General features: G+C 47.3%; 4 protein-coding genes across 7 annotated transcripts; 2 read left to right on the top strand and 2 right to left on the bottom strand.

Annotated features, from left to right (window-relative positions):
* The first annotated feature begins 6,658 nt into the window (after positions 1-6,658).
* Positions 6,659-31,852, top strand: ZFTRAF1 (zinc finger TRAF-type containing 1). The gene is made up of 4 exons (XM_061607139.1): positions 6,659-7,248; positions 22,416-22,654; positions 23,289-23,500; positions 26,740-31,852. Exons 1-4 carry the CDS (start codon positions 6,889-6,891, stop codon positions 27,129-27,131), a joined length of 1,203 nt encoding a protein of 400 aa, XP_061463123.1. The 5' UTR covers positions 6,659-6,888; the 3' UTR covers positions 27,132-31,852.
* A 9,001-nt stretch (positions 31,853-40,853) lies between these two features.
* On the top strand, positions 40,854-72,541 carry TONSL (tonsoku like, DNA repair protein). 3 transcript variants are annotated; one of them, XM_061607134.1, is made up of 26 exons: positions 40,854-41,219; positions 43,387-43,482; positions 45,092-45,234; positions 48,111-48,297; positions 48,518-48,647; positions 49,612-49,783; positions 50,631-50,745; positions 50,873-51,021; positions 52,667-52,819; positions 52,959-53,084; positions 54,439-54,640; positions 55,345-55,406; positions 58,271-58,360; positions 60,080-60,152; positions 60,264-60,427; positions 61,173-61,296; positions 61,437-62,209; positions 63,336-63,412; positions 63,735-63,888; positions 64,805-64,883; positions 65,248-65,549; positions 66,136-66,307; positions 66,812-66,990; positions 67,226-67,299; positions 67,991-68,124; positions 68,698-72,541. In XM_061607134.1, exons 1-26 carry the CDS (start codon positions 41,189-41,191, stop codon positions 68,892-68,894), a joined length of 4,158 nt encoding a protein of 1,385 aa, XP_061463118.1. In that variant the 5' UTR covers positions 40,854-41,188; the 3' UTR covers positions 68,895-72,541. The 3 variants fall into 3 exon arrangements, with proteins under 3 accessions (XP_061463118.1, XP_061463117.1, XP_061463119.1); XM_061607133.1 differs by having other exon boundaries at positions 63,732-63,888; XM_061607135.1 differs by having other exon boundaries at positions 40,857-41,219; positions 61,491-62,209; positions 63,732-63,888.
* On the bottom strand, positions 69,653-77,141 carry VPS28 (VPS28 subunit of ESCRT-I). The gene is made up of 10 exons (XM_061607138.1): positions 77,051-77,141; positions 74,684-74,774; positions 73,939-73,967; positions 73,648-73,685; positions 73,130-73,219; positions 71,783-71,888; positions 71,385-71,486; positions 71,197-71,250; positions 70,484-70,575; positions 69,653-70,218 (listed from the first exon to the last, which is right to left on the bottom strand). The coding sequence occupies exons 1-10, from the start codon at positions 77,102-77,104 to the stop codon at positions 70,101-70,103; spliced, it is 774 nt and encodes a 257-aa protein (XP_061463122.1). The 5' UTR covers positions 77,105-77,141; the 3' UTR covers positions 69,653-70,100.
* A 1,739-nt stretch (positions 77,142-78,880) lies between these two features.
* Positions 78,881-137,174, bottom strand: LOC133375493 (protein EFR3 homolog A). 2 transcript variants are annotated; one of them, XM_061607137.1, is made up of 25 exons: positions 137,086-137,174; positions 127,881-127,933; positions 123,163-123,239; positions 120,310-120,437; positions 119,422-119,572; positions 117,001-117,122; positions 114,944-115,093; positions 114,592-114,729; positions 111,772-111,850; positions 110,477-110,612; positions 105,029-105,196; positions 102,551-102,665; positions 99,977-100,028; positions 99,123-99,295; positions 96,955-97,030; positions 95,350-95,511; positions 95,084-95,215; positions 94,318-94,385; positions 93,136-93,263; positions 92,261-92,349; positions 85,304-85,352; positions 83,726-83,829; positions 82,730-82,779; positions 81,555-81,649; positions 78,881-79,994 (listed from the first exon to the last, which is right to left on the bottom strand). In XM_061607137.1, the coding sequence occupies exons 2-25, from the start codon at positions 127,888-127,890 to the stop codon at positions 79,990-79,992; spliced, it is 2,457 nt and encodes an 818-aa protein (XP_061463121.1). In that variant the 5' UTR covers positions 127,891-127,933; positions 137,086-137,174; the 3' UTR covers positions 78,881-79,989. The 2 variants fall into 2 exon arrangements, with proteins under 2 accessions (XP_061463121.1, XP_061463120.1); XM_061607136.1 differs by having other exon boundaries at positions 78,881-81,649.
* Positions 137,175-141,718: the final 4,544 nt, after the last annotated feature.

Here is a 141,718-nt window from a genome sequence, read left to right as displayed (position 1 = left end):
TGGTCTCTGCCTGCTTAAAGGAGGCACGTAAGACGACTCCTTAAGAAACCCTCCCTGGATTTATTATTTATTATTTATTATTTGATTTATATCCCGCCCTTCCTCCCAGCAGGAGCCCAGGACGGTAAACAGAAATGCTAAAAACACTTTAAAACATCATAAAACAGACCTTAAAATACATTAAAACAAAACAATATTAAAAACATTTTTAAAAAAGGTTTAAAAACATCTTTTAAAAAAGGGTTAAAAACATATTAAAAAAAATTAAAAAGCAATTCTTACACAGACGCAGACTGGGATAGGTCTCAACTTAAAAGGCTTGTTGAAAAAGGAAATATTCGATTTAGAAAATCTAAATAAATTACCAAAATGGAAACAGACTGCCTTCAAGTCGATCCCAACTTATGGTGACCCTCTGAATAGGGTTTTCGTGGTAAGCGGTATTCAGAGAGGGTTGCCTTGGTAATGGACTGGATGAGAGCCACCAAACTGAAGCTTAATCCAGACAAGACTGAGGCACTGTGAGCGGGTGGTTCCCTGGACAGGATGAGTGGGGTATGGCCTGCTCTGGATGGGAGATACACTCCCTCTGAAGGCACAGGTATGTAGCTTGGGGGTATTTCTGGATCCATTACTGTTGCCTGAGGCTCGAGTGCCCTGGGAAACCAGAGTGCCTTCCATTAGCTTCAGCTGGTGGCCCAGCGTGTCCCTGTCTGCAAGGGACAGCCTAACTTCAGTTGCCTACGTTCTGGTAACCTCTAGGTTGGATTACGGCAATGTGTTATACATGGGGCTGCCTTTGAAGATGGTTTGGAAATTGCAGCTGGTGCAGAATTTGGCAGCCAGATTGTTAACTAGGATAGGACGATCAGAACATAACACCTATTCTGGCATGGCTACACTGACTACCAGTTAGTTTCTGGGCTCAATTAAAAGTGCTGGTTTTGAAGTATGAAGCTTCATATTGTTGCGCGCCACCCCAATCTCCAAGCGGTGAGATTTCCAGGGGTCCCTGCGCTCGCCCAGGGTTTGGTTTCCTTGGGAAGAAGGTCAGCAGAGACTACGGTGTCATTATGAAATATGGCTTGTTTATTTACACACATTCCAACCTGAGCTTAGGATGGAGGGGTTCAAGGCATCAGCAGTCCAATATCCAGCTTTTCCAGCAGGGTTACAGGAGGCATCCTAGAGCCATGGTGCAGAGAGACAGCCTCTCTGCCTGCCTCCAGTTCCCAGCCTTTTTCAGACACACTCACTACACAAGCCTCGCCTAGGCCCCAGGAGAGGGAGGGAAAGCTGTCTTGAAGAGTTTCAGTGACAAAAAGGTCTCCCTGGCCCATTCACCAGCTGATGGGCACCTGATAGACCCATTAACCCACCTGGCCACTCTGTTAGATTAACAAAATAAACTCATCTGCCCAAGAGAGTTTTTCACCCCCAGGCGCAAGTCTCCAGATCAGAGGCTGGAAGGGGACTCATAGGAATTATCCATCTCAACCCCCCAAACTCACAGCAATATGGCTCAAAACCCCAGTACCTCACGGACAGCATTTCCCCACACGAACCAACCTGCATCCTGCATTCCTCAGCTGAGGCCCACCTCCGTGTGCCCCTCTAAGGGAGGTGTGGAGGGTAGCAACACGAGAATGGACTTTTTCAGTTGTGGCTCCCCACTTGTGGAATGCTCTCCCCGGGCGCCATCTTTATTGACTTTTAGGTGCCAGGAAAAACCTGCTTTTTTACCTGGGCATTTGGCCCTTAATTCGAAGGGCTTTAGGTATCAATGACCTCTTTTAATGTGGCAGGTCTTGCAAGACCTGTCTACATTTGTACTGGTCTGTTTTTAGACTGTGTTTGTTGTTTTAAAGGGTGTGTTTCTTATAATCGGTTTTAATCTTGTTATAAGCTGCTTTGGATTGCTTTGTAAGGAAAACAACTAATACATAAATAAAATGTTAATTTCTATCAGGAATATATACACAATCAGTATGTCCTGTTGATTTTCCTACTGCACAAGTTCCCCATGAGACACCCCATACACTGTGTGCACACAATATACTTAACGCTCGCGACTTCACACAAAGAATCAGAAACCTGTTGGGTATGCTTTAACTTGGATTCCTGCACTGAGCAGAGGGTTGGATTTGATGGCTTTATAGGTCCCTTCCAACTCTACTGTTCTATGATTATCTGAATTCTGGGAACTGTAGTTTCCAATCACAGAGCTACAATACCTAGCACCCATAACAAACTACATGCAAAGTCAAATGAATACAAGGTGTGCTTTGCTCATTGCTTGCACCCTGTATCAGTTGTGGTTTCTCCACAGGAGTTAGTAGTTCTCATCTATTATACAACAACAGTTGTATAGGGAGGTGGTGGGCTCTCCAATACTGGAGGCATTCAAGAGGCAGCTGGACAGCCACCTGTCAAGTACGATTTGGATTCCTGCACTGAGCAGGGGGTTGGACTCTGTGGCCTTATAGGCCCCTTCCAACTCTACGATTCTGTGATTTATTATGAATCTGCTTTAGTTCAGTAAATAACAGTTGCAAAATCGGAGGTACTTTAAAGGTATTTACAACACAATCAAGAGTTACTTGCTGAAGATGAAGGTGCAGAATTGGCGATCCCAGCCAAAAATAAGAATATGTTTTAATATGGTTTGTGCCATTTGTTTTAAGTATGGAAACTGAGAGCATTCTACCCTTATGTAATTTGTGAACATGCTGTTCCTGACACTGCTTGTCCTTTAAGTGCTAAATAAACACATACACCTCATGTGTCTAGTTTCCTCCCCATTTTTCAAACTGTGCATTGTCAGGTTTCCAACTATACAATTTTCCCCCAACTGCACACTAGCAACCTCTTGGGTTACTATGCTGCTATATTTCCAGCATGTTCGAGACGGTGGAATACCTGCGTATCACATTGTGCTGCACTTGAGGTTATTGTGCAGGAAGGGAGGAGTTTATGGCTTTCTGAGGAAGGAGGTAGTCTGCAACAGTATGGTATTAAGATATAAATTTCCCCCATCTGCGGCCAGAGAATGATTTAGCAGCAATCTCAGTGAAATCCTAGCAAACATAATTAACATTGTGCTGATGCATGTTGTCTTTCATTTGCCACTTCTTAACAGGCAGTGGCTATATACCTTTAACAGCTGCATGATGACAGGTAGAAACCAACAGGTGGAGCTTCTCTCAGCATGGAGAAGCCGTCTCCGAGACATCAGCTTACATTGACTTCTGCCTGTAGTGATTTCTACTAAACAAAAATAAAACCAACAGAGCTCCTGTCCAATATCATTCTCATTAATACTGGAAATAGGAGCAAAAAGCAATGCAGTAGACAAAAGCCTACGAAGAGGCAGCACATCTAAATGCTGAATCTTTATTTCTCTAAATTTCCTGAAAAAGGATTAGTGGGGTCTGAAATGTGTTGGAATAATAATTTCTTTTATCTACCCCATGCTTTTTTGCTCCTACTTCCCGTTCTTTTTTGGGGGTTGCCATTTTTGTTGCTTTTTGCTGACAGCTGAGTAAGAATTTCTCCCTCTTTTCAGGGAACAGAGATAAAAGTAAAGGAGACAGCACAAATGACTCAGCCAAAGACCTCCACTGAACAAGGTCTTGGCGGGGCTTTAGACTCTTGGCCACAGGCTACACTAACCACGTGGAAAGTAGCCAGGTGCACTAAACCAGGCTTTGGCGGCTGAGAATTCGGAAAACCCCCTTCCCGGAGTGAGTGCAAACATCTAGTCATGGAAGTGATGGCAACCGGTGGCCAGATTGCTACCCTCCCTTGGATTTCCTCAGAATCAGATCCATTAAAGCCAGGCAAGCACCCCTCTGAGGTTGTTTCCAGATGACCTGTTTATTGAGCATTCATCCTGATTCGTTTGCAGGGAAATTAGATAACACTGGCTATTTAGTGAACATTCATTCTAATTCGTTTGCAGGGAGGTTAGATTATTGTGGATAGCGACAGTGTGGAAGCGCCCCAAGAGCCAGGGGTGATCCTGGCTTTCCTCAGAGCTGGCAAGGTGAAGAAGCCCTACCTTGGCCCAGCTGAGAGCAGACACAGAGGGGAGAACAGGAGCTCACCCCACCAGGCTTAGTGTGATGTCACAGGCAAGACCCCACCCCTCCCTCTCAGTGGGGGGTGGGGGGAAGCACCAATGCTGATTACCAAAGCCAGGGAGCCTAGCGTGCCTTGGCAAAGAAGGGGGTAAAGCCACTACCAGTTGTGTAGTGGCAAATTCAGAAGTGCAGGGTCCCTTCATGATGGTCACAGCCACACACCCTCCCCCCTTTTCCCAGCTGGATTGAGAATGAGATCCTTGTTAATATCTTCTTTCGCAATAACAGATGTGCCTAGGAGCCAAAAAGCCTAAAAGGGGACTGTTAGCTACTGAGAAGAGTCTTCTCAGGAAAAGACAAGGCAGCATGTTGGTAGACAAGAAGAAAAGACAAGGAAGCGTGTTAGAAGACTCTTCTCAGTGGCTTGTAGGATGCTGGAGACAGGGACCCTGCTCCCAAAAAAGTAAGGGGACTAAGACTCCCTGAGACTCCAGACAACTACACCCCTGGCCACCAGCACAGGGGAATGAAGAAGGGCAGAGTGCCTCTATTTGTACTGCTCTGCTCCCAGTTAGCTGCTATGGAGACATGAAGGGATGCCCCACTGCCCCACTCCAGTCACTTTCCTCTGCATCTGGTGCAAGGGACTCTAACGCACAAAAGCTCCTCCTATCATAAATATGCTAAGATTTTAAGGTGTCCAAGACTCTTGGGTGGTGTTTTTTGCTGCAGCAGACTAACAGGGTTATTCCACTGGAAATGTCTTTTTTTAAACTTATTATTTCAATGTATATCCCACACTTCCTCCCAAAGGAGCACAGAGCAGCAAACATATCAGTAACAGAAACATTCTAAAAATAGTTTAAAAACTCTAAACAGTTAAAACAATCACATTCTCTCTACTAGTGAGTTCAGTGTTGCCAGGATCAGTATCTTTAGGCCAGCCTTTCCCAACCAGTGTGCCTCCAGATGTTGTTGGACCACAACTCCCATCAGCCTCAGCCAGCATTGCCAATGGTGAGGAAAGATGGGAGTTGTGGTCCAACAACGTCTGGAGGCACACTGGTTGGGAAAGGCTGCTTTAGGCTACCAAATGCCTGGATAAACAGGAATGTTTTTAAATTTCTCCTTAAAGACAATTATGAACAAATGCACCTGAAGGAGGAGGAAGGAACAGAGTCCACGAAACAGGGAACTGCCACTGAGAAGGCCCTGTGACAGGTCAACACTTACAATAAATAGAAAAATCTTAAAGTGGTTTACAGGAACAATGTAAGAACCTGGCTACTGGCTCAGGCCAAGGGCCCATCTAGACCAGCATCTTGTTCTCACAGTGGCCAGCCTCTGGGAAGCCCAAAAGCAAAGCCTTGAACGCAAGAGTCCTCTGCCTACTTGTCAAAACTTTAAAACATATATTAAAACACAAAATACCCACACGTTTCTATAAATATGAGCAGCTCCAAAGGATGAAATTACTGAGCGGTACAATCGTGCTGATGAAAGTTAAAGAGGAAAGCACAAAAGCAGGACTACAGCTGAACGTCAAGAAGACTAAAGTAATGATAACAGAAGATTTATGTAACTTTACAGTTGACAATGAGGACACTGAACTTGTCAAGGATTATCAATACCTCAGCACAGTCATTTACCCAAATGGAGACAACAGTCAAGAAATCAGAAGAAGGCTAGGACTGGGGAGAGCAGCTATGAGAGAACTAGAAAAGGTCCTCAAATGCAAAGATGTATCACTGAACACTAAAGTCAGGATCATTCAGACCATGGTATTCCCAATCTCTATGTATGGATGTGAAAGTTGGACAGTGAAAAAAGCGGGTAAGAGAAAAATAAACTCATTTGAAATGTGGTGCTGGAGGAGAGCTTTGTGCATACCACGGACCATGAAAAAGACAAATATCAGAACTGTCACTAGAAGCTAAAATAATGAAACTGAGGTTATCCTACTTTGGACACATCATGAGAAGACGTGATTCACTAGAAAAGACAATAATGCTGGGGAAAACAGAAGGGAGTAGAAAAAGAGGAAGGCCAAACAAGAGATGGATTGACTCCATGAAGGAAGCCACAGACCTGCTTACAAGATCTGAACACGGGGGTTGGTTCACGACAGATGCTAACCTCAGTTTCATTATTTTAGCTTTAAAGTCTGTTTTCATTATGTTTTATAGTATTTTTGTTTGCCGCTCTGGGCGCCTACTGGGAGGAAGGGCGGGATATCAATTTAATAAATAAAAATAATAAAATAAATTTAAAAAAGCAAATAATAGTAAAAGAACACCTAGAAGGCTACAGGTTAGCAGCCTGTCGCTTACGTCATCGCCACTCTTGCCCCACCCGCTGCCGGCGAAGAGGCGGCACCTTCACCTGGGAGGTCCCCCACGATTCGTCTTTTGTGTTGTCCCAAGCGGCTCCGCCTCCTCTGCGAGGAGACCCGCCCTCTGCAGGCGGTGATTGGTGGGATTTGGGGGTGATTGCTGAGAGCAGCCCGGCGCCTGTCCGTCTAAGGAGAGAGAACGGGATAGGAGGAGGAGGATGCTTGTCCTCGCCCTTATCTACGCAACCCTGCTCGTTGGGCCATTGACAGGCGAGGGTTCTGACGTCCCCGCCTGTCCGAGGCGCTGATTGGGCAAGCCGGCCTGCGGGGCGGGGCTGGGCGTGAGTGCGGCCGGCAGGCTGCCTGGGCCTGCCGAGACAGGGAAGGAGCGGAGAGGCCAATCCAAGATGGCGGCGTCTGAGGTGGCCTGGCCGGGCCTGGGGACAACAGGCTGAAGCCGAGCCCAGCCAGAGCATGTCGGGGCCAGACGAGCGGGAGGCCGGCGGCGGCGGGATGGCGGCTGCCGCCCTCGTGGCCGCGGGCGCCGGGGGGCCGCTGGCGCTGGGGGAGGCGGCGGGGCCTGGCCCGGGGGGCGCGGAGGAGCCGGGGCCGCCGCTCGGGGGCGGGGGGGCGGGAGCGGGGGGCGGCGGCGGCGGCGCCCGGCAGGGGCAGCCCGAACCCGGCGGCGACCGGGACTCCGACGCGCCGCCCAAGAAGCGACTCAAGCTGCCCGGCGGGGCTGAGGGAGGCGGCGGCGTCAAGCTGGAGGAGCGGCTGTACTCGGTGCTCTGCTGCACTGTGTGCCTCGACCTGCCCAAGGCCTCCGTCTACCAGGTGCGCAGCCGGGGCATCGCCCCCTTCCCTTCCCCTTCCCCCTCGCCTCGAAACGGGGTCGTCGTTAGCCGCCCTCCCACGCTGAACGGGAGCTTCCTCTTCCCCCCCGCAGAAGGGGCCATCCCCGGTACGACACGGGGCCTGTCGGGGCCTCTTCGCACGTTACGTTCGTGCCTCCGGTAGCCCCTCTAGAGGTGCAATCCATGGCACGTCTGATTCGGGGTTAACCCCCCCTCGAGCCCCGCCGAGTTTTCTTTAACTACGTGTAAGGGAGTGGGCTGCGTGGGTGCAAGGGCGGGCGCGTGTCCGGCAGGGTGGCCCTGCGCAACGTGTGAAATGGCGCCTTGTTAGCGAGTTTCCAACGTATCGTCTTTGGGTTCAGGTCTGAGCTGTCAAAAATATAAGTCAAAAGTGTTAGGAAATGCTTGAAAAGGCGGGTAGAAAGCTACACTTTAACAAAAAAGTGTTGTTCAAACAACTCTTTCTCAATATCAGCCCTTAATGCGGGTGGGTTTTTCTGTAAGTGAAAATGTTAAGCCGCTTATCATTGTTTGACTGTGGTGAAACAGTGATGTGGCTCAGCTCCTTTCTGTCCCCATTTTGTGGTGGAATAACCCAGATGATAGTGGTAAATATGGATCTAGAGGGGATAGACACCAATTGAGTTGGTAAATATGGAGTATGGGAGGTGATTGTGGTGTATGTGCCAGTAGTTGCATTGTTCTTGCCACCCTCTTGCACAGAGTGGGTGTTCATCAAATGGATGTACTGCTTCCTTCCCATTATGCTGTAGTCCTGTAACCAAAGCTGAAGAAATCCCTAAAATGGAAACAGTTTTATGGTCCTTTGTACCGGACCATCCTTCTGGCTTGCTTTGTCTGAGATCTGTTTACCCTGCATGGGGGCAGGATCAACCCTGCTTTCACTTGACCCAGCCATCAGGCCTTGTTGCTGACGGTTGTTTTTTTTACTGTCAATCTTTCAGTCTGTGCTCAGAGTTTTGACTCAAGAGAGGCAGGCTCCAGGATGTGGTATGCTGTTGTGAGCTTCCTCTCTCCCCCCCCCTGTTAATATTTTATTTTCCCTGAGATTCTTGGAGGAGGTTGGGATGTAAATAGCAAACCAGGAGTGAGCCACTGCCTGACATTCCCCTCATCTTCAGAAACTGCAGGTTGTCTGCCCCATTGTCCTAAATTCAGGCTCAGAGCCGTATCCTGTCTGTTGTCGTTGTTATGTGCCTCCAAGTCGATTATGACTTATGGCGACCCTATGAATCAGTGACCTCCAAGAGCATCTGTCATGAACCACCTTGCTCAGATCTTGTATGTTCAGGTCTGTGGCTTCCTTTATGGAATCAATCCATCTCTTGTTTGGCCTTCCTCTTTTTCTACTCCCGTCTGTTTTCCCCAACATTATTGTCTTTTCTAGTGAATCACATCTTCTCATGATGTGTCCAAAGTATGATAACCTCAGTTTCATCATTTTAGCTTCTTGTGACAGTTCTGGCTTAATTTCTTCTAACACCCAATTATTTGTCTTTTTCGCAGTCCATGGTATGCGCAAAGCTCTCCTCCAACACCACATTTCAAATGAGTTGATTTTTCTCTTACCAGCTTTTTTCACTGTCCAACTTTCACATCCATACATAGAGGTCGGCAATACCATGGTCCGAATGATCCTGACTTTAGTGTTCAGTGATACATCTTTACATTTGTGGACCTTTTCTAGTTCTCTCACAGCTGCCCTCCCCAGTCCTAGCCTTCTTCTGATTTCTTGACTATTGTCTCCATTTTGGTTAAGGACTGTGCTAAGATATTGATAATCCTTGACAAGTTCAGTGTCCTCATTGTCAACTGTAAAGCTGCATAAATCTTCTGTTGTCGTTCCTTTAGTCTTTTTGATGTTTTTTGTGCTTTCCTCTTTAACTTTCATCAGCATTCGTTTCAACTCATTACTGGTTTCTGCTAGTAGTATGGTATCGTCTGCATATCTTAAATTGATATTTCTCCCTCCAATTTTCACACCTCCTTCATCTTGGTCCAATCCTGCTTTCCGTATGATGTGTTCTGCGTACAGATTAAATAAAATACACCCCTGTCTCACACCCTTTCCGATTGGAAACCAATTGGTTTCTCCATATTCTGTCCTTACAGTAGCCTCTTGTCCAGAGTATAGGTTGCGCATCAGGACAATCAGATGCTGTGGCACTCCCATTTCTTTTAAAGCATTCCATAGTTTTTCATGATCTACACAGTCAAAGGCTTTGCTGTAGTCTATAAAGCACAGGGTGATTTTCTTCTGAAATTCTTTGCTCTGTTCCATTATCCAACGTATGCTTGTAATATGATCTCTGGTGCCTCTTCCCTTTCTAAATCCAGCTTGGACTTCTGGCATTTCTCGCTCCATATATGGTAAGAGCCTTTGTTGTAGAATCTGGAGCGTTACTTTACTTGCATGGGATATTAAGGCAATAGTTTGGTAATTACTGCATTCTCTGGGATCCCTTTTCTTTGGGAGTGAGATATATATTGAACGCTTCCAGTCTGTGGGCCATTGTTTAGTTTTCCATATTTCTTGACAATTTTTTTTGTCAAAATTTGGACTGATTCAGTCTCCGTAGCTTGTAGCAACTCTATTAGTATGCTGTCTATTCCTGGTGATTTGTTTCTTCCAAGAGTTTTAAGAGCAGCTTTCACCTCACATTCTAAAATTTCTGGTTCTTCATCATATGGTTCCTCTGTGAATGAATCTGCCATCTGGGCATCTCTTTTAGTGTATTGCTTCCATCTTCCTTCTATTTCATCTCGGTCAGTCAATGTGTTTCCCTGTGGATTATTCAACATCCCTACTCTTGGTTTAAATTTCCTTTTCATTTCTCTAATCTTTTGGAACAGTGCTCTTGTTCTACCCTTTTTGTTGTCCTCTTCTATTTCTATACAGTAACTATTGTAATAGTTCTCTTTGTCCAGTTGCCGGAAGCATCAGGAGGGGAGAGTGTTCTTGCACTCGGGTCCTGCTTGCGGGCTTCGGCACCTGGTTGGCCACTGTGAGAACAGGATGCTGGACTAGATGGGCCACTGGCCTGATCCAGCAGGCTCTTCTTATGTTCTTATGTCCCTACGTACTAGTCGCTGTATTGTTGCATTTAGGGTTCTGGCTGTGTTTCCATTGCCTTTTGCTTTTGCTTTCTTTCTCTCTTTAACCGTTTAAGAGTTTCTTCAGTCATCCATTGGGGCCTTTCTCTCTTTTTAACTAGAGGTATTGTCTTTTTGCATTCTTCTCTGATAACATCTCTGACTTCATTCCATAGTTCTTCTGGTTCTCTGTCAACTAAGTTTAAAGCCTCAAACCTGTTCCTTATTTGATCTTTATATGCTTCTGGGATGTTATTTAAATTGTATTTTGGCATTATGATTGCTTTGTTGTTCTTCTTTAGCTTTACTCTGATTTTCGATATGACCAGTTCATGATCTGTACAGCAGTCTGCTCCTGGTCTTGTTTTTGCAGAAAGTATGGAACTTCTCCATCTTCTGCTACCAATTATATAATCAGTTTGATTCCTATATTGCCCATTTGGTGATGTCCATGTGTACAGTTGTCTTTTCAGTTGTTCAAAAAATGCGTTCGCAAGAAACAAATCATTGGCTTCACAGAATTAAATAAGTCTTTCTCCTGCTTCATTTTTGGCTCCTAGGCCCCATTTCCCCACAATTCCTAGTTCTTCTCTGTTCCCTACTTTTGCATTCCAGTACCCCATGATTATCAGCACATCTTGTTTTGGTGTGTGATCAATTTCTTCCTGTACTTCTGCGTAAAATCTCTCCAATTCCTCTTCTTCTGCTTTTGCCATCGGAGCGTAGACATGGATGATGGTTATGTTAATAGGTTTCCCGTTTAATCTCATTGATATAACTCGCTCAGATCTTGTGTTGTAGCTCCTAATTGCTCTTGCTACATCACTTCTCACTATTAAAGCAACCCCATTTCTTCTTAATTTCTCATTTCCTGCATAAAATATTTTGTAGTTGCCTGATTGGAAATATCCAATTCCCATCCATTTTAGTTCGCTCACGCCAAGTATTGTAATGTTGATGCGTTCCATTTCTTGCTTGACAATTTCTAACTTTCCCTGGTTTATGCTTCTCACATTCCATGTTCCTATTGTGTGCGTCGTACAACTCTGGACTCTCCTTTTGCATCTGTGCACATCAGCCTCTGGGCTTCCTTTCGGCTTTGACCCAGCTGCGTCATTAGTCACAGCGCTACTCATACTTGTCCTTCGTTCTTCCCCAGTAGCTTGGTGAGTGCCTTCTCACCTGGGGTCTCATCTTCCAGCACTATCTCGTGTTGTATCCTGTCTATTCTGTAGTAATGTTCAGCGTATTGGGTGGGACTCTTCAGTGCATCTATTGTTGTTGCATCAAGCCCTGCGGTCTCATCTGTGTGTTTCCTCAAGATACTTTGTACTTCTGTGACTACCTATAGGAAATCCTCTATGCTATCCTTGTACATGGTGAATAGGGAGGAACCCTGGCAGTTGTAAAAGAGAGGTAGTAGAGACCCATTAAAGGGACAAGGATGGGGTGGGGACGTGGGGAAAGGCTCCAAGAGCCTCATCTAGCTTGTGGGTTGATTGAGTCTTACTTATTGGTTCTCACTCTCAAATACTTATGAGAGAAATTACTGTTTTTCTCAACAGAATTAGATCTAGTGACAGTGTTCCCATGTAAAACTGTAGCCTATTTCTTCCTTTTCTCCCCCCCCTTCTTCTTTTCAAACTACATCCAGTGACAGAGTAGCCCAGGGCCTCTCCCACTCTTGTAGTAGGTGCCCAAATGAGAACATACAGCCTAAGACTTCCAGTAGTTCATCCCACCAAACAAATGCATAAAACTTGCAGACTTAGTTGCTAGGTACTACGATCATCTTAACAAATTTGAGCTTTGACACTTAAAAGTTATGGGGTGGTGGAGGTAGTGTTCGACTTGTAATCCAAAAGAGTGCAGAGAAGCTGCACAGACATCTTTAAAGTCATAGAATCGTAGAGTTGGGCCTATAAGACCATTGAGTCCAACCACCTGCTCAATGCAGGAATCCAAATCAAAGCATTCCCGACAGATGGCTGTCCAGCTGCCTCTTGAAGGTCTCCAGTGTCGGAGAGCCCATTACCTCTCAAGGTCATTGGTGCCATTGTCGTATTAACAGTTAGGAAGTTTTTCCTGATGTCCAGTAGAAATCTGGCTTCCTGCAACTTGAGCCCATTATTCCGTGTCCTGCACTCTGGGATAATCAAGAAGTCCCAGAACCTCTGGCTGAGGAGGAAGCCTGGTGTGTAATGTTAGCTGGCAGATGTGTCTTGCTCAAGATAATGCTCTGGGCTTCCGAGACCCTTACATAAATTCAGGTACCACTACCAGATTATCCTTTTTGTCTCAAGTTTTGGCAACAAGGAGCTCTGTAGCATCATGAGGTAGTCCACCAAAGCTTCGACATCCTCCACTCATGCCAAAAAGCCATTTTGCAAAGCTGCTGTCTTGAGCGCTCCGCAGCCGTGGCATGAGGGGAGGCTTGCTTTCTTTTCTCCCAGTTTTGTGCTCAAGTGAATTCCTGGAACATTTTGGGGTACAGAGAACTCTTCAGGCGATCTGGGCAAAGAAATAAGCCAACAATCAAATGGACTTTTGTCCAGTTGTTCCTCTGATATTGGCTGTTCTGCTGGTTGAAAGCCACCCATTCTCTCCCTTGCCCTCCCTCATAACATTTGCTCTTAATTGGTGCAGAACAGGGACTCAAAGTAACAGAGGCCAAGTATGAACCAGAAGCATGGAACATGTGACTTGCCTTAGTTAAGTCCCTAAATGCAAAGGTCATTCATTGCCTTGGTGATGATACACTTTGGTGGTTGTGCACTAATAATGTCCTCATAGTGTTCTTTGCCTGACTGTAGCAGAAAGATGTCAGATGTGTCATCTCCGTAATTCCTTGCTGAAAACGGAGACAGGGATTTTTGGAAGAGCAAGATTACAGTTAATTTTACCAATTTGAAAACAGGCTCAAAATCCCAGTGAAGAGAAATGGTGTTGTTGATGGCAGCTCTGTGAGAAGTACACAGACAAACTTAGTCACTGACGATAATGGAAGCATTTTTTTTTTGTTAATACACTTTTCTGTGCCTGGAGTCTAATGGCTGTTGGAATCTTATGAGACTGACTCCATGTTAGGTGGCAGTCATTCAAAATGCTTCAGCTGATACACAGTGCAACTGCTTGTCTCCTTATCAGATGCTAGGAGGTGTGCACATATTCAGCCTGCTCTGCATCAGTTATGCTGGTTGTCAGTTTGCTTCTGGAGCCAATTTAAGGTGCCGGTCATGACCTTGAAAGCCTGGGACCTTCAAGAACTGTCTCTCCCAACTTCCTATGTGAGATCTAGTCAGCAAGCACTGCTTGCCATCCCATCTCTGGCAGGTCTGGATGATAATGACTAGAAGATGAACCTTAAAGTTTATGATTGTGGCACCAAAGTTCTGGAACTTCGTTTCTTAAGAGATTAGGGAGGCAGGCATAGACGATCTCAGAGCTTCCCTCTGTGCCCCCCCTCCCTTCTATCTACCACCAGCTGCCCTCTGGGAAGGATTCTAGGGGAGGGAGGCCAAGGTACCACCATGCAGCTCTCTAGTTTAGTTGCCCTTCCTCTCATCTATCACCAGCTACTAAGTGGGAAAGTCCTGCTTTTTTTATATTTTGATTTTTTTTGTGGCTTTATTTATGCGTTTAGGTGCCGCTTGTAAGCTATCTTAAAAGGTATCCTGAAGGACAGGAGTCAAATAATAAAAAATTCCATAAAGGTTGCAGGCTTCTGATACTGGTGGTTCTGATTGCATTATTTTATGCTTACAATGTTGAGTTATTCTGTAAATGCAGTATATAAATACTTTAATTAAAATAATTGCCTCTGCTTTTTATCGTACTGCAATTTGAGCCTCAGAACTCTTTTTCATAGGTCTGTAGACGGTTGTTTCTGCTGTTAACATTTTCACTATAATTGAAGAAGCAAGTAAAAGCTGCTCTTCTCTTGTGCACTGAGGGGATAGAAACTTGAGCAGCCAGAGGAGGACAATGGCTGGTACTGATGGAGGCATTTTTTGTCAGTATGCTCTACTTTTGTTAATGGTTACCAAAGAAAGCAGGCCTTTTGACTTCTCGGAAAAACCAGTTCAAAGTTAACTGTGGCTGCTCCAAGTGCAGGAACATACATTCTTGCAGCTTGATTTGGGGGGACTGGGAATTATAGAATCATAGAATAGTAGAGTTGGAAGGGGCCTATAAGGCCATCAAGTCCGACCCCCCATGGAAAGGGTCATAGCTCAGTGGCAGGGTGAACACAAAAAGTCCCGGCCTCAGTCCCTAACATCTATGGCTGGGGAAGACTCCTGTCTGAAACCTTGGAGTCTATCAACTTCACAGTATAGATAAAATTGCCCTAGAGTGGTAGTCTTTGACTTTCTTTAGTTCAGCCATGCAGTTAGGGATGTCCTTTTGAATTGCTTGTCTGACATATATTTGATAGTGCTGCTGTGGTGTGCTCTTACCTTAGGAAAAGTTGTAACCCAGCGGTGGGCTCCTGACCCACCAGCTGAAGACCAGTATGGTACGAGCAGAGCTGAGGAAGTGGTAGTAGAAGAGGGGCTTTCTGGATAGGTTTTTTCCTTAGAAATTGTGCAACTTGGTTCAAAAGAAGCATCTTGGGAACAGGAAGGGGTATGCCTTCAGAGTGTAAACAGGATACAACAGCAGGTAGTAGTCTTGAATGCTGTGAATGTTGTCCTCCCAAAAAGTTTAGGTGTCATAAATAAGTGTTTAATACATACAATTTATATAACACTTAGGACATGCCAGTGTGGTGAGTTGGTTAAGGTGGACTGCGACCTGGGAGACCAGGGTTCAAATCCCCACACAGCAATGAAGCACACTGGGTGACCTTGGGCCAGTCACTGCCTCTCAGCCTCAGAGGAAGACAATGGTAAACCCCCTCTGAAGACCGCTTACCATGAAAACCCTATTCATAGGGTTGCCATAAGTCTGAATCAACTTGAAGGCAGTCCATTTCATTTTCAAGCATGATTGCATGGGAGTAAATCCCATTGAACTCAATAAGTATGCAAATGATCAAACCTGCCCTTCCCTCCTCCTCCCTCCCATCACCTCCCTTTTGTCCCTTCCCTACCCGTTCCCCCTCCAATCCCCTCCTTTCCCCTCCCATTCCTTCAGCTCCCCTCTCCCCCTCCTTCCTCCCCCCTCCTCTCCCCTCCTCCTTCCCCATGGTCATGGTTGCTGTCCTATCCTAGTACTATGACCTGGGAGACCAGAGTTCGAATCCCCACACAGCCACGAAGCATACTGGGTCAGTCACTGCCTCTTAGTCTCAGAGGGAGGCAATGGTAAACCCCCTCTGAATACTGCTTACCATGAAAACCCTATTCATGGGGTTGCCATAAGTTGGGATCAACTTGAAGGCAGTCCATTTCCATTTTTCATCCTGCATGTTAGAGAGCCAGTGTGGTGTAGTGGTTAAGGTGCAGGACTATGACCTGAGAGACTAGAGTTCGAATCGCCACACAGCCACAAAGCGCAGTGTGTCAGTCACTGCCTCTCAGCCTCAGAGGGAAGCAATGGGAAACCCCCTCTGAATGCTGCTTACCATGAAATCCCTATTCATAGGGTCGCCATAAGTTGGGATCGACTTGAAGGCAGACCACTTCCATTTTCCCCACGCTGCAACCCTGAATACGCTGTGGTGGCCTATGTGGGGTTTCTAGACATGACTAACTTGGGGTCATTCATTTCCATGGGTCTACTCTGAGTAGGACTTAATTGAACCTGTGTGTCCCTGCTTTTCCCCAGTAGTACTGTGATGTCAGGTACTGCCTAGCGCTGTTAGTGATGCCATCATCCTGTTGAGATGTCATGTGACTCTGAAATATATTTGATCTTCTTCAGTCTTTCAGGACTATTCCAAGCATGCTAGTTGCTACTGCCCCAGAAACATAATGCCTTGTACCTGATAATTGCCTAGATGAGTCTTTGAGAATCCTTATGCAGATTATTTATTATTTTATTTATTTATTACATTTATACCCTGCCTTTCTTTTTTTCATGAAACCCAAGGCAGCTTCCCTATGGTTCCCAGGCAGTCTGTCATCCAGGCACTGACCAGACCTGACCCTGCTTAGCTTCAGCAGGGTGCTGGCCTCATGGGCCTTCAGACCACAGCCTGGGATTACATCATGCCTGCCCTGCTAACTTAATGGTAGTGGACTGGTTGAGGGCCGTTAAACTGACACTCCATCCAGATGAAATGGAAGTGCTGTTAGTGGGTGATTTGTTTCCCAGCCTAGTTTGGAGTGGGCTGCAGTCACCCTGAAGTAAAGGTAGCCAATATGATGCCCTGGACATTGTTAGGCTATCATCACAGGCCATTGGCCCTACTGTTATCCAACAGCATCTGGAGGGCACCACAGTGGCTTCCCCTGCCCTAAAGAATCAGTCTTTCCGTCTGGGAGTCCTCTTGGATTCAGTACTGTTGCTGGAGGCACAGACAGAAACGACCTTGCTACAGTTATCCTCCTGGTTTGGATTCCTTCCTGCAATACGTTATGTGTGGGGCTGCCTTTAAAAACTCTCCAGTGAATCCAAAATAGGGAAGCATGATTGGGACTAGCTGGTACTATGCCAGTGCTCTGTTATCTGCACTGGTTGCCTGTTTCTGGGCCCAATTTATAGTGCAGGTATTAACCTTTATTTAACCTTCTTTGGGTGCCCCTGACAAATGAGATGGTGGTTTTTTAAAGAATTTTGCACTATTGTTGGTTCTACTTTGGTTTTATTCTGTGAATGTTTTAATTTTAGATTTTACAATGTTCTTTTATGGTTTGGACCTGGGGTGGCAAACCTGTGGCCCTCCAGATGTTGGTCTACTACCATTTCCCATCATCCCTGACTATTGAGCATACTGTTAGGACTGTTAGACCAACAACATCTGAAAGGTCATAGCTTAGCTAATCACTGTTTTGTGAACAACCCAGAGAGAGTCTGCTATCTGAGGTTTAGAAACTTAGCAAAAAGGCTTCAGTTGCAAGTCGCTCATGAACTCTTCTCTACACCAATGTTCCTGTTTAAGGCAGGGGATGTGGAGATGAGTACATTTGGAACCAAGGAGAATTTTAACTTGTTGCCTTAGTGTGTCTCTTGCTAATGGATTCCTGGCTGGGTCAGTCACAGGATAATTCATAGTTTTTCAATTGAGTGGAAAGTGGCTCTTTAAATAAGCAGCCCTCCTACACTGGTTTCATTATTTAAACTGTAAATGTTACTTCTTTGTAGGCATTTCCAATATCAGGTGGATCCACAGTTGGCTACAGAATCGTACTCAAAGAGTGCTTATCAATGGTTCCTTCTCAAACTGGGGGGAGGTAACGAGTGGGGTACCACAGGGCTCCGTCCTGGGCCCAGTGCTGTTCAACATTTTTATTAATGACTTGGATGAGGAGGTGCAGGGAATTCTTATTAAATTTGCAGAAGGCACAAAATTGGGAGGAGTAGCTAATACCCTGGAAGACAGAAACAAAATTCAAAGGGATCTTGATAGGCTGGAGCATTGGGCTGAAAACAGCAAAATGAAATTGAGCAGGAATAAGTGCAAAGTTCTACACCTAGGAAAAAGAAATGAAATGCAGTTATAATATGGGGGATACTTGGCTCAGCAATACTACATGTGAGAAAGATCTTGGGATTGTTGTTGATCGCAAGCTGAACATGAGCCAACAGTGTGATGTGGCTGCAAAAAAGGAAAATGTTACTTTAGGCTGCATTAACAGAAGTAAAGTTTCCAAATCGCTTGAAGTATTAGTTCCCCTCTATTCGGCACTGGTTAGGCCTCATCTTGAGGACTGCATCCAGTCCTGGGTGCCGCACTTTAAGAAGGATACAGACAAACTGGAACAGGTTCAGAGGAGGGCAACGAGGATGATCAGGGGACTGGAAACAAAGCCCTATGAGGAGAGACTGAAAGAACTAGGCATGTTTAGCTTGGAGAAGAGAAGACTGAGGGGAGATAAGATAGCACTCTTCAAGTACTTGAAAGGTTGCCACACAGGGGAGGGCCAGGATCTCTTCTCAATCGTCCCAGAGTGCAGGACATGGAATAATGGGCTCAAGCTGCAGGAAGCCAGATTTCAAGTGAACATCAGGAAAAACTTCTTAACTGTTAGGGTGGTACAACAATGGAACCAATGACCTAGGGAGATGGTGGGCTCTCCAACACTCGAGTCATTCAAGAGGCAGCTGGACAGCCACTTGTCGGGTATGCTTTAATTTGGACTCTTGCATTGAGCAGAGAGTTGGACTGTTATGGCCTTATAGGCCCCTCCCAACTCTACAATTCTATGATTTTGCTTCAGCCTCCAGAGCTGTTGGTCTGGAACGACAGTTTCGGGCTGTTATTGCTGTGGTGCTACCTGCTTAGGAAAATGGTTCCTTGACTTGTGCAACTGTTTGGGGGTTGGGGGCCCTATAGAACATTAGGAAGGTGGACTGTTTGTTGAATCCATAGAGCCCATCTGAGATGCCCTTTATGGTGGTGACAACGAAGATGTCTGTCTTTTCTGCCACCAGTATATTAGCTGAAATTCACCCATCTATGCTGTTCTGTGTGGTTAATGGATTGTTACTGTAGAAGCAGAATAATTCAGAGTTTGAAGTGACCTTGGGCAGGAAGAGTTTGCAAGTTTTGCATGGGCCAAGCTATTTTTTTTAACCTTTTCTTGGAGAAAAGTCTTGGGCAAATTAACCCTGTGCTTCTTAAGCCTACCACTGCAAAACCAGACCAGTGAAAGATACTCACTAAATGATCCTTGCAGAAGTAGTGTAGCCTAAAGCAGTGGTGTTCCACCTTGGGTCCCCAGATGTTGTTGGATTACAACTCCCATTATCCCCAGCAAGTTTATCAACAGTCAGGAATGAGGGGAGTTGTAGTCTAACATCTGGGAATCCAAGGTTGAAGAATGTTGGACTAAAAAAATGTCTCGCAAAGGAGGGATAGGGCAGAGGAAAATGCAGAGTTCAGGAATGCTTGCTTTATTCTATACTTAAATAATGTGACACCTTCGGTATCTCTGCTGCACAGGTGCCAGCGGTCCTTAATGAATCTCTGAGGGAAGGAATCACTCTATCACTGAACTCTAAAGTCAGGATGATTCAGACCATGGTATTCCCGATCTCTGTGTATGAATGTGAGGTTGGACAGTGAAAAAAGCGTATAAGAGAAAAATCAACTCATTTGAAATGTGGTGTTGGAGGAGAGCTTTGTGCATACCATGGACTGCGAAAAAGACAAATAACTGGGTGTTAGAACAAATTAAAGCAGAACTGTCACTAGAAGCTAAAATGATGAAACTGAGGTTATCATACTTTGGACACATAATGAGAAAACAGGATTCCCTAGAAAAGGCAATAATGCTGGGAAAAACAGATGGGAGTAGAAAAAGAGGAAGGCCAAACAAGAGATGGATTGATTCCATAAAGGAAGCCACAGACCTGAACTTACAAGTTCTGAACAGGGTGGTTGATGACAGATGCTCTTGGAGGTTGCTCATTCAGAGGGTCGGCATAAATCATAATCGACTTGAAGGCACATAACAACAACACGTTTTTTAATTTTATTATTCTGCGTCTTACTTTGTATTTAAATCATTTTTTTATTTATTGTAAGCCATCCAGAGAACTTTATATCGTGGGATGGCATAGAAATGCTTGAGTAAATAAAATGTTAGCTATGCCTTCATAGTGGTGGCTGGCTACTTTGTCACTGTGAAGCTGGCTTTAGCATCACCAGGTTCTGAATAGAGCAAGTAGTGGGCACAGATATATTCACACCTGTCATAGGGCTTTCACACAATGTGTGCTTGTTTATTTTGTTTTATTTAAATATGCTTTGCTTAAATCAGATCAAAACAAACATCAGTTAGTAGAATAGAAACCATTTAAAAACAGCTTGAAAGCCACAGACCTGAACTTACAAGATCTGAACAGGGTGGTTCATGACAGATGCTATTGGAGGTCGCTGATTCACAGGGTCACCATAAGTCGTAATCGACTTGGAGGCACATAACAACAACGAGGAAAGGAAGCAGGCTAAAGAGATCCAAGATGGAAGCAAGCTGTTGGCTTGAAGGTGGTTAGGCTGTCCCATGAAGACCCTGCGTCCCTTTCCCTTCACAAACAGCTGCCACAGTCCAAATACATTTGGTCCCTTCAGTCTGGCATGCATGTATGGCCACACTGGGCACTTATCCTTGCATTTAACCTATAAGACAAACTGGTAAAGGAGAGAGTGAAATGGCAGTATGTGGCTTCACTTCTTCTCTCCTCCCCCCCCCTTTATAGCTGAGATTCATAGGTCGGTTCAACATTTGGACTGTACCATCCTAGTGACTCTTAGCTTATAGGTGCTCCTATTGGCAGAATCTACTTCCCATGTTGATACTAAAGTGTAATTGCTCTGTTTTTCTCTATAATTAGGGCTGTGAAGCACCATGTGGTGTTCTGAAGGGTAATACACAAGAAAAACCAGGCTCTAGGCTCCCAAGCCACCTGCTGGCTCCTCCTCATGAGGAGTTGAGAAGATGAAGGGTGACACAGGTCTGTGCAGTGCACCATTGTGCTTCTAAGGCCACAGTCCTGCCTTTGTTTCTCAAACACCACATGAAGAGGCGGTTCAGTGAGGCTCTTTTGACTTTCTGGTCGCTGTTCTTCACCCGTGTTTGCATTAGGGAGGAAAAGTAAACATAGTAATGTATGTGCATTAATATTATAATGCAAAAATAGCATAAAATTAAGATGGCTAAAAAAATCCTCTAGAATCTGATACATGCAAACTTGGGGATGTGTTTCTTGCCTTACCTGCTGCCTTGGTCTTTATCTTCAGTCTTGATCTAGTAAAAAACTTGTATGTGTCTGCCCTTGACTTACCCAAAGTGCCTTTACATAAAGAGTTAAAAATGGCTGCATCCTGTCATTAAAGTCAGTCCAAGCTATCCCATGGAGCTTTTTTGGGGGGGCAACATTATTACCCCTGAATTGTACCCCTAGAATCATGACAGTGGTCTGCAAATCTGTTCTCAACTTCTAATGAGTGGGTTTTTACTTTGTATGCTCAAACGCATTAGGCTCAGATTGGTAACTGCTGAATATTTCTGTAGTAAGTGGTAGTTGGAGTTACAGCCTCTTCTGGAATCATCTCAGCCTCCTGCCGGTGATTCTCCTGTAGCACAACCCTGTGCATGTTTACTGAGTAGTAAGTTCCACTGTGTTCATTGGAGCTTACTCCTAGGAAAATGTGTCTTTGGATTGCAGCTGAAGTGTTGTCTCTGCAGATCACTTTTCTTCTTTGAGCAAGGTCTATATCTGAGTGACTGAAGGGGATGGGGAATCTAAGTTGACAAGTAATTACAGAAGGTGAAGAAAAGAGGCACACCTAAAAGGGATGCCTTTAACTGTGGGACCTTCTGCATTTGACTGGGTGGCTCTGCAGGACTTTCCAGCTCTCTGTTCAGTGACTTTGAATTAATAGTACCTGTTGTGACCGATGGCCTGAAGATAGCAGACTTTCCTAGTTTGAACTTGCTCAGTCAGTTTGAAAGCATACCTATTTTGGGACAGTGTTGCGCAATCTTTCTTGCCTCGTGTGCAACTTGCAAAATCACCTTCAGGCCCCCTAGTGGTGAGATGGGCTGAAAACAAAACCTTGTTCTTCAGAGTTTGACAAGAATGCTTCTCGAGTTCTTGCTAAGTCTGAAGCAAGGGTGCTGGGCCATGATTGTTCATGTAGCAAGGAGGGACATATCCCAAGTTATTTCCCTCTCCCCTCCGCCTTTTTGTAATTTTGTTCAGGGATGCAATAAAGGGGCTTCTTGATTAAATGTATTTTTAAAAGTCTAAGACCTGGCAGGAACCTGGATGGGAAACCTGATGTAGGCAGCTCTGGCCTTTGTAAGGAAGAGCAGGATAGAAATAAAAATAAAATGAGCTATGTAGAACTCAAGCAGGAATGGAGTGAATCTTTTGTAATTCTAGAAATCCTCTGAGGTTCTAATTTTCCTTTTCTCACAGTGTACAAATGGCCACTTAATGTGTGCTGGGTGTTTCATCCACTTGCTGGCAGATGCCCGGCTGAAAGAGGAACAGGCTACCTGCCCCAACTGTCGCTGTGAAATCAGCAAGAGCCTCTGCTGCCGAAACCTTGCCGTAGAAAAAGCGGTGAGCGAGCTGCCATCAGAGTGTGGCTTCTGCGTGCGGCAGTTTCCTCGCTCTCTTCTGGAGAGACACCAGAAAGAAGAATGCCAGGACAGGTAAACAGCCTTGCATGCCATGTGCCAAAGTGTTACAGGTGAAGCCAAGGCGACTTGTTATAATGGGCTGGCATAGACAGTTCTTGGACTGGTGCTGACAGGAGAGTGGGGAGTTCCATCTAGTCATCCGCGGAGTTGGGTCCTATGCTCAATACGTATTGTACAAATCACCATTTGCAGAAATGTTCTAAATGTTGTGTGCAGTGCACCTTACATTTCCATAGAGAACTGCAGGGAGGGAATGGTGAGGGGGGGCAAGGGGAGTGGCAATCGAGGAGACAACTTAGAATGTCAAAGTTTATTCTTGTGATGCAACATTTTACTTGTGTAAAATTGACAAGCACCTTCCTGGTGAGGGCACAGCTTTTCTATTCTGAAACCTGTTATTGACATCTCTGCTGGGAAGCTGTGGCCGCCGCAGCACTCCTTGAGAAGAGAAAGGATCTGGCAGTTTGCACATTGTACATATTGGGGATCAGAATCCCAGGGCTCTGCTGTTCATGCATCATTTTTATTTATTTATTTACTTACTTGTTGCTCTAAGCATCATTGTACATCCTCCATTGTACTATGGCCGTGACATCCTGCTTAAGCTGCTGCTCATTTGAGGTTTTGCCCTCTTTTTAAACTAAAGAGTCACTCGGTGCAAGTACAAGCGGATTGGGTGCCCATGGCAAGGTCCTTTCCATGAGCTGACTGTACACGAGGCGGAGTGCACACACCCAACCAAGACCGGGAACGAACTGATGGAGATTCTGGATGAAATGGACCAAACTCATAAAAAGGAGATGCAGCTGTACAACAGCATCTTTGGCCTACTCAGCTTTGAGAAGATTGGCTATACAGGTAATTAGTGGATTTTGATCAGGCTATAGACAAAAACAGCTGCTGTGATTATTGGCTTGCTTATTCCTTATCTTTGCCTTGACACGTTATTGCCAGCTGTCCATTGATAAATTTGTTTCTCTTTTGCAACATCTGTTAATTTCTTTTTATTAAATAAATGTGCAGCACCTGTTTCTCTTGACCAGAAGAGTGAGACTTTGCAGAGCAGACAGGGCTACTGCACAAAATGTCTGCCCCAGGAATCCTCCTTGTCTGCTTGAGAGCTCAGGTTTAAGGGTGAACCTGTGTGTGTGTGTGTGTGTGTGTGTGTGTGTGTGTGTGTGTGAGAGAGAGAGAGAGAGAGAGAGAGAGAGAGAGAGAGCTTGCATGCGGTGTGCGTGTGTGCATCTAAAATGTTACGATGCTGAGGGGCTGGGAAGAAAAGTGGCGGGGGGGATGCAAGTTGCATGGTCTGTGCACAGCTTCTGGCACTTGGGCTAGGTGTTCAGAGGCTATCTGCACGAGCAGAACTGACCAGTTCTTTGGCGTTCTTCTGTTGCTGATTAGTCCACTGAGCAGCATTGATGTCGTATGGAAGAAGGACCTTTCCTAGCTGCAGGTAAGGTGTTGTAGTTGCATTCATTGGGCTGACGATCAAGGCCTCAGGCCTAGGCTTAAAACTATTGTTGGTTCTGCCACTTCGTGGAGGGGGAGGGCAAGGGGATGTGTTGAATATTGAGTGCCCTTTGTCAGCCCTCCAGTTTGGTTGGGAATCTGGTGTATTAATAGCTATGTCCTTGGGTTGTTCAGCTCTGTGTAAAATCTGTTCTTTGTGAAATAAAGTAGTATTGCACCTTCCAGCTTAGGTATTGATGGCTGTTCAGAGAGTTCATTGTTCATGTGGTTGCCGTATGTGTTATGAAAGCTTTGGAAGTTTTCCACCCACCCCTTTCCCAAAGAGGTTGAAACAGTCCATTTTCCAGTTTGAAGTGCTTTCCTGGTTTTCGTGGCCTAGTGTACAAAGCAACAAAGTGGTTTTTCCTTCAGTGTGGGGACTGCAAAGGTAAATATTCAGGGTTAGGGAGGTAACAAACAGCCATTTTATCCGGGCAGAGATAAATTGTTTTTCCAGGTAAGCCTTTGACTCCATTGGCATGAATCCTGAAGTAGGCTTGACAACATGTTCAGCAGAATGTGTGGGGAAATCCCTGTTTAATGACTGGGGTGGGGGGTTCTTGGAAGATGGGTGGCAAAATAGATACTGAAACATCCTTTTTCTTGCTGTAAATGTTCACCTTTCCTACAGAGAGGACCTGCTTGAATTTAACCTGTTGTCTCCGCCTTGAGAAGTAGTGAATTCTCCTTGTTGCCCCTGCAAGTGCTGCAACCTGAAATGGTGACTGTTCTTGTCTTGGCTGAGTTAGAAAAGGTGCTTAGCACTTGAAAAGCGAAATAAGAGTTCTGGTGAACTTGGGTTGTGGAGCGAGGTGGCCAGCTGCCTCCCTGCTGAGAAGTTCATCGTTAGCAGCGGTCATCCTGCAAAGCAGCTGGAGGTGGGGTGGCAAACAGTTCTGTTGGACACCCTGATGGTGTCAGATCTGCATACAATAAGAAAACAGCTCTACTGAGGAGCTAGGCAGTGCCCTCATGGCAATGCTGGAAGGGGAGGGTGGCGTGGGGTTCAACCGGCATAGGCTGAAAGTTGGGTACTGAGGGTAGCGTTCACCTATCCAGTGTTCTTGGACACTGTGCAGCCTCTGCCTATGAGAGAAGAGGGGTGGAGATCTTCCTCTACTTTAGAAAAGAGATGGCCTCTATCCAGAGAGGCAGTTGCTGCTTGACACGGAGAGATCAAAGCGCTGAGTCGGGCTGATTTGTGGCTTGAATAACTCCGTCGCCTCCTTTGTCCAGGTGTTGCTGCTGTTCCCTCCTAATGGTCCCCTGGAAACACCGAAGAATGCAAAAATGTATACAGAGGTTCCCTGTCCCTGAGTTTGTGCTGTGAGATTCCATGGTTTTGTACACCAAAGACTTTTAAAACACTGAGCCAACAATCTTGATATGCTTGAATAAAACAAAATACTTCGTTGCACTATGGACTCTACTGGAGAAGGGTTTTAACAGACTGACACTGGACTGTGCTAAACCATTTGGGTCTAAAAATTGGATAGAGCCTCGAATGATTCAGTGTATTGTTCTCTGTCTTTATGTATCTAACCCCAGGATTTTCTGCACTATGAAAACCTGAAGGTTGTTTCTTCATCCCACTCAGTCCCCTGTTCCTTGGTTTGCATTGTGGTGATACATAACTGTGCCTTGCTCATCTACCGATCTGTATTGTTTATGCCAATAAAATAAAGGTGCTATGTTACATGAACTGAATTGTCTGGCTTGGTTTTTATGCACCCATATGTTACTATGGGCAGTTGTAACGAATCTAGAGCCAGCAGCCGTTTCCCTGCAATTCTGAATTGAGCATGCGCTTGTTTTACTGCCTGTCACTGTCCCAAGAATTCTCAAGTGGGTACTTGAAGAGGCCTCCCACTTGCTGTCCTCGAGGGCTGGCCTTGTATCTAAAGTCTGGATTTTAGAGCTGTGATGTGGTTGTGCACTACAAGCTACTCTTGGTGGCCTACTGAGGAAATGCTGCTCGTGCAGCGTACCCTTTTGTGCATGGCAATATCATGCAGAGAACCGCAGGTGAGGCGAGAAGAGCGAAGATGCTTCAGCAGCGGCACCTTCCACATCCTTTGGACAAACGAATTTGGAGCAGAAATCTTCTTGCTTCCAGACATATCCCATCCCTGAGTGGTGACTTTTTGGATTGGTTACTCTTCGTGCTCCTGCAGGGCTCCTCCTCCATGGCCAAGGCCAAGTGACTCTCCAGATAGGTAGCTTTGCAGTACCAGTGGTTGCATGGACCGCATTTGAGCTTCACTGCTGCTTCTCTCTCCCCTCACAAACTGAAACAATGATGAACTATGTAGTGGTTCTTAAGTGTTAAAATGCATTGATATTTTATCTCGTTTTCTCCTCTTCCCTACTCCCCCTCCCTCCAAGAAGCCAAGTTGCTTCTGCCCCTAACTAGCTCTGAATGGCTACTCTCACCTTTGTTGTCTCCTTACGTCCTGGCAAAGAAGGTTCCTCACAGTAGCTACAGGTAACTTGAGCTTTGTTTTTTCCTGCTGCCAACTTCTCTGGTTTAACTCTGTGTTTCCTTTCTTCCACCTCCCAATCCCCTTCTTCTCACTTTCTTGCAGAGGTTCAGTTCCGTCCCTACCGAACAGATGACTTCATCACACGCCTCTACTATGAAACTCCGCGGTTCACAGTGCTGAACCAGACCTGGGTATTGAAGGCTCGAGTTAATGACTCGGAGCGCAACCCCAACTTGTCATGCAAGCGGACTCTCTCCTTCCAGCTCATTCTCAAGAGCAAGATCAACTCCCCCATGGAGTGCTCCTTTCTGCTGCTCAAAGGACCTTATGACGATGTGAAAATTAACCCTGTGATCTATCACTTTGTCTTTACCAACGAGAACAATGAAACAGACTATGTGCCGCTCCCCATCATAGACTCTGTGGAATGTAACAAATTGCTGGCAGCGAAGAACATCAACCTGCGCCTCTTTATATTCCAGATACAGAAGTAAGCATAAAGAGAGCTTGGCTTTTCCAGGAGCGACTGAGAGAAAATGAGAGGGGGGGGGGAGAGAGCGAGAGCGCACCACTGAACCAGAGTTACCTCGAATGGCTGCCTCGGCCCCTTTATGATTCCACAGTTATTTGATTATTTTAAAGAGAACGTTTTGCATGTGTGGCATACAACAGCTTTGAGCGGTCGCTGCTTTCCTTGTCTCCATCTCTGCCAGGAACAGGCGACTGGGGAGTCAGCTTGATGCAGGGTGCTGAGGAGGCTTGACAGTGTCAGGCAACCACCAGTCAATACATTGTGAAAAGGCTGCATCTGTGTCCTGATTGTGTGTGATCTCCACAATGAAGTGTCAAGGTGGTTGGGATGGTGGTGGTAAGGTCCTTCATTGGGTCCTTCTGCTCTGGTGAGAGACATTCTGTCTTGTTAGTAACAAGCATTGTGTAGAATCTGGAAGTGGTGGGTTTTGTCATTTTTGTGGAATAAAACAAATGGGAGATTCTCAAATAGACATGTCATCTTCACGGACCTCAAACAAGGGGATTTTGTCGAGCTGCTTCTAGCTGGGCTGAAATGCCACATTCCAACAAATTCTGCAGAGAGGGGAGATGATGGTGTACTGGGCGCTTTTATGGCATGGGTGAGTAGCAGGCACCACAATCTTCCATTTGTGTTTCAGCAGTCCAAATTATTCCCTCTCCCAGCATTTCACTGTGGCTGAGCAGGTGAAGAAGCATTTGAAATGAAGCCAGGAAGGCTAATGATGATAAATAGATCATAAAAAGTTGCTGGTTCTTCCTTTCTAGCAGGAAATCAAATCCTCAACGTGGTTTCAATTGCACTTCACACAGAGAGAATCCAGATGTCGCTTTCCATTGTTCCCACGTTGCCCTGTTCAATTCCCCCACCACCATGCCCCAACGAGCAGGCTTGAGATCTGACAGACTAGAACCTACATAGAACTGACCCAAATCAGTGTAGACTTCTCGGAATGCAGGGTGATTTATTCTGTCCGTTTTGGGAACTTTCCCAATACTTTGAAAATCTTTTTCTTCTTCTTGTGCAAATGAGTTAACAGGCTCTTCTAGTAATTATGCAATTTTAAAATTGATTTTATGTATGTAATATATATATATATAAATATATATATATGGATGAGGATAGTGTGGCCATTCACCAAATTTCAACGAGATCTACAGGGATATTTTGCTTGATGTTCTTAAACATATTTTAAGCTGCAGTGGGGGGAATTGGTGATGGATGAAGACTGTATTATGAGGAACTCATGTTATGTTGCGCATTCAGTATGATTTTCTTCCCTCTCCTTTTGACTCATCCCCATACCATTTTTTTTAAGGAAGTTACATTTGGTGGCAATTTACACTTTATATGGACGAATTGGATCAGGTATGTGTTTTTGAAACGTGAGAATTTGTTGCAGGTGCTGTCCTCTTTGGGACTCTTCGCTATTAAAGGGGTAACACAACAGTTTCTGCCCCTACCTTTCATGTCCCCCTTTCTCCCTTCAGCCTCCTGGTCATAACGGTAGTGGTCAAAACACATTTTTAGGAATGTGAGGAGTTAGTCTGTGATGACCCTGGGAGCAGGCAGGTCTGTTGTTTGACCCAATAAGCCATGCACAGGCCAGCCCACTTGTGTGTATTGTGCCACACCAGGTGTCAGAACACTGATGTCCCTGGCAGGACAGCAAAAGCTTCTGGTGGGCTGTCATACATGAATAACTGGGCTATGTTCATTTTAGCCAGCCGCATGCTTTGGAGGCCCCAAGCAGGAGAATGTCTTTGTATGTGTTTAGAAAAAGCAAAGTGTGCCCAGTGTTAACTAGAATTGTGGGTTGGCAAAGAGCTGGGATCTTCCAGCAGATGGCATGTCAATGGTTTTGCAAAGGACTTGTCCTCTATGGTATCAGTCCTCTCAGATTCAGTGCTTGGCCTTGGAAATTTGAGTTGAACTGCTGCTCTAAGCAGTGTGGGTGGGACACATGGAATATCCCACCTTGTGTAGTAGTAAGATAAACAGCTGTGAGCTTCAGGAGAAGAACTTGTCAGCCATGCATACCATTTTTTTTTAGTTGTGATGATGATGAATAATAGACAAGGCAGGATTTATTTTTTCCTGGGCCAGGGTTGTCAAAGCCAGAAATATGCCCCTCTTGCCCCAAGATGTTTAATTGCAGTGATTCTGAACCAAGAACTAGCTCTCGAGATCTCCACAGAGTAGGTTGCATGCTAAAGCCCTTCCATCTGATGTCTTGTAATGGGCACTTTTGAGAACTGGCGGCCTGCAAGATCAGCCTTTAAAATGGTCTGTGAAGGGCAGTCAGGATGCCTCTTGCCCAAAAGCCTGTGTGCACATGAAGCCATCTTCCTCGTCTTTGGGAATGCAGAGCAGCACGGAGCATCTTCTCAAGTATTTGGAACCAAGATGACACTGTTGCCAACATCCCTGGCTCAAGCACAGAACGTGCATTGAAGATGCTTGCAGCTTCTCCTGATGAGGATGGCACACGGTGAGGTTGATTCCAAGGCTGCTGCCTCTAAATAATAGCCAGTATTAGTATATCACTTAATCCTTAAACTGGAGCAGGTTTGGACATGAGATGGTCCTTCACTGTCCCACTTGCATACTGTGCTCCAGAAATAACTGCACACACACACTCAAATTCCTTGTCAAAGGAGCCCTCGTATATACTAATGCAGAGGTTAGAAATCTACTTGTCATGGTTCCAGGGACTGGCTTCAGCATTTAACTTTATCAGTAAAGGTGATATAGTGGATAACTTCAGAAAAAGGAAAGGTGCCGGTAGATCGGCTTTGTCCTGCACCCAATCGTGGGACGGCCGTAGGAAAGCTCTAACCTTGGAAAGGCAACAGTTCCTTACAGGTTAGCAATGGAGTCGAGTGTTCTTGATGCCTGTAAGGAGAGCTGTTTTCAGAGGTCCCCAAACCTTGAAGTTGGGCGCCCTGTTGGGTGCAAAGAGCATCTTCAGGAGTACCTCTTAACAGTTCTGATACTCTCAGAATGTTGGAAGAGCTACTGCCATAGGGATAAGGCATGCTTAGCAGGACTTCAGACACCTCATAAGAAGACTGAAATAATCTTGGGGATGGGAGGAAAAGGGAAGAAAAGATGACACCCCTTGTTTCATAGGCAGAACATCTTTCCCAAGGAACTGGAATGCTTGAAGGAAACACCAATGCAAAGTGGAAAGGGGGGCTTGCTTGGCATGCCAGACTGGGTGTTTCCTTGGGCTTCGAAACACGACAAGGAGCAGTTCCTCACTCTCCCTTTGGAACCTACTGAAGAACATCTGTCAGTATTTTTAGCATGCACTCTTAAGCTGAAGGGTTGGGCAGTCATCCCATAATACTCCAGCATATGTGGAGCTTTTCTGCTGGGTCATCTGTATGTCAGCTGCTGCTTTTTTTAAAACAAAAATGAGCCTGTTGCTCTGGCACCTACTCAAGCCTTCCCACTTCTTCGGAGGCCTCCCACTTCTTCGGAGCGAGCTAAAATAGGCTCCCTCTTGGAGATGGGGCAAAGCACAAAGAATGTGGCTGAATCTTGCAAGCCAACTGCTCTTTGGCTCCAGAAGCAGGATTTGGCTAGCTTTATATGGCTAGCAGGAGACATTGTTGGCTGCTGGTGGCTGGAGCTGAGGACTGGAGGAATGTGTTATTTGGTAACTGTACGCGATGTGCAGTTGAGTTGAACTGTGAACACATCGCAACAAGTTGTGACCTGCAAGTTGTACCTGTTGTGTCCTTTCCAGATTTGGGGTATCTTGGGTGTAGGTCTGCACATCCAGATATTTCAGATGTATATGTGGCTTTAACATGTTTCGCCTCTGGCTTCTAATAACAAGCCTGCTGCCACTGCATTCTTCCTCAGCAGATGTTGTGGCTAATCATCTCCGTGTAGCCACTATCGTGTGAAGGGCTAGCTTACAAGTCATCCACTGGGTGTGGTTCATAGGTTGACTTCCTTTCCCTTTATCTTATGTAAATAAAGAAGGTGCATCAGCCCTTGTGGTCCCTGTTAGGGTGAGAGGCAGGACTGATTCTATTGTCAGGCTTGTGGGATGTATGTGTTGTAACAGTAGTGGCTGATGGGGTGGAGTGGATTGTTCTTGTCTCTTGAAGAGCTGCTGTGTAGGCATAATCTCCTTATGGCAACCCCTGAAAGCGAAGTGCTAGATGGAATTGGCCACAGACCTCTTCCTCACGGCCCTGCCGAATGCCTGCAGTGGAGAGAGCAGCTGTGGCCACCCTGAGCTGTTCGGTCTACACAGGCGCTTTGGAGGTGGAAGCTGAGCAGATGTTGCCAGAACTTGACAAGAGCAACGTGCTCACATTTGCTGCCTTCGGTTGGGAACCACGTGTGTGAGAGGGGGCTTTCCTTGGGCACACCCCCCAGCTGGGCTCGCCACCGCCAGCATTTTTGCTTTCCTGCTTTCATTTTCATTCTTCCTTCTTCACCACCCCCTTCTCATAGGTTGCCCTGTCCTCACCGTGGGACTCTGTCCGACTTCTACTTGGTAGCTGAGCCTTACCTGTCTAGTTCTGCGCTAGACGCCTAAAGATTGTAGCATGCTTCTCTGTGCCAGGACCTGATGACTGGCAGACCACGAACCTCCTTGCAGTATTCACTGTGGGTAATTTATTTAACTAGGAATGTAGAATTAAAATAATTTAAAGAAAACTAATGGTTTGTTTGCAAGATGGTATGTCCGCTGTACTTGGCCTGATTTTCATTATTTGTGTTCCTGTTGATATTTTTTGTTGTTGTGGAGAGAGGGGTTCTCTGTTGGGCCGTGGAATCCAGCTGGAAGCTCCTGCTGAAGCAGAGCTGAAAACGGGGTAGGGGTGGACTTTCAGTCTCCAGGCACTTTCCTAATGCAAGGCTGCCGCCTGCGTTGCCGCCGCCCCCCCCCCGCAGGCACACTAAGGAGACGTGGGGCGCAAGGCACAGCAGAGGTCTGCAGCAGCTCCAGCACAGCTGCTGGGGGGTCTGCCCATAGCTTCTGCTGCCACCACTCCACCTTCTGTCTTCCCCATTTTTGTGAGCGCTAAATATATACCTAAATGGCTTTTAAAAACGAGGAATGGTTTTAATGTTGTTGGGAATGATTTCTTTTGTTCCTTTTGTGGTCTGCGTTTGTTTGAAGTTTCTGTATGTAATGTAGTTTAAAAAAAAATATTGCCAAACCATGCTGTCTGTGTGTATGTGTGTTTGACCAAAGCGTGGGTTCTTTTCCAAAACATAACCAAACACAAGGCTCTGTGGAATATGTGACCCTTCCAAAGAGTGCATACTATATGGGTCTGTGCTGAATAGTGGTGCAGGAGTTTTAAGTAGATTTTTTTTTTGGACTCTTGCTCACAGAAAAGACTGGTGGCATAAGAACAATGCCAAACCACAGGTGCTCAAACCAGGTGGATACAGAACAGGCCAGCTACAGCAATCCCCACCCTGTGGCCTGTTTTTTAATTTCTTCTGCTAGTTTACCTTCAATGCCCCAGTATTTTATCTCAAGTCTTTCAGTGTTTTTAAACCGAAAAGAACTAGCTAGCATTCTTTATCCCTCCATCTTTCATTTGTGTTATTAAAACTGGAACGTGAATGGGACTGCTTTGCAGAAGGCCTCCTTCAACCCTCTTGCCACTGTTATTATAAAGGCGCATGCTCATGTAGAGAGTAATAGCCTAGCTGGAAGGTGACAAACGTGCTGTTGGCTTTGTAACTCCTGCTGTCCCAAGAAAGGCTGCAGCAAGAGAAGAGAGAGAGTGCACACATGTAAGTGGGTTGGACACATCTACTGCTGGCGTGTGGCTCACTGTTGATGTGACCTTCTGGCCAAAACAGTCACCTCTGCTGTAAATCTTGATCCTGCTGTGGCCTTGAGCCTTTGGCTTGGGTTGTGCATTTCACGGCCAGGTTGAAAATTCCTATGCATGTGTCCCATTGGAAAAACCTTCCTTGTGCAGAAAACTGCCCAGGCTGAAATAATAAAAGCACTAGTTTATGTACAGTGACTCTCCCCCAAGAGATAAAAATGTGGGGGGGGGGGATGTGTGTAAGGGTACAGCTGAGTTCCTGATCTGTCCCAATGAGTATCCTGAGGGTGATGAGAGCCACATCACTGGCTTAGTGATGTTGTTGGGGGGTCTGCCATTCCTTTCCCTTGTAACTGACTCTGCAGGGGTCTGTGATGATAGAAACTCCTTGTCCACAACCATCTTGAGCTCTTTCCACAGGAACGTCAAAGCAGGTTGTCTTACCGTGTGCTGCCTGAGGCTGCTTGTAGTTCAAAACATCTGGAGGGCTGGGAAAGGCGGTCCTAGCCTCTTGCTACAAGAATGGGTGCGCTTGGGTTAGTCTGGCTTTCTGCCATGGGGGTGATACAAGTAATGGAGGCTTGAAGGCTGGTGCAGCTCGTAAAACCCTTCCTGAAATCTCAAAAGATGAAATGTGCAGCTGGGTCCCAACTGCCCTGGGAACTTGTTCAGAGGCAAGGTATAAATCTCTAAAATAAGTTCTTAAAGGTTTATAAAACATTTTTAACTTCACTAGAAGGCAGTGACCCTGATCAAACCACAGCCTACTGTCAAGACAAGGACCATAACTTGGCAGTAGAACATCTCCCTTGCATGCAGAAGGTCCCAAATTCAGTCCCCAGTATTTCCAGGTTGGGCTAGGAATGTCCCGTCTGAAATCCTGGAGGGAGCTGCTGCCAGTCAGAGTAAACAATACTGAACTAGGTGAGCCAATGGACTGACTCCATACAAGGCAGCTTCCTCTGTTCCTAGGCCTTGCAAATAGATTCTGATTGCACATGACTCAAAGAGTGCTTATCAATGGTTCCTTCTCAAACTGGGGGGAGGTAACAAGCAGAGTGCCACCAGGCTCAGTCCTCTTCAACATTTTTATTAATGACTTGGATGAGGAGGTGCAGGGAATGCTTATCAAATTTGCAGAAGACACAAAATTGGGAGGAGTAGCTAATACCTTGGAAGACAGACAAAATTCAAAGGGATCTTGATAGGCTGGAGCATTGGGCTGAAAACAACAGAATGAAATTGAACAGGGATAAGTGCAAAGTTCTACATTTAGGAAAAAGAAACCAAATGCACAGTTATAAGATGGGGGATACTTGGCTCAGCAATACTACATGCAAGAAGGATCTTGGAATTGTTGTTGATCACAAGCTGAGTATGAACCAACAGTGCAATGTGGCTGCAAAAAACCCAAACGTTATTTTAGGCTGCATTAACAGAAGCATAGTTTCCAAATCGCATTTGGCGCTGGTTAGGCTTCATCTTGAGTACTGCATCCAGTTCTGGACACCACATTTTAAGAAGGATGCAGACAAACTGGAACCGGTTCAGAGGAGGGCAACGAGGAAGATCATCCTACCACTTCCCTTTTGATCTTTGGTAGTTGAATTATACTAGGCATTAACTGGCTGAAATGTTTAGAGCAAAGACTTTCAAAGACGGAGGAATGAGCAAGGTTAGGTGGATAAATCTATTGTGAAAGTGCCAAGGTTGGCTTGAGAGCTCATTGCTACAGAAGGATATCCCTAACTAACGTACACCATACCAGGAGATCTGATGGTTTAACTCTGGGTGAGAGGGGGGAAGAAATGAGCATTCCTCTACGTATGCATTCAAACACTTCCCAGGAAGAATGCATTGATCTACTGATAAAGGCTTGTACAAACTATACTGTAAACTTTCACTGGCACAACGGGTTAGAACGGTTGCACTAGTGCTTTATATGAAGCTGCCTCATAGTGAGCCAGCCCATTCTCCCATCTGTCCAGTACAGGCTGCTCCACTTGTAGTGGTGCTCTGAGGTCTTTCCCCGCTTCCCAAGATCTGCGAGGCCAGAGACTGAACTTGAGCCCTTCAGGATGCCAGGCAGATGCTCTGCTGATGAGCTTTGCCTCTTTTCCTTCTTCCCGCCCTGTTTTATGCTACCTCTTTAGAAAAGGGGTGCACCTGCTTGATACTATCAGTGATTTTATCAAAGCAGAATGACAGCTTGTGTGCCCTAATATGTCACAAAAATGAAGGCATAGATTTCTGCGAGGCCACACATTGTTTGGGGAGGGGTTGGGGGCTGAGTGGGAATTACAGGGGCCTGTTGTTCCAGCCATGTGTGATTCTCTTAGAAAAGAGGTTGGTTGGCTTACACATGTGGCTGGAAGTGGTGCGTTTGCACTCAATTCTCACACTTGTGCATTTGCTCCTCATCTTCTGGGTCTGGAAATCCTCTGCTCAGCATTCTTTAAAAGAAAAAAAAATGTCCTGGCTTGGATGAGGCAGGCAACTTGGCTTGTTGGAGACCTTTGGATGGTAGGCAGCAAATGGTTCTCTGTGTTGGAGCTTCTTATTTTACACAAAGTGACACGTGACTGATCATAGTAGTGGAACTTATGCGGAGTAATCCCAAACTAACTGTAAAAATACTTGTCTGCAACTTTTGAGTGAAGTACAAGGAATGCACTCACTGAGCTGGAGTCAGGGGAGGCTTCCTGAGCAGGATGGAACTGCCCAAACGGGACATTAAGATGACATGGAGGATTCTGAGGCAAGATGCATCAGGAATAAGCCGCTTCGCAAAGGACAAACCCATCACTGGAAAGCTGGTGCCGGGCAGTAACAATGTTGGGCTAGATCAACCACTGCTGACTCAGGATAAGGCCGCTTCGTCAAGGTCCCGGATATATGGCACCCAGCATAAATAGCCTTCAGCCACATGTAGAATAGATAAAACAAGTGGGACCTGCAACAATATGTTGCAGTGTATGTGCCCACCCTCTTAACAGCCATGCCCTCCACAAGGGTCCTGTGAGCTGGAAGGATCTTACTCTGGCTAATTCACTTTTGCTCTTTCCTGCTTTTTCTTGTCCAACTGATACTTAACATTCTGCGGCTGCTGACAACCACTGGGCATGCTCTGTCCTAAATGAGCTTTTTTGGGGGGGGGGCTTCCTCTTTGGCTTTTTTGTTAAAAGTTTTATGGTTCTGCATGCCTTAGGATTCACCTGAGGATGTGGATACCACCCTCTTAGTGGTCTCACACTGGCTTCATTCTTGTTGGCACTCAACCACCCGCATTGGGTGTTAGAGGAAAGTCTGATGATAGCTGTTGACTGTGAGACCTAGAAGTGCAGCCTCCATACTTGGAGGTAGCAATATCTTGAGAGGTGGTTAAAAACATGGGGAGGGTTAGAGAACTTGATTGTTAGTCCTGTTTGAATGGCTTCCTCACCCCTAATCCACCAGCTCCTGTGTTACCTGTTGCCTTATGCCAAGTGTGAACATGGTTGCGGTGGTTCAAGCCTGACATGATCAGGGAATAGGTATATAGCCCAACTTTTTCTGGAAACTTGTGTGCATCTATTGTTCTGTCCCTCTTCCAGGGGCCAGCTAGGCGGCTTCCAGGAAAGTTGCAAGCAGGATCTGACAGTGATGGCCACCTGGGGATTGAGGAATGAGAGGTATTCTGCCTTGGAATTTGGAGCCTTTGTAGCTAATAGTCACTAGTAGCTGAAGAATTTATGTGTCTGCCCATCCTGTGGCAGCAAATCCTACTAATTCTGCATTAGGAGAAGTAACATTTCCTGATTCTACTGACAATTAGTTTCATTGGATGTTCTATGTTTTAGTAATGGATGAGAGAAAGAGAGAATGGACCCTCTCTATTCTGCTTCAAAGCCATTTTGGGAAGTAAGCAGTATATAAATTAAGTAACATTCCCCACCATTCATAATTTTATCATCTCTGCATCTTGCTGTTATGCTTGTTTACTTTGAACTAAGCCCAGCTGAGTTCAGCAAGGCTTTTAAAGTTTTGTAGCCTTGGTTCCTCCCTCCTCCGTTCTCCAAACAGAATCCCACCCCAACATCTCTAGCTTCCTCCTTTAGGAAAGGTGATTTAAGCCCTTGATAGTTGTAGGCACATTTGTGTGGGAGTCAGGTGCTGCACTGAGCACAGTGGGACTTCTGCCTAAACATGCATAGGTGTGTGTTGTTAAGTGGATGGAATGACTATTTGCAGCCCTCCCAAGTGTGCTGATTACCTGGCATTATGCCATTTTTTAAAGCTCGGCCCTGGAAATTGCCCCATTCATTCTCTCCCTAGGGACAGTCCAGTGTTGGCACAGCAAAGTGCAAAGTTTCTGTATATCAGAGGTTAAAAAATAGATACAAATCAAGAATTCCTTGGTTTGAATCTCGCACCAGACCCTTAGCGAAGCCACACTGTCTCAGCCTCCCACCCAGGGGTGTAGTCATCTGGGGTCTCAGGAGGGGTCTTAGACCCCTTACTTTTTTGGGAGCTGGGTCCCAGTAGGGTCCGTATGTCTCCAGCATCCTATGAGCCAATTAGCATGAAAGTGGAGTGTGTTAGCAGCCACTGAGAAGAGTCTTCTAACAAGCTTTCTTGTCCTTTCCTGCAGATTGGAGCCAATCAGAGTGAAAAGAGATGAGAAGACCCCTTTAAGTAGTTAACACTCCCTTTCATGCCTTTCATGCACTGTTGTGGGAGAAGGAATTAACAAGGTTCTCATTCTCAACCCAGATGCAAAAAAAAGGGGGAATCGTGGCTGACTGTCATGAAGGGAGCATGCGCTTCTGCATTTGCCACTACACTAGTGCTCCCATGCCTTCCCCATTTTTCACAGACTTGGCCTAGGGCTTGCAGGCAACATGATGCTTATGAGGCATTTCAAACAGTTGGGATCCCTATACAGCTTATGGGATCTGACTGCTTTTTATATGGGTAAGCATTTTCTGGTGGCCACATTATCAGACTAACAAAGGGAGTATGCCGTCTCTGATTCATCCTCTTTTTCAACTCATCCTTGTCCATGCTAAATCTGAGTGTGGGCCACAAAAGGGCTTCAGTTGCTGCAGTTGCGCATGCTCCACTGCGCCTGAGTGTGCTTCGCCATGTTAAGACAGAAGAACCCGATCATTTGATTTTTCCCTTCTTTAGCAGAGCTACAAGTCCCAGCATGCCCTGAAGAGGTTTCCTGCTGTTCTCTGAGCAAAGGACCAGTGGAATCACAGGGAAGGGAACCCTTTTCAAATTACTGCAAATGTGGCTGCATCTCTGTGCAGCAGCGAACTTGTAGCCTTGCTGTATTTCTCTGTGCTGTTCCCCTTTTTACAAGGGGGGGCATATTTTCTCAGCTGTGCCCCCCTATCCTGCGGTATCATCTTCCAAGCCCGTAGATGCCTGTTTGTTTATTTATTTGATTTATATCCCACCCTTCCACCCAGTAAGAGTCTAGTAAACAAGGGCTCAAAGGGTTGGAGAAAAAGGCACGCAGACGAGTCTCTGCTGGGCAACCTGTTTCCAGGGAGGACTCCCCCTCGATTGCAAACAGCTGGACTTACTTCAGAGTAAACGAGAGATGCAATAAAGGGTTATACACGCGGAAGTGGGTGGGAAGAGGTCCCTCCTCTGTCTCATAGTACCTTTTTTGAGGTTAGCCAAGAAGCCATGGGCAGCCATTCAAATCCAGACTGACAAAAGGAAGTTCTCCTTTGCAAGACGCCTGTGGGATTCGGCGCCACAAGGTATGTGTGTGTGTGTGTGTGGATGAAATGGCCAATTCAAGGAAGGTGCATGTTCAAAGGCAGCGAACCTCTGAAGAGTGCCGGTTGGGCCCGGTTCTTGGAGGATGCCCTATTTCATCTTCACGCCAACCCTTCCAGGTAGGCTGAGAGAGAAAGATTGGATCAACAATTCCCCAGCAAGCTTCCTGGCAGGGTGAGGATCTAACCACTAGGATCTTCTTGCATATGTGGAGCTTGTTTGATAGGCAGATTTCTCCCTTGCCCTTCAAGCAAAGTCCCAAGAGGGCAGCTTACTTAAAACAACAAACCCCAAACCCCTCAGAAATAATAAATAATACTACATTAAAAGCAAACACTATATGCTAGGAAGCAGTAGCTTGAATGAGAGTAGCGTCCTAGCAGACACTCTCCAGGCACGTGCACTAAAAGAGTCCAGAAACATCGCTCTGGACCATGGAGGGGAAGGGCTATAGCTTAGCAGTGAAAGCATCTCTGCTTTGCATGCAGAAGGGCCCAAATTCAATCCTTCGCAGCATCTCCAAATAGGGCTGGGAGAGACTCCTGCCTGAAACCTTGGAGAGTCATTGCTGCCAGTCAGCATAGACAATACTGAGCAAGATGGACCAATGGGTTGACTCAGTTTAAGGCAGCTCCTCATGTTCCTCGAGTAGATCACAGCAGCAGTGTTGCCAACAAGAAAAAAAAAATCCCCACCAGATCCACACCCCAAACCCACCAAAAGCTGACCGTAACCCACTAAACACCGTGTCTGGTAACATTTTTGTGGTGTTTGAGTTCTGAGAGGAGTGTGGAGAAATGCAAACGATGAAAAATGCAAGAAAATTCTCCCAATGGAGGGCTGTAGAAAGTGGAGTCCCTCAAGGATTGGTAGTGGGACCTGTACTTTTCAACTTGTTCATTAATGACCTAGAATTAGGAGTGAGCAGTGAAGTGGCCAAGTTTGCTGATGACACTAAATTGTTCAGGGTTGTTAAAACAAAAAGGGATTGCGAAGAGCTCCAAAAAGACCTCTCCAAACTGAGTGAATGGGCGGAAAAATGGCAAATGCAATTCAATATAAACAAGTGTAAAATTATGCATATTGGAGCAAAAAATCTTAATTTCACATATACGCTCATGGAGTCTGAACTGGCGGTGACCGACCAGGAGAGAGACCTCGGGGTTGTAGTGGCCAGCACGATGAAAATGTCGACCCAGTGTGCGGCAGCTGTGAAAAAGGCAAATTCCATGCTAGCGATAATTAGGAAAGGTATTGAAAATAAAACAGCCGATATCATAATGCCGTTGTATAAATCTATGGTGCGGCCGCATTTGGAATACTGTGTACAGTTCTGGTCGCCTCATCTCAAAAAGGATATTCTAGAGTTGGAAAAGGTTCAGAAGAGGGCAACCAGAATGATCAAGGGGATGGAGCGACTCCCTTACGAGGAAAGGTTGCAGCATTTGGGGCTTTTTAGTTTAGAGAAAAGGCGGGTCAGAGGAGACATGATAGAAGTGTATAAAATTATGCATGGCATTGAGAAAGTGGATAGAGAAAAGTTCTTCTCCCTCTCTCATAATACTAGAACTCGTGGACATTCAAAGAAGCTGAACAGACAAAAGGAAGTACTTCTTTACTCAGCGCATAGTTAAACTATGGAATTTGCTCCCACAAGATGCAGTAATGGCCACCAGCTTGGATGGCTTTAAAAGAAGATTAGACAAATTCATGGAGGACAGGGCTATCAATGGCTACTAGCCGTGATGGCTGTGCTCTGCCACCCTAGTCAGAGGCAGCATGCTTCTGAAAACCAGTTGCCGGAAACCTCAGGAGGGGAGAGTGTTCTTGCACTCTGGTCCTGCTTGCGGGCTTCTCCCAGGCACCTGGTTGGCCACTGTGAGAACAGGATGCTGGACTAGATGGGCCACTGGCCTGATCCAGCAGGCTCTTCTTATGTTCTTAAAATGCTGCAAGTAGATTTTTTTTTTTAAAGGCTAGATTCTGGCTGCAGTTTCATGAACTTCATAATGGGGGACAGAAATAATGAATTTGTAAAAACCACTAGCTTCTGACTCTACAATGTTTCCCTGTCCGCTAGGCACCAGCCGGGAACACTTGCCGCCAGGGACGCCCCTAAACGCTACATTTAGTGGGGGGGAAACCAGCAGATTGGCAGCAAGGGCAGAGCAACAGGCACCCGAAAAGCATCCCGGCAACAACCGCGCAGGCGCGCCCATCCGAGGCGCGGAGCATACGTCGGGGGAGGAAAAGACCACTCGTGATTGGACGATGGTCAGCCAATGAAAACAAGCCCCAGGCTCCGGCCAATGAAAGCTGGGCACCAGGTTTCCGGGCGGCCAATGAGGGAGAGGCCTTGGCGAGCGGGAGTTTGGCGCTGAGGAGGCCGCGGCGCCGAGAGTGAGACGGCGCGGAGAGGCGGGCGATGGCGGGCGTGCGGGATCGCGAGATACGCCGTGAGTGGGAGCGGCCGAAAGAAGTCTCTCAGCGCTCCCTGAGGGAGTTGGGGGTCATATGGTTAAGCGGGGTGGTTGGGTCGGCGACCGGGGTTCAGATCCCCCGCTCAGCCCATGGAGCTCTCTGGGTGACCCCCGGGCCAGCCACAGTCTCTCTCTCTCTACTCAGCCTACCTCACGGGGCTGTTGTGAGGATAAGGTGGGGAGCGGGAGAACCGTGTACACCACCCTGAATTCCTTGGAGGAGAGGTGTGGCATGCATAAATAAATCAGCCAGCCAGCCAGGTGTCCGGAGATTCCCTAAATCCCCTTTGTCGCAGCCCTCCCCCCTGACATGCAGCCCTGTGGTGACTCCCCAAATATATTATAAATTGGGTGGATCAGTGGATAGGGAGGGTAGGCGGGCTAGGGATTCACTGACTGACTGATCTGAAGCATTTTTTTACTCTGCTGTCTAGTTGAAAAGGCAAAAACTGCAGTTCCCAAGACAGCCCCTGCCCCCAGGCTTACAATCCAAAAAGAAAGTTGATTTTTATAACATTTTCATAAATTGGTTACCATTTACATGGACTCATGGAGGCAAATGACTCCCCTCTTTTTTATATTATCTCTCCCTCCCATTCAATACATGATCTATGTAAGAAAGAGCTAAGTCCCAACACCTTCTAGTGACCAGAGGATAGAGAGGATTGTTGTGTGGAAGGAGAAGCTGGCCACCAGGATGCATCGTAGAACTGTTTTTGGGCTCCTGGGATGAAGGGTGGGATGTAACTTTAATAAATACTTTTTTAAAAATTTCATTTATTTGGTTTTTAAATTATTTATGTTCTTCCTTTTGGCCCTCAAAGAGCTCTTCATCAAGAATAAACTAGTACAAAAATTCAAATCTTCTTTTTTAGACTAGGTAAGGAGGACGGGCTTCCTGTGGCTATTATGGGATGCAGGGTTCCTCATATCCACCTGAACATTCAAGCTGCATCTACACTTTTGTAGCAAATAGAAAAAAAGGGAACTGGGGACCAAGTTCAGGCTCTGCAGCTACCCACCACCCTTGAAATAAGGGGATAGAGGTTGAGGACTGCTGTTATAGCAGAGGATAGGAGAGAGGTTTTACAAGCAAAGCCATGTTCAGAAAACCTTTAAATCATAGGAGTTAGGAAACCTTTAGGTGCTGGTTCTTCTGAAACGGGGACCAGATTTTTCCCAATCATTTTGGAGATGGGGGGAGCACAAGGTGAGGCCTGCTGGAATAGACCAGGAATCTGTTAAATAGAGCATTTTTCCCCAGTTGTGGCTGGCCTGATGCTTCTGAGAAGCCCACCAGCAGGACAGGAAGGCAGTAACCCTCCCTAGCTATTGTCCTCCAGGAACTGGTGTTCAGAGAGGCGGACTTCCTCTGTCTATGCAGGTTCCATTCAGCCATCCTGATAGATGTATCCTGTATGAATTTGCCTAATCCATTTTTATAGTGACCATTGCAAACTATTAGTGAGTTTTAAGATCCAAGCCCCTTTTGCTCTATCAGCCAGTTCTTTCCCAGAATGTTGGGGTGCTTGCCCAGGAAGATTGAAGTGCGTGTGTCACGGGGTGTCAGTAAGACAGCATTGCGTGTTCAATAAGGAGCAGCTCCTACGCATTTGAAATACTAATTTATTTCAATGTATTTTATTTAAAATATTTACATACCATTCTTAGTTATATTCCAGGACAGTTTACAAAATATTTTAAAACAGCATATTGCTTTAAAACTTGTTTTCTAACTGCTGTTACTGAAAAGGTTGCAATTCCCCCCTCAACAAACACATGCACGTTATAGTTTAAGATAAGAGCTCAGTTAACGTGTATCTGGTTTAATTACAGTCCTGATTTAATTTTGTGATGACAGTTTATCTGTCTTGGTTACAGCCGCCTGTCTGAACAAAGCAATCAGCTGTAAGTTAGATAAAAAATTGCTCAGAATTGGGGCCCTTTTCCAAAAAAGCTACTTTTTCCTTACCATTCCTCTGCTTCCAGTTGCAGCTCTGACAGCTTTTTGTTCACTTTTTGAATAAAGTCTTGAATGTTGTGTGTTTTCATTTGTGTAAGCTGGGTCAATGACTTCAAGTATATACTAATGTTTTCTAACCCTGGAGATGAGACTAAAATGGATTTTGCTCCTGCCCTTCAGAGCTCCAGAAGGGGAAGGGGAAGGCCCAGCGGAAAGGGGACCTGAAGGAGGAAGCCACCCTCTGTAACCAGCTGGGGGGGATCTTGGCTCACCATGGTGAGTGTTATCCAGGGACAAATGAGGCCTGTAACTCTAGCTCTGGCGTTTGGAGGATGAAGGCAGTTTTTAAATAGCTTTAAGCAGCTTCTTTAATTAGCCGTTCCTTGGGTGAAACATGGTGAATGTTGCCTGATCCAAATGGCTGGCCACATGGTATGTGGAGGGATCTAAAACTAACTGCCATTGTGTGTAAGCTAGTCCTGATGTGGATTCCATATCGGATAAGACTGGACAGCCCTTTCCTTCAGGTAATTTGGTGTGCTAATACGAGTGAGTAGGACTGGTACAAGCAAGTGCTAGGCTGCAGTTGCGATGCAGGGCCTGAGTTGCCAGCTCAGGACCATGATAAGGGACAGAGGCTCCAGCCTGCAACTCCCACTCTGATGTTGTATGGGGCCTATCATGGTGTCCTGCTGCTGGCATTTGTGTGTGTTTCTGAAAATGTTACTGGAAACAAGCGAAGGGGTGAGGTGGGGGGACTGTGTACCTGTTTCCTTGCTGACCTTTCTGCTCAAAATTGCCCCCCCACCTCACTACTTTCCCCTCGCCATTCCTCTGCTCCTAATTGCTGCTTCTGACAGCTGCTGATGTTCATCTTCTTAAAAAGAGGGAGTTTGTTGTGCACGTTTGCTGTGGAATGTCTAGTTTGGCCCTAATTTTCACTTATTCAGGAAAAGTAGGCTGGGGGAATGTCTCGGATCCAAGTCCAGTTGGCTCATTCCATTTTTGGGACACATGGCCAGGGGGAAGGGCGAGAGGCTTGGCTGCTGGACCCTTCTTGCACAGCTCTTGTCTAGCCTCTTGTGGCTCTGAGTTCTAGAGTCCATCAGACTTCTGACTGTGATGCCAAAAAGCTTGCAAGTGGAGCAAGGCTGGGGGTGGCTGTTTGCCAGAGGAGTCCAGAAATGTGGTTGCCGCAGGACCATGCATAACCTATGAAGCTGCCTTCTAGCGGGGTGGAAAGACTTTAGGCTTGTGGGATCAACTTTCATTTTTTTGCTAGAACCCCGAAGATAGCCAACTGGAACCTTGAACAAAATAGTGGTTCAGGAGAAGGGATAGGCTGCTTCTACGCATGTGCTTGGAGGACAAAAACTAACTCTTGGTTCACCTCCTGCCCACCACCTACCTTTGTTTCAGCAGCCTAATTTCAGATAATTGCTGCGTCTAGGCATAAAGACAATCGGGAGTCAGGAACCCTTGCTGATCTGCTGCAAATTCCCCAGAGATCTACCAGGAACCAACAAATCTGTTTTCTGCCTAACAGACAGTGAGCTGGGTCATTGGCCCGCTGAGCTTGGTGCTGTCTGCTCAGATGCTGCAGGTCTCTGACAGATCTTCCGCATGCAACGTGCTCTACCACTGAGCTCTGACCCTTCAGGCTCCTGCAACTATTTTGACACTCTTTTGCCTGGAATGGAGCTCATTTGAGGCAATTGCGTGGGGTGTGTGTGTTTTCTTGTCAGGCTTATGAATGGTCTGTATAGAATGTGTTCTTCTCCCGCCATAAACGTGGTGCGCCAGGTCCAGAATAGCCCTGGTAGCACTTCAGTATTTGCTTTCTCTGCCAGTGGAGGCCCACCCCTGCTCTTTCTGTCCCTCACAGGGTGCTTCCAGGAAGCCTTGGAGGAGCACCGTCAGGAGCTGCATCTCCTGGAGAGTGTTGATGATGTCATTGGCTGTGCCGTGGCCCACCGGAAAATCGGGGAGTGCTTGGCTGAGCTGGAGAGTTATGAAGCAGCGTTGAAGGTACGAGGGTGGAGGAGGTGGGAGCTTGGACATCCCAACAAATGGGGGTGAAAAGTGGAGGCTCTTTCCAGAGGTCATGACTCTTGTCTCGGAGCCCTGGGTGGTGTGTGCTCCAGATTTATAAGAAATCCCATCTGCTGTGTTTCATCACAGCGACCTTGCTCATGATAAGTTATAAAGCATGGGTGGTATTCAGCTACGTCCTACTCAGAGCAGAGCCATTGAAATTAACAAGTTAGTCACGCCTGTTAACTTCAGTGGGTCTACTCTGAGCAAATGATATATTAGGCTGCATTAACAGAAGTATAGTTTCCAAATTGCGTGAAGTACTACTTCCTCTCTATTCAGCACTGGTTAGGCCTCATCTTGAATACTGCGTCCAGTTCTGGTCTCTGCACTTTAACAAGTATGCAGACAAACTGGAACAGGTTCAGAGGAGGGCAACAAAGATGATCAGGGGACTGGAAACAAAGCCCTATGAGGAGAGACTGAAAGAATTGGGCATGTTTAGCCTGGAGAAGAGAAGACTGAGGGGAGATATGATAGCACTCTTCAAGTACATGAAAGGTTGTCACTCAGAGGAGAGCCAGGATCTCTTCTTGATTGTCCCAGAGTGCAGGACATGGAATAATGGGCAAGTTGCAGGAAGCCAGATTTCGACTGGACATCAGGAAAAACTTCTTAACTGTTAGAGCCGTATGACAATGGAACTAATGACCTAGAGAGGCAGTGGGCTCTCCGACACTGAAGGCATTCAAGAGGCGGCTGGACAGCCATCTGTCAGGAATGCTTTGATTTGGATTCCTGCCTTGAGCAGGGGGTTGGACTGGATGGCCTTATAGGCCCCTTCCAACTCTACTATGCTATTCTGATACTAGTAGTGAATGCCAGCCTATGCCTTCCCATGCACAAGCAATTTGCTCCCACTTTGCTCCATGTCGCTCCTCCCAGGTTAATTTGGGGAGAAACAAATAGTCTCTCCCTTCGTGCTGTGAGGCTCATGGCTTGTTTTCCTCCCAGCAAAACACAATCTGTAGCCAAGGTTCGTTCTTGGCTTACTGACTGTGACTTGTTGGGGCAAAAGAAACCCAGATCCCTGGTTCAGACATGATGCTAAGCCAGGGATTGTAGTTTGTTTCTCCCCATCGTGAGCAGCAACAAGCAAAACAGACCTGCTTGGTGTGTTCATAACGAACCGTTTACCGTGGTGTGCAAACAGCTATTCTGTAGTACAGGGTGGGGGACGGATCTCCAGCCTGTGGGCCAAATTTGGTTGGCCCATGTGGCTGTTTCCCTCAAACCTTGGCCACTTGCCCCACACCTGATGTCATATGTGGGGCTGGTAGTGAAACATCTGTCAAAAGGACTTTGACGAGTGGGTGGGACATCCCAACTATCATTCATCTGGCATCGTAATGACATCAAGTGACTGACAGGTGGGTTGTCCCACCTGTCACAATTGGCCTGTGGGGTGGGGACGGATAACAATCTGGCCTCCCGGGCCAACAAAATTCTCCACTCCTCTTGCAGTGAGATCAGCAGAACAATCAGAAGCTGAGAGGCCCTTCCTCTCAAACTTCATTCTCACCCTGGGCACAGGTCTGCTCATTAGAATCAGTTGTCATTGTTTAAAAACTCCATTGTATGTCTCAGCGTATAAAACGCTTTGCAGTGATTTTTCCATGTTCCCTGCGAGGTAGGCTGAAGCTGAGAGCTTGACTTGGTCCCCGAACTTCATGGCTTAGTGGAACTGGAATTGGTCGTGCTCAGAATGTTCCCCAAATATCATCTGTGGACTCCTTTTCAGAATTTGGAAGGTCCGTTAGAGCATGGCTAGGGAACCTCAAGCCTGAATCCATCTGGCTCTTGGGACCCTTCCCAGCCACACCCCTTCCTGGTCCTCTCCTTGAGTGGTTTATGCCTGGCTGGGAAATGCCCTCGAACTCTGGGGATCTCTCCTGCTTCCCTGGATGGAGGACGGAGAGAGGGATGTGTGAGCATGTGTAGAAGCTAGGCTACTGTTTTTGTTCTGTGGTTCCCAGGCAGTCTCCCATCCAGGCACTGACCAGACCTGACCCTGCTTAGCGTGAGCAGGGAGCTGGCCTCCTGTGCCTTCAGACCATAGCCTAGGAGCCTGCTTTGTTGTTGTTATGTGCCTTCAAGTCGATTGCGACTTATGGGGACCCTATAAATCAGAGACCTCCAAGAGCATCTGTCATGAACCCCCCTGTTCAGATCTTGTAAGTTCAGGTCTGTGGCTTCCTTTATGGAATCAATCCATCTCTTGTTGGGCCTTCCTCTTTTTTTACTCCCTTCTGTTTTCCCCAGTATTATTGTCTTTTCTAGTGAATCATGTCTTCTCATGATGCGTCCAAAGTATGATAATCTCAGTTGTCATCATTTTGGCCTCCAGTGACAGTACTGGTTTAATTTGTTCTAACACCCAGTTATTTGTCTTTTTCGCAGTCCATGGTATCCGCAAAGCTCTCCTCCAACACCACATTTCAAATGAGTTGATTTTTCTCTTATCCACCTTTTTCACTGTCCAACTTTCACATCCATACATAGAGATCGGGAATACCATGGTCAAAAATTAACATTAATTGCTCCACCCACTTTTGCCTTTGTCCCCGTCCACTATTTGCATGTGGCACCCCCTAAGGTTGTTCAGAAAGGAATGGGGCTCTTGGGTTGAAAAAGGTTTCTGCCCCCCCCCCCTTTTAGAAGCATACCTTTTTGGAGGTGGGGACCTGGACCAGGAGAAGTGTGCTCAGGATTCCGAGGGCCTGTCAGATCTCTCATGGAGCCGGGCCTACCCCATGGACACTGCTGGGGGAGCCGGCCCATGATGCTTCTCTCTGTGTCCCTCTTGCCAGCACCAGCGCCGCCACTTGGAGCTGGCCTGCTCCCTGTCCAATCACATTGAGCAGCAACGGGCCTGGGCCACCATTGGCCGCACGTACATGTTCATGGCTGACAGCAACGACCAGTCAAGTGAGGCCCTGCAGGAGGCAGAGAAAGCCTTCATGAAGAGTCTGGCTATCTTGGACGAAATGCTGGAAGGTACACCTGGCGGAGGTTGGATGGGGGCGGCAAGGCCTTCAATGGGCTACGCCAGGAGCTTTGAGCTGAGACTCTCTCTGCCGAAGATTCAGGCTTTCAGCTTTCCCTGGTGGACGCTGCAGCTCTGTCCTGTCCACAAGGCTGCCTCTTGGGCCCTGGGAGGAGGTCTGTGTGCAGATTGCCATCTGCTGGGTAAGGATGGACTGTTTGCTGCTTGTAGGTGAAGTGCCACAGCGGGAAGCGAGCGAGATGAGAGCACGACTCTACCTGAACCTTGGCTTGGTCTATGACGGCCTGAAAAACCCAGCCAAGCACGCCTACTACATCAAAAAGAGCATCTATATCTCTGAGTAAGGCCTGGGCTCACCCCTGGGGTGGTCTCCTCCTCCTCCTCCTCTGATATTTGTGCTGAGCCCAGTAATGTGGGCTTCCTGGGGAAGTTTATTTGATGTGTTTATTTTTTTCTTCTCTACTAAGTATACGTCATGTTGATTTTATGTGCTGTGAATGTTTTCATGGGTTGAACTGAAGCATTTGATTTTGTGTTTTTACGTATTAAATTGATATCCTGCCTTTCCTCCCAGAAGGAGCCCAGGGTGGCAAACAAAAATACTAAAAGCACACTAAAGCATCTTAAAAACGAAATACTTTAAAACGTAATAAAATAAAACATCTTTAAAAACATATTAAAACAAAACATCTTTACAAAAATACTTTAATAACGTTTTAGAAAGCAGTTGCAACACAGACGCAGACTGGGATAAAGTCTCTACTTAAAAGGCTCGTTGAAAGAGGAAGGTCTTCAGTGGGTGCCAAATTAAAGCAGGGGGGTGGGGTGGGAATAAATCAAGTGCACTTAGTGTGATTTCAGTATTGTATTCAAAGCTTTACTTGTTATGTGCCTTCAAGTTGATTATGACTTAATGGCGACCCTATGAATCAGTGACCTCCAACAGCATCTGTCATGAACCACCCTGTTCAGATCTTGTAAGTTCAGGTCTGTGGCTTCCTTTAGGGAATCAGTCCATCTCTTGGCTTGAGTTCTGCTGTGAGTATTCTCAGCACTTGAGAGGTAGAGAATGTGTATGTTTGCAAAGCCTTGGCTGACCCTCTCCCTCCCCCCCGAGCCTTCTCCAACTTGGTGGCCTCCTGATGTTTGGGACTACAGCTCCCATCAGCCCCAGCGTCATACGGCCATGGTGGCTGCGGCTGGCGGGAGCTGTGGTCCAAAGCATCTGGGTGACACCACATTGTCAGAGGTTGCCTCAATCAGCGTTTTGTGGTGAAACAATGATTCCCTCCCACCTCTCCTAGGCAAACTCACCTGTACGAAGATCTCTACCGGGCCTACTTCAATTTGGGCAACATCCACCTGCGGGAGGGTGAGCATTCGAAGGCCATGCGCTGCCTGGAGAGGGCGCGGGAGTGCGCCTGCAAGATGAAGGAGAAATACATGGAGAGCGAGTGCTATGCCAGCATCGCCCAGGTGAGAGTGGCAGGGCTGGCTCATGAGGGGAGGGGTGTGTGTGGTGTGTGCCTTTGTCCGGGGAGGGGCCTGGGTGGTGGAGTGTGCGTGAAGTCTGTGTAAGGGGATGCTGTCTTCTCCCTGTTCCTAGATGGGGCTTCTGAGCATGGGTTGCTCCTGCTGGGTTGAATTGCACAGGGCGCATTCTCTCTGGCTAATTGCAGGATGGAGGTTGGTAACTGGCAACTGGACTTGCTGGTTGGCGACTTGGGGGTGGAGGGGCTTCATCCTCCCCTCCCCCGATATCCTGCTGGTAAAAGTAAAGTCAGATAAAATATTAGTTAGGTATCTTTAACATGCATGCACACACCCATCCCAAGTTGCCAACAAGACATTGTATGAAGAAGCCTAGCCTTGCTTTCTTGGCATCTCCGCCGCTCCTCATCGCCTGATCTCCGCCTCCTTCCGTCTTGATCTCCGCCTCCCTCCTCTGCCCTTCTAAGATGGCTTGTGAGTTCTCAGTGCAGAACTCGCACCACGTCTGTCCACCATGCAGCACCTGGCACACTTCTGGCATTAAACAGCAGGAATTATTTCTTTATTTTAAACATTTCTATGCCACACTTTGTCAATAATACCGGGCAGCTCACAGCACTCTGATTCCAATAAAATCAATACACCACAATCCACAGTAGACTTGCCAGAGACTGCCCAGGCTGTTATCTGGGAATTCTGCTGCTGGTTGTTGGGGCCTGTCTGTGGGGCGCTCGGTTGTCTCCATCGCCTTCCTGGGAGCCTCTCTGGAGAGGGAACTGAGCCCCTTCCAGCTGGTGGCCTGTCTTGACATTTCCCGCGTGTCCCCTCGCAGGTGCTGCTGAGCCTTGGAGACTTTGTGGCTGCCAAGCGCTCTCTGAAGAAGGCCTACCTCTTGGGCTCCCAGCAGCATCAGCAGCGGGCGAGCGTTTGCCGCAGCCTGCGCTATGGTGAGTGGAGATGCTCCTTTTGCCCAGCCTGTGGCCCTTCCCTGAGCCTAGACGCCATGAGGTAAAACGTGGCACGGGATGGCACTCCGTGGCTCAGGACTCATGGCGCTCTCTCTCTCTCTGGCAGCCATGAAGGTGAGCCACCTGCAGCAGGAGCTGGAAGAGGCAGAGGCCGCGGGCAACCTGCAAGTGGCCGTGGGCCTTTGTGAGCACCTGGGAGACCTTTTCTCCAAAGCCGGGGATTATCAGCAGTCTGTGGAGGCCTACGAGAAGCAGGTGAGGCAGGGTTGCCACTTCCTTGGCTGCTCTAGGTGGTCTCAGGAGGAAGATAAGGCACAGAGTGGGGGATTGTAGAGCTGTCAGCTTGATGCTTGAGGGCTCCTGAACTCTGGATTTAAAAAAGCCTCCCGGTGTCATCCAGTGAAGCTGCTTTTGAAACATAATGGGAGCTTGTGATCCTGTAGCGGGGCTGAGGCGATGAAGACCTGGGCCTGATGAGAGCCTGATCAGTGGGAAACCCGCAAAGCTGCTTTATCCGGAGAGAGGTGGTTGCGCCTTTTGCTGGCCAGGACTGTCTACTCTCATTGGCTGGGGCTGAGGCCTTTCCACAAGCCCTGCTGCCCGGAATTGGACCTGGGGCTTCCTGTGTGCAGAGCTTGTGCTGAACCCCCTTGGTGGTGGCCCCACTCCCCGCTTGGAGATGTTTGGAACTCTTTGCCCAGAGTCTCCCTCAGGCAAAGAGGATTAGGCAGGGATTGGGAGAGGTGCTGGACATCTGTCTGGGGCGAAGGAATCTTTATAAGGAGCTGTTGGTCCCTCAAGGCCAAAAGCAAATTTCAGCAGCTCTTCAAGGTCTCGGGGCAAGGTCTGCTACAGTAGATGGCAAGCATTAAGTCTGGGGCCTTAAACTCTGGATGCATGCCCTAAGCAAGCACTCAGTACCAAATTATAGCTTGGGTGGAGGGGGAATCTGCTTGGCGTGGGGGAGGACCTGGGTTTTCAAGAGGGTCTTTCCTGGAGAAGGAGAGAGGGTCTTGCAAAAGCTTTTCAGGGAAAATCCTTTTGTGAAAGGGACATGAAAGGCAAGGGTGGCGGTGTAAAGAAGAGAAGGCTGCTTCAGGCAAGAAAGCAGAATCTTGGTAGATACGTGTTGAGCCCCACCTATCCCAAGCACATCAGGGAGAGTGGGCAGAGGAGGACGAGACTTTTGAGATCCTTGGGGGAGGGGGGAGCGTTAGCAGCCCTCCAGTTTCCCTGGACAATCCTCAAGGCGACTTAGACTCCGCTCCACCTGAGGGCGCCTTCCCACTTGCAAGCACTCTGCTAGAGCCGTTGGGGAGCGATCTCACACGTGTGCCAACTCCACCACCACCCCCAGGACTCCCCGCCTGGACCTTCAAATGTTTCCCCACCAACTTGCTCCCCGCCCCCTGAAGCCAAGCTGGCACCTAGCTAGCCTTACTGTCCGATGAGCAATCAGAGGCTCGCCCCCCTTCACCCCGCACGAGACAACGCGAGAAGTGGGACAGTCAGAGGGTAGAACCACGCAGGAGTTGGAGATTACAGGCGAAGACCTTCCCTACTTAAGGTGGTCCCCCCTGGTTGAGGTGCTGAGTCAACTTACTCCACACACTGCAGAGAATGCTTAGTTAGCATAGTTAGCATCAGTAGTGAGTCAGCCTAGAAAGATCTATGAAGCACACTGCTTTTGATGTAACCGTGACTCGAATAAAGCAAGAATTATTGCCAGTCTCGCCTCCATCTCCTGTGTCGGGCTCTGGGCAGGACAATACGTTGGAGCCCGTGCCTTCAGTTCAGGGAAATGGGGAGCCCTGTCTGGCAAAGGCAAGGGAGAGGGCAGCTGGGTTGGACAGAGGATGCCCTGGGTCCCATTACTGTAGCTACATGCATTGTCTTCCAGCTGTGCCACGCCCAGTCTTTGAAGCTCTCGGAGCAAGAGCTGGCCGTGATCCACTTTTCTTTGGCCACCACCTTTGGGGACCTGAAGGACCATGTTCGAGCGGTGAAGCACTATCAGGCAGAACTGGCCCTGCGGCGGGGGAACCCCCTGGAGGTAAGATGGCCCAAGAGCATGGCTGGGAGGGGGCCCAGCTGTGCCTTTCAGGCCCTGCACAGCTGGTGCCCCCCTCCACGTGGTCGTTTGGGGAGGGTTAGGTAGATGACTCCTTGCGCTTTGTTCTTTTCATGGCCAGGAGGGGAAAACGTGGCTGCACATTGCCCTGTCGAAGGAGGAGGCCAACGAGAGCTACGAGGAGCTGGAGCGCTGCTTTCAGACTGCCCTGTCGTACGCAGAGGAGGCCGGGAACGCCAAAGTGCAGGTGGGATGAGCGAGGGGGGGGCTGCTTCCTCTTTGGGTGAACTAGGAGGAGGCTTAGTTTTTGTAGAAGAGGGGGCCTCTGCACCAGGCACCACCCTCCCTTCTCTCTCAGACCTTCAGAAGAGAAATTACTGGCGCTCCCCCCGTTCTCTGATAAAGAGGCTGATTTCAAGGATATTTACTGCTCTGAAATGTCTTAGCTTGTCACCTCCGTCTAACATGGCTCTTCCTGAAATGGTGCAGGGGTGGGCATCTCTCCGAGGCCAGCAGAGAGAATTCACTTCACTTCTCTGCGATCCCTTGGGCTTCCTTTCACACCTAAAGCCTTTGCCGACCTGGTGCCCTCTGGATGGTTTGGACAACAGCTCCCATCCGCCCCAGCACCACGGCCATGCAGGCTGAAGCTGATGGGACTTGTCATCCAAAACATCTGGAGGGCACTAGCTTCTACCAGCTAGCAACAGTTTGGTTGTCTGCAGAGTGGGCCCATGGTGCTTATGAGAATCAAATTCTCCCAGTATTTCATAGAAGAGTAGAGTTGGAAGGGGACTTTAAGGCCACCGAGTCCAACCCCCTACTCAAGGCAGGAAGCTCTAATCTCCTTGTTTATTTTGCACAGGAGTGAGGAACCTCCAGCCTGTGGGCCCAGGCAGGCCCAGCCTAGGTCCCTCTTTGCCCTGTGAGGCTGTTTTCCCCAAGCCATGCTCACCTGTCCTACACTTGTCGTCATATGCCAGTGCAGAACAAGGACCCTTAAAGGATGCTCCCAAATGTTCTTTGGGAAGTGAGGCTTCCTGTCAAGTGCTGATTAGTGGTGAGAGCAAACCCACTGACATTGGCTGTGCTACAGAGTGCCCAAAGCAGGCTTCCTGTAAGCACTGGTGCCAGGGGATGGGCAGAGCTGCTCCTCTGTCAGAATGGCCCATCATGGGGAGGGGGAAGCTCAAGATCCACCCCGCCGGCTGGGAAAGGTTCCCCACCCCAGATATAACTGTTTAGTGAGCTGCATAGCAAAGTAGAGGAACATCTTCTGCCCCCTCCTGGATTTCTTATATTGACTCTCCATGGCCTCAAAGGGTAAAACTGAAGGAGGCTCAGGGCTCTCCCAAGACTAGATGAGGTCTCATAACTTTTCTAGCCTGTTCTGCAATTGCTTCCTGAAAAGGTTAAAGGCACCAAGTTGGTATCTTTAGGGAGCTATTATGAAAGGCCAGGAAGCTGGTGAGGGGTGGTTCGTAGCGGGTCAACTTCAAGCATAAATCTTAAATATCTGTTGTTGCTTACCCTGAAAGTTAGAAACGGACTGAAACACAGGACCAGATTATGTTTCTAAACCCTGAATAAACATTTCTCAGCGTCAGATCCTACGGCACTTGCATGCCTGTCAGCAGAGATGTGGGTGCTCTGAGACGGCGAGCACACTGGCCAGGCTGCAGGACCTCTGTCGCTCTCAGGGCCGGCACTCGAATGGGGAGATCAATGAGGAGGAGGAGGAGGAAGAGGAGGTGCAAAGCAGCGAGCTGTTGGAAGCAAGCGACCTGGAGCTCTCTGACAGTGGTGAGTGAGGGTGGCTGGAGCTCATGGCGTCCAGAGACGTCCCCCAGAGGGAGGGGTGGCACAACACGGTCTTGCCTGTATGGCTTGGGGGGGAAGTGGGTGGGGGTGGTGCATGTCTTCCTGTTTAAGATTCTCTTCTCTGAGCCCTGAGGAAATTGGGGGTTTGTACCCAGTGCTGCTCTGTGCTGCCAGGCTCTCTTGGCTCTGGGCCCTTCCTCACAACACAGAGCTGGAGAAGCTACAGGAAAGAGCCACGAAATGGATCAAGAAGGCTGATCCTTGTGAAGGAGCATTGAGCACTATGCTTTTCTAGTGGAGGGTATCTGCGGTGGCGGGGTGGGAATGTGACTGTGGCATAATTAGTCTCCATCCTTCTCTCTCCTAATGGTAAGACTTGAAATGAATAGGCTGTGGGCTAAAGGCAAATGAGTGGAAGTGCCCAACCTGTGGAACTCACTGCTGCAGGACATTATGGAGACCAGCTAGTCTCAAAGCCTTTGAGAACTAGCTGGATAGACAGGTTGCTATCAGCCTTGATAGGAGAAGGCTACTTTTTTTTTGACCTTTTGCTTATTGGCAGGAGATGTGAGTTGCTTTGGGGTTCTAGTTTTCCTGGGGCCACTGTTGGGGGAACGAATGCTTTGCTTCCCAGACATTGGCTCTGACCCAGCATGGTTGTTTTTGCCCCCTCCCCTCTTTTCCAGATGGAGAGGACGACATGGAGGGCTACAGCAAAACTGTCCCTGGTCGGCGCAGAATCAACAAGGTAAGCCAGGACCCCAGGACCCTAAGCTCTGTTTGGGCCAGTCAGCCTGAGGTCCAGAGGTCAGGGAGGCGAGTGGCAGTTGGTAGGGCTTGACCTGGCTGGCAGGGTGGGAAACTGTTGCTAAGCCAGAGACTGTTCTGGGTTTGGGTTGAAGCCGGTCCTGCAGGAAGGCTAGGCGCTGGCAGCAAATTGTGTCTTAGTTCTTCAGCCTGCTTGAGTGGGTGCTCACACCCTTGCCAAGCAGGCCCATGATGTAACAAGGGGGAGCTGAGGCTGGAAGAGGTTGACTTGCCAGAAATCAGTACTGGAGGCCACGGCTGGGCTGGAACATGAACCCTTGTTCGTCAGTAGCTAAATGGAATTGCCATGTCCAGAGTACACCAGGGAGGGAAGGTAGCTCCAAATAGAGCCTCTGCTTTGCAGGCAGGAGGTCATTACCTGGCATCTCCTGTGAAAAGGATCTTGGATAGCCAGTGCTAGGGAAGACCCTTTGCCCCACGGCCACAGCTGGCCGGAGCAGGCAAGGCTGGGCGAGGTGGACAAACCTGCCTGGTTTGCCCCACTCTGAAGTGGCTTCCTCTGCCTCCTGACATAGAAGAACAAGCCTTGCTGAAGCAGAGCCAGCATGGCTTCTGCAAGGGAAAGTCCTGTCTCAGTAACCTATTAGAATTCTTTGAGAGTGTCAACAAGCATATAGATAGAGGTGATCCAGTGGACATAGTGTACTTAGACTTTCAAAAAGCGTTTGACATGGTACCTCACCAAAGACTTCTGAGGAAGCTTAGAAGTCATGGAATAAGAGGAGAGGTCCTCTTGTGGATAAGGAATTGGTTAAGAAGCAGAAAGCAGAGAGTAGGAATAAACGGACAGTTCTCCCAATGGAGGGCTGTAGAAAGTGGAGTCCCTCAAGGATCGGTATTGGGACCTGTACTTTTCAACTTGTTCATTAATGACCTAGAATTAGGAGTGAGCAGTGAAGTGGCCAAGTTTGCTGACGACACTAAATTGTTCAAGGTTGTTAAAACAAAAAGGGATTGTGAAGAGCTCCAAAAAGATCTCTCCAAACTGAATGAATGGGCGGAAAAATGGCAAATGCAATTCAATATAAACAAGTGTAAAATTATGCATATTGGAGCAAAAAATCTGAATTTCACATATACGCTCATGGGGTCTGAACTGGCGGTGACCGACCAGGAGAGAGACCTCGGGGTTGTAGTGGCCAGCACGATGAAAATGTCGACCCAGTGTGCGGCAGCTGTGAGAAAGGCAAATTCCATGCTAGCGATAATTAGGAAAGGTATTGAAAATAAAACAGCCGATATCATAATGCCGTTGTATAAATCTATTTTGTGGCTGCATTTGGAATACTGTGTACAGTTCTGGTCGCCTCATCTCAAAAAGGATATTATAGAGTTGGAAAAGGTTCAGAAGAGGGCAACCAGAATGATCAAGGGGATGGAGCGACTCCCTTACGAGGAAAGGTTGCAGCATTTGGGGCTTTTTAGTTTAGAGAAAAGGCGGGTCAGAGGAGACATGATAGAAGTGTATAAAATTATGCATGGCATTGAGAAAGTGGATAGAGAAAAGTTCTTCTCCCTCTCTCATAATACTAGAACTCGTGGACATTCAAAGAAGCTGAATGTTGGAAGATTCAGGACAGACAAAAGGAAGTACTTCTTTACTCAGCGCATAGTTAAACTATGGAATTTGCTCCCACAAGATGCAGTAATGGCCACCAGCTTGGATGGCTTTAAAAGAAGATTAGACAGATTCATGGAGGACAGGGCTATCAATGGCTACTAGCCGTGATGGCTGTGCTCTGCCACCCTAGTCAGAGGCAGCATGCTTCTGAAAACCAGTTGCCGGAAGCCTCAGGAGGGGAGAGTGTTCTTGCACTCGGGTCCTGCTTGCGGGCTTCCCCCAGGCACCTGGTTGGCCACTGTGAGAACAGGATGCTGGACTAGATGGGCCACTGGCCTGATCCAGCAGGCTCTTCTTAGGTCCTTATGTATGCGGCATCCAGGGCCGGACTCTGGCCAGGTGGAGCTCCTGGAGGCGCATGTGTTACGTCTGTGCTGAGGGAACTGCGGTGGCCGCTGATCAGCTGCCAGGCCGTGCTCAGGATCTTCTTGTTAACAAAGAAGATGAACAATTCAAGGCCAGGCTACCTGAAAGGCCACTTGTCGCCATACAGGCCCTGTAAAATCACTCGGATCGTCTGGGGAAATTTTACTCCTGGCACCGCACCCTATAGAACATCATAGGGCAGTGACCCGAAAACGGGCATTTTTCTGCTTTTGCTCCTGTGCCTTGGAATGATGCCTGTCCCTTTGCTGCATGTGGAGCAGCGAGCGGCGTGAGGCATCTTGTGAAGACATCCTTTTTGCTCGGATTTTCCGTTTCCCACAAGGCTGGCCCTTGTCATTATTGAATCCCTATCTTTGTAAAACTGTTTTTTGTCACACCATTTTATTGTTCTCATGTTGTGTTTTAGCATACCCCTTAGAGATTTAAAAAATATTAAGCAGTTTAGAAATGCTTTGAAATAAAAAGAATAGAAGAATAAGCTGAAGAACCTGCCTTTCCCAACCGGCGTGCCTCCAGATGGTGTTGGACCACAACAACTCCCATCAGCCTCAGCCAGCGTTGCCAATGGGCAGGAAGATGGGAGTTGTGGTCCAACAACATCTGGAGGCACGCTGGTTGGGAAAGGCTGCTCCAGAGGGTCTGGCTAGCCCCTGCCCCCCTCCCCCCCACCACTAGAAAGAGGTCAGCAAGGGAGTTCTTGGGTCTTCCACCTTTGGGCTCCACCAGCTTGGAAATGGTGTTGGTTATCTTTCTCTGCCATATCTCCCTCCTCCCAGTGGAACCAGCGGAATGACCGGGGCGAGACTTTGTTGCACCGCGCCTGCATTGACGGGAACTTGCGCCAGGTGCAGTTCCTTGTGGAGAAGGTGAGCCGCTTGGCTGGGCCGGCTGGACACAGAGCTGTCGAATGAAGGGAAGGAGGCAGAGGTCCTACGCTGGAAGGCAGTAGAGCAGGTGGCTCCTCCCCTGCCCGGGTTCAAGAGTGGGGAGAGGGAGCCTTTGGTCCTCTTGATGCCTCCTCCTGCTGGCTTTCCCCAGCCCACATCCATTCAGCCTCGTTCTCCATAGAATCTTCTTCCCTCTCTTCCCCTGGTGGCCGGTCTGGACACACGGGTGGGCTGTAAGGTCCCACCCTCAGGATGGGAATCCTCTGATGGGGAGGAGCATCCTAGCTCTCCATTCTACCTCGCTTTCAGACAGGGATGGGCAGCCTGCGGTGGCTCTCCAGATGTTGAAGGACTCCCAGTCCCAGCAGCCAGCGAGGCTAATACTTAGAAGATTATGGGAGTTGGCGTTGAGGCTCCCCCCCCCCTCCACCCTCGGAGAAGAGGTCTAAGAGCCTCTTTATTCAAGGGCCTTTTTGCTCCCTCCGTTTTCTGCAGTGTGTCTCTTCAACCTTGGGGGGTATGGGTCAAACGTCACGATCAGTGTGGGTGAAATTCCTGTTGGGCTCCAGGAGCCCCTCTTGTACCTCCCGTCTCTTCTGGATCTGGATCCACACTTCTCCCAAGGAAGAAGGCAGAGCTCCAAAAGGGAAGGGGAGTTAGAAGGTTTCTTCTAAACAAGGTAGTACGCTTTGCTGCACAGAACGTGGGAAGCTGCCTTAGACTGAGTCAGAGCATTGGTCCACCTAGCTTAGTATTGTCTACACTGACTGGCAGCAGCTCTCCAGGGTTTCAGGCAGGAAATCTTTCCCAACCCTACCTGGAGATGCTGCCGGAGATTGAGCCTGGGACCTTCTGCACGCGAGGCAGGTGTTCTGCCACTACGTTACAGCCTTTCCCCTACCTAGGAAGGTACAGTAGCTGCCTTCCTTTCCATGCTGGGAAATGGGCAGAGATTATCCCAAATTCAGCGTGCCGTTTGTTTTTTAAGGACAAGCTGGATAGACGATCAGTCAGTGCCCACTCAAATAATACACTTGTCAGATAACAGCTTGTATTCCATCTTAAATCTCAATAACAATATCTTCAGACTTATGAATTGCTTATCCCTTGTCATGTTAACTTCCATGACGTATTCAGACTTCCTGCTGTGCTCCTGACCCAGGAAATGTGCTCCCCTCTGCAGCAGTTCTGTGGTAGTCCATGTATGCAGGGAATGGATTGGGGGCTGCACCAGTTTTAAAATGTGAGGAACTCTTTCAAGGTGGCCCCAGTAGTTGGCCTGGGTGCCCACAGCCAGCTTGTGCTGGAGGACTTCCTAGGTAGCTTTGAAATGTGAAGCCGAAGCCCTTCCAGGCCCACCATGTTTTGGGTGTTGCCATCCTTCGTCGACCACCCCTCGTCTTCACAGCCCACCATTAGCAAAAAAAGGCAGAAGTTGTGGCTTCTTCCCTAGAACTAATTAACACAGTCCATAAACACCCCAATAAAAGCTCCTGGGAGCATGGAGGAGGAGGAAGAGGCATGTGGACGCCTTACTGATCAGGTGAGGCCATCCTTCCTGCATCTGCTCCAGCTGTGTGTGGTTGCACGCCATTTGAAGAGGGGGAAGGGGCTGGCTGTGATGAGCCGGGCGGTTCTTGAGGCGTAAAGCCACTTTGCACCCCTTCACCTGGTGTATGTTTCTCCTCTTGGCCGCAGGGTCACCCTCTGAACCCCCGGGATTATTGTGGCTGGACCCCACTGCACGAGGCTTGCAACCACGGGCATCTGGGTAAGTGCTGGAAAGGGGGAGGCCTGGAGCTCTTTCCAGGCAGCCTGAAGCACTTCCTCTCCGTGTTGGGCTTGACTGGGCTGGATGTGACCCCTTCGACTCTTCCTCCAGAGATTGTGCGTTTTCTCCTGGACCACAGCGCCACCATTGATGACCCTGGGGGGCCTTTATGTGAGGGCATCACCCCGCTGCACGATGCCCTGAATTGCGGCCATTTTGACGTGGCTGAGCTTCTGATCCAGAGGGGGGCGTCGGTGGTGCTTTGCAACGCCAAGGTGAGGCCCCCGTTGGGGAGTGAGATGACAGGGAGCAGGTGTTGCTGCTGGAGGGGGACGGCTCAGGTGCCGCTTGCTGGCTTGTCTTCAAGGCCCTTTGTGAAAGGGCTGACAAATGCATTCCCTCCTCAGGAGGGCTTCCTGGCCAGTTGCCCTGTGCGGCTTCCTGGTAGGCCCTCCACCTCTGCCGTGCCTCCGCCTGCTCCTCCCCCCCCCCCCATGTTGTCTGCTGGAACCTGAATGGAATCGAAAGGTACAGTTCAGGGCAAACCTGATTCTTGGAAATCCGGGCCTTCCTCCAGCTTCCAGAATGCAGGCCTCGCCCCTCTCTTCAGCTGAAGCCTGCGCTGGGGTCCTCCAGATGTGTTGAACCACAACTCCCAGCAGCCCCAGCATCAGGTTGGGGGCAGCTGGCTTAGGCTATAGCGCACAGCGGATCCCAAACTCTTTAAAGCTGCCCTGCTTCTCCCCATTCATGTTGCATTTTCAGCTTGGCATCCTGGGAGCTGCTGGGTGCCCTTCTGCTGGGAAGGAGAATCATAGAATCATAGAGTTGGAAGGGGCCTATAAGGCCATCAAGTCCAGCCCCTTGCTCAACCCCCTGCTCAATGCAGGAATCCAAAGGGGGAGGCTGTCTTGTGTGTGGCTGGAGGTGGTGAGAGAAGAACTGGGTGGCCTCTGGGGATTCCTGGCCGGGCTTGTGGTTCTGCCGGGGCCAACCTTCCCTGTGCTTCTCTGTTGTTAGGGCCTGAGCCCCATGGGCACTCTCCGGGCGTGGGTGCATCTCTACGGCAGGGATCTGGACCAAGAAACTCGCCAGCGCTGCAAGGCTATGGAGGGCCTCCTGAAGAAGGCCCTGGCCAGTGGAGGTGAGCCTGCACAGAGGCAAGCAGGGAGCTGCTGCGGCTCTTTGTGGGAGTATGCAGCGGGGGTGTGTGTTTTGTTGGGGGAGGAGGGAGAAAAGGGAGGGCCAGCTGTATATTTCTGTGTCTTTTTGACCTGCCTGCAGCTCTTGGGAAGCAGGTGTGTGGCATCCTGGGGGTCTCTGCTTCTACCCCTTCAGGCTCTAAGACACAGACTCGCCCGGAAGAGCCAGCTGGCCAGCGATGTGAGGCAGAACTCTCCCCGTCCCCAGCTGCCTCCCCTCTAGAGCCCCTTATAAAGCCCCCCAGTCCCTACAGGAGCCGGAGGGAGCCTCACGAGGACTGCATGGCTCCCCTGAGGCCGGTCAAGAAGAGGCAGCGGCTGCTTGGCCAGGACCTGTGGGGGGGGCAGGAGGAGGCCAGCACACCGGCTGCCCCTGCCGAGTACCAGGCTGCCATACGGGGTGTGGGCAGCGCCCTGCCCCACCTCCTGCCCAGCCCCGAGCATCCCAGGCCCCCTTCTGGGCCAGCCCTGATCCCCCCGGAGGAGTACCTGGGGGAGGACTGGCTGGAGGACGACCTGGGGGTGACCCGGGGCACCCGCAAAAGAAGCCGCTGGAGCAGAGCCCGGGAGGAAGCCGGGGCCGAGGCGGAGGAGAGCCCGGGGGTCGAGAGCGACGGGGGGATGCCCCCTCAGGCCCCTGACGCTACCAGGAGGAGGCGGCGGCGGCGGGCCAGGCAGAGTCGCCTCACACAGATTGTAGACAGGACCCCGCTGGGAAGGACCCGAGGGGCCATCGCCTTGGTGGGGAGCCTGGAGCCTGCGGAGCCCAGTAACCTCCGAGGGGCAGGCGGCAGCGGTCAAGTCAATGGTGGGACTGCTGGGGCTGGAGAGAGCCCCCCCTTGGAATCCACACCGGTGAGTTTCCCGTGGGGAGGGGTCTGCTTGCTTGGCTTCTAGGAGGGCACCAAGCTCCTGTGGCCAGCGTCAGTGTAAGACGGTCACAGGCCAGCCCACATCACTGGGCCCCGACAGGCCAACAGCCCTGTTGGATCCAGGCCTGCGACGGGTGCCGCGTAACACTTTGGAACTCCCCTCCTGTTGACGTCAGGGAGGCGCCTTTGCCGTACTCTTTCTAATGCCTGCTTGAAACATCTGAGTCTATGCAAGCCTAGCCAGACAAGTTGAGATGAAGACATCGTTTAGCCTGTGGGTTTTTTAGCCTATTATCTTTTGAATGTTTCTAATGCCTGTTTTTAACAGTCTTTTATGGCACATTCTAATGGTTGCTTTTTTTGTAAACAATTGAGAGGTTTTATTACAATCTTACAGTATATAAATGTTGTTAAATAAATCCAAGTAAAAATTTTCCTGCCCTTTTTATGCCCAGGCACCTTCCTGTATCCAACACGGAATTTGGCTTCCTGGTTGCTTTGGCCTGCATCAGTTATTATAAGAAGTGCGGGATATAAATTTAACAAATAAATAAATGTATTTACCTAAGGAGGGTGGTGGGCTCTCCAGCGCAGGAGGCCTTTGAGAGGCAGCTGGACAGGCACCTGTCGGGATGCTTTAAGTTGGATTCCTGCTTTGAGCAGGGGGTTGGACTTGATGGCCTTACAGGCCCCTCCCAACTCTACGATTCTGTGAAATAACACAGTTTATTAACAAAATAAGTTTTGCCCTGGAACAGTTTGGAAATGTTGGGAAAGCAAAGAGGTGCTGTGGCCAGGCAAATGAAGCAGCCTTCTCCAACCTGGTGCCTCCAACTGTTTCAGACTATGACTTCCATCTGCCCAACATCATACAGCCATGTTGGCTGGAGCTGACGGGAACAGAGTCCAAAACAGCTGGGGGGCACCAGGCTGGAGGAGGCTTGGCTCAGGGCTAATCTGGCTGAAGCTCAGCTTGCCTCTCTCCTGGCTGGAGAGAAAGGTTGCCCCTTGGTGGCCAGAGGCCTGGGATGTGGTGACCTGCCTTGCTTTTGCTAAGGGGCTCCTTGCCAGACCCTCAGCCCCCCTCTCTCCTCCCTTTCTCCCTACAGTTCCCTGCTCCCCCACCCCCGATCCGGGTGCGAGTTCAGGTGCAAGACAATGTCTTCCTTATCCCTGTGCCACACAGGTAAGAAAGCGAGGCTGCCTGGCCCCTTTGCCCTTTCCTCTGTTCTGGAAGTCAGGCCAGAGAGCGGAGCTCTTGATCCAGGTCACTCCTCCTGTTGATAGCAAGACGATGGAAAGCGTGAGCAGGGAGCAATGGGGAAGGGAGGGGGTGTCTCTGCTGCCCTCCCCCCCCTTTCCCTCTGCAGTGTTGGGTGAGACCTGCCTGCAGGGAAGGTTGTGGAGTCTGCCCCTGAGGGAGGCTTCTCGTGGGGGGGGGTCAGGGGGCTTGAGCCATCAGCGGGCCTCCTGCGGCAGCACTCTCCTGCCGTCCTTCCTTGCAGCAGCAGTGAGGGTCGCCCCGTCTCGTGGCTGGCGGATCAGGCCTCCCAGCGCTATTACCAGACCTGTGGGCTCCTGCCGCGCTTAACCCTGAAGAAGGAGGGGGCCCTGTTGGCCCCCCAAGACCGCATTGTGGATGTCTTGCAAAGTAATGAGGAGGTGAGCAGCCTCTGTGCGTGGAGAGAGAAGCGGGTAGCCCTTCGCCCCAAAGCCCCGTCACCCCTTGGCTGCAGGCAGGGGGAAGACGGGCCAGGCAGAGGGCTCCAGCAGAAGGGAAGGCTGAGAGCCCAGTGGGTGAGCATGCGCTCTGCACGTGTGCAGGAGGCCCCAGGTTCAATCCCCCAACGGCATCTCCAGGTGGAGGCAGGAGAGAGGCCCCAGAGCCGGAAACCCCAGAGACGCGGGCCAGTGGTCTGAGTGGGCAACAGACGGCTTCCTCTGTTCCTAAGGGTGTGCCTTGCTCTGCTAAGCAGAGTGGCACAGCTTTGCATGCTGGGGGATCCCCTGCCTCTCCCTGTCCCCAACAGAGAATTTGACTTCCTGGTTGCTTTGGCCTGCGCCATTATTGCAGTTAAATATTTAACTGGAATATATTTGCTATAGTAAACAAAACAAATCTTCCCCTGGGAAGATTTTGCAAACGTTGGGAAGACATGGAGGTGCTGAATCCCTAAGCAGAAGCCTGAGCCCACGCTGGTTTCCTGTCCCCTCTAAACTCCAAGCTCCCTGGGACCAGCGGCGAGGTGTGGCAGAGCTTGGCCCTCTTGGCTTTGGGGCAAAGCAGGCATCTGGTTCCCGACACGAAAGGCGAAAGGGCTTCACAGTGACCCTTTCGGAGCTTGTGGGCTGGGAGGGGCTGCTTCCCTGTGCGTGGGGGAGCCGTTTCCTCTGGGGCAGATGCATTGTACTGCTGCTGAGAGCCATTTTCAGGCAGGCGCGTGTGTAGGCCAGCCAATTCCTTCCCCATGAGCAGGTGGGGGGCAGGTGAGGTTAGAAAGGAGTACCTGTTGGAGCTCAGGCTTCCTTGGACCCCAGCTGAGCCCTGCGCACTCCCTTCCTCCATCTCCCTGTGCAGGTATTGGCTGAGGTGCAGTCCTGGGACCTGCCGCCTCTTGTGGAGAGATACCGGAAGGCCTGCCAGAGCCTGGCTGTAGGTGAGCTGTAATCCCCCTGCAGAGGGGAGTTGGGGCCTGGGTGGGGGCTCTCCTGCCTTACGTAGGCTACCTGGTTGGGCCGCTGTGTGTCCAGAGCTCCCGCTGGCCTGTGCTGGGAGCTGAAGGCCCATGGCTGCCCCCGCTTGCACCCAGCCCAGGCCACGCTCCTTCTCTCCCGCTGGGCTCAGGAGAGGGTTGCTTCCCAACAGTGCCACCCTGAGGGACTGTGGCGGGACTCCCAACCCCACGCTGGGCTTCCCTTCCTGCCCCGCCAGCAGCTTGCTGGGGCAGCCCTGCTGGCTTGCGAGTCTTGTGCTCTGGCTGAAGCGGGGTGGGGGGCCTGTCTCCCCTTTCCCCTTGGCAGGGGAGCACCGGCTGCTCCTGAAGATGTTGGAGCAGCAGGAGTCGGGCCCGTCCTTCAGCGTCTCTGGTGTGGCTCTGCGTCGCCTCCACCTGACCCCGCTCCTGCGGGCCCTCAAGCTGCAGACCTCCGTCCGGCGCTTATGCCTCTCGGGGACTGGCCTGGGCGACAACGTGGCCCAGGAGCTGCTCTCCAGCATCAGCACCATGCCCGGCCTGAAGCTGCTCGACCTCTCGGCCAACCAGCTGGGCCCCGAGGGGCTGCGCAAGCTGGCTGTGGGGCTTTCCGGCCCCGTCACCTTCCAGGTAGGGTTGGAGGAGGAGCTGATCTCGCTTTGTCTGTCTGTTTCTGCTTGGAGGGGGGTGTTTGAGCAGTGGCAAGGTGTGGAAGTGTGTGTGGGGGGGTGAAGGGGTAGCGCTCTTCAGAGGAGCCATCTGCATGTGTTGATACCACATCTACACCACTATGAGGACTAGAAGCTTGCTCTTTTTAAAATGAAAGTTGAGATTACTGGGGCATTCCAAATGCTACATGGGGCCTGCTACCAGCCGCTTCCCAAACTGTTTGGTGTCATTTCCTCTGGGGTTTTGGCCCCCTTCCCCCCCTTGGCTTGATGGCAAGTGGATTGGTCCTCCCTTCACCACCCACCCACCCTTGAAGGGCCGCAGGTCAGTAGCAGAGCATCTGCTGTGCATGCAGAAGGTCCCAGGTACAATCCCTGATGGCAGCACCTCCCGGTTGGGTTGGGAGAGACTCCTGCCTGAAGCCCTGGAGAGCCACTGCTGCCAGTCAGTGCAGACTGTACTGGGCTAGATGGAGCCAAGGCCTGACTCGGCACAAGGCCACTTCCTGTGTTCACATGAGGCTCTTGCTGGTGCCGTTTTCTTTCAGAACTTGGAGGAGCTGGATCTCAGCGTGAACCCCTTGGGCGACGGCAGCACCCAGTCCCTGGCCTCCCTGGTTCAAGCCTGCCCTGTCTTGAGCTCGCTCAGGCTGCAAGCCTGCAGCCTCACCACGGCCTTCCTGCAGCACTACCGCCCCCTGCTGGCGAATGCCCTGAAAGGTAAGAGGAGCAGGATGAATGTAGCCGCAACCAGGGAAAGACCGAGAATGGTGAGTGGGGCTCAGATCGGTATCAATGAAGCAAGTCTGATGCTTCCTTGTTTTGTATAGTTTCTCCTGTCAGTCATGCGGAAGGCCAGAGGGCTTTGCCAGGACTGAACGTTACACTCAACACCCACCCACCCCACACGTACTCTCTCCCCAAACCTAGGGGGCTCCACAAGCTGTTTCCAAGAGTGTGTTTCCCCACAAGGAGAACTGTGCTCGCTTGGTGTGTGTGAGGATGTTTCTGGGGATGGTAGTTACAATTGTGTGCAGGGGTGTTAAGATGTGTGAATGGGGCCCTTGGGTACTGCAGCTTTGGCTTCTATCTCCCATTTCCTCCCTTTGTCATCAGTAAGCACTTGCCCTCCTTCCCTTCCCTTTATATTTGTAAACTCCTCCTGGGCTCCCCTGTCCCCTCCCCTCATCGCTCAGACACTGAGTGGCTGCTCTCCCCCCTCAGGAGCTGGGCACCTCAAGAGGCTTTCTGTGTCCCACAACCTGCTGGGCTCCAATGGCCTTGAACTGCTCCTGAAGAGCCTCCCTGTGGAGACGCTGACCCACCTGGACATCAGCTCCGTGGGCGCCAGCCCAGGGGACCAGCAGCCTCTGCAGGAGGCGGTGGCCAGGTACCTGGCGCAGGTATGGTTGGTTGGGGGAGAGGGAGATGAGGGCCTTGGGAAACCAGCCCCCGTCTGCCCAGACACCTGCTTTGAGCCATTGCGCTCAGATGAAAAGCGGAGGGGAGGAGGGGGAGGACACACTGGGAGGCGGTTCAAACTTCCCCACCGCAATGTGAGTGAAAAGAACTCTTGGAGAAGATAATCGTCCTCCCACCGCCACCCTCATCTCCAAACCTTTGTTTTCCTCTCTGCAGGAAGGCTGTGCTCTCACACACCTGGCTTTCTCTGGGAATCACCTCAGTGATGATGCCACTGCAGAACTGGCCAGGTATGGCGGGTTGGCGGTGTTCATTTGAAAGAGGGAGGCTATCTCCCCAAACAGGAAAATGGGACCCTGGGCTCTGAGACCCTGGCAAGGGGAGGGGGTGTGTGTTCCATGATTGCTTCTGAACACCAGGTGTTGGAAACCACAGGAGGGGAGAGTTGCTCTTGCGCTCCGGTCCTGCTTGTGGGCTTCCCATATGGGCATCTGGTTGGCCACTGTGAGAACAGGAAGCTGGACTGGATGGGCCCCCTTGGGCCTGATCCAGCCACAGGGATCTTCTTACGTTCTTATGAGACAACAGTGTTCTGTCCCTTGTCTCTGGGCATGCTTGACAGCTATAAATATACACATGCCTCCCCTACCTGAGCAAGGTATTCCCAGACGTGGTTTGATGAGTCAAGGAAGCTCTGAAGGGTAGATGAGCAGAACGCAACCAGATCCTTCCGTTTCCCTATGAGTGACGATGGATCTGGGCCTGGGGTTAATTCTGGCCTTCTTTATTGGACAGCAGTTAGGATGCACTGGGATGCTGCTGTTGTGTTTTGAGCATTTGGGAAGGCAGCATATAAATTCTTGCTGTTCCTCCCTGGGCTTGGGTGTCCCCACAGACATGAGCCGGGAATGTCTGTGTGAGGCTCAGGCTGCCCTTTACCTGTCCTATCCACACACACCTTGATGTTTGTTCTCTCTCCAGGTGCCTCCCCATCTGCCTGCCTTTAGTCTCCCTGGATTTGTCTGCAAATCCTGAAATTGGCATTGTTGGCCTTCGGACGCTGCTACTAGCCCTGGAGGAGCGGAGTCGCGGCCTCCAGTTCCTCAACTTGTCTGGTGAGTGCTGGAGCCAGTTTTGCCCATCCCTTACAGTTTGTTTTTCTCTCCTTGGCTGACCCTCCCCTCCGGGACTGGTGACAGGGAGTACATGCTGAATGGCACAACTGGTTCTCCTTACAATATGGGAGTGCTGTATTGTTCCCAGAGGACATTTGATTCTTGCTTTTGCCTGCATTAATCTCTCCAGACAAGTAGCAGGGTTTGTTTCAACCCTTCCTGAGCTAAAAATACGAGCAGTCTAACCTGTGCCTCTTCCATGCGCACATTCCCACCCCTTTCCCACATGCCACCAGTCAGGAAAAAACCTGGTCCTTCCCCCTAGTTTAGCTAGTGGTTACATCTCACACTGCTTGAAGGGAATTGGATCTTTTTTTAATACATAAAGGGTCACATAAACTAAACCTCAATCAAATAATACATAAAGTTCCCTCTAGGTAGTAATAAAAAGAGGTTGGCAGTTGAGCAGTAGTGGTGGAATATGGCTGGCATTTGGCGCAGTAAGGAGGGGCAAGCTTTGCAGGCGGTACAAAGACTCAGCTAACCCGCCTCCTTTCCTTCCTCCTGCCCTAGGCTGTTCGGTGAGAGGGCCCCTGGACTGTGTGACATGGACAAAGCTCTCCTCCAAGGTGTGTCAGCTACGGTTGTGCACTCGCCACCTAAGCCAGCGCGATCAGCAGGGCATTGCGGAGCTGTGGCACGGCCCAGTGGGCACCTCCCTCCACTCAGTCACAAGGCACCACAAGCTCTTCTGCCAGTGTCTGGAGTAGGGCTTCTCTTGCAGGAGGGCTGTAGACTTCACCCGTGATGCCTTTTTCTGAAGCTCTCAAGACAACACGGGCTCCAGCAGCGTGTGGGTTTTGTCTCCGAACCAGCTCCTGCTGTGCTGGATGCCGCGCTGGGCGAAAAGCCCTGTCCTGTGCCAACATGAGCCTGCCAGGTGCCAGAGAGGGCTGCTGACCCTCTCTCACGGGGTGTCATGCAGGGAGATGGCTCAGTGTCGAGAGGAAGCGGCTGCTGTCTGCCCTGGGAGGGGCCAAGTCTTCCACGTCCCCCCAGTCAGCTGCCACTGTGAAGACAGCTGAGCTTGGTTGGGTGAAGAAGGGAGAGGGCTACACAACACTGCTGTCTTGGGGCAACTGTTTCCTGCTGGTGTGGCCCAGTGGCCCCCCAGCTGTGTGTGATGCAATTTCCCATATTTATTGACCATAATAGCTCCAGAAGACGTTGCATCTTCTCTCGTATGTTTGTGTCTTTCAAGCGGCTGCTTGTCTCACATGGGCAAAGCAAAAGCAGTGCTGCTGCAGAGGGTGGGGTGGGAAGCGGTGCAGGCCTTGCACCTCCAAGGAGAAACCGCAAGCGGCTTCATTCTAAAACCTTTTGGGATATGGAAGCAGGTAACCCAGGCTTCAGAGCTGCCTTTGGGTCATGCTGTGTCTGTATGGCTGGGCTGGGGTGCGGCGTAAGAGGAAAGACACTGCAGCTCTGGGATACTGCTTGAACGTAAGAAATAAAGTAGAGGCCACAATTTCTCACTTTAGAAAGAGGATTTATTTGCTTCAGATGTGCAGAATCTGCCTTGCAAAAGCAAGACCCAATAAAGATGACCACCACACAGGCGTTGAGTGCCCTGCTCCTCTCCCTTCAGGCTCCAAGGAGAGGTCGCTGTCACCATTGTTTGCCTTCTGTCCTGGTGCAACATGAGACCTCCCCCCAAGTTAGAGCAATGGTCACAAACACTATGCAATGAAAAAGAAAGTGGGACAGCCAGGAAGGTCACATGTTAATTAAACAAGCAGCAACCTCTTTTTTTCCAAAAGAGGGAAATTAAGAGCCCTTGTCTTTGGAAGGAATGTCCATTCTCAACAACTTCACAAGAGCACCATAACATTGTACAACCATGGGGGGGGGGCTGCACTGTTTACACCAAGGGGGGGGGTCTGTCTCAGCCACTGCCAAGGCAAGAGCAGGTGTCCTCAAGAGTGCAGAAAGCGGTTGAAGGCATTGTAGGCAGACTCCAAGTCAAAGAGCATCTGCCGGACTTGAGAATCATCCAGTTCATCAGAAGCTGACATGCCGCTCAGTGTCTGTAGCCTGCAGGGAGAGCAAAACCATCGCTAAGGCCCAGGCAGAGCTCGCATCTTGCCTCTTCTCCCACCTGGGCTGTGTCAAGGCCTCACTCATTTTATTTATACCCCACCCTTCCAGAAGGAGCCCAGGGCAGCAAACAAAACACTAAACGCACTCTAAAATATATCCAAACAACTTTCCAAAAAAACCCAACTTTAAAACACCTTAAATGAGGATAAGGTCACATCATCTCCCTATGCATACAGGAGGAGGAGGAGGACCCACTCACCACTGGCTCACTTTCTGCCGCCCCTCGAAGTCTGTGGGCAAATGGCTCATGCGGTTCATGGTCTCCATCAATTCCCGGAGGTCAGGCTGTATCTGAGGAGGAAAGGGGACAGCTCAGTGGTAGCCCTTCCCTTTTCAATCTCCCTTCGTCACAATGGACAGGTGCAATCCTTGATCTCTTAAGAGCCAAGCAGTTTCCTTGACAGCAACCCACATTCTGTGAAGTCCTGAGAATCTCATCTCTTAGAAAAGTGTTTCCAACCTTTTCACTAGGAAGAACATAAACGGAGCCTTGCTGGATTGGACCAAAGGCCTTTCTAACCCAACACCCTGTTCTCCATAGTGGCCAACCAGATGCCTTTTCTGGGAAATCCACAAGCAGGAATAGAGGACAAGAACCCTCCCCCTTGCTGCTATTCCCAAGCTACTGGTCCTCAAGAGATACATCTCTGATCCTGCAGGCAATATAGTATGTAGTCATGATGGCTACTAGTCACTGGCAGCCTTCTGTGAAGATGCAGGTACAGCACCAAGAGACAGCAGCTGTTGCCCTTTCCACAGCTAAGTCTATACACACATTTTAGGAGGGCTCTAGCACTGCAAAAGACGATGATGCCTCTTCATCTTTAAGGTGCCCACAGCCACACCTTGCTCAAACTTGCTCTGTGGAGGGCAACCTCTTGGGCACAAGAGCCTCTGCTTGTTACCACTCACCTCATCCATGGCCCGGATTTCTAAGCGCAGCTTGTCCATCACTGTGATAAAGAGCTGGAAGGGGAAAAAAAGATCCTTCCGCTGAGGCAGAACAGAGTAGAGGGCCCCCCCAGGAGTGTCAGTTAGAAGGACCCCAAAGCAGAGTGTCTTCCGCTCTGGTTCTTCCACCCCACCCTATCCTACCCTACCGACACAATGTCAGCAATGCAGCGGTTGAGGTTCCCTTTGTCGTCCTTGATGGTGATTGGCCGATCTTCTTTGATCCTTTCCATGGCCAACGGGCAATCGAGCTGCAAGAGTTAACAAAGATTCTCAAAGAAGGAGGGCAAAAATAAACAGCAGCTTTCCCATGGGGGGGTCCCTCAAGACACCACCGCCACCACTTCATTCCCCTCTGCCACCACAAGGCAGGCGAGGAGCTTATCAAAAGAGCTTCGTTGTCTTTCTAGGGATGGGGGCCGCCTTCACTGTTTTGCATCCAGGAACGAGAATTTGGCTTTGGCAACAGTAACGCAGCCGGGGCCAGAGCTGCTGCCGCCATCCCCCACCCCCTTTGCATGCAGGCCCTTCAGCAACTGTTGCTTACCCGAAACTTGCGGCAAAAGTCATCAATTGAGTTGATCTCCAGGCCTTGCACCTGCTTGAATGCAGCCTTGTACTGGACTAAGAGGCGGGAACAGGCTGCAGTGTACCTGGGAGGGGAGGCCGCTGTGAGAAAGAGCCACCCACCCTTTTCACCGTGTCGTTGGCCTCCCCCACCTTTCTCTGCTGCTGCTGCTGCTGCCTATGCCTGCAATGCCGCTTGATGGGGATGCTGGTGCGTGCCAAAAGCTGGGGGATGGCTGCTCTGCTGCCCCACTACTGAATTAAGTAATGCTGCTCTAGAAGGTAAGAATGAAAAGTGGCCTGCTGGATGAGACCAACTCTCTCCAGCCCAACATCTCGCTTCCTGCAGGGCACAGCCAGCTGTCTTATCTCTGGAAGCTCGCAGGTGGGGAATGGAGGCAACTGTTCTGTCTTGCATCCACCCCATCAACAAGCATTCAGAAGAATACTACTGACAAACATGTAGCCCTCACTTAATGTTGCAGCTAGTAGCCCTCAGTCCTCCGTTCTTGGTGCACTTGTGGGGTGGGCAAGAGCAGTGCATCACAGATCCATCCTCTCACTCCAAAGCAGGAGGTCTGTTCCGCACATCTTTAGTGTGGCGGCACCTACCTTGTGGAATTCCCTCCCCTTAAATATTAGACAGGCACCATCTCTGTTGTCTTTTCGGCACCTACAGAGTACTTTCCTCTTTCAACGAGTTTTTAAAGTTGAGACCGTATCCCAGTCTGTGTTTGTGTTGGAATCGCTTTTTAATGTTTTTAAACCTTTTTTTAATATTTTAAACCTTTAAAAAAAAGTTTTAAAAGCTTCTTTTTAAAAATGTTTTTAAAGATGTTTTGTTTTAATATATTTTAAAGTCTGCTTTTATGAAGTTTTAAAGTGTTTTTAGTGCTTTTATTTGCTGCTCTGGGCTCCTGCTGGGAGGAAGGGTGGGATATAAATCAAACAATGAAATGGAAATGGACTGCCTTCAAGTTGATCCTGACTTATGGCGACCCTCTGAATAGGGTTTTCATGGTAAGCGGCATTCAGAGGGGGTTCACCATTGCCTCCCTCTGAGGCTGAGAGGCAGTGACTGGCCCAAGGTCACCCAGTGAGCTTCGTGACTCTGTGAGGATTCGAACCCTGGTCTCCCAGGTCGTAGTCAACACTAACCACTACGCCACACTGGCTCTCAAATCAAATAATAAATAAATAAAAATAAATAAAGCAATGCCCCTGTCTCTTGTCCTTCCTCTATTGCCTCTCCCTCTGGCCAGGCACCTTAAGGAAGCTGGACCTAGAGCTGAATCCCCTAGGTAACTCTGGCTGCCCTGAGACTCACTCATTGGGGGTGACGCAGTCCTTGATATAGGCTTTCTCCAGAGCCTGCATCGTCTTCACCACAGCAAATAGCTCGGCCATGTTGTCATATCTGAAACCAAGTTGAACAAGTAGATTAGTCTACCTACATCCTGACATATTTTTCTCTGAAAAACAGGGGCTCTGCAGAGGTCAGGGCCCTCATGTGTGGATAGGTAGGAATTACACACACCCTACTGCTTAGGTACCTAGATTCTCTGTCTCCCTGGGCCAAAAAAACCACACACCCTGGATGTAGAAGGCAGCAGGGGTCCCTATCCCCAAACCTTTGCTTCCGTAAAGGGACAAAGAAGCCCACCTCAGATAGCAATCAGTGGGAAATGTCTCCAAACGCCACTCCCCATTCTTTTCTGCCAATCAAGTATCTTCTCAGGCAGAAACCATCCAACCCGGTCATGGCCTGAGGCTTCAATGAAGGCCCTTTGTGCTTGCTCACAAACAAGCAACAGAATTGTGGGTACATTTGGGGAAAATACTCACTTTTCTCGCTCCCGGGCATTCTTGTATAACTTCACTTCCTGCAAGGGAAATGAGTGTGAAGTTGCATCCACCAGATCTTTCTACCACACAGAAAACAAGCTGAGATATCAGAGACCTTTAAGCCCGAGCCTCATAAGGGGGAGACCCTGCCAAAAGGAGAAGCGCTTTTGGTGGCAGCCTCGAAATCTGGGGAGCACCTGACATTACTAGCAATATTACAACCACCTCCCTGTATCCCACTGAAAGGAATTGCTAGTCACTGAGCCATAGGAAAAACCCAGTGCTACTTGCCTCGTACAGTTCTGGCTTATTCCCTGGGGCTGAAAAGCAAGAGGGGAGATGAGAGGAAGAGTATGAGTGCAGGCACAGCCCAAGTTATTTGTTTATTTATTTAATTAATTTGTATCCCGCCCTTCCAGCAGGAGCCCAGGGCGGCAAACAGAAACGCTAAAAACACTTTAAAACATCATAAAAAGACCTTAAAATACATTAATACAAAACAGCATTAAAAACATTTTTTTAAAAAAACCTTTAAAAAGGGTTACCCCCCCAAAAAAGGGTTACCCCAAAGCAACTGCCGTGAACATGAGAACAGCCTGCTTGGTTCCCCCTCTGATGCCAGCAGGGTTAAGACAAATCCTGCCACACAGACAGTAGGCTGGGGTGCTCCTTTGTCCTATGTCGGAAAACAAAGGGGAATTTGGAACGGTAGCCATGACCAGTGAGGGTTTGGAAAATGTCGCCCCAACGACACTGTCGACACAGTGGATCCTCACTGCTCATTTTTAGGTGTCTCTTGAAGATCTTTTTATGGTGTTTTGTGTTTCATTGGACTTGCATATTTTGCTGAAAAGCACCGAGAGAGAAATAAATTAAATAAATAAATAAAAGAAGCTCTTTCCTAAATACACTTTAAAAAAAAAATCTGGGTGCTGGACCCTAGGAATTCCAGATGCAGACCCTGTCCAAGCCCACCCACCCCTGCACTTGCTCCCAGCATAAGCTGGACAATAGCACTGGCCAACAAGAGACTCACCTCCCATTCCAGGGGCTGCTGGGATTCCATGAAACATGCTTCCAGCAGTCTGCAGCTGGATCCAGCCTACCAGCACCACCACGCAGGAAGCCTGTGACAAGAGCAGATAAATCGCAGCTAAACCTCTCTGCTTTATTTATTTCAGGTATTTATATGCTACTTAATGCTCTGTGGCGCAGAGTGGTAAGCGGCGGTAACACAGCCAAAGCTCTGCTCACAGCCAGAGTTCGATTCCAATGGAAGGAGGAAGTCGAATCTCCGGTAAAAGGGGTGGAGGTCCACTCAGCCTTCCATCCATCCGTGGTGGGTAAAATGAGTACCCGGCATACGCCGGGGGGGGGGGTAAAGAAAGACTGGGGAAGGAACTGGCAATCCCACCCCATATATACGGTCTGCCTAGTAAACGTTGCAAGATGTCAGCCTAAGAGTCGGAAACGACTCACACTACAAGTGCAGGGACACCTTTACCTTTTTTAATGCTCAGAATTTATAAGGGGTGTACATAAAATATTCTTTTAAAAAACATGCAAAGAATAAAAACAGTTAATATTCATCAAAGCAACAGTAAATGTAAATGTACTGCCTTCAAGTCGATTCTGACTTACGGCGACCCTATGAAGAGGGTTTTCATGAGGCTGAGAGGCAGTGACTGGCCCAAGGTCACCCAGTGAGCTTCGTGGCTGGGTGGGGATTTGAACCCTGGTCTCCCAGGCCATAGTCCAACACCTTTCCTGACCATTGGCAATGCTGGCTGAGGCTGATGGGAGTTGTGGTCCAACAACATCTGGAGGCACACTGGTTGGGAAAGGCTGTCTTAACCACTACACCACACTGTCTCTACCTTAAAGTGCCTGCTGAAATAGGCCTCAAATTCAGCAGGGTGGGGTCCTTTCTAATCTCAGCCAGGAGAGAGTTTCACAGGATTAGGCCCACAATACTAAATGCATGGTTTTGGTATTTATGAGTTACATGTCGGAAGGCTGAGGTGATGGGAGAGTGGTGCAAGTTCTTCCTGGCCAAAACGGCTCTGAGGCAAAAATGAGGACCCTTTTCTCAGCAAGGTGAGCCTTGCTACAGAGCCTTCCCCCCAAATTGGGGAGAAGTATCTTAGTTTAATATTTAATTCAATTTAATTTTTCTTGCCTCCAAAAGCACAGTGGAACCTCAGGGATTATCCTGTCCCCCACTCCATCCAAGCTTAAGAGTAGAGGAGGGGCTCTTCGTGGTCACTAGGTGGGAGGGAGTTAGTTTGGGGGTGCCCTGAAAGTAAATTTTCTGCCCAAGCAGCAATTGTGCAGCAGATGCTCTTTCGTCTTGGAGTGCCCAACCATGAGCTGCCAGCCCTGCGACGGCCGATGGGAGCTCCATTCAAAACATCTGAAGGGCACCAAGGGTGGCAACGGCTGGCCTCCAAATCCAGCAAAGAACAGCTGCCCCCACAATTACATGTTGCTCCACGCGGTGGCATCCCTGCAGGAGCAGCAGAGGGAAAGGGAAGGAAAGCAACAGCGGCAGGCCGCTGCTCCTGGGCAATTTTACCCCATAACCTAGTTACCAGCTAAGAATGGCTGCATGCGGGCATGGCCAGTGTGGGGCTAGGAAGGGGCGGCCACTTCTGCCTCCTCAGCACGCGGCTCAGCGGAAACATGAAGGGCGCGGGGGATAAAGGAAAAAGGGCTTTTAACGGCACTCGAGGCGCGTCGTCTGGAAAACCGGTGCGCCCGCCCTCCATGCCAGGCGAACCGTATTAAGCCCATAATGCAGCTAGGAAGTTGAGGCCGGGAAGGAGGGAGGCAGCGGCCTGTTTGAAGCCGGCGGGTAGCAGAGGTGGGAGGACGCTGAGCCGGAGCCCAGCCCCTCCCCGCCCCCGAGAAGGAGCTCTTTCTCCCCCCTCCAGCCCCACGACAGGGAAGGCAAGAGGGGGAGTTTAGTTTCAAGGTCCATCATGACGGCGGCGGCATCTTGGGCACCTCCAGCCTACAAAGCAGGTTGCATTGCAGCAGGTAGGGAAAAGGCCCCTGCCCCGAGGAGCTTCCACGGGCAAGCGAGAGGGGAGGATGCGCCGTCCATGGGAACAAGTTTGCTTCCTTTCCCTCCCTGGAGCAGCTCGGAGTGGGGTCCGCGGGGGGGCTCCTCCCTCTGTCCCTCCCTCGTTCTCTTCCACCGCAACAACCCTGTGAGGCAGGCCGGGAGGAACGGCGGGGATGCCTTGATCCAGAGAAGCGGAGGGAGGGACGGAGGGCTGACTGACAGACCGAGATCTTCCCTCCCCGCCGCCGCTTCCGCGCGCGCACCGCTCCCCTCCCCTCCGCAAACAGACCCCCCCCAACAAGGCCTGAGGGAGGAGCGAAGAATGACCACACACACCCCGCCGTGGAGAGCCGAGGGCGGCAGGGGTCGCCCCGGGGATCTCTCTCTCATCCGCCCTCCAGCCCCACACCAAGCTCAAGGCCTCACCCCGCTCCGGCTTCTTTGTCCCTCCCGACTTCCGGGAAAATGGCGGCGGCCCTCCTATCGATAACTCGGCCGAACTCCAGCCTGCCGTCCTCCCCAGGGCTCGGCCCTCGATTAGGCGGAGCGATTGAGCAGCCCTGACGTCAGAAAGCGTGCTTTGGCCCATAGATATGTAACAGAGAGACACTCACGTGCAATTCAGCTTCCGCGTCCACTTTGAGAGCTTGGTGGGCTTTTTCTAGACTTTCCTTGCGGAAGTAAGAACATTAGAAGAGCCCGGCTGCTGGATCAGGCCGAAGGAGGCCCACCCAGTCCCGCATCCTCTTCTCACTAGGGCCAGCCCCAAATGGGAAGCCCACGAGCAGGCTGTGAGCACGAGAGCACTCTTCCCTCCTGCGGTTTCCAGCAACTGGTGTTCATCATCTTCCACCTGGAAACCTGTGTCCTCACTGTGGGAGGCTGTGTGGATCCAGAATTGGCCTCCACAGTCACTTAAGGACCCACCGTTAAAGACCTTATCGCCAATGAATGAATGGAATAAATGAATGCATGCTGCCTCCGACTGCGGTGGTGGCAGCGCATTGACAGAGCCTTCTCCTCCTCCTCCGTGAATTTGGCTAATCCCCTTTTAAAACCATTCAAGTCAGTGGCCGTCATTGCCTCCCGCAGGAGCAAGTTCCACAATTTAACTATGTGCTGTGTGAAAAAGTCATTTCTCTTGTCTGTCCCAACGTTCAGCTTCCTTGGATGGCCAGTTCTACTGTAATGAATTTTTTTTTCTAAATCTTTCTCCCTCCCTGCCACGCATAATTTTATCCACTTTTATCATGTCACCTCCTATTTGCCTTTTCTCTAAACTTTGTTGTTATGCGCCTTCAAGTGGATTACGACTTATGGCGACCTCCAAGAGCATCTGTCATGAACCACCCTGCTCAGATCTTGTAAGTTCAGGTCTGTGGCTTCCTTTATGGAATCAATCCATCTCTTCTTTGGCCTTCCTCTTTTTCTACTCCCTTCTGTTTTTCCCAGCATTATGGTCTTTTCTAGTGAATCACGTCTTCTCATTATGTGTCCAAAGTATGATAATATAGCTCCAAATGCTGCAACCTTTCCTCACAGGGGAGTCGCTTCAGCCCCTTGATCATTCTGGTTGCCCTTTTCTGAACCTTTAACAAACTCTACAATATCCTTTTTGAGGTGAGACGAGAACGGTACACAGTGTTCCAAATGCAACCGCGCTATAGATTTTTGTTGGGGTGTTATGATATTGGCAAGTTTATTTTCCTAATGATTCCTAACGAAGCCCAAGAACGATCAGGGTAGACTGAACTGGGTACTAAAACCTCCATGCGTTAAGGAAATATTAGGGAGAACACAGTGGAAGCTGCCTTATACCAAATCAGGCCATTGGTCCCATCTAACTTAGTATTTGTCTTCCCTGACCTTCGAATGGTTCTAGCAGGGTCCTTCCCAGCCCTGCACCTGGAGATGCTGCGGACTGAACCTGGGACCTTCTACATGCAAGCAGGCATTCTAACCACTGAGCTGCAGCCCGTTCAGGGTTATTTTTTCCCCTCATATACTTTAAGGCAGTTGCTTCATCTTATTACCTCCAATACAGATTGCTGTATTTTGCAAAATATACAAAAGATCTGTTGATCTTTATGCCCCAAAGTGGACCCAATTATCCAAGACCCAACTAAAATCCTGGGGATAGAGAAAAAAAAATGAAGACCATTCACATTTCACTTTGCGCTTATTTGGTTCATTTTATTGCTTACACGTGGATTGCACAGTGTTCTTACATTTAGTTGAATGGCTCATTACAGAGAGTGCAGTATATATATTCAGTCATTTGTTCTTGACTGTCCTCTTGAGTTGTAACAGCTTTCATTTATGCCTTAAAACTAAATTGCTATGAAAAGCTATACATTCTTTTAAACGTTATCAGCTGAAACACGAGGTACAAGCTGGAATATAAACAATACCAGCAGGACTTCAAGGGACAAACATCCAAATAGCGCCAAACTGTCACCACAAGCACGGTTGGTCAAGCAGATTGTGGCCTTTGAAGGTTTATTGAGTGATTCAAAGGAACCGTTACAAAATTAGCAACAAAACTGTCTTGACAACTGGTCGAGTCTCTATTGTCCACTGTCAGGACAATGCACAGGATATTGTGCTTTCCCAGGCCTGTGCGGTTTACAGTGGAATGCATATTTTGGACCCAACGTGGCAGCTGTTATGCTGCATCTGCAGCCAGCCCAGCCTCAAGAGGCTAGCACTCTGGCTTGCTTGCTTGCTTTTCCACCCCTGCTGTTAAATACTGAACAAGAGCTACATCAGTCTGGGAAATGTAGATGTCCACGGGGTGATACAGCAAAGAAATATGAAAATGACTCAGGTGAGACGTCAAACCAAATGCGGCATGAAATGCGGCATCTGTTGCATGCAGAGCTGAATGGAGAAAACAGCTGGGTGTGTTTAGCAACACTGAACACAGACTGCATGAGTGCAAATCAAAGAGCATTCTTTTTTATTCATCTTTTTATTCTGTACAAAAGTGGTCATACTTAGACAGCAGCATGGACGATCTCCTTGATATGTGCACTGACCTCATATTAACTTTTGTCTTTAAATAAAACACCACTCGGATGACATCAGATGCCAAGACATCTTACCTTCCAAAACCAAAAAGTGGAAGCTAAGGGCGTCAAGAAAATGGCACCACGTTCTATGAGGGGCGCTGCCTCTGGTCTGAGCAGGGCGGAATTGTGGAGCAGCTGCAATCACAGGGGAATGCTGTACGAAAGAGGTTGTTTCGTCATCCACTAAGAGCTGTGATTGCGCTGTCAAACTGAAAAGAAGGGCTTGGTTACCACAGCCTGAGCTTCATAAGGGCTTCCTGCGCAAATCAGTGCCTTATTTCATAGGCTGACAAATGAAAAGCTCTTGGAGAAAAGACCTGTCCCCTCTCACATCCTTTCTCTCTTCAAAAAACCAGAATCTTTTATCATTTTGTACATCATCAAGTCAACCTTTTACCACACCCTCCCATCCGATTTTACAAACAAATGCTGATCTGGACAAGTATGTTTTCTAAAATGAGCAAGCATCAATAAAGCAAGCTGATACTTTCAGACCATACCATAAAGATACCTTGGCTTTAAATTAGCTATTATTCAGCAGTTACAGATGGTTTTCAGTTTTTACCAACAAAATTGAAATTGTGGATTGGACATAAAAAGCTTGGCCTGTGCTTTGCTTCTGGAGTTATGGGTATTAAATGTATATAAACCTGAAGGCTGCTCCTCCCTGCACGCAGGGATACGCAGATCTGTGAAGCCAGGAACCTCCATTTTTATCCTTGGGGGAAAATCAGTGGCAATTAAGCTAAAGCAGCCAGAAGTTGATGCATTTTTTAAATGCAACCACTTGTTGGGGGGGAGGAAGAAGCACACACAAAAATTCCTAACCTCTCCAGGGACCTCCATCCAGGTTTGTTTTCTTTCAGTTGACAAATATTATTAAAAATCTACACCACTACACTACAGAGAGAAAATAACCAGCTTCTCTTTTACAATTTCAAACAAAATTAGTAAAAAACTATTAACCATTTTAAGATACCTAAAATCTCTCACGCTATACTAAATATATCTCTCTCTCTCATATAGGAATCCTAAAAGCATGCAAAAATACATTTTTCCCCAAAAGCACAGGGCATCAACGAAACCCCTTAAGACATCAAAAATATTTCAGGGTTTGATGCTTGTAAAGAGGTATTTCCTTTCCAAAGCAAATCTCACGATGTGGGAAACCACACGTCTACAGAACCTCTGGCAAGCACATTACATTCGGATCTACTGTTGTGACGGGAGAAGAGGCAAAATGCCGCTTCTTGACTGTGGTTTAGTATCCTGGGAACAAGAGTAGCAAAATGTCTATCCTGCATTGCTTAAGGTGCTTAGGTTCTTATGCTGAAAAAAGGGAACAGAGTAAGCAAGCCAGCAAAGAGTTTGTCAGTTAATCCTACAACATCTAGACAATGTGGAACCACAGAGCCTAAATGGCATCTAGTCTAAAATTCTCCAAAACACAAAACAATGTGGCAAAAGAAACAGTATTACACTTGTAAACTTTTTTTCTTACACTGGAAAGAGAAAAGTGAGTAGTGTGAAATATCCTGACAAGAAGCGAGATCTAACTTCAGCAGCAGAATGAACAAGGTAAGAAATCTGATTCAGGCACAATCCCAGCCCAGCCACACTATATCCAGGGCTATTTCTGAAAGCTCTGTTAAAATGGGGAAAAGGAAAGAGTGAAGGCTGAGCTAAACACTCATCTTGCGCTTTACACAACTGAATGCTCTGAATGCTAAATAATGTGCAGAAGGGGCCAGAAGACTCTTAATACACACAAAGATCTGGAAACTTCATCTCATAGACCGGAACGGATTGGTAGTGGGGATGTCCAGCCGTGATGGTCAGTGTCCCAGAGGGGCTGGGAGGGGGGCTGCAAGAGAGACATTAAAGTAGGTTAAGATCTCATAGCACATTCTGTTCAATCTTTGCTATCAAAACTGGATTAGTGGAGAGTGCCGCCTTCCCATGATGCCTCAGTGAACCCAGGGCCTGTGTTAATGAAGCCAGACAAAAATGGCTCCTGTGAGATTCTCTCCTTGCATATTTTTTTTAAATTGCCTACCCAGACTTTCTGTCAAATGACTCTCAAGGCAGCTAGCAATCCATAAAACAATCCAACATTAAAAACACACAACAGGATTGTCAAGAAATGACAGCCAAGAGAGTCCAACATGGACCCAACAAAGAGTTAACCCAAAACATTGTACAAACGCTGAGTGAAGCAGAAGTGTTTCAGGCCTGTTGTCTAAGGATGATAAAAGGAGATCAGCAAGAGAGAGATGGGCAGGGGCAAAATGCCACCAGCAGAGAGGAAACGGAATCATAGGCCTTTTCTCATTCCGCCAGTTTTGCTGCTAGAGGAGTAAACAGAGTGACAGCTCCATCCCCAGTTCTCAGGTTAGCTTGGTGGCATGGAAGCCATTTTCATGCCACTCCTTCACATGCAACTTACTGGGTAAACATGAGAAACCCCACATCATCCCGGCGGAGCCCACAAAGCATATCCTTCCTACTCCAGTGTTAACCCACTTCCCGGAGGCCCCTGCCCATAACTGTGTGGTTCTGCGCTCCTCACATTATCCTGGCAGTGCGGGAAGCAGCAGGGTTGCTGCAGCAGCAAGGATGTTGCCAGAGTAACAGAAGGATCTACCCATCGTTATCAGAGCAGCACAGGCTGTGTGGCCACTCATAACCAATCAGAGGCACCAGTCAAGGAGACCCTCCTCCTTGGCAGCAGTCCATACCAGTGGAGCTTGACTACTTGCAATTTGGCAGAAATGGGCCAAAGGGCTACTTCCTTACCACACAGTGACAGGTCAGGGCCTCTGGTCACAGAGACACAACGCCCAGCCCCAGAGTACTCAGACCTGCCACTAACAACAACGCAGCAATGACTCCTTGGGAGCCGCCTCCTCTCCCCACCCCCCAGCCTTTGGCCATTTCTCCTTACCGAATGGTGAGCTCCAATATCTGAGCAAGCCGGTCGTGAAGGAGGTTTGCCTGCAGGGAGAGAACAAACATTTTTGGAAAGACTTCAAGGCGTGGTCCCGCCCAGGAGGGTTGGTCCATTTCCGTCCCTTTCTACAACATCCCACACTTCAAGAAGTCAAGGACTGTGGTCTCAGGAGGGTTCTGCCAGGCGCCTTCCAAGGGAGGAAGAGGGCTGTGTATCATTCTAGGCCCCTGAACCTGGGGAAGAGCTCAGGCAAACACACAAACAGTTGTCTTTTTCACTAAGGAGAGACCAATCTGTCTCACAAAATGGTTGTCGAGCACCGAGGCTTTTATTGGGGAATGTATATTCTGCTCTTTCTCACAGCCAGTCAGGGGAGAGTGCTGGCTCCGGTGTTTGTGGGGCAGTGAATCTGCTCTGGGTTTTAGGTGAACTTTTAAGATCCTTGAAAGTTAGGACTAAATCCCGGAGCGGATTCACTGCCCCACTGACATTGGAGCCACCAGCCTCCACTGCTGCCAGTGGTAGTGCTGGGATGTACTCGCGCTCTGGTTGGGTACTCCCAGTTCACCCAGTTGTAAAGGAGGCCTGTGTTAGCGCACCGAGGAAGCAGCAGGCACCCGTTGACAGACAAGGGTCTTGCCCCATACCACCCTCACGTATTGTAGGCAATGGAAGCTCCCCTGCATTCATTAGACACTCTATTGCAATGGCAGGAGAGGTGGTGCAGAGTGGGCGTTGGGCCAGGCCGCCTCCCCCAGGTCTCAGAGCGCTGCACAAAAAGGTGATTTAATAATGGAGGGCGAAAGAGAGAGACGGTGGAAGAAAATGACTTGGCCAAGGTCATCCAGCAGACTGGAGGTAGGAAGTCTCTGGACCGCCAGCCATGTGCCCCTAACCCCTTCCTCCCTAAAAGGGTGCTGCAGCCCCTTTGCTCCTCTTGCACAGATTCCCTGGGGCTCACGGAGCAAGGGGCAGGAGTCCCTGGCTCACCTTGGTCTCACACTGGGCTGCAATCTCTTCAAAGGGAGCCTTCTGGAACTTTTCAATCACAAGGCGCCTCTTCTCCTTCTCTTGCTCTTCAAGACCAGTGTTATCTTTGGCAAGTTAAAAAGAGGGAAGAAAGGAGGGGAATGAGGTGACAGCCAGAGACTCTTCAGGGAAGACGTGCATGGCACGGTGCCAAGTGAGCTGAATGCAGCCCATCGGGGATGCAGAAAAGGCTGCGGAAACAGGGCTTCTGCCAAGCACCTGCTGGGCCACCGTACGTGGCTGGTCACAGATGCCCTTTGGTTTAGTGGACCACAAATTGTGCAGGCTTCCTTTGGGGGTAAAATCAGCAGTGACTGCACCAAGAGGGTTGTGTCACTCCAATTCAGTTCTGGGGTGAGGTTCCTCCCTTAAGCTCAGGGGACATCGGGAACTCCACCCAACACACTTAATGTTCTTTGAATAAATATGAGGCACTTGCATACATGTATTTAATAGGGAAGTTTTGGTTTTGTAAAAAAGTGAGGCTTGTTGTAAACAAGCAAAAGTGGTCCAAGTCAGGATCTAAGGTCTTTGCCTTTCAAGAGTTAATGCACACACTCTCTCTCATATAATATTAGAACCCAACTGAAGATTCAGGATAGGCAAAAGGATGTCTTCATACAGCACATCGTTAGAACTATGGAATTTGCTATCACAGAAGGCAGTGACAGCCACCAACCTGGTCAGCTTTAAACAGGGATTAGAAAAGACCAGGGAGGATAAAGCCAACAGTGCCTTCGAGTCAAGATGGCTATATGTTGTATCTTCAGCACCAGAGGTACTATACCTTTGAACACTAGTGCTGGGAAGTAGCTCTGGATTGTGGGCTTCCCAGAAGAGGCATCTGGTTGGCCACTGTGGGATACAACATGCAGCACTAGAGAGGCCTCTGATCTCATCCAGCAGGGCTCCTCCTTATGGATGATGGAACGCCTCTCCCAACACAAACCCACCCGTACACTACGCTCAACATCCAAGGCCCTCCTCCGGGTGCCTACTGTGAGGGAAGCTGGGAGGCTGGCAACAAGGGAGAGGGCCTTCTCAGTGGTGGCCCCCAAATTATGGAATGATTTTCCTGATGAGGTGTGCCTGGCGCCAACACTGTTATCTTTTCGGCGCCAGGTCCTTTCCTCTTCTCCCAGGCATTTTAGCATGTGTTTTTAAATTGTTTTAAATTGTTTTTAAAAGATGTGTTTTTAAATTTGTATATTTGTTTTTAATGTTTTTAGTTATTGTAAACTGCCCAGAGAGCCTCGGCTATGGGGCGGTATATAAATACAATAAATAAATAAATAAATATATGATCTCATGATATCAAATGTGCAATGATATTTTTATGGCTTCAGGTTGCCTGGCATGAATAGACAGGGATCTGTGATAACACTGAACACATGGTTGCGGTAGGTGGCTCTTGACTCTTCCTTAAGATTTTTTCTTGATTTAGAGTTCAAATCATAAGCTACCTGTGAAGAGCCAATGCCTGCTGGAGTGGAATGAAGGGGCAAAGCTAACTCCACAGTGAACAGTACTGAATCTCACCTATAGCCTTCTTCAGTGCTTCAAAGGTAATTTCCTCCGTGTTGTTGACCTGGAGAAAAGATCAGATTTTTAATATGTTCAAAATCACACAAGCAACTGAGCCATAAGGGGTGGAGGTGGGGGTGGAAATACAATTGTTGATTCTTAATTTTTCCAGTGCCATCAGTGTGCGTTGTGTTTTAAAAAGACAGCCCCATGTTCAATACTTGGCGTATCCAGGTGGGAAGAAGCTCCATGGGAGAGAACCAATGAAAATGTGCTGTTAATTGTGTGAAAGTAATAAATATGTTTTTCTAATGTAAACAGCTGCTGCAGACTGAGACCATGACAGGTGGGGAATTGTGATTTAACCTTTTCCCACATGCACACAACAGCCTTCCCCAAGTTGGTGCCCTCCAGCTGGTTTGGACTACAACAACCCTCACCAGCACAGCCAAAGGTCAGGCAACTGCAGTCCAAAACACTGAGGGTAAAATGATGATTGTGGGAATAACCTTGAACCATGTGATCATCAGTTAATGGACTGAATCAGGAAGGCAGCTGGAATTAAAACTATAACTAATGGAATCTCCTCCTGTTAAATGTCGGGAATGCTTTGATTTGGATTCCTGCATTGCGCAGTGGGTTGGACTTGATGGCCTTATAGGCACCTTCCAACTCTACTATTCTACGAAATGTCAGACAGGCACCACCTCTGTTGTCTTTTTGGGTTTTGAGAACTGTTTTTAATTGTTTTATGGTTGTAACTGTTTTATTTGTTTTTAATTTAATCATAGAATCACAGAATCGTAAAGTTGGAAGAAGTCTATAAAGCCATCAAGTCCAACCCCCTGCTCAATGCAGTGTTGGCAGCGGTGTATCGATTGCGTGTGCCCAGCAGTATTCCTTCTGTCTTCCTTGGCACTGTGGACAAGCTACGCTTTCTAAGCCTCTGGGCTTGCTGGGCTAGCTGAGTTCTCTGGGCAAGCTGGGCCCATAACCTTGTTGGCAGCGGTGTATCGATTGCGTGTGCCCAGCAGTATAGAGCTAGTTGAAAGGATACCCAACACACAGGCCGTTAATTGTTAAGAGTCTTTTACTGACAGGATTTCGTAAAGGAACGGTTACAAGACAGATACGAATACTTTCCTTTACTCTCCTAACACCCCCCACACCTTGTAGTTTCTCTTTCAAGGCTTTATAGACTGGGTTTGCTCTGTGCCAGCTGCAGCTTCTGCTGTGAGCTGTCCTTGAGCTGCTGCACACCTTAACCCTTTACTTGTCTTTCAGTTCTGGCTTTCTGGAAAACTAGACAGACAAGACTCCTCAGCAGCCTACAGTTCCCACCTTTTCCATAAAGACACAGTTAATGACGTTTTATTCTTTTCGTTTCACAATTACAGTCAGTACATACCGCTATGGCGATCTATATTTAACACATTCTAGGTACAATGTTTCACCATCATCCTTTTCTTTGCACCTGTTTGTTTCTTGGCCTGTTACTGTGCCAATCTGAAACCTTTCAGGTGGTTTACCTAGATTCGCTCTTTCAGAGCGTCTCAATGTCACCTGAGGCTTTGTTTCCTCTTTGCCTCCCTCATCCATGCTAGCAAGAGGTTGTTCCTCTTCCTCCTGTTTTATCCCTTGTTCTATTTCATGTTCTGTGGTTGTGTCATATTCCTGTGAATTGCCCAGGTCAACATACTCAATATTATCCCAATTCTGTTCCTGAACTTTGATGCTCCTGCTAAGCACCACCCTTCTTTGAATCTGTATCCAGATACGGTAATAAGCGTTTTGGAATCCCAGTACATGCCCTTTTTGTGCTCTGGGAGCCAGTTTCCCATTCCGTTTTCCTTTGGGAATGTGCACCCAGCACTTCGCCCCAAACCTTACAACATGCTGCAGTTTTGGTTTTTTTCCACTGAGTTTTTCATATGGTGACATTTGTATTGCCCTATGATACAGCCTGTTTTGAATGTAATTGGCGTACAACATACACTCCCCCCCAAAAGCATTTGGTAACTCAGAATCCTTTATCATGGCTCTAGTTGCATCCTGTAGGGTTCTATTTTTTCTCTCCGCTATTCCGTTCTGAAACGGAGAAAATGGGGCTGTTAAAGTCTGTTCTATTCCTTTCTTTAACAAATAGAAGACAGTTCGGAAGCTTCAGCTAGTGCAAAACGCAGCAGCCAGACTGCTGACGAGGACCAGCCGGTCAGCGCATATAACACCTGTTCTGGCCCGTTTGCACTGGCTACCTATTTGCTTCCGAGCCAGATTCAAGGTGCTGGTTTTGACCTATAAAGCCTTACACGGCGTGGGACCGCAGTATCTTGTGGAACACCTCTCCCGCTATGAACCGACCCGGTCACTTCGCTCAGCGTCTAAGGCCCTCCTCCGGGTACCAACCCATTGGGAAGCCCGGAGGACAGTTACTCGATCTAGGGCCTTTTCTGTAGTGGCCCCCGAATTGTGGAATAGCCTCTCCGAAGAAATACGCCTGGCGCCGACGCTTCTATCTTTTCGGCGCCAGGTTAAGACCTGGCTATGCTCCCAGGCATTTTAATGCGTTTAATGTTACAATTTTAAATCTCTTTGTTTCAGTTTATTTATTGTGATATTTTGTATTTCTGTACTTTTAATCTTTTGTACACCGCCCAGAGAGCTATTCGCTATGGGCGGTTTAAAAATAAAATAAATAAATAATAAATAAACAAATACTGCTCTAGCGATTTACCAGTGAATTCTCCCCCTTGGTCAGAGCGTATTCGTTGGATTGTTATACCGTGTTGCACCTCAATCTTTTTCACAAACAGTTTTAGCTTCCCCTCTGCTTCGTCTTTCGCATGTAACAAATATATGGTGCAAAACCTGGTATAATCGTCTACTATTACTAGAAAATACTTGGCACCACCTTGTGATCTTTGAAACCGTCCTGCAAGATCAATATGAATCATTTGATATGGTGCGCTTGTGCTACTCTCTGCCTCTTTACATTTGGGAGCAACTGTGGCTTTGGTTTGATTACATATATCACATTCCACATACTGGTTACACTATTTTAATGTTACATCCATACTATTACTGGGTGTTTTTATGATCGTACCGAAATTAGCGTGGCCTAGTTTCCTGTGCCATAGGTGAATGCATCTATCATGAGGTTTCTTGTTTGCAATCATAGTAGCACGTCCTGTGGGGTTTAATTGTATGTAAAACAGTGAATTCCTAAGATACCCCTTCAAACAGAGTTTGTCCCCTTTCCTTATCTCACATGTCCCTTGTCTAAACGTGACGATATATCCCATTGTGTTCAGTTTCGTAACAGACATGATATTATTTTCTAAGCCTGGTACATATAATACGTCAGTCATTACAGTGTTAAGTACGCTTAACTTTATAGTTCCCCACCCCAATACCTGTCTGTGCGTGCCATCCGCAAGCACAACATCCTCTTTCATGGGAAGTGTAGTTTTGAATAATGTTTTGTCCTTTATCATACTGTGGGTAGCTCCTGAGTCTACAACCCATACAGTGCAATCTCTGTCCTCTTTTCTTGAACCTGATACTCTGACTATGTGTACTTTCGAAGGCTTCCTTCCTTGTCCTTTCCGCTTCGCTTCAGTCTCTTTGTAGATGAGTATTAGAACCACAGATGTAGCAGGCCTTTAGTCCGAAAGATCGTGCTTCTGTGTCCTTAAAGTTTAGCTTTCTGCTTTCTCTTTTCTCATTTCACTCCCTTCCTTCGGCTTCCTTTCGTCTCTCCCACTCCTGTAGCAGTTTGCCCGATACGTACTCGACTGTCAGACCCTCGTCTGGCATAGCTTCCAACGAGCTTACGATCGGATCCCAGGACGAATTCAGTGAAGAGAGAATGATGTACACTTGTTGCAACTGTGTGTGCACCACATTCCTTTCTTGCAGCTCCGCAAACAGTTTCTTTATCTCCAATAAATGGGCAGACATTGTCCCGTCATCAGGCATCTTCATCTGATAAAGTCTGCGTGCTAAATGGATTTTACTGCTGGCTGTCTTTCTTACATGAACCTTGTTTAATGCAGTCCATATAAGCCTCGCTGTTGGCTTATCTTGTATATGCAGCAACTGGGAATCATCTACTGCCAAGATGATAAACGCCCTTGCTCTTTCATCCACTCGAATCCATGGAGCCGGTTGCGGTTCCGCCGGTGGGTCGGTCACAATCACCTGCCATAAATCTTCCTTAGTAAGGAACGCTTGCATCCTTAATCGCCAACAGGAATAGTTTTGTTCGGTGAGCCTTTCCAAAGGCATCCCGGCTGAAAGTGAGACTGCCATGCCTGCAGCCACATCTCCTGAACACTTCTGGACACTATTCCTTCTGTCTTCCTTGGCACTGTGGACAAGCTGCGCTTTCTAAGCCTCTGGGCTTGCTGGGCTAGCTGGGTTCTCTGGGCAAGCTGGGCCCATAACCTTGTTGGCAGCGGTGTATCGATTGCGTGTGCCCAGCAGTATAGAGCTAGTTGAAAGGATACCCAACACACAGGCCGTTAATTGTTAAGAGTCTTTTACTGACAGGATTTCGTAAAGGAACGGTTACAAGACAGATTCGAATACTTTCCTTTACTCTCCTAACACCCCCCACACCTTGTAGTTTCTCTTTCAAGGCTTTATAGACTGGGTTTGCTCTGTGCCAGCTGCAGCCTCTGCTGTGAGCTGTCCTTGAGCTGCTGCACACCTTAACCCTTTACTTGTCTTTCAGTTCTGGCTTTCTGGAAAACTAGACAGATAGACTCCTCAGCAGCCTACATGCAGTAATCCAAATTAAAGCATCCCTGACAAGTGGCTGTCCAGCTGCTTCTTGAATGACTCCAGTGTTGGAGAGCCCACTACCTCCCTAGGTCATTGGTTCCATGGTTGTACCGCTCTAACAGTTAGGAAGTTTTTCCTGATGTTCACTTGAAATCTGGCTTCCTATAACTTGAGTTCATTACTCCGTGTCCTGCACCCTGGGACGATGAAGAAGAGGTCCTGACTGTCCAATATGTTATTGCTGTAACCCACCCTAGGACCTTATCATAAAGGGTGGCTAAAAATGCAAATAAATGAATGAATGAATAAAATAAGGTATTTGATTTCATACAGGCAGATTTTTGAGATGTCAAAGTACTGAATTGTCCAGGTAGGCTAGCTTGAAAAAGATGCCAAAATGAATGGAGCAGTCAACTGGGATTTCATTGTGCCTGGCCTATCAGCACTCTGTGAATTAAGCAAAGTGAAAACAGCGTACATCAGTAGAGTCCTGCTGGATCAGGTCAGCGGCTCATCTAGTCCAGCATCCTGTTCTCACAATGGCCAACCAGATGCCCATTATTGGAAGCCCACAGGCAGGCCCAGTGCAGCAGCAACTCTCCTGCAGTTTCCAGCAGTTGGGTTTCAGAAGCATAATGCCTCCAACCGTGGAGGTAGAGGGTAGCCACCGTGGCTAGTAGCCAGTGATAATAAGAACATAAGATAGAGAAGCCTAAAGGGCCACATTCTGCCCCCTAGGCCTGAGGTCCTTCACCCCTGCCCTGCCCACAAACGCACACAGAGTTGGTCGGCCTGTGCAATGCAGACATGCCGAATGGATAGGATGGCCTTGCGTGAGGAAAGATTTCAGACCTAATGGGGTGAATAATGGTCCTAAGTGGGATATAATGAAACCAGAGAGCCTAAAAGGATTGGGCATAGCAGCCGGTCGCCAACGAATCCTTCACAACAAAAAGTTAGGAATGTAGAAGGGAAGTAAGGGGAGTTAAAGCCCAGATGGAACTCAGATGCAGGAGTATAAAGCGCAGAACAGTTTCCAATGACAGAAATAAAAAGAACACAAAGAAGAAACAGGAGGAGTCCTGATATAACACAATCCCAACATCCACTGTAAGTTCCAGGCAGCCTCCAAAGCAGCCCCGTGGAATGCATCGCAGCAGCCTACACTGGAGGTTGCCAGAGAACATCAGAAGGGCCCCTGTGGCTGGATCAAGCGAAAGGCTCATCTAGCCCAGCATCTTGTTCTCACAGCGGCCACCACCAGATGCCTGTGAGGAGCCCACAAACAGAGCCGGAATGCGACCATGCCCTCCCCGCTTGCCATTCCCAGCAACTGGCATTCAGAGCCTGACAGCCCCTGACAGGAAAGGTAAAACATAACGATTGTGGCTAGAAGCCACTGATAGCCTTATCCTTCATGAACTGATTGCCATGGCCAGGCTCCTCTACCCAGGCGGAGCCATAGCTGGTGCACCAGCCAACCCAAACACCATCCAGAACAGCAAGGTCTTAACTTGCTATCTGAACCCCAGCTGTTAGCAGAGCCTTCCAAATAAAGAGATTACACAAGCCTATGCTGGCAGCGACCTGGGAGGTTACGTATCTGATTGAGGGAGGACTTAAAGCTCTCAATGTATTCAGATCCAAAGGGTCAGGCAATCAATGCAAGAACTCGGAAGGAAGCTGAATTCAATCATACTTCCCATTAACTTGCATCCATTTACCATCTGGCTGCTGTGAGATGTTCACAGCTGAATTTATCAGGAAAATTTGGAAGAGTTCAGCTTGTTCAGAGGGGGTCATTACCTGGGGGCAAGAGAAGGGTACACTGTGGGACAGGAAGGGAGAGACGCAGAAGAGGGAGTTGAGTAGGTGAGATTAAAGGCAGTTGTCAGTGAAGAACCAGTGGCTACAAAAACTGGACATTAGCACAGCAAATGTGTGTTAGACATCAGAACAAGATTCTGACTTGTTAGCAATCTATAATTCTGAAATATAGCATTGCTCAAAAGGCTGTGAGGTCATAGAAATTAAATGTATGGAAGATACCCACCACAGAATATTTGGATTGTCAGAAGCAACACTCTTAAATCACACACAGCACAAAATCATGCTACCATCTCTCCACAATGAGAGGGGCAAGGGAGAAGTTCCTCTAAGATTTATCACATGACAAAATACGCCTACCTTATCCTCTGTGCCATTGCCAGGAAGAATGTCCACCTGAATAGATACAGTATCAACAATACTCTTCCTTCGGGACAGCCTGTCGTCATCTGCATACATTCACAAAAGAGCAATTCAGTTTACCAGAGAAAAAAAGATCAATTTAGTTCATTTTGGAGGAGGAAAGCCCCTTTTCAAAGACACTGAGGTTATCAGGCCCCTCACTGAGGAAGCCTGCTTCTACATTCTGACAAAATCTGGCATGTATATATGTACCACTTTGTGGTAGTTATTCTGCATCCATAGGTCAGGTATTCAAAGATTTGAGTGGCAACCATGGATAGGACGGATGGCTGGGACAGGAAAGGCAGTGGTCACGGGAGCCAAAAGAGCCACTGTTTCTGCCTGCCCTGCAGAAGAGGTGTCCCAACAGACCCCATGGGAAGTTCAAGCCACCTACATGGAAGGTGGGACTCATACCCCATTCCACCCAAATTAGAGTTTGGGCACTTGCCGTTGGTAGTCCTGTTGTGCAGAACAGAGGGAAGGAAAGGGCCACTGGGCTAAGGAAGGATGGTAGGCAGAGAATGCCAGCAGCATGTTTGCAGTTGTTGGTGCCTCCCTATGGGGTCATCACACAAGTGGAGAACTTCTATTACAACCTTGCAATACGTTTAACTCATCTTTCTGTAATTAACAATTAGCTGCCGAACAGGCACCCTGGGGAAGTAAGAGCAAGGAATTTCTAGGAGCAAACATGGTTCACTTCTTCAGAAACTAGTACTCTGCTGCCAGCCCTATCTGAGCTTGCTATGGCATGAGGCAGATGACCGTCCAGACACGAGACGCAAGCATCAATGTGTGGGTGCCATTATCACAACTGTGCAACTGCTCACCTGTCTCCTGGGGCACATAAGGCACAGACAGTCTCTCCACGCTATATCCGCTGCCACCCAAGGATTCAGCAATCTTGTGAGTCAGGAAAAACAAGTTCTTGTCGTCCTTGTCTAAGGTTTTGGGAAGACTGTTAAAAGCATAAATGCTGAAATTAAGCAAGAATTTCAGAATTTACAACTGAAATTCACAACAGAAAGTTGAAACGGGGAGTGCTTGTGTTCAGAGTGCCAACCTCCTCCAGGATACTCCATTCCTCTGTCCCCAATTTTCTGTTTCCCTCCCCCACCAAATGTCATTTATTTCTCCCTGAATCCTCTAGGTTCCTCTTGCAGCCAATCCTGGGCTTGATTGAGTTGACTGTTACTTCCCTTCTCTCATGTGGCTGATTCTAGTGAACTTTAATGTGTTAAGGTGTGCCATACAAATGTCGTAAATTTAAAAATCATACACACTGTCAAATTATGCTTTTCAAGCTATCATTTCATTTGGATGTAGCAAGAGAGGGAAATGTTTTTCAAAATCACTCAAGCACTGAACACAGCAAATAACACAGAGACTCAATATTGGCTTTGGGTATTAAGTTTCCCCATCTCAATGGAGAAGAATCAACAAACTGACTGCAATGTAAGATTTCCACTTTATCAGCAAAACGTACAACCAGTGGTGGCTGCTGCCTCTCATTTTATTATTATCTATTTATTATTTGATTTATACCCCGCCCTTCCTCCCAGCAGTAGTCCAGGGCTGCAGACAGAAACACTAAAAGCACTTTAAAACATCATAAAAAGACCTTAAAATACATTAAAACAAAACAATGTTAAAAACATTTTTTTAAAAAGCTTTAAAAACATCATTAAAAAAAGGTTAAAAACATATTGTTAAAGAAAACATATTAACAAGCAATTCTGACACGACGCAGACTGGGATAGGTCTCAACTTAAAAGGCTTGTTGAAAGAGGGAAGTCTTCAAAAGGCGCCGAAAAGACAGCAGAGATGGCGCCGGCCTAATATTTAAGGGGAGGGAATTCCAAAGGGAAGGTGGGGCAGTGGAATCCACTCCGGGTTTTAGTCTAAACTTTCAAGGAGCTGTCTAACGTACTCTCAGCTTCTTGAACATTCAGACTAAAACCCACTGTCTCACTGGCATGGAGCCACTGGCCACCGCTGCTTACAACATTTACCTGCACTTGTCTCTGAAGATGGTCTCTGGCAAAAAGTATGGAGCTTCCACCGTTCTTGTTTCAATGACCTAAAAATCACCCCCGAAACAAACAAACTGTTCACTAAACATAATGAAATGTGAATTGCAGAAGTAGATTTGTTTCTGTTTGCAGGGGGATCATTAACAGTTCACAAAAGCTGATTTTGCTGAATGCCCTGTTAGGCGTCAGGGTTACAGTAAAAGTATAACCAGGATGATGATCCTTCATAGGGAAGAATGGCCATCAATATGTTTAACATGCAAATTGAACACTACTACTTGGTAAGACTTTTTTTTTAAAGTTGAATGTGATGGGAACCTCAAGAGAAAGACAGACAGTTCCTGAATTAAAATAAAAAGACCACCGATGACAGCTTTCGAAGCTATAAAGCAGAGACACCATGTTGCTAACAGTAAAGGTGCCAAAAGGAACATTCCAGAAAAAAGTAACTAACCCTTTGCAGTGTAACAGCGTAGATCGGGTATGTCAGAACTGGTGGCCCACAGGCTAGTTCTGGCTCCCTAAAGTAGTTCAACTAGCTCCTGTAATTAAGTTTTAATCAAGGTGTACTACATGTCTGCTGACTATCTCAGCTGTAAGGGGGGAAAATGTTTTCCAATGTTGCAGGAGACTGAGAGCATGCAAGCTTCCAAACCTGAATGTGACATCTCTCTTTGGCTTTCTATAGGCATGATGCAATCCATCACTTGTGATTAATTCTGTAAACCCTGGCACAGCTACACACCTTGCTGATGTGCTGGCAGAAGGCAGGCACTGCAATCATCTGACTCAAGAAGTTGAGGTACGCGGCGACCAGCGCCATGATGCTACAGCGGTTAAACATTGGCAAGTTGTCCTCATTAAGAATGGCAATATCCTGTTAGGAGGAAAACATCAAATGGCAAATCAAGAAACTTTCTTGAAGATGTTTCAGGTTAACTTCCGTATTATGTACCTTGCATATTTCCTAGGATTTTATCCCCTTCCTGCACATCCCTGCTCCCAACATACCTGCAAGGCAATGGCCAGGCGGATGAGGTCAGTGACCACCTCTTCATTTGCTAGCTCAATCGTTATCAGAGCAAGAGATGTATAGAGCAGCTCAAAGTTCTTATGCACGTTGTCATCTTTTTTGCAACCCAAGTAGACGTGCCTGTACAGCTGCTGGGCATGCTACAGAGGAGAGGAAGAGATTATGAAATGCAGTGGCCAGAAATGATGCGCCAAAGTTAAGGGCAGATGCTTCCCCTGCCTTCTTGCTTAACCCTCACTTATACTCCGGTTACCCCTTACTACCACCTCCCTCACTGGACTGCTGCCCCTCCCCTTCCAAACCTAAGTCACTTCGCCCTCTCCAGTGGGTTCAGGAAGCCTCTCATACATCACTCTGCTCATTAGTAGAGCACTTCCTGCTCTGCATGGAGAAGGTCCCAAGTTCAACCCTTAGCACCTCCACGATCTGAACAGGATCTCAGGTCCTATTTCAGATCTCTGCCTCGAAGAACAGCTGCCAATTAGGTAAGATAATACTGAGCTAGCTTTATTCAAAAAGTTCCTCCGTGGCACAGAGTGCTAAGCGGCGGTAACGCAGCCGAAGCTCTGCTCATGGCCGGAGTTCAATTCCAACGGAAGGAGGAAGTCGAATCTCCGGTAAAAGGGGTCGAGGTCCACTCAGCCTTCCATCCATCCGTGGTGGGTAAAATGAGTACCCGGCATACGCTGGGGGGTAAAGAAAGGCCGGGGAAGGAACTGGCAATCCCACCCCATATATACGGTCTGCCTCGTAAACGTCGCAAGACGTCACCCTAAGAGTCGGAAACGACTCGCACTACAAGTGTGGGGACACCTTTACCTTTTTAGCTTTATTCACACAACAGGGGGTCACCAACACAGCACCTGTGTAGGCACACCAGCAGAGGGCTTCCCTAGTGCCCACGGGGCTCCCTCTCCTTGCTGAAATTAGGCTTGATAGAAGCATTCTGTTGTAGCCAATAGAACAGGTTGCAGTGTGTGCTTGGTTGGCGACTTCTGGTTCTCCAACTCTGATAACACTTCATCTCCTCTTTTTTCCACTTCTTAATGCCTTGTTAAGTGTATCCTGTACAGACCTTGGAAAAGTTACTTTTTTTGAACTACAACTCCCATCAGCCCAATCTAGTGGCCATGCTGGCTGGGGCTGATGGGAGCTGTACTTCAAAAAAGTAACTTTTCCAAGATCTGATCCTGTATTCATTTTGTCCAGCAGCACCACACTGCCTCATTTAACCCACCAATACACCCCTTCCCTTTAAAAAAAACGACAGCAGCTAAATGTTGCCGAATGAATGCCTGGCCAGCTAAAAGGATCTCAGCTAGCAGGGCTTCCCTCTGCCTGGAGAGCTGCTGCTGTCAGAGGTGACAAGAATAGGCCAGCGGTACCAATAGTCTTGATTCAGCAAAAGGCTTCTCATGTCTGTATGTAAATCAACGGAGAATGACAATGTAATTTAGGAGACACTTTAAGGGATGCAGCCATGCTGGTCATTGACCATAGCAATAAAGATTATTATTATTATTATTAAGGGATAAGAAGCGGAAGAAAGGCCACTGTGTCTGCTTTTCATTTCTTGCAGTTACCTTCTTCATGAAGCTCACATCTTGCCGTGAAATTTTGTCTCGCTTTATCTTCAGATCAGACACATCAGGTATTATTCTAGAAATGGAACAAACACACAATTCTTAATCTAAAAAAAGCCCCATACTTATAGTTATGGTGCGCTGAGAGGAAGATGAAAGCTATACATTATTTTTCTCATCTTCTCCAAGTTTGTGTTTAACTATTTGTCAACAAATGGATCAATGAATGGCTTCAGAGAATACATAACACTAATCATATATCTCTTGTCACATATTCAATTTTCATTTTTAAAAATAACTAAATGAAAAATCTTAGCATAACTACAGAATTTGCCCTCTGCAAAGGAAAACAAGAGCTAGGACCATTGCTTTTTATTTCAAAAACTACTTTTACCAAAAACAATACAGAATAGAACAGACTGCTAATATAACATGACATGCAAGACAGTGAGATTGTATACATTTATGTCACTATTTATTTTATTTATTTATTTGATTTATATCCCACTCTTCCTCTCAGCAGCAGCCCAGGGCGGCAAACAAAAGCACCAAAAACACTTTAAAACATCATAAAAACAGACTTTAAAATACTCTAAAATTAAAAAAAAAATCTTTAAGAACATTTTTTTAAAAAAGCTTTCAAAACATCTTTTTTTTAAAAAAAGGTTAAAAACATTAGTTTTTTAAAAAAGGTTTAAAAAGATATTAAAAAGCAATTCCAACACAGGCACAGACTGTTATTATTATAAGTTTGTTAAAGTTGTTTTGTTTTAGTGTATTTTAAGGTCTGTTTCTGTGATGTTTTAAAGTGTTTTTAGCGTTTTTGTCTGCTGCCCTGGGCTCCTGCTGGGAGGAAGGGCGGGATATAAATCAAATCATAAATAAATAAATAAGTTTCAAGGTTCTAGGTTTGATGTACAGACCGTCTTATCCCTTATACGCCCAGTCGATCACTGTGCTCTGCAGGTGAGGGCCGCCTGCAGATACCATCTTATCAGGAGGTCCGTTCCGCACAACATAGGAAACGGGCCTTTAGTGTGGCGGCACCTTCCCTGTGGAACTCCCTCCCCTTAAATATTAGGCTGGCGCCATCTCTGTTGTCTTTTCCGTGCCTACTGAAGACCTTCCTCTTTCCACAAGCCTTTTAAGTTGAAACCTTATCCCAGTCTGTTTCTGTGTTGGAATTGCTTTTTAAGATGTTTTTAAGCCTTTTTTTTTTAATGTTTTTAACCTTTTTTTTTTTTAAAGATGAAAGCATTACAAAATGTTTTTAAAGATGTTTTGATTTAATGTATTTTAAAGTCTGTTTTTATGATGTTTTAAAGTGTTTTTAGAGCTTTCGTTTGCCGCCCTGGGCTCTTGCTGGGAGGAAGGGAGTGATATAAATCAAATAATAAATAAATAAATAAATAAAAATGATTAATTATGTTCACATATGCCACCTTACAGCAAGTTTCAAGGTGACTTGCAATACAAAAATATAATTCAAAAACAAAACTACATAAAAGTTAAATCAAAGAAGAACCCTAAAAGTGGCCATACAGTTACAATTCAACAAGAGTCAGAAACCCCACAACCCCATGATCTCTGTAAAATCAGCCAACTAAAAAATGCCCCACTAGAACAGCAGAAGTATCAACAATCAAAAGCCTGGGAGAAAAGAACAGGGCTTTGCCTGTGCTGAAAATCTGTGAGTGTCGGCACCAGGCCTGTCTCCCTGGGAAGCCCATTCCATGGAGAGGGGCCACCCCTGAAAGGCCCTCTCATTGTGACCCACCAGTCTTCAGCTGCATGGAGCCCAAGAAAGAGTGAGGCTGTGGTGACCTCATTATGGCCGTCACCTGATTAAAAAAAATCTTAGCTAATTAACTGTATAAGTTTTAGGTGATCAACTGATTAAATCTTCACAAAAAAACAGGTTATAAAGAAAAAGGTACAATGTGCTTTCCAATAATGCATACGTAGTCGGCATTTGCCATCTCAGGGGAATCCTTTTGTCAATCAAAATGTTTTTAATAGATTACTGGGCCAATATTGCATCCCTACATTTATATACAGCAAAATGATTTTACAGTTTAAATTTGAAATAACGGTAAAGATTATTATTTTATTTTCCTGAGGCTGTTTAAGGCAAAGCATTATTTAAACTTGATTTCATGGTGTCCTACCTTATTCCTCTAAGCTTTGCTCTGTTGTCGTGCCGATCAATAAGATTGTGTAGTATTTCCAGGACCAGTTGCCGGAGCTCACAGTCCTCCATGAGCGAAGATGACAGCAGAGGATCAAGAAACGGGGCCGACAGAACAGTCATAATGCTTTTGGCGTTGTACCCTGAGGTGACCTGCCAAACAATCCCAGATAAAGCAAGTGTTACTGACGCGAATCTCATTCGTCCACAATATTCAGAATGGCAGCAGGTTGAATAAACGTAAGTGCTACTCAAGTACAGGACTACATTAAAGTGAGTTTGCACAGTGAATCCAGATATCTAGAAATCTGAGGGTTGGATCACACCGTGCGGATGCCACAAACAGGAGAGCAGAACCCGTGGCCCACAACGGCCAGGTCTGATGCCAGCTGGAGTCCAATAACATCACGAGGGCCCCAGATTAACCACCCTTGCAGAAGAGTATGGAAACACAACGAGCATGTGTCTTCCCACCACCTGGACAATGTGCCCTGTGTGATCCATCCATCCCATGTTGTGGTAGATTGGCCATGTGTACATGCCTCCTCACAGGCAATGTTCTGTCCATAGTGCAGGACATAGCACATGGGTCCAAGACACCCCACAAGAACCACCATCTAACTGTGCAGCAGATGGGGGTGGATTGTGCTTTGACCTAACCCCATAGAGTTATCATCCCAGACTGAAATGAACCAAAGCATTTAAACTTAAGGATGAACCATGCATCCTATTCAGTGGCAAAAGCCTAGAGACTGTGTGTACCAGTGAAAACTGACACATCTTCCCACCCCACAATACAACTATGCTCATCTGTAGAACAAATATTGGACTTACCATAAGCAAAGACCGCAGCAACATGATCTGAATCCTCCTGGTTCCCAAATCCCTGGTGGTGGGGGGAGCAGGAAAACACTTTAGAACGGCACAGTTCAAGGATCCAGTTCACCAACTATTGTTTTGTTTTAGGTTGTTTGTAATGCTGTATTTTAAAATTGGTGTAACCTGCCCTGGGACCTTTGGGTGAAGGGTGAGTACTTAATAACAACAACTAAAATTGAGGGCAAGCAGCATTTCTGAGTGGTAATTACAGGAGAGCCACAGCTAACCACTTAGTTTGGGCAAGTCACCATCCCTTCCAGGCCAGCAGCCTACTGAACTCATCTCTGAAGCCACCCTCAACATACAGATGCATACAGAGCAGACTGGCAAAGAACACTCAACAACATTTTTTTGTAGTTCTCTCCAAGGTGGCGCCGCAGAAATCAAATGCAACACAGGAGGTGGCTGCTTCAGAAGACATCTGCTGACATTTCAGACAAGATCATCATGGCAGATGTAACTTCCTATCCCTCATCCCTTGCTGTGATTCACTGTTGGCACCCATTTCCTGCCCATGGATGCCTGGAATGACACGATGCCCTGAAGGGCCATTCCTGCCATACCAGCACTGAGGTAGCAGGCATGGCCAGCTGGTGATGCAAGGGCTCACTTTCGTCACATGCGCCACTGAGGGCTGGTTCAGCAGGAAGGAGTCAGAAAATGGCGAAAGGCAGCAGTGGGAGGCGACAAGGAGGGACAAGCGCAGCTTATAGGCACAAGTCTTGCAAGCTTCCTAAGACAACCTTCTCCGTCCTGCATGACTGTTTTGGTTCCCTAGGCAGGTTTGCAAGATGCAGTACCAGAAATGGACCCGAGGTGAACTCAGTTTGTGCAAAGACTTGTAATGGCCTGTGAGCCTCGCTCCTCCAATCCGGTCAACCGCTGGTCTCCTCCCCTTTTAATTCCACCCATGATCCTTTGCTTGCCCCCTCTCTTTCAGTCTGGAACTCCCAGAACTGTCGGCTAGGAAGTGCCATCTCTCTGCTTTCAGAACCATGGTCTTCTGGGATGCTTTTGGATTAACACACACACACACACACAAGGTCCCAACTGGAATGAAGCCTTAATACGTGCAGGTGTCATGGACGAGAGAGTATGGAAAAAGTGATCTGTTACAGATGCTTAATTGTTTTCAATTTATAGCCCAACACATCCCTAAAGGGAGCATCTTGCTTCAGGGCTGCTGGGATCACAAAGGCAGCAGGAACCACAAAAGACAGTAAAGGCTTCCAGGCTGAGTGCTGGCAAAAAAGCCTCCAGCAACCAGGGGCAAGGCCTGTTGCAATACTGCACATGTCCAGCGGGAGGAGGAGGAGCAGCGGCATGCCTCAATCGCATGATGGTGGCCCCACAGATCAATGGGTCCAATTCCATTTGGAAAGGTGTTTGCAAGGTTCTCTAGCTGACTGCACACGGAGCCTTGGCTTTGTCTTAGATCCCATCATCTCCTGTGCTCCCCGTATTCCAGCACTGAGCAGGGGGTTGGACTTGATGGCCTTATAGGCCCCTTCCAACTCTACTGTTCTATGATTCTATTCATTCCATTGCCCAGTCATGTTGCTTCACCCTACAGAGTACTTGCAAAAAAACCCTCAGTCCTTCCTCAATCTCTCAGTTGAAACACCAGTTCATGCTCTGACAGATCTCCTGCTTTGAGTACTGTAAACTCTGTTTCTCTGGCCTTCCATGATAAGTCCTCTCAGCTCTATCCAGAATCCAGGAGCTCAAACTATTCCCTTCCCCAGTCACTCAGACCACGAGACAGCGCTCCTCAGATCCCATCACTGGCTTTTCTCCCCGCTCCCATGGCCAACACACACCTCTTGTTCTTACTTTTAAACCTCGCCCCAGCCCATTCTACCCTTTCACCCTGGCTTTCCCATTAAATACTTGCCTATTATGATTGTGTTCATTGCCTTATACCTAAAGAAGTCTCAAGGCAACTTACAACCCCCCCCAAAAAATGCATTCAGGTATTAAAATGAAGAGATTAAAACATACAAAATACTAAAAGTGACCGTGCATGGATTCCAGGCCACAGGCCCATGAGCTCTGCTCTTCTAACTCTACCACCCTTGGACATCTGAACATCTCCTGCTCTCCGAAACAACTCTGCCAGTTCTCCCTTGCTGTTTCCCATGCCTAGAACACTCCTTGTCAGAATATGTGGGAGGTATCATCTGTCTCTTTTTCTCTTATCTTTCAAGTCCCTCCTTTAAAATAAAAACACCTCTTCTGTGAACCCTTTGGCCTAAACCTCTTAGTCTTCCCCCTGAACTGAATCGAAACCTAAACATGCACAACCGCATTTGCGTACATCCATCGCTGTTACCTCCTGTCAACGTTTAGATTGTGAGCTCTTTCCAGGGCAGAGACCGTGTACATAACTCTCATACAATGCCATGCCCATCAGTGGTACTACAGAAACAACACCATCACTAGAAATACTAATAATGGACCGCAACAACTTTAAGAGCAGCAACTCCGCAACCAGGGTTTTAAAACAGGGCCCAGAGGAAAAGTACAAACCCAGGCTGGCTGGTGTCCACAGTCTGAGACGCTGACCCAAACACAGGAACTTTCCCCATAACGAACATCATAATCTCAGACCGCTGGTAATCTGGAAGGTTGCTTCCAAAGAAACCTACAGAACAGAAAGGGAAGGAAGGAAGAACCAGCACTGTCCCATCTGACCATAAAACAGAGAAAGCCTGAAAATTCAAGGATTAAACTGAATCCACGTCATTTAGCTTGTATTCCCCCCACATCTTCTGAAAAAACAGTTGCCTTGCGTGAACAAACCTGGTTGGCCTGGTTGGGACAATCTTCTGGCCTGGTTGGGACAATCTTCCCCAGTTTACAAAACCAGGAATGAGCAGCTGAGCCAAGCACTCCTCCTTTTCCCCTCCCTCCCCTCCTTGGGCTTCGGTGCTTCATGCCTGGTTCCTACTCAGCCAGAGATCCTTGGTGTCCAAACTGGGAAAATTATGGCTAAATGTCCGTTAACAGTCAATCCTGACATTAAGACCATCAGTAAACCTGAGTTTCCTGGTTTAAACATAGCAGGGAACTCTGGCCTAATGGAAACTAGGAATGAATTAATTTTAAGTCATGTCTATACAGCTTTATTTTTTGGGTTGGGGGAATCTCAAAGCAGCTTACAACTTAGATTAAAACATCAGACAAAACATCACAAAATATTAAAAGGAATCATTACAAATGTAAGTCAAATATAAAAGACACATTCAAAACAGCATAATTAACAAAAAAGTATTCTCTTAAGCATAAACATTACAGACAAAAATCAAATACAAAAATACAACAAATTCCACAAAACGACATTGTTAGTAATTAAAAATAATTGAGATAGAAGCTGCATCCCCACACATAAACACATAGCTGTTGTTGTTATGTGCCTTCAAGTCGACTACGACTTATGGCGACCCTATGAATCAACGACCTCCAAGAGCATCTGTCATGAACCACCCTGTTCAGATCTTGTAAGTTCAGGTCTGTGGCTTCCTTGATGGAATCAACCCATCTTCTGTTTGGCCTTCCTCTTTTTCTACTCCTGTTTTCCCCAGCATTATTGTCTTTTCTAGGGAATCATGTCTTCTCATGACGTGTCCAAAGTAGGATAACCTCAGTTTCATCATTTTAGCTTCTAGAAACCTCTCCCAAATATGTCCTTAGTAGCCCTCCACATCCAGGACTCACTCAGATTCATTCCCATCAACCACACAAATTAGCCAATATCCAGCCAGCCAATTATTAAGGAGCAAATGTTTGGTCCACAAAAAATACAGAGCAGTATCAAGCATAACGTACAACCCATTTACCCACTTCCATCTAGGGCAATGTGATGTCATACAAACAGCCATGTTACCCCTCCCTTTCTGTCTCTCACCCAGGTAGGGACACGCTCTATCCCAGTGGAGTCTCTCACACTTGAGCTGGGTACTGGGCAACTTTGAAACACACAGAACATGACAACCCAGACTCTCACTCCGGGCAGCAAAAGCACAACTCCAGCTACCTACCAATCAATAATACAACACCACTTGCCTTCTCCTACCAGGTAACACATTCAACAGTACAAATTTAAAGGGAGTGATGCCCTCCTGGAGACCCTGAAATGTCTGCATTGCAGCAACTTTCTTAGCTGATCTGTGGGCTCGACACAAATCTGTTAGCTGCAGGTGTTTCCACTCTCCTCCCCTGGAACCAGCAATAGTGTCCAGGTTTGGTTGGGCACCTAGGAACAGGGTGGGCAAACAAGTAGAATGGCCTCTCCCCTGTCCCAGAAGCCCTCGCCAGCTGCATCAGAGGGAGAAGGGGAGGAAAGGGGGGGAAGAGCAGAGCAGGGGGGGCAAGCAGATGGAACAGCCCCCTCCCTGTCTCAGCTCCCCCCTCACAGGTCAGTCCCAAAGCCAGCACATGAGGGGCAGGGGAGGGGCAAGGGAGGAGCTCGTTTACAAAGCTGGGAAAGATCATCCAGACCAGGCTGCTGTCAACTTTTCAGCTCCATTTGTGGTTTTCTTCTCTTAAAAGGCTAAGGTTTGTTCTGAACCCCACAAATGTGTGGTATTTCCAAGGAGAATTGACCCAATTTCTGAAAAGTAGAACAAAAATGCTGAACTACCTCCCCGTCTTGGTAGAAAGTCCTTAAATGAGAAAAACTAAGCCTCTTACCATGAAGTACAGAAACGAAGCCAGAGTGGCGGCTGGCATGGAGGCTGGAACCCTTGTGGGTAGGACTCAAGACAGGTAACGAGCCTAGGCTCAAAGCTCAGCTAGGAAGCTCCCTGGATAACCTAAGGCCAGTTACAATCTCTCAGCCTAGACCGCTCCACAGGGTTGTTGGGAGGATAAAATAGGATGGAGGACCACATAACACTCCCCTGAGCTCCCTGCCCCAAAATGCAACAGTCCATAAATGTAATCAAAGCGGGGTTTCATTTTAAGCTAACATATAAACCTGCACCAAGGACTCTTAATTTAACTCACCGATAGTTTGAATGATGGCATTCTGGACGATCTTTTCATCGCTCTCCTTCGAGCGGGCGCTAAGGCCAGCAGTGCCGCCATCAGAGTCACGGTTGTTGCCCAGTTCAAAGTCCACACTCAAGCTCAAGTGCTTCAGCAGGGTGTTGAACACCTCCAGGACAGTTGGGCCTGCAGAGAAGGTGACACACACTTCAATCCCATTTGTGGAGGAAAGGGAACTTTTAGTGCACTGGATGACAGAAACAAAGGCTATTTATTTATTTACTAGCAAGATTTATAAACAACATCTCAGGGCAGTTAACAACATAACCATAAACACTGTAATAAAACAGAAAAATACATAAGCTGTATATTAGTGATACCTTAATGGGGGGCTCCAACCCCTCAGGTAAACAGCCACATTTAAACTGGCATAAATCTATACCTGCAGGTTCCCTATCAGAAATCTTCTCTGCAAAAATATTTTAAGAACAGCCTCCACCAGGTGCTGACAGAAGGCATCTGTGAGCTCCTCCACAAACCTCAGGAACGGCAGGCACGTGTCTGTATACCCACAGCATTCCCCATAGCGGGAGGCCACCATGCTCTAATTAACTGGACCATGCTGCAGACAGCTGTGACCCAAGAAATGCACCCCAGGAACTCTCGGAATGTCACAGAGGACATTGGGGTGAAAAATCTAAGGCAGGTGGGGAGAGACCTGTTGCACGCAGTGGGTTTCCCAGAAGACGCATCTGGCTGGCCACTGTGAAGAGAGAATGCTGGACTAGATGTGTCTTCTTTGGCCTGATCCAGCAGGCTCTTCTTATGTTGTGGTTCGTATATAGCAGGGGAGGGGAACCTCAGGTCTGGGAACTGCAGGAGGCCTCTCTCCATCTAGCCTTTGGAGCTGCCATTTGGTCACACTCCCTCTCCCCCAGGCCACATCCTTCATTGGCCCTGCTCGTGCTTTTCCCTGACTGGGCGGTGTCCTTGATCTGGGATATTGCCTCTTGAAGAGAGAGGCGGGTGGGTATAGAAACGTCTGACTTCTGTGTGGCTAGAATGCAGCCCTCCTATATAAAGAGTCCACCTCCATTTCTCCACCCACTGCTGCTTATGACCCTGCCCATCCCTGGCATGCAGGCCCTCCGCGAAGGCTTCCCATGAGGGAATGCGGCTCTTGGGCTTAAAAAGGTTTGCCACCACTTCTGGCATATAGCCACAGACCCACTAATCCATAGATGTGTGAAGGAGCCTTGTGGCTTTATAAGAGACCACAATGGCAAGTTTGGAAATGGAGCAAGCTGGATAATGAGCTTCCCACTTTTTAGCCACTGGCTGCTAGTGGAGCAACAGACAGGAGCAGATCTTGCTGCCTTCCTCATTGGCTGGCAAATCAACAGGTTACCGCTCTGGGAGGCCTACCGATACCACACACACAAAAAGACCATATACACACACACACAAATCATAGGATCAGAGATCTATATGGCAATAGCCTGCAAGGAATTGCTACCGACGCTACAGCTGCATAGAGCGAGGTTATGAGGTGGACGTAGGAACCCGCTTTCTCGAGAGAACTTTGGGGAGAGTTGTGTGCATTTGGGCCCCGCGTGAGAGCCAGGGTGAATGGGCGGAATCCTGGGTGAGATGCTGAGTGGGGAAGTGTGAAGGAATTTGTTGTGTTGGTATATTTATTTATTAATAATTTGTATCACGTATGAGTTATTTGTATTATGGTTTTATCGTGTACTTTTTATAATACTTCTTGTGGTTTTTTTCTTTTCTGTACACCACTTAGAGATATTTTTATATATTAAGCGGTATAGAAATAGTCTAAATAAATAAATAACGGATGGGAAATGCGCCTGTTGGGTGGAGCACCATAATCTTGATCTCCTTGTGCAAGCTCTACACAGGCACACAGATCTCAGTACCCAACACAATGCCTGCAACCATCAGAACTGTGAATTGGTAGCATGTTGTCTTTTACACCACAGAATGCTAAGAATAAGGTTATGTTAATCGCCCTGGACACAGTGATGCAGTCGATGTTCCTGTAAAGGTAAAGTGTTTTTGGTGCCTTGTTTGCCGCCCTGGGCTCCTGCTGGGAGGAAGGGCGGGATACAAAATAAATAAATAAAAATAAATTGGGGTGGGGTGAACAGGAATTCACACAGAAATTTGACTAGAGATCATGGGTTCTTGGCAAATTTTAAAGACTGAATCTTTAAAGAACTCCCTCCCTGCCAAGCTGTCAGGCATACTATTCTTGTTCAGGAGACAATACAAGACTTATTTATTTCTGCAAGATTTTCGAACACGAGGCAGGCCATTCCATTGGCTTCAGCTTATCGCTGACCATGGTATTGCTTTATTGTATTTTGCGTTACTTTGGACTGTGACTTTTGTTTTTAAAGACTGTATTTTTGTGATTGTTAGCCACTCTAGGTTCCTGTGTGAGGAAGGGTGGGGGTACAATAAATAAATATTAATTATTATTCATATTTACTTGTAATATTACTCTGCCTTCAAGAATTTTAGAACATTTCCTCTTGATCAGTTTTTCCACACCTTGCTTTCCCCATTTCCTACACAGCATCCGAAGTAGTAGGCTGTCACCTACAAAGGCTCATGCCATTTTTAAATGAAAAGCTTATTAAAAGTTAGTCTGAAGGTGACATCAAACCCACTGCCCGTTGGTTTAGACCAGGCCAAACTCCTTGTCCATGTTGTTTACTCTGGAAGGCAGTGGATCTCTAGTCTAGGGCTTTGTTGGAAAAGGTGGCCTGAACATGTAATATGTGTGTTCCCTATTTGAGCCTATTTTAACTGGAGATACTGAGGGCTGAACCTGGGGCCTTTTGCATTCATAGCAGGAGTTCTACCATTGAGTTATGATGGGGTAATGGATTATAGGTGATGAGACAAACCCAGGTGTCAGGAAGAACTGCCACCAGATATGGTGACAAATTTGTATGCATGTCTGCAAATTAGTAGAATTCCGTAATGAAGATGCCACCACCCCATATTTGGAGCAATGCTTTACAATTGGCTAGGGCTCCTCTACCGTGAACAAGTTAAATCAGCCGATAATCAAGCCCACAGCGGTTGGGGGAAGCCAGAATCAGGTCCCACTGGTCAGATCCAGTTCCCTGCCCTGGTTTACACATATCAGTTTTGAACTAAAAAAAAATCATCTTCTGAATTCAGAGCTGCTTGCCTGCTTCCATTCTCCTTGTGCTCAGTGCCAGCTCTGCCAGATGCAGCTGATTCTGGAGGTACCACAAAGGGACCATAAACTACTGTTTGACGTCAGATCAAGTAGCTTCCAATTTGCCAGCCAACAGCAAACCATGGTTTGCCAATTCAAATATGACCCTTAAGACTCCCCCCTGCTCTCCAGTTTTGCACTACAACTCCCATCAGCCCCAAAGAGCACAACTGCTCTAGTCACAGTTTCATTAATTGTGGTTTAGTGTGATGCCTAAATTAAGGCTTATGCTGTAATCCTAACCCCACTGAATTCAATAGGACTTACTTCTGAGTAGGCATGGTTAGGATTGCACTGTTAAGTCTTCTTTTGACCACAAGGGTTAGGTTCTACAGATACTTTAAATCCAAACATCTATAGCAGCTTATCTTTTTAATACTAATAATTTGAGGACCACAGCTGCAAAGAGGTAAAACATATAAACACAACTCATGAATGAGTTTCCCCACACACACAGAGCTCAACTCTTTTTAAGATACGAAAAAGGACATCACTAGGGGACTCAAAGATTTCTCCAGATTTCACTGCTGGGAAGCAACTTCTTCCCTTCTGCAGGGAGAGTTCAGACTCTGGAGCAAAGGGGGAAAAAGCCATTTATACACCAGAGTCAAAACCAGACCAACAGCAGATCAAGAGGCCAGCAATTCTATCGCAACGGGTTTATCAGCAGGAAGCCTAGCAAAAAGAGGCTTCAGAGAATTTCCATTGTAGAAGTCACTGAATTAAATACACTCACCCCAACAGAAAAAGCAACAGAAAAACAACCATGAATATCAACAGCCTGGATCTTCTGCCTTGTAGTTAAGTATTGTTCATCGATCTTTTACACCAAGGTTCACAGGTATCCTTACCATCTGGATATCCTCCTGCACTTAGATCTTCCATCTTGACAGTCTGGCACAATGCTTCATCACAAGGACTCCCTTCCCAAGATTCCATTGATTGCACAAAAAACTATCCAAGCATCCTTTCACCCTCTTCTCCAGGCACTGTTCATCCCTCTTGTTTCAGGATCGCACCACGCCCCCTGCTGCTACTCCTGTCTTGGCTTGGAGAGCTTGAGACTTCCTGCCAGGTCTACACTTGCCTCCTTCTCAAGGTCTGAGCCTACAGACCCTGGGTTTTATCTCCAGACCAATTATCAGTAATTAGTCCTTCCATGCTGTGATCATTTCCTCAAGAATTCCTGGCCTTAGAGGACTGAGTCCTCTAATAACACTATTGGGTCACACCTCTGTTTACTACAACTACTTCCTGTCACAACTCACAGAAAAGGATAAATTAACTTTAAGCACACATATCCTGCAGCTGTTAAAAGGAAACTCTGATTTAGCAAATATTTTATATTGGAATAGTAAATATACAAAAGAGGGTGGGACAAGAATTAGACATTGTCATGAAACTGTAGCATGGTTCAGAATGGTTATTGTAAAATGGCTCAGACGCAGAGAATTGTGGGGATTTCATCTTGGGAGGAGATGGGCCTCTGAGTGAGTGGAAAACTTTTACGTTTCATTCTCAGCTGCCGTTAATTAAGAGCTACAGAAGCAGCGCCTGGTTACCTCTGTTATCTGCTGAGAGCCTGGTACTCAGGGTCAAGCAGGCCTGAGAGAGCTGAGATCAGGGGGGAAGAAAGGGGCCTGTGAGGCGCGAAAAGTGAAGAAGCTTCGGGAAGATTACTTCACTGGAAAGCCCCGATTGGCTAATGTACTGTGAGCTGTTGGTAGGGATGCTACAGGGTGAGACCTATAGCTTTGATCCCCTGGGTTCCATCTAGACGGGTGGTTACCTGAGTGGGGTTCCATTCCCTTCACTACCCCACTTATGCCTCTCTGAGGAGAGGTGAGACTTACAACAACTACCTCGTCAAGTAAGTAGAATAGGCTAGTTAGTTTTGTTATGTTTGGTTGTGTCTGAACTCTCTTATATATCTTACCTAAACCCCTGGTTGGGTGTAGGTTTTAAGGAATTGTTCTGCTGCTATTAATTGTGCACTTATATTTTATTAATAAAGCCACTTCTTATTTACCCTTGTGTGTTCATTGTTGAAGGGCAACTTTGGCTCTGAACCTGGAACCTTGGCCACTGACGACAAACTTCTGTGTTTTGGCTTTGTCCTGTGTGTTTCCATAACTAACCAGCCCTTCCCAAAAGTCCCAGGTTTTAAATAATATTCATTTAGCCAATCTCACCAATGGATCCTTTAGCCGCAATGGCTACCGCCTCCAAAAGGACTTGGATGATACCAGCTCGAACTCGAGGAGAGTCTCGCTTGCAGCAATCCAGGTGCCCCAGGATTTCCTGTATCACATGATGAGAGTACTGTGCCTGGGAAGGAAGCAGCAAAACTTTACCACAGCCCTTCAAAACTACAGCTATGGCTCTGCAGTTGGCCATTCTCCATCGATAACTAACTGATAATGCCAAGACACATTTGCACAGCACCAGGGTTGGGTGCTTCAGAGAACCCAGCGGATGAATCTCTGTCCTGCCCAAGCCATTTTACAATCTAAAGAAGCATTTGATAAAAAGATATGAATTGGAAGAATATATGGGGAGGGGCGGAAGAGCACACAGATCAGTGGACTCATTGGAGGTCCAGAAAAAGTGTTGTGCGTTTAGAGCAGCAATCTGTAGGAAGAGAAGGAGATGACCCGACAGGCGGGTGGAATCCCACCCCCGCTTCTCAGATCTACTCAACTAAATTCAAGCCCATCCATGAACAAATGATCTTCCAGTTCCTCCCTCTGGAATTATCTGTATTTAGGATGTTCTGATCAACTCTTTTGTTCTGTTTTTGAGCAGTATTCCCTAAAACATGGTATTGACTGTGAACTCAGCTTTGTGGAGATTTATTTAAGACATTTTTATCCCAGCTCTTTGCCTCAATATGAGGCAATTGAAGCGGCTCACAATCACCCTACAAACAAAAAAATTCAAAAATAATCAAATATAAACTAAAAACTGAAAAGAGATACAAGCAAAACAGATATATCTATCAAACTAGAAAGCAAGGGAATAAAACCAGTAAGCAAGAGAGAGAAATAGGAGTGTGTGTAGGGGGGTGCATACTTTATATATTTTGTATTCTACGTAGAGATTTTGATGTTTAAGTGGTATATAAATACTGTTACTCACAGAGAGAGAGAAAGGGGGCAACACATGAAAAACATGCTATAACAGAAACATTTTTTCAGCCTGCAAACATGAGAGGATACTCAAAACTCCATTTGACACCATCACAAAAACATCTTAAGAATCTGAGAGAAGAAAATTAAACCGTGTAAGCCAGAAGCTAATGATAAATCCTCCGACACAAACAACACTGGGAAGAACATTATGGGTCCGTTCTTTTCCTCCAGTGTTGTAAGGCTGACACTGCAAACATACTGGGGGGCTGCTATTGCTTCTAACCAAGCTTCTTCCTTAGTCTTAATGGGATAACATATTTCTGACTGACTATGAAAGGGGAATACAGTAATCTTACCTGTATGGAGTACATAATTATTTTGAAGCAATGGACAGCAAATTCATTGGGGTCCCATAGCTTGTGATGGTCTAAATGCCTGTTAAAAATAAACACTTATTAGTGGAAGATGCTTGAGGGTTTGGACCTGATGGTATCATAAGGTACGGAATACAGCAATGGCAGAATGACTGACATGTCACCCACTGGTGTTAAGGGGCAACAAAGAGCAAGACAAATCCAATGCCACTTGGCATTGCTTTACTGAATCAGTTCATAGGTTGGAACAAATCCATGTTCTCTCAGAACTGCAACGACGTGTCTGGCTGACTTCTCCTGTGAAGCTGCTCTGGGACTTGCTGGGGGGTACTTTAAACCCAGACCTGGTGGACTCTGATCTAGATGGAGGAAACAGGGACTTAATCTTCCATACCGGCTCAGTGTCGGACTGGGATAACCTTTCTTGTATCCACTACAGGAAGGGACTATTCTAACTTGTACATTTGCACGCTGATCTTTTATTTATTTTGTTTGTCTTGTTTATTATTGTCTATTACGATAAATAAACCTTTTAAAATAAACAAACAATTATTAAGTACCTGTAACAGCTTCAACACTTAAGAGGTTTGTTTGGATGACATGCTAAACCATAGTTAACATAGTTTATAAAACTTGGTTAAAGAGGAGCTATTTTGCAGATGATCATATTAACTATAGTTTGTTAGGACACAGCTAAGTTTATCTGAGTTAATCTTGGCGATGCCTTCTCAGCAGCTCTAGCCTGCCATCCCAAAGTCCTTTAGGAATATAGGAAGTGGCCTTATATTGAGCCAGACCATTGGTCCATCTAGTCCAGTACTAGCTACCCTGACTGGCAAGATGCTCTCCCAGCTGTACCTGGAGATGCTGGGAATTAGAATCATAGAATAGAATCAGAATTGTAGAGTTGGAAGGGGCCTACAAGGCCATAGAGTCCAACCCCCTGCTCAATGAAGGAATCCAACCGACAGGTGGCTGTTTAGCTGCTCTTGAATGCTTCCAATGTGGGAGTCATTGGTTCCACTGTAGTACCGCTCTAACATGGGGCTCCACATGAATATTTAGAAGGGGAAAGTCAGAAACTATACTGTGTGAGTAATTTATAACTGATATGATATGTACTTGGACATCTGCACACAAGTACGAAGTGCATTGTTAAGAAGCTTAGCCTTAAAATAAAAGGACAACTGGAACACTCAAGGGCCAGAGTTAATGAGCTTTTGTATCCAGAGCATAACCAGCTCTGCTCTTTTACTCCCATTATGGAATGACATATTCTCAGTTGCCTTCTGCATGCACTGAGTCTTTCAATGATTCAGGAACATTCTCACTGTTGGTTGTCATTCAAAAGCCAAGATCCCCAAAGATGGACTGAATTACAATCGAAACACATTGTGAACTGTTCACATGCGCCCAGGTGTTCAAGTGAACACCTGTCACAAAAGGACTGAAAAACATTATTTCACAGTAGAGAAAAGGGCTGTTCAAATCCAAATGTAAAGAAGGTTTGTTTAATGTCAAACTAAATAAATAAAAACTACTAGCTAATGAGAAATCCCCAGATCTTAACTTGCCCGCTAGGGATTTTAAAGATGACGATGCGGGAGGGATGCTCCTATTTCAGTTTGCCGTCTTCCATGGATTCTCTCCACCCCTTCCTTCTCTCTTTGCTGTTGCCTCCTTCTGCTTATTCATTCCACCCATGAAGGAAAAGGCTGCCGCAGTGTCATTTCTTCAGGCCAAGCACAGAAGCACAGTGCTCTCAGGCTGTCCCACCACATCCTCCATCATCCTCTGCTGTGCGGATGCAGGGAGTATTAAGCAGCAAATGGCCCGACTGGTTGTCCCTGCACAATCTTGCAACCAGCAGGGATTCTTGGCTGGCAAAACGTGATGTATTCAAATGAGGAGCACAGGGAGGTATGTATGCCTACGGGGAGGGAGAGGGGAATCAAATCCCATCTGCTGCAGCATTGGTTTCTGAAGCCTCCAAGCTGAAGGTGGGGGATTTCGTTTGGAAATGTATTACGTTTGTCCTTTCTCTTATCAAGGCAGCACACACAAGGTTATCCCATTTTATTCTGTTATTAATCCAATAAGGTGGTTTAAGCAACTTGTTCAAAGCTACCCTGCCAGCTTCATGCCTGAGTGGGGATTGGACACAAATCTTGGCAGTACAAGTCCATATTCTGTCCACTACACCACGCTGCTCTCTGTTGTTTAGCTCACAAAACACAGATGGTTATGTAGCAATGTGAAAGATCAGAACAGCTGAGAGGAACACAGTGTTCCCATAATGTTTCAGCAGTCACAGCAAAAGAGCCTTGAGGGAGTTTGCCAATGATCTCAAATGTATGTTCTGCCCCTGGAAATTCCAAAGGATTCTGGAGACTTCCTACTCAATCATCTCAGGCTCTGCAAGTGGCAGGGGAGACTCTATTGATGGTGAAGCCACTGGCTGATGCCTGGTTGGCATTGTCCCATGACAGGGCCTTCTTGGTGGTGGTTCCCAGTTTGTGGAAGACCCTCCCTGGTGAGGTGCATCCGTCTTCTTCATTATTAACATTCAGGAGGAACTTAAAAACATTTCTTTTTACCAGGGCATTTGATGGCTGAAAGGTTATTCCTGGCAACCTTGAAATTATTAGCTGTGAAGGGATTTTAATTGGTTTTTAATAGTTTTTAGATATGTTTTTTGTTTTATTTTTAATTGTATCATTTTAACATTCTGGTATTTGCTACCCTGGGCTCCTCTGGGAGGAAGGGTGGGGCAGAAATGTAACAAATAAAAAAAATGCTCACGCAAAGACAGGTCTGACAGCATTATTCATGTTTCCATAGGTAGCACGGCCCAGCAGTTCTCTGAAGCAATTCTCAGCCAGCACAGCCGGGTTCTCCTCTTTCTCGCCTCCTGTTGGAGAGGAGGGTGGGCCAATTCGACTGGAACAAAACACACATTTGGATAGGGTTGCCAGGTTTCAGCACAGACATCACACTCCACCAGCCATCAGCCACTGCACCTCCCACTCACACCCATCTACTCTCCTCCTCGTGCCCATCCATGTCACAGTTGCCGCCCTTTCATTTCCAGGGAAGAAGCAAGGCAACGGTCAGAGGGAATGAAAGGATCTGGCCATCTAAGAGACGGACATACCTGTCGACGTCTTCTATCTTCTGCATATTATAAAGCAGTGAGGGAACAATCTTGTCCATATGCTGAGGCTCCCATATGGTGGCTCGGAGCTCATCATTCACAGTTTTGCGAACTACCCCCTGGATGCCCCTGATGCCAGCAATTCGGATCCTGGTAGAAGCAGCAGCGACATTTTCATGAAAGGAAGGAACATGAGAAGGTAAGGCTTAGAGATTTACTTTACCAAGAGGCAACAGGGATAGCCAATCCAATAACTGAGACTCAAAAACAAGCATCTCTATGCAGGCATACATATTGGATGAAGGTGCATACGGAAGTATATAAAAAAAGCAGAGGGGTGGACTTGATGGCCTTGTAGCCCCCTTCCAACTCTACTATTCTATGCTTCTATGAAAAACAGGAGCCAACCCTTATTTTTTGCCCCTGTGGTGTGCAGCCACTGAGCTTCCCCGTGCCTTCACTCAACAATCGACAGACATGTCTGCCTCTCTGGCAAGGAGTGCTGATTTCCTTGTCAGCTTTGCCCCTCCTCTCATGCTCCCAGTTGGCGCTCCGCCATTTGCGCTTGTTTAAATGTTCTGATTTATGATTATACACATAAACAATCATGCAGCGTTTGTTTGTTTTTTAAAAATAATGTTTTTAAGCTGAACAACTGTTCCAAGGCAGGGCACTTTGTGATGTCATGGGCCCCCAAGACAATCAGCACTCTATACAGCCCCTTCTGCTTCAAACGGGCAGAATGTGCTCCCCATCAGTTCAGTGCTCAAAGAGAAGACTGTACCTATGACAAAAGCATGATGAATGTGTTCTCCTGAGTGGGATGGCTCCTGTTCTTATTTACATCTGTTTCACCACCATCACTATTCCTAACTCTGCCTTAAGAGCTATATTATTAATGAATGGTGATACCATGTTTTGATACATATTGCTGTTCTGTTGATTGAGCATCGAGAGTCGCTTTGGACATATTTCTTGTGGAAGAGCAACGCACATGTTTCTTCTTCATCATGCACTCCCCAGTTACAGTGAAAAGGAGAGGCCTCTCCCTTCATAAGGTTCTCACAAATAAACCATTTCTCACCACTGTGCATGCACGCACACACGCACACACACACAAAAAAAATCTATCTTGAAAATGGCCAAGACAAACACTTGAGCAATACTGTCTCCTGCCCCTACCAGCTGTTGACAATTGGGAGGTTCAGGAAAAACTAGAAGCCCGTGCTGTGGTTTTCTGTTCTTCCACACATGCTCAGGGTGGGAGAGTCCCTGAGCCCTAAAGCCCCTCACTACTCATAAAATGCTTTTTCCACCTCTGATTGCTGAAATGACCTAGAATTCCAGCTTCAAAAGAAAGCAAAATGTTTCCTCTCAGGAAAAAAAACACCAAAACAAAAGTCTAAATATCAAAAAACACGCCACAGCTAGGGAATTGACAGGCAGGTTACAATAACACCTGATATTCTGATAGCCCTGTTAAATAGGCTGCATTTAATAATTGCCTTGGAAAAAGTAGCCTAGTAGCAGAAGTGACCCTTTATGGGCGGGTGTCATGCCAAGCTCGTCAAGAGCCACCTCTGGTAGCCTCTGGCAAGCTGAAATGACCTTTGAGTGACTAGGCAAGGAAACATTTAGAAGCCGAAAGAGAGCAAGTTCCCTTTTTCCCCTTCAAGGTATCAATGCATCACAAATGACTAGCATAGGTTATCTTCAGGCAAGCAGGGCAGGGAGTTTTGTGGACTCCTGCGCAAGTGACTTAAGCTACAAAGTACATTTGTTTGGCAGAGCTTTCCTCCGCAAGTCTCAGCAGAAGATTTGATACTACAAAAAGGAACACTTTATTTATTTAACAAAATTTACATACCGCTTAAAAGTAAAGACCTCTAAGCACTTTATATATAAAAAAAGGAACAAAACTCCACTGAAAGTGCTTGGCAGAGCATTACTGGAGGAAGACTTGGACTCTTGTCACCAGAGATGGCCTCAACAGCCTGCTAATTTAGAGAACGGCGAAAGCAAAGTGCTCCCGTCCCTCATCGCATATTGCCACTTACTCATTCCGTATTTCTGGGTCATTATGGCAGGAGTGGCACATGCCACTGAAGCGGGACACGAAGAAGTCATAGCGACGGTGGTAGGAAGGTGTGTCCTCCTCAATGTTTGCAAACTTGACAAACTGCAGGAGAGAAGGGAGGAAGGAAGAGGAGCCGGTACAGTTTCAAAGCAAATGAACGACCTGGTGCTTAGCATCATCCAGCCCCAAAATGCTGCAATTCCCCAGTGACAGTGAAAATTATCCAGAAAGTAGTACCACTGACAGCTTATAGCAGAGGTCCACACGTTGTGTTCCCTGGACCACCAGTGGACCACCAGCTTCATTCAGGGGGTCCACAGCATGTCCACAAAAAACAATGTGAATATTTAATAATTGCATTTTCATTGCTTCTGTTATTTCTGATACTGTGTTTCATTCTACTACAATTTGAGTTCTGTGGAATGCATAATCGCAATACAATAAAATACAACCTAAGAAATGAAATGAAGCCACGGAAATACCATTTAAATCCATACAGCATCTAGCATGGCGCAGTACAATTGCTACAACAGGGAGAAAAATACATTAAGTGGTCTGCCAAGACCATCAGCAATTTTCATGTGGTCTGGGGGGGGGAGGTTTGAGAGCCCCTGGTTTATAGCATGTAGAATAAAGGCAGAGGCAGAGTAAAACTGATTTTTATTACCCATCTTTCTTTTCTCTAATCATTTATGCCTGGCCATTCCTGCATTATCACCCCCTTCCTTTGGTGGAAGAGATCACACGTAAGGCTTTCCATAAGGGCAATCTTCTCTTGCTCTCCCAATCCTACAGGGCAACTACAGCAAAAGGCACATTTAACACAGGGGAGCACCTGCCTTCGTACCAGGCCCGATGCTCAAAACTCATGGTGACTCAAGTTTAGCTGCTCATAGACTTGCTGCAATGCCCTCCTGCAGAACGCAGCCCTTTGGAGACAAAGTGGCTGGATTCGGTTACCGTGAAACCATATTGCAGGCGGCAGGCAGCGTGACGGTCTGCCAGCAGAAGCAAAGGTCATCGCTAATGCAGCAGTGGTTTTGAGAGGTAACAGAATATCTTTCACTGAGAAGACAAAGTAAAACTGAGCTTCAGTTTAAAGGCTTGCACGCTGCTGCTGGAGAGATATAAAAAATACGGTGGCACAGAGGAACCTGGCAGAGAGGCAAGCAAAGAGTATGAATGCCGCATCTGATGGGCCGAAAGAGGGTCTTCTCAGTCTTCCAGAGCTGTCCTCCTTGATGGAGGATGCACTTCTAGGTGCCAGGCTCACCAAAGGGAAGCTACGTCTCCAGAGAGGCTTTCATACACCACTGTTCCTCAGCAGCCAACTCATGCCTTTCATCAGGATTATGGCCAGAGAGGAGGGCTTCCTCCTTCCCAACCTGTGCCTTTAAAGGAGTTGTGGATCAGGGCCTTCCTCAACCCACCTGAGGTTTGAGGGAGAAGGTGGCCTGGGCTACTCTCTTCCCTCTTCTGCACCTAAAGGCAGGCTTGCCCACCAGTAGCCGCACACGCACGCACGCACATCCCACACCTTCAACACAGATTTATGTTTCCAGGAAGGATAACAGAATAAGAAACAAAAGCTGCTATTTAAAATAATAACAACAAGACATACACACTATAAAGCATATTAAAGCAAAACTAAAACAGCAAAAGCCAGTGTAAACAGATGGCAACATTAAACTGCCTTAAAGAGTGCTTATATTAGAAATTCTTTAAACGTTTGGGAAACAGAGAGGTTTTCGCCTGGTGCTTAAATGAGAGTAATGAGGCCTCTAGGGCCTCTTTGGGAAGGGCCTTCCAGAAGAGAGGGGCCACCACATAAAATGCTTCTCCCTCAGTCGTCACCCACAGCCCTTCACTTCATTTCTAAGAGGGGCACGAATGATCAGTTTCACCCAGTCAGAGGAGGCGGCAATGCTCAGGGACAACATATGGCTAGCCAGCATCATAACCAGGACAGCACTTTGCTTATTTTCAGCAATTAAGTCACCCGTGTGCTTGTTGGTTTTTTAATTATTTAACAACAACAAAACCCATCAGATTTCAAAGATTAAACAAGCTGAAGGACACACATTGATTTAACATGGATTCACCTCTGCCTCCCAGCTCAAGGCTGGTGGTTGGACTACATCACCAGACAAGTGAATCTGAATTCCCAACTCCTGTGATGTTATCCTCGCTTTAGACTTCTAAACTCCCCGGAACAGTCCCCTGCATATACACAGGGCAATGCCTGACGATGCAGCTCCATCACACTACTAGGGATGTGGAAGGACCTGCCATCTTATAAGCCTCTCACAAGCTATACACTTTGCACAGCTCCTCCTGAGCCCTTTGTCAGGGCACTAAACCAACTCCAGCTTGTGGGGGAATCCAAGGAGAATTCACTCACCGAGTTGGTTCCCAGGACTTGCAGCCGGGGCTCTCCGGACTCCAGCAGCTTGGCCACCATGTGGAGGAAACTCTCCACGAATGGCTTGATGCTTTGAGAATGACAAGCCATGAGAAGCTGGTCCAGGGCTTCCATAGCAATGAAGACATACCTGGGAGCAAATTGAGAACGGAGAGAGGTAAACACAGGCCTCACTTAGGAAAGCAGCTCTGCCTGTTAGTCCGCAAACATGGCCAGACCCAAAACATTTCTACTAGCTGGTCTGCACTCACTTTATCTGTTGTCAATAATCTGTGGTGCACTGACAGCCTATGGGGGGCTGGGGGAGAGAGAACCCACCCTCTTCCCATTTATAAATATCATCCAGCCTGCTTGCCTGGGGTAATCCTTATTTATTTATTAAACTTATATCCTGCCCTTCCTCTCAGAAGGAGCCCAGAGCGGCAAACAAAAACACTAAAAACACTCTAAAACATCTTAAAAACAAAAGACTTTAAAACATATTAAAACAATACATCTTTAAAAAATCTTTAAAAAAAAAAACTTTAAAAACATCTTAGAAAGCAATTCCAGCACAGACACAGACTGAGCTAAAAGAGGTGCCACAAAGACAACAGAGATGGTGCCAATCTAATGTTTAAGGGGAGGGAATTCCACAGGGTAGGTGCCGCCACACTAAAGGTCCGTTTCCTATGTTGTGCGGAACGGACCTCCTGATAAGATGGTCTCTGCAGGAGGCCCTCACCTGCAGAGCGCAGAGATCGACTGGGGATATAAGGGGTAAGACGGTCTTTCAGGTATTTCTTCCTTGTCACAGGAAAGGAGGCAAGTGGCTTTCTGCCAGAGCAAAACTAAGAAGCAAAATTTAAAGCAGTGTTTGGGTCTTACCCACAGCGGTGTCTGACAACATCCCTGCTCAGCCTCTCTGCCAAATAGGCACCAATTCGATCAAGCTTCTCTGGGGCAGAGACGGCATAAAAGGTCAGTTTCTCCATGTCCGCTTTGACCAGGCCATCCTACAGAGGAGAATGCCAGAAAACATTTTTTTAAATAAATGCAGCTCCAGCAATTAGTGTTCATAAAGCAGTTTGCTGTTTCCATCCCACAAGGTCTCTTTCTTCTGCTTATCTTCAACTAAATTCAGTACCCCTAACCAAATGTGGTGTTTTGTCATCTAGACACAGAATACAAACCCACGAAAACACAAGGAGGAAGAGTGGAAAAAACCAACTCTATGACAAAGAAGCAAGCAACAAGCTCATCGCCGGTGTTCAGTTATTGCCATGGGCTTCCCACACAATCAACTTTGCGGAATGCAAGGGCCATTTTTAAAATGAAAGAGAAAAAATGCATAATATGGTGGGGTTTTGCTGCAGGGAAAAGGGTGGCCTCACTCATGTCTGCCACATGCTTTTAAAAGGCTACCTGAGTGCTCCTGTGGTTAAGTGATACAGCAGGAGGGGTACTCTGCTTCTAAACAATAAAACATATATTTTAAAAAATCAAACTTCAAAAAACAGTGAACAAATTTGCACTAGCCATACTGGGGATGATGGGAAAGGTCTTGTGTCACTTATCTTTAGTGATGTCACAAGTGCTATCCAATATGTGTCCATGACACTTGTACAGCTATATGCCATACAGCATTAACATATATGCCACGGAAGAGTTAATAGGAAGGGAGGGGGGAACTGCATGATCATGGTGGGAAAACACAGCTGATTGGGTGCTGGAAAAAGGCAGAAAGACTACCCCACAGGAAGCCCACTAAATTCCCTGCAACCAGTGGCCCTGATTCTATAGGATGCCACTACAGGAGGCTTGGACAAAGGCAGTAAGATCAAGGGCCTTCTATGTTGTGGCCTCCTCTCTCTCAAATTCCCTGTGGAGGGAAGCTCACCTTCTGACATTTACAGGGCAATCCAAATGGTAGAAAGACAGAAGAGGGACAGCCGGTAGAGGAGGAGCCGGTGGAATGCTCCACGGCATCCACTTCCCACTTGGGAGCCACTGGCCCAAAGAATCATAGAACAGTAGAATTGGAAGGGGCCTATAAGGCCATCAAGCCCAACCCCCTGCTCAATGCAGGAATCCAAATCAAAGCATTCCCGACAGATGGCTGTCCAGCTGCCTCTTGAAGGCTTCCATCATTCATGTGTGCATGAGAGGGAAGGAAGAAGCTAGCTCCCACGGATTGGCCTCTCAAAGTAAGTGCTCCCTCTAGACAGCCATTACAATTTTTTCCTGGCCGGCCTTTTGGCCAGCAGAGTTTCCTGGTGGATCAGGACCCGGGGAGGGCGCCAAACACAAGGAGGATCTCACATAAGTCCCACACACATACAGCTCCATCCCCACCACACCCCATTTTCGGGGCTTCCACTGGCTTCCACCAGCCCTCCATCCGCCAGACTGGGCTCAGCTGCAGCAGAGGACTTCTGCCAGTGGAGCCCGGCAGTGTCAGGAGTCTGCCAGAGCAGCTGGGAGTCCTCAGCATCCAACTCCCTCCAGCCCAGCAGAAAGATCAGTTGGACTGCGCCCTTAAAAGGCTCCCGATGACCTTTATGTGCAGAAAAGCCTTTACAATTCTGGAGGGTTGGATCAAGCTGGCTTTAATTTATTGTTGTTTGAGCTGTTGGTTTTAGAGTGTGGCTTTCAAGCTGTTTTTAAATGGTTTCTATTCTACTAACTGATGTTTGTTGTGATCTGCTTTAAGCAAAGCATACTTAAATAAAACAAAATAAATAAGCATATACTGTGTGAAAGCCCTATGACAGGTGTGAATATACTTGCTGTATTCAGAACCTGGTGATGCTAAAGCCAGCTTCCCAGTGACAAAGTAGCCAGCCACCCTTATGAAGACACATCTAGCATTTTATTTACTTAAGCATTTCTATGCCATCCCACGATATAAAGTTCTCTGTATGGCTTACAATAAATAAAAAAATGATTTAAATACAAAGTAAGACGTTGTTGTTCTTATGTGCCTTCAAGTCGACCACGACTTATGGCGACCCTATGAATCAGCGACCACCAAGAGCACCTGTCATGAACCGCCCTGTTCAGATCTTGTAAGTTCAGGTCTGTGGCTTCCTTGATGGAATCAATCCATCTCTTGTTTGGCCTTCCTCTACTCCCTTCTGTTTTTCCAAGCATTATTGTCTTTTCTAATGAATCATGTCTTCTCATGATGTATCCAAAGTATGATAACCTCAGTTTCATCATTTTAGCTTCTAATGATAGTTCTGGTTTAATTTGTGCTAACACCCAATTATTTGTCTTTTTCGCAGTCCATGGTATCCACAAAGCTCTCCTCCAACACCACATTTCAAATGAGTTGATTTTTCTCTTATCCGCTTTTTTCACTGTCCAACTTTCACATCCATACATAGAGATCGGGAATGCCATGGCCTGAATGATCCTGACTTCAGTGTTCAGTGATACATCTTTGCACTTGGGGACCTTTTCTAGTTCTCTCACAGCTGCCCTCCCCAGTCCTAGCCTTCTTCTGATTTCTTGACTATTGTCTCCATTTGGGTTAATGACTGTACCAAGGTCAACTCAGAGGAAGGCAATGGTAAACCACCTCTGAATATCTCTTACCACGAAAACTCTGAGTAGAGTATCCAAAGATAGACGTAGAATCATAAAATTAAAAAACTACACAGATATAAAACCCTCAAAACTCACTGCCCCCCTTTCCCCCACCTGAAATTAAAACACAGCCCACAAGTTCTCACTTACTTTGGGGTCTTCAGGGAATATGTTATCTACCAGGCGTTTGTAACGAGGGCGTAAGGCCGCACAGCAGCAGCAGACTCCTGCAAAAACAATTGCCGTGAGAACCAAGAGTGGAAGAGATGTGGCCTTTATTTAAAAATGGAATCTCCATTTCCAGTGCCATCAATGCTCATGTTCTGCAGCTTTTCATATATACTCACTTTTGGTGGGAAACTGTCTCACATATATGATAGGTTCAAGAATTTAACCATATTTTAATGGTGGAAAAAAACGCAACTAAATGCATATACTTCAGTGCAACAGTGAAGACCAGCTCCCCTGGTCCCAACTTCAGATTTCAGATCATGACACCATGGCGGAAACACTGTGTGGCTTTAAGCCAGTTTTAGATCACAAGACATAGCTCATCCCGCAATTGACATGAAGATGCTTAGAGATGTGCTTCCTAATAGAGAACATGAGGCAGCTTTTAAGCCCACACATAATTACGTATATGTTTTGAGCATCTAGTCACTATAAAAAAAACCAGCATGAACACTCACGCGCACACACACACGTTATTTGAATCTGCACAGAGAATCAAACCACTACAAAGAAATTTCAGCATGCAAGAAATTTGGAAATATCCTTGGAAGTCAAAGAAATGGTTCCACATGCCCCTAAACACTATGTTCACAATTAAAACCTTGGGAAAGATAGGTAGAAATTCAAAGGGTATCCTATTCACCAGCAGAAAAAAAGCAAGATTGCCTAATTAAGACTATACTTGCCTAGAAGTAAGCCCCACTGAACTCTGTGGGAATTACATCTGATCTGTAAAGGGGCCTTTTTGTCGGAACTAGACAGTTGAGCCAAACTTTATTCTGTGCTCTACTGAATTGACTGTGGAGGTTCCCTAATTTGAGTATGGGTGGACTTTCATGAAAACAGCAAAAGATACAGACTTGATCCAAAGGTAACATAATATTAATGAAGATATGTTCATAACAATGGAAATGGAGGGGGAAAGTGAAAAACATCTGGAAGACGAACCAAAGGCTTGAAAATTGCATCCCTTGCATGGTGCACAAAAATTTACTTAGCCAAATTATAAACAACTGAGAATGGACTCCCAGAGAAGGTGAGCATATTACCCCACTACATTAAGGTAGGATATATTCCTTTAAATAACAACAAACTACCGACTTGAACAAGCTGCTTCCATAGGTCTAAAACGAGGGGAGTGGGAGAGTTTTTCAGCCTAAGGGCAGCATTCCCTTGTGGACAACCGCTTTTGAGGACACATGGCTGTGGTAGGAGGGGCTAGAGGTAAAAGCGGGCAGAGCAAAATCTGTACATGTTATCCTTGTACATTGTACATTTGTCAATTGTACCTTTGTAGGCTAGTTTCAACACACACTTACGCACCCCTCTTTTTTCTCCTTCCAGACAAGCAAGAGGCATTATCAGACTTCAAGGATGCGTTCCAGCTCAAAAAAAATATTTGGGTGTGAAGCAGGGACAGTGAGGGGTGTGGCCTGTGGAGAGTTGCAAAGACCTCAAAGAGAAGCCTGGAGGGCTTTATTTGGCCCCGGGACCTGAAGTTCCCTATCCCTGGTCTAGAACATCCCTCTAAAGAATTTGGAAATGTGAACCTTAAAAGTGTACATTTTGTCCTTTCATGTACGCAACTGTCGCTCCCTCTCTCCCTTGCATAGTCTTTCCTTCAGTCTAATATGGGGTGAGCAAAATTAGCTTCCAATTGGTCAAATTTCCAAGATATCAACACACAGAGCTGTCACACTCAATCAATCAAACAAACCGCCATTGTACCATCCAAGCACTGAACAATACCAATGTTTATATACAGGTATGGTACATGCCAGCAACTGGTCCACACACTGAAAACATCAGTATATACCTGGCAAGTATGTGTCTGGGAAGACATGTGTAAGGAAACAAGCAAGAAGCAGTTGGAAATGATATCTGCAGTAAAGTCAACAACACAATTTCCTCCATGTGAAAGTTTTGAAAGAGGCAGCTCATGTTAACATCTCCTCACAATGCACTATTTTCTTCTTTCAACAAAGGGCTCCTGCCGGGAGGAAGGGCAGGATATAAATCAAATAATAAATAAATAAACAAAAGAAAAATCCAATGGTTTTTTAAAAAAAATATTGAACTGTACAAACTGAAGATATTATGAAAGAGAAGAAGAGACGAGTTTGGCCACACAATTATCTTCCAAACTGTCAGGAAAAAGCAGCCCTCCTTCCCATCAAAATGACAGAATGGCCCAGGGTGGGGTTGGGGGAAAGAGTGGCAAGGGGGGAGCTCTGAAGAATTCACCTACCAAAGCACACACATGGACCTGGCTCCCAAGCAGGATTGTAGTCATAGGATTTCTCTCCCTCAGCTACTGGAACTGCTACATACGCCTTCATCCTCTTCCCTCCCAGCTGCTGCAATACGACTTTTCTTTAGCTGTCCAGGCTAACTTCCTGGCTGTTTCCAGCCCAAGCTTAGCAATGCCTAATTCAGGTACAGGCAACAAACATCTAACTAGCCCTGCACGTGACACAAGCGCCAAGGTACCCAACACAAGAGAACACCATGTATCCGATTGCACTAGCAATACCAAGCGCTAGGAAGAAAAGAGGCCACGTGCACTCACACAGCCTGGGGCACTGCATCTGACATGCAGGTAACTTAGCCTGGCCATTGTGTAATGAGATACACAACTGGAGAAACAATATTGTCCTCCCAAAGGCAAAGAACATGCATGGAAGCTTAGTTTATTATGTACAGCCATATCAGAGTAGGAAAAAAAATCCCTGAAAATACTGTCCATTACAAAAAGATACCGGTGTGAACATTTGCGCGTTTTGATAGTTGCTCCTGCCTCCCGTGGCTTTAATCATAGTGAGACGTTTCCAGACCTTCAGTTCAGCTTCTCTCAGCTGGAACAATGAAAATTTCCCGACTACAGGGCAGAGAGAAGGAATGGTGCTCATTGCTGCCCTATATTCAGCGGCAACGTTCACTGTTTTAAACAATCTGTTATTTTTAGATATCTTGGGATAAACATTTCCCTTAAGCTGCTTCACACGTTACAATAAAAGCATTTCTGACCCTACCATGAGGTAAGATGAGGTGGCGTATTTTGTGCTGAGACCTTGTATTATTGTGGATTATTTTGAATTCCACTTTCAGAGAATGTTTGCTTTTTGAAAAGGAACAACTGGAGTTTAAAACTGGGTTACAATTCTGTATCGCAATCATTAAACGTCATGAAAATGGGATACTCATTCTAATCCAGCCACCCACATTGCTGCAGAGGGCTTTAAATTGCTAGGATGACAGGCATAAAATTGTGAATTTTTGCATAGTTTTAAATATTACAATAGTTTTAATTACTGCCTTCCTGGGAGGGAGGGCAGAGTATAAACACTAGTAGTAAACGTATGAATAAATGAGCCTTTTTGAAGGCTATTTTTGATACACTTTTAGAGAAAGCAAAGAGCTCACAGCATCACTGGAAGCAACCTCCAAACAGTATTAGGCTTCAGCTTGACATTCATTTTAGCAACACGCCAGCACTCCACACTTCCGTAATGTTGCATTTGCGGTATATTCAATGTCATGTTGCTATTTCTTGCACTGAAAGGTCTCATTCACCTCCTAGCAAGTGATGCTGATTAACTTATGCACCCAATAAAAGGAATACATTATTCAAGCTTGAAAAGCGTACTTTAAAAAGAGATCTCTCTTCTATTTATCTGTTATCAAGGGCAGCCAAGACACAATCCTGGATACGGAAAGAAAGGCTACAGTACTCATACACACACAAAAATTATTAAAATTTTTGAAAGCAATGCCATTGTATTTGGAATAGTTCAAGCAAGATCAAGGCTTCAGACATACAAAGAGCATCTTAGAAGTATCTGAATAGAAAAGTATTCCTGTTTCTAACTCACTCTCCAAGCTTAGAGGAGATAATAAAAAAGGATGACCTTTATAGAGAAGCAAGGTTTTTTTTAGACCAGAGCTTCTGAGTAACTCAGAAATGTAACAATGTTTTTAAACAGGGATAAAGACCGACTCAGAAAAAAACAGGAGATACATGCAGGCATATAAGAAAAGAATGCATGTTAGTTGAGCTATACACTCATTTTTGCTAGTAATTACAACAATAGATTTCCAATTTCTGTGCAGTAAAGGCTGCATGATTTTGAATGACAGTGCAAATTGTACACCAGTTATTTCCTTTATCAGGCTTTTGTTCAAATGGTGAGGATATTTATTTCACAACCTCTCTCTCTCTGTTATGAATGCCTTTGATTAATAAAAGAATTAGCCATATTTCAATGTGAAAAATCATGTTTATATTCTACTAAGTACTATTACATTTTAAAACACAATTTAAGATTGGCTCTGGAGCTGCAGACATTTTTACTGTCACATGTTTGTACAACAGCTTAAGACTCAACCCAACTAATAATTATATAACTGTTCGGAGTCTTCACAATAGCAACTAAAATCAAAGACCAATTTTAACACATTTCTGAACAATAATGATGAGCATGACTGTTACGATGTCTGAAGCCAGAGCTCCATGTTCAAACATACATTACACTTGCCACATTTTGCCCCTCTTTTTCCAGAAGAGATTTCTTCCTAAGAACTAAATCTTAAATTCTCGGTGCAAGGACCTTACATTATTAACAGGTTGCTGTACTTACTGCCAGGCATTGTTAACGTGCAGTTTGGCTTCTATTTTCCACCATGTGATAAACTGGGGGGGAAAAAAAGATGTCATGTCAATGCCTTGTAACTGGTGCTGATGATAATTAAAGGGTTATTCGACCCCCCCAATAGTCAATTATATATTTAATTTATTAATTGCATTTATATCCTACCTAGATGGCATGCATGGTTCTCCGCCGTCTCCATTATATCCTCACAACAACCCTGTGTGGTAGGTTAGGCTGAGAGGCAGTGACTGGCCCAAGGTCACCCAGTGAGCTTCATGGCTGACTGGAGATCTGAACCCTGGTCTCCTGGGTCATAGTCCAACACCCTACCCACTACACCATACTGGTTCTCAATGGAGAATAAGATCCCACTGAAGACAGTGTTGTGGAGCTAGCCAGTCAGCACCCACAGAAAGTCTGCCCAGACACTGGTCCTGTTCACAAGTCTTGGCTGGCACTTTCCCATACCACCACCGGAAATGACAGGCTCCACTATCTACTCGCTAAAACCCAAGCCCAGAACAAACAGTGCAGCCACACTGGCTGGCCCGGAGCCTTCGCAGTGCACCTTGCCCAATGTTAAGAGGTCCACAACTTAACTGATAAACCATCCTTGATTTTAGATCTGAATCGAGGACAGCAGGGGAAACCAAAGGGAGGAATTTACACAGCACTTTTGAGCTGCCCTTGTCCATGTCTTAGGCATGGTTCCCTCCACCCCCAGTGCACTAAATGACAACTTGTTATTTATTTATTAGATTTATATCCCACCCTTCCTCCGAGTACCTTTTTAAGGAGGTAGATTTCTTCTTTCCAACCTTCAGTGTCTGAAATTACTACAAATTACATATCCATTTCAAATTTACAAACTGAATCTAAGAGTAACTTGTCCAAGGCTGCACGAAGAATCCACAGTGGAACTGGGACTTGAAACCATATCCTCCCAATCCAAGTCCATTGCTCTTAGGGATACAGAGATAAGTCTGAAAATGTAAAGGAAGAGTCTCCTCCTTCCCCCCCGCAAGAAAACTCCCTCAGTAGCCAGAAGAGGGTTGACCCAGGTGGACCACTGTCGCTGTTCATAGCTCCCTCTCCTTCCCTGTTGCTTGCAGAAGCCAAGAAAAGCTACAGTCCAAGGGACACTTATCTGGGGAGCAAGTCCCACCGGAGTTCGTGAGATTTATTTCGGAGTAAATATGCTTCGATTTATTTGTTTTACTTATGAAAATGTGTACCCTGCCCTTCAGTCAGAATGGCTTACAATGGAAACAATTCAAAACACAATAAAATGGAGTAAAACATCTCTAAAGACCTAAAAGTCCATCAAAGCAGCATGAAGATATAACTCATAAGCCAAAATAAAACAGATCAGCTAGAGCAAAAAGCCTGGGAAAATATAAAGGTCTTCCCCCAGAGCCAAAGTGGCATCAGAGTCGGCGCTCTTGAGAGCACATTTCAAAACGGGGATGTCATTGCTGAAACAGCCTTACCCACTGGTAACTATCCACTGCCCCATGGATGATTATTATTATTTATTACATTTGTATACCGCCCCATAGCCGAAGCTCTCTAGGCAGGGGGGGCTTGGAAAAGAGCCCCTCGCAGATGAAGATACCAATGCACACACAGGCATATCTGGAGCCAGGCAGTTCATCCAGTTCTTTATATATTGACACACTACACTGACACACACAAACACACCCTATCTTGGAGGAACTCAGAGCAGCTCAAACTGGGATCCCAGGCAAGTCTTTCCATTCAGGCAATTTACAGGGCCAAACTTGCGTAGCTTCTGAGCAAAGCTGTGTCATGTGCCTTCACACCATTCAACAGGTGGAGTCTTATACGCAGTTATATGAGAGCAAGTCCCATTGGATTTAGTAATACTTACTTCCAAGTAAACATGCACAGGATCGTAAGACAGACTACAGAAATCTTAACAAGGCTTCATTCTGTTAGAAAACAGAAACTGTATGTGTTTGGCCAACTCCAATAAATTAGAAAGCGAAATAAGTTTAATAACTAAAATCATAACTATTCTATTTGGTTATTAAACAATTTGAGTTTGGCGTTTAGAGCAATCGTATACTGGCATTCAGTTATGCAACTCTTCCCAAATCTTTCATTGGGCAGCTTTCAACCAGAGACATGGGACACAATCTACCTGGCCGTTCTCCGGCCCTGCACAAGCCCACGTGAAATGGAGAGGGGCTGACTGAGAGCACCACCATGGCTCTTCTGCAGCTCCCAATCATCTCAGGGGCATTTGAGCAGGAGGACTGCTGGGTGGATTGGGCCCTTAGTTTTGTAAACAAGACAAATATCAGCAAGTATTTTATCTGCATCTATCACAATCAAAATGCATCCCCTTCAACGTTCATTTTTAAGCTGCTCTTGTACAGAGCTCAAAAATTAAAGAAAGAACACTGAAAAACCCAAAGGAGAAAGTGCTCTTTGCACAATTGTGGGCAGACTCCGCATGCGACAAAGGCCCAGGAATATGATGGAAGTAGTGGAACTATATCTGTGGGTGGGTGGGGATTATGTTGCAGCTTCCCCAGATTTCTAGGCTTCTGTGGGTCGTCTTCTTGGCGATCACTCGTGACTGAGTAAGATTGTCTTCCAAAATAAAGTCTTTAACAAAGGGTCCGTCTGAATCTGTATCCACCGCTGATGTGCCAGACCATGACTAGGGGCTTCTGGATTTCACAGTCCTACCCCCGTCGCCATTCACTGATCGCCATGGGACTTTTGTTATGGAAGAAGCCTGTGTGTGAATTTGTTTTACGTGGGGAGATCGGTGCACCATGATCAACACACAATCTTGACAGAAAAAGGCTTTGATCCAATGGCATGGGTACCATGACGATTGTCCTTTATCTGCTGCAGCCTTCATCCGCCTTCACAGCCGTTGTAACATATGCATTGCTTTCCTCCGCCTGTTCTGCCGTTGAGGACATTCTTGGATCGTTCTTTCTCTGGTTCCTCTCCCTTGACCTTACTGCCATGGGTGACCCTGCTGGGAGTACATGACTCCTGACGGCATTGCTCACAGGGTACACGTCCGTTGTCTGTGTATGAACAGCTCTCTCTCTCTCTCTCTCTCTCTCTCTCTCGTGTGTGTGTTTCTTTTACGTGCTTTTAAGTCAATTACAATTTATAGTGACCCTATGAATCAGCGACCGCCAATAGCATCTGTTATATACCATCCTGTTCAGATCAGCATTTAGGCATGACTTTAATTAACACCCCTGGCTTTAATGATTGGCCATATCATATTCAAAATTAATCTTAATATCACACCCCAAAGGACCAAGAAAAAAGTTGTACCTACATAAAGTAAGCTGAATTGTGTGCTGTAGCTGATTGCCTCAAACTTACAGGCAGAGTTAAAACATTTTAAAAAGATATTGCAAGTCTGATAGATGTAAAAAAACAAAGGTATTTGAATTCTATTCTGTATGGAAAATACAGGTTGGCATCTGTTAGGCTGTATCTTGCCTTACACAAAAATAAGCAGCGTGGAGCATTGTGGAAACGGAACAGAATTTGAAGGGCAGCAGACACACCAAGGAGTTAAATAAAACCTGATGAACAACAAATTCTGTTACCAGCAGCAAAATAATATTATCAGATTTGTGTCCAATGATTTAACTGGACAGCATACACTGGCTTATACCATTTTATCCTCATAACTACCCCATTAAGCAAGTTAGGCTGAGACACAATGGAACAGGATGAATATCCAAAGGTGTATTATCTAATGCTGGGTTCCAAAGATTGATTTTCCAAGCAAAATATGTCAAAAACTTCAAGAAACGCATACAACCATGTGGGTAAGAATCAGATTTTAATATTCATGCCAAAGCATGGCTAATCACCTAAGCTGTTAATTTCTGGGTATCTCTGTTTGAGACTCCCAGAACAGATACTTAGATGGCCTGAGGGAGATAGATAATTTAGGGATTTTATGGCTCAGTGGCATCTAGGTCATATTGTACTATAACAGGGATGGGGAACCTTTGGCCCTCCAGATGTTGCTGAACTACAACTCCCATCAGCCACAGCAAACACAGCCAATGGTCAGGGGTGATTATGATGATGTGAGTTGCAGCTCAGCATGTCAATGGAAATGGACTGCCTTCAAGTCGATCCCAACTTGTGGCGACCCTATGAACAGGGATTTCATGGTAAGAGGTGTTCATAGGGGGTTTACCATTGCCTCCCTGAGGCCAGTTCTCCCTAGCTGGCCAGGGCCTGCTCAGCTTGCCACAGTTGCACAAGCCAGCCCCTTCCTTGTCTGCAACTGGGCTCCTTGGGACTCTGCAGCTTGCCCACGGCTGCACAGGTGGCAGGGCACGTAACCCCTGAGCCACTCAATATGGGGTGATCTTTAGCTGGCCCTTGACACCCAGGAGACACAAGCGGGGATTTGAACACACAGACTCTGGGCTCCCAGCCAGGCTCTCCTCCTCACTGTGCTATACCAGCTGTGTTGCTCAGCCTGTATTAGAGTACATTTTAAGGAGTTGTTTAAATGATCTGAGATTCAGCCAAAGCCAATGAAGTGCTCCACTACTTGAGGTGTTGCTCAAGTTTCCCATCACATGGATATGATGCCACAAGCCTCCTGGTCAGGTACTCATGTTCTGGAACAATTATTCCGACAGTGCACCCCAGCTACATCTGCTCCTGTGTCCACAAGCGCTTCTCACACAGTGCTAAATGCAAGGCTGGTTTTAGAATCAAAAGACTGGGATCTGCAGCAGCTGTGATGGCCCTATTGCTCTGGTGATCCCCACATGTTTATTTTTACTGCAGAATGGCGGAAGAAACCGAACTGAATGAAACAGTGAGATGTGAAGCAAACCATTCACATCCCTTGATACTTTATCGGGAAGGGCCGTAGCTCAGTGGCAGAGCGCCTGCTTTGCGTGCAGGAAGTCCAATCCTGGCATCTCCAGGTAGGGCCAGGAGAGGCTACTGCCTGAAACCCTGAAGAGCTGCTACCAGTCAGATTAGACAATACTGAGCCAGATGGGCCAATGGCCTGACTCCGTATAAGGCAGCTTCCTAAGTGGATGCACCATATGCCACCAAGGAAACCCAGCCACCAGTTCCCACTCTTTACTCAGTCTCTCAATCCCTGCATGGACCAATAATTAGTTGAAGTTGGGACTCAGGAAACCTGTGCCACTGCAACCTCAGATGAGAGGCTTACAGAACTGTCCAACGGCAAACAGAAGAGAGAGTTAATACAACAGTGAGCAAGGAAAACAGGGTTTCAAAATTGTCTGAAACCTCTACATATCCAATTTGCTGGTATAGCACAGTGGGGAGGAGAGCCTGGCTGGGAGTCCAGAGTCTGCGAGTTTTATTTATTTATTTATTTTATTTGTATCCTGCCCTTCCTCCCAGCAGGAGCCCAGGGCTTCAAACAACACACTAAAACACTTTAAAACATCATAAAAACAGATCTTAAAATACATTAACAAAACAGCATTAAAAACATTTAGGAAAAAACCACTTTAAAAAAGGGTTAAAAACATTATTAAAAAACATATTAAACAATTCTGACACAGATGTAGACTGGGATAGGTCTCAACTTAAAAGGCTTGTTGAAAGAGTTCAAATCCCCGCTCGGTGTCAAGGGCCAGCTAAAGATCACCCCACAGGGAGTGGCTCAGGGGTGACGTGCCCTGCCACCTGTGCAGCCATGGGCAAGCTGCAGAGTCCCAAGGAGCCCAGTTGCCCCCCAGCTGGCAGTTGCGGCCAAGGAAGGGGCTGGCTTGTGCCGCTGTGGCAAGCTGAGCAGGCCCTACCTAGCTGGGGAGGACTTGCCTCGGAGGGAGGCAATGGGAAACCCCCTCTGAATGCTGCTTACCTTGAAAACCCTATTCATAGGGTTGCCATAAGTTGGGGTAGACTTGAAGGCAGTCCATTTCCATTTTCACAATTTGCTATCTGCCTGAACAGATAACTGACTACACCTATCACTCTACTTGCTAAAATTGTTATGTTTTAGAAAAGACCATGCTGTATTCATCACATCGTATGCAGTTTACAGAGCAATCTGTGTGACTGTCCACCTTAAACTATAAGATGAGTCATCCTTTAGATGGCTTCCCATCTAGCTACAAGTTTGTTTGGGATTTTTTCCGTAATGTGACTTTTCATCCACTGGATTAAAAAAAAACCAGTATTTTGTTTAAATGCCCCAATTTAAATAGTGCACCAATGGCATATTTTCAGGGGGTAAAAAATCAAAGCAAGTTTGCTTTTCCAGACATTATGTGGACAGAAAAAAAGGGAGAAAAAGAACAAGAAGCCATTTTGGGATGTTAAAATGACAATTAATGACAGCTTGCAAAAAAGCACCCTAATTTAATTCATCACAAGACAAGAGAGGATGCCAAAACCGAACAGACCACTGTATCCTTTCTGTAACAGAGGTTTCAATACTGTGCACCAAAGACAGTGATTTACTCTTTATTCATGAGCACAAGTTCTTTTCTTTGTGGAATAAGTTCTGAAATGCCCAAGTAGAAATTCACAATTATCATTTCCAAGAACTGTTTTAAGGCAGATTTACAAATCTTTCTTGTCCCGCACTTTTCCCCACAGGCAAAAACCACATTCCGCTACGACCTTCCTACTACATCTTCAAAAAAGCTGCCACTCCACAAGATCATTTCATCTCACAAAATCCTGGAGTCAGCAACCAACGCTACACAAGGTATAAAGTACTTGCACAGAAAGCTATACAATAGTCTTAACAAGCACTCTGTGGAGAAGACTGCAGCCTCTGATATGCAGCCCCTGTTCCTCAATGAGGTCATTGATACAAAGAGATTGACCCACCTTCACAGAACACACAGCCTCTTAGTACGCCATTCCTCAGAGAAAAGAGATTCCTCAGAGAAAAGAGACGACACAGAACTACGCAGTCAAGGATGCAGCCTTAGAGCCAGCATCATTCTCAGTGCTGCAAAACTGTTATTTGCCTTCGCTGAGATTTTCCAGTTTCCCAGAGCACAGGCTGGGAGGTGGGAAAACAACCATAACAGAGTCAGGAAACTATTTTAAATTCCAAAGAGCCACTTGTACTCAGGGCTAAATATTTCAAATACTCCTAGGCATCTGCATCAAATTTCTAGGGATCTGGGCAACCAGTCACTAATTCCAGCCTTGAATTTGGGGTAAATGCCAATTTGGTCAGCTAAAGATGGAAGCACCCACCTTAAATGTTTTGAAGGCAAACAATACTTCATGCATAGTTTTATTAGAAAAATGGTGGCACAGGCTTCCATGAGGCTATTCTAATGTCTCTTCAATAAACCTACAAAGATTTAGTTATAGTCTCCTGGGAGGCTTTTATAATCAGCAACCACACTTGCCTAGAGATAACCAATCCTCTAGAGGGAAGGCATCCCGGGGGAGGGGGGTGTTCATTATGGCACAGTTTAAACCCTGAATGTCCTGATGCTTCATCACGCTCTGTTACACTCCACCTGGATACTGTACTATTTGGAATCTCACTTTTAAAAAAACAAACACTTGAGAGAAGCTCATGGAATATAAGTGCTAAATGCCTGTTCCTTAGGACTTAAAGGAAGCGTCTGTGGTAAAGATAGTTCTATAGAGAAGCAATAATAAGACGTTCTATTAGGCTGACTAAAGGTGTGCATTAATTGCATCTCGGCCGTCACTCACCAAGAATCCAAGTAACTAAAGGGGGGGGGAAGGATAAGCTTAATTCAGCCATTCGAAGCCTGCTTATTGATGAAAGGTGAACCCTAATTCACACTGTGACTCTGTTACCACAGAATAGTAGTTTTGTGATACTAACACCAGCCTTGCAAGTAAGTCCACAAGTTACTAGCCTGCTGAGGGGTGGAGAGCTCCACCCCTTCTCCTCCAGCAGCTCTGGTCTACACTGAGCATGGAGGAGGCAGCTCTTCTCTGGCACCCCATTTGGCTTCTGTTTGGGGAGCAGAGGATGGATGGATGGAACCCTCCACCAGTCCACTCATTTGCCTATGACTTCCCAGCTAGTACTCAAATACAAGACCTGAACCAACAGAGTCTGGGATAGATTACTGTGTCATCTTATACGCACACAATTATTCAAGAGCTTGGGACTGGCTGAGCTAACCAAACTCATGAAGCGCCAGAGCAGCTCTTGTGAGGCAGGCAAGTCTCCAACAAGAGGGTGAGAGCATGCTGGACAGTGAGAACAAGGGGGGGACACTTTGTCCTGCCTTACTGCTGCCATTGCCTGCAACTAGGGATGCTCTGTCACGCTATGTTTTGTTCCAATTCACTGCACCCCGTTAGCAGGACTGATACCCCTTTAGAGTAGGCACAGAAGCCTGGGGCTCCTGCTGCTTTTGCTGGTGGGGGCAGAGAAGAGGCAAGAACAGCTGAGAAGGGTGGCGCACCCCCTATGCATGCATGCACGCGCACACACCTCAGCCCTTTCCCGAGTGAAGTGCCTCTGGGGCTGCTGCAAGAGGACTGGGAAAGGGAGAGAAGAGGAGGCTCCCGCACACACACTCCCCTCTGGAGAAAAGCTGCGGGGGGGGAGGAGGAGGGGGGGAGGAGCTGAAGGGCTTTAACTGAAGGACTTTCAAACGAAAGCAAAGGGAGCCCAGGAAGGAACTATAGGGCAGCCCCGAGAAACAAGGGGAGGCAATGGGGGGCATTGCCCGGGGCGCGCGGATCCATCACTGGATGAGGCTCCAAAACAAAAAGACAAGGCACTCCCCATCAGCATCTGAAAATAGTCTCCCCCCCCAACGAAAAACGGGACTGGGCGCGTTCCTCGACCCACACACACACACACAAAGCCCAACTTGCCGAGAAGTGTCTTTCCACCACCCACCCCCGTCTCCCCAGGGACCACCATCGGGGGGGGGGAGAAGAGATGAGAGCCCCCCAGCGCTGCTGCACGCCTTTTAATGGGGCTCCGTGGAGAGGGGTGCGCCCTCTCCCCTCCCAAAGACTGTGCCCCAAAGGAGGGGGAGAGACCAAACCACGTCCCCTTGTGGGGGGAGAGATTCGTTTTCTGCCTTTCTCCAGCTCCCTCCCCATTCCAGGGGCGCCTCTTGCGGAGCCTTCTCCGCCCCCCAACACACACTCCCCCGCCCCTCCTTCCCCCGCCCCCCTCGGCCGCCCCACAGCTCAGGCTCACCCAGGCCGACCCGGAGCGGGCGCCGCCATCTTGCCCCGCCGCCGCCCAGGGGCTTTGAAGGCTCGGCGGGGCGCGCGGTGCATTGTGGGCGTTGTAGTCCTCCCTCCTTCGCCCATACACGCACCCGCTCTGCCCGGTGCTCAGCCCCTGGAAAGGAGCCCCTTTCTCTCTTTATTCATTTATTACGGTTTATTAGATTCACACCCCAAGGAGCTTCAAGGTATGGCATATATGATTCTCACGCTTTTATTCTCACAACAACGCTGCGAGGTAGGTCAAGCTGAGAGAAAGGGACTGGGGGAGACCCGAGTTAAAATTCGAGGGAGAATTTGAACCTGGGTCTCTACAGTATTAGTCCGACACTCTAACCGCTGCATCACGCTGGCTCACTGGCACCCCCTTTCTCTCCCCACCAGTTACTCCTTGCCAGATTCAAAGGGCAATCTCTCCCTCCCTCTCGTTTTTCTTTTTCCTGTTAGGCTGACATGGTCACTTCTTATAATAGGGAAGAATCAGCGACATTTACTGTTGTTGTTATTGTTATTTGATTTCTATCCCGTCCGTCCTCCCAGCAGGAGCCCAGGGCGGCAAAAGGGTTTAAATCCTCACTTGGCTATGAAGCTCAATGGGAGAACAGTCATTGCCTCTCAGCCCCACCTGCCTCACAGGGTTGTTGTGAAGTTAAAACTGAGAGAGGGAAGAACTATGTAGGCCACATTCAGCCTACATCTGGAGAGGCACAGGTTTCCCAGCTCTGAGTTACGCAGACCAAAGTGGTGACATCCGGCAGTGACCATCAGATGGCAATGTTGCTCTTTAGGACTTATATAGATCCCATGGTTTGAAAAATTGAAATGGACTGCCTTCAAGTCGAGCGACCTTACGAATAGGGTTTTCATGGTAAGCGGTAGTCAGAGGAGGGTTACCATTGCCTTCCTCTGAGACTGAGAGGCAGTGACTGGCCCAAGGTCACCCAGTGAGCTTCATGGCTGGGTGGGGATTCGAACCCCTGTAGTTCAACACCTTAACCACTACACCACACTGGCTGTCTTTATGAGAGTCTCCCATGCTTTAAACTCTCAGAAAGTAGGGCTGTCTTGGTATTTCAGAACATATTAAAAGACTCTCTTACATTGGATGCTCACAATCATCGCATGCCAAATAGAGTCCCTGCCTAGCTTCAACCGTCCTTTCATGGTCACAGGCACGCCAGGCAGCAAAGAGGGCTTCTGCTCCCTGGGCAGGACCCTTGAGCTTTCTAATAACTGCAAGCAGCAGAAATTCATTAACTGAAATAGGAAAAGCATCATTGTATACAGTGACAAAAGGCTTCCCTGGTTGATTGCATGCCTGCTTTCCAGCCACAGCACTTCATAAAGAATAACCCAGCACACTCAAAGAGTCCTGTGAATCTCCAAGAGAATTCTGGTGCTCCTACAAAGCTCATGGCGTCTCCCGTTGAAAAAGCAATAACGGCAGAACAGCTTCTCTGAAAAACCAGTTGTCTGCGGCTGTCCTGCCCAGAGACAAAGGAACCAAGCTGAGGCGAGGTTTGTTCTGTTTCTCGTTTTATTAATGTGATGGTCACATCCAAAGCAGTGCACTTCATAAACCTGTCTACCCTGACTCACTACTTTCCCTAACTATTCTACCCAGGGCCGGTTCTAAAGGTTGGCCAGGTGGGGCACTGGCCTGAGGGCCCCTGGAGCTACAGGGGCCCCTCTGCCCACCTTCTGCAATCCGCAGCAGCAGCCACAGATCGCAGGGCAGGAGCTTCCGCCTGCCCGCCATTCCCTTTCCCCACCTACCTGTCTCCTGCCTTTTAGCATTGCCCTTAATGAAGATGGTGGCCGAGGTTTCCCTAAGGTGCTAAAGCCCCTGCCGCCATCTTGGTTGATGGCAGAGATGCGCGAGCGTAGCACGCATGCGTGCCATCAACCACGATGGCGTTGGAGGCTTCATCCCCTTAGGGAAACCGTGGCTGCCATCTTGGTTAATGGCAATGCTAAAAGACAGGCAACAGGTAGGTGGGGGCGCACGTATGTGTGTGTGTGTGTGTGTGCGCGCACACGCACACATACACACCAGGGCCCGGGGGAAGCTGATGCCCAAGGGCCCCAGCACGCCTGGGGCCCGCCCTGATTCTACCTAAACAGTCTCTGCGATGTGTGGGAAGAGTTGACTCAGGACTAAAGCCTGGGAAGGCACCTGCTTAAGTAGGGAAGGTCTTTGCGTGCAAACGATGGCTCCGACGAAGTTCCATCCTCTGAAAGTCTCTCTTCTCGTGGGGCGAGGGGGGTGAGCCTCCGACGGCCCATCCGACAGCAGGCCTGCGCTAGGTGACAGCCTGGGCTCTGGAAGCGAGATGCTGGTTGGCAGGGAAGCGTTTGAAGTGCCAGGTGGGGATTCCTGCGTGGGCGGGGTTGGCGCGAGCGAAGGGTCACTTCCCAACAGTTCAGGTGGGGAACTTGCGGGGAGGACCGGAGCTGCCTCGATGGGGGTGCTGGCCAGGGTAGTCTGTGGGCTGTCAGAGCCCCCCCTTTCCCCAACCCCCCCAGGAACCTCGTCCTCATCTGACTCCTCTATGGCCACAGTTCTCCCTCTGCAGCAGCGCTAGGAAGCTCTGTTATACTGGTCCATTAAGTGTTATCACAGTCTCCATCAGCCTTCGCCAAACTGGTGCACTGCAGATGTTTTAGACTACAACTTCCATCAGTCCCAGCCAGCATGTGCTGGAGGGCACCAGGTGGGCAAAGGCTGGTCTACACACTGACTGGCAACACCAGTCCATTAAGTCGAGGGCCTTTCCCAGCCCTACCTGCTTGGTGATGGTAGGAATGGAACCCGAGACCTCCTACATGCAGAGCGAGTGCCTTCCTGCTAAGCTACAACCTTTCTCCTTGGTGTGCTCTGCTCTCACTTTGTAGGCCCCTGTATTGTATGGGTGGGGGTTGAGGGTGAGGCCTAAGACCTCTTTCACACATGCTAGTAAGAAGCATGCTGTCACAGGTGAAATACCAGCGAGGCTTCCCCTTTTGTCTTATTGGAACACGCGGAGGAACAACACGTGTGGCAACAAATGTGAAAGACAGGGCTATAATCTTTTCTACTTGGAGCTTCTGGAAGGCTTCCTAGATCTGGATCCAGACAAGGACAAGACTGAAAGCAGGGAAGGCACAGAAGGGTGCAAAGAGGATTAGCCAAATAAGGCTATTAATGGCTACTAGCCATGGTGCTCCAAAGCAGCTGCTTTACTCCCAACTTAAGGATGGAAAACGGAATATCGGTGGACAGCAAAAGAGGTTTAAAGATGTTCTCAAAGCTAATCTAAAAAAATGTAACATGAGCATTGAGAACTGGGAAGCCTTGGCCCATGAGCATCCCAATTGGAAGTCGGCCATTATCAAAGGTGCTATGGACTTTGAAGAAGCACGAGTACAGGGCGAAAGGGATAAACGAGCTAAGTGGAAGGCATGTCAAGCAAATCCTCATTGTAGTCAGAGGCCATAGTATGCTTCTGAATACCAGTTGCTGGAAACTGCAGGAGGAGAGAGTGCTCTTTGCGCTCAGGTCCTGCTAGCAGTTTCCTGTTGGGACATCTGGTTGGCCACTGTGAGAACAGGATGCTGGACTAGATGGCGCCCCTTTGGCCTGATCCAGCAGGATCTTCTTTCAAAAGAGGAGAGTCTCTCCCAAAAAGGAGACCCCCACAATGAGCCAATTGGACATGACTGTGATGCGTCCTTCCCTGGCTCTGTCAGGTTCCTACCTGCTCGTGGTTACTGCCTGTCTCTAGGCACCACCAGGGACTCCACCAGTCCGGACCGCTCTCTCTTATGATTTCTCTCCCCGCTCTAGCACAGATCTCAACAGATCCCCCTGCTAGGCAACCACCAGTAACGTCCCAATACTAGTATTCCCAGAGACTCTGAATACTGGTATTGTTATTCTCTTCACCGCTGCCACCATTTGTTACAGTTTCCCTTCAGCCTTGGTCATTACCTTACCCTCCCTTTTGGTCTGTGAAACCCCAGCCAAGGATCGGGCCTTTGGTAAACCAAATTAAGTATTTATTACAGATAACAAAGCTAACAAGATTAACAAGATTTCTTCTTAAGGCACATAAGCATATGGTTTTACTCAATACTAATCCGAACTCCACCTCCCTCCTGGTAAACAACTCTCTAAACCCCACCAAGCAACCCACTCAGTTCTCTTCTCCCCCCAGATTCCACTCTCACTCTTCCTTTTATACATTCAGCCATTTTAAACACTCAGCCAATCATCTCGCATTCTACTGCCCATTCACTCCCCCTCTTTCACTCCACTTACCATGTATCTTCTAAAACAACAACACTTACCATATATACATTAATATAGGAACATCACAATGACCACTACTGAAAAGTTCCACCTCAGATTAAAAACTCTTGACTGGCGTAGTGAACTCCGTAATGAGGGAGTTTTATCGCATATGAGTTCTCTCTCAGTTCAAATACCTACATGAGTCTGTGTTGCAGTGCAGCAGGGGTGAAGAACCTTTGGCCCTCCAGATATTGCTGGACTCCAACTCCCATCATACCTGGCCACACTTGCTACAGCTGATGGGAGTTGTAGTTCAGCAACATTGGGA

The sequence above is a fragment of the Rhineura floridana genome, chromosome 1, assembly GCF_030035675.1.
Source record: "Rhineura floridana isolate rRhiFlo1 chromosome 1, rRhiFlo1.hap2, whole genome shotgun sequence".
NCBI lineage: Eukaryota > Metazoa > Chordata > Lepidosauria > Squamata > Rhineuridae > Rhineura > Rhineura floridana.
Note: the sequence above shows the minus strand (reverse complement) of the source record. Positions and strands in the feature narration are given on the sequence as shown.

Bases quoted from the DNA above. Each gene is read 5' to 3' on its own strand.
- ZFTRAF1 (XM_061607139.1), top strand. From the start codon at position 6,889: ATGTCGGGGCCAGACGAGCGGGAGGCCGGCGGCGGCGGGATGGCGGCT. The intron at 22,655-23,288 runs GTAAACAGCCTT...TTTAAACTAAAG, and splicing joins AAAGAAGAATGCCAGGACAG to AGTCACTCGGTGCAAGTACA. The intron at 23,501-26,739 runs GTAATTAGTGGA...ACTTTCTTGCAG, and splicing joins TGAGAAGATTGGCTATACAG to AGGTTCAGTTCCGTCCCTAC.
- TONSL (XM_061607133.1), top strand. From the start codon at position 41,189: ATGGCGGGCGTGCGGGATCGCGAGATACGCC. The intron at 43,483-45,091 runs GTGAGTGTTATC...TGTCCCTCACAG, and splicing joins GGGGATCTTGGCTCACCATG to GGTGCTTCCAGGAAGCCTTG. The intron at 60,428-61,172 runs GTGAGGCCCCCG...CTCTGTTGTTAG, and splicing joins TGGTGCTTTGCAACGCCAAG to GGCCTGAGCCCCATGGGCAC.
- VPS28 (XM_061607138.1), bottom strand. From the start codon at position 77,104: ATGAGAGAGAGATCCCCGGGGCGACCCCTGCCGCCCTCGGCTCTCCAC. The intron at 73,968-74,683 runs GTGAGTCTCTTG...CTTGCTTTTCAG, and splicing joins AGCAGCCCCTGGAATGGGAG to CCCCAGGGAATAAGCCAGAA. The intron at 70,576-71,196 runs GTGAGTGGTAAC...TTTCCTCCTCAG, and splicing joins AAATCCGGGCCATGGATGAG to ATACAGCCTGACCTCCGGGA.
- LOC133375493 (XM_061607136.1), bottom strand. The intron at 119,573-120,309 runs GTAAGACCCAAA...ATTTGCTCCCAG, and splicing joins GTTGTCAGACACCGCTGTGG to GTATGTCTTCATTGCTATGG. The intron at 105,197-110,476 runs GTGAGATTGGCT...CCTTCTCTGCAG, and splicing joins TGCGGCTAAAGGATCCATTG to GCCCAACTGTCCTGGAGGTG.